The sequence below is a fragment of the Labeo rohita genome, chromosome 15, assembly GCF_022985175.1.
Source record: "Labeo rohita strain BAU-BD-2019 chromosome 15, IGBB_LRoh.1.0, whole genome shotgun sequence".
Taxonomy (NCBI): Eukaryota; Metazoa; Chordata; class Actinopteri; order Cypriniformes; family Cyprinidae; genus Labeo; species Labeo rohita.
In genome coordinates, this window is record NC_066883.1 from 25,473,433 (window position 1) to 25,599,389 (window position 125,957).

The following is a 125,957-nucleotide window of genomic DNA, read 5'->3' on the forward strand; positions in this document are numbered from 1 at the left end:
CAAAACAAAATAAAAATAAAACCTAACAAAACTAAAAAAAGAAAAAGAAAAGAAAATAAAACAATTAAATAAAATAACAAAATCAAACCAAATGAAAACCCTTACGGAACTAAATAAAAACTAATTATAAACAGAAAAAATAAAAGCAATAAACTACAACAACACAAAATATAATTAAATAAAAATGATAACAAAAAATAAAATGACTAAAATTAAACATTAAAAAAAACATTAAAACGAAATGACATAAAAACTTAAACACCTAAAAACAAAAAACAAACTAACAAAAAAAAAAACAAAGAATAAAAAAATACACAACACACAATTAAAACGTAAAATAAATAAATACATAAATAAAACAGAAAATAAACAAAATTAGATAAAAATAGATTAAAAAAAATTAGATAAAAATTAAAAAAAATAAAAAAAATTAAACTACAAAACAAAATTAAATAAAAACTTACAAAACTAAATACAGAAGAAAATTTTAAAAAGGCAAAATAAAAGCAACAAACTAAAACAGTAATTTAATACAAACTAAAAAAAAAAAAAAAATTAAAAATAATAAATGAAACACCCCACAGAACTATATAGAAATTACAGAAGAAAAACAAAGACAAATCATAGTAATAAATAAATAAATAAAAATGGGGAAAAAAACCCTCCCACCTCCCCCTAAATTACACAAACTAAAAGAAAATAACTAATTTTATTCAATTAAACAAACCAAAAAACAAAAAAAAAAACAATATTAAAAATAACAAAACAAAACAAAACAAAAAAAAAGTTCACGGAGTGGAACTAGTGTGAGGAAGGTTCAGTTCACTCGTGGTCAGACCTATCCAGTGCCACATGCGTCACGTCTCGTTCTAGTGGGTTGAGATACTGGCTTATCTTGGATGACAAGCACCTGCTCCTGGGTGTGAGCACAAGGTGCTCCAGGTATGAATATGGCAAACAGGTGTTTGTTGACAAGGAAAGCACTACTCTGTCTGGTTGTCTCACGTCAAAGTAATCCATGTGCAAGCAATCAGCCATGCAAATGGCTGCAAGTATGAAGATGCAACATGGCATGAATCCAGCTGCCCATGTGTATAATTGTTTATAAGATCCTCATCATAAACATTGCTTTTCGGCTGCCAGACTCCAGTACCGAGACCACAGAGCTGATCCTATCATTTTTGTTTGTTTGTTTGCATCTGCTTCTCGAGCACTGCTTTGCATGGAAATAAACAGAACAAAGTTCAACAAAGGATGCCGTGTCAATAATTGGCATTTTTGCTTTCGTTACATGACAGAAATGACATAACATAAGCCAAAATATAATTTAGAGCATGATCAGATGACCCATTAGAGCCTGTAAACCACTGAAAAATGCATCAGATTGATTAACTTGAACTTTTCGCGTAAACAAGAAACACATTTGGCCCTTTCAGACAAACAACGTTCAACAAGGGAATTTCAGTATGTATTCAGTATTGCAGAGAATTATACACAACCACAGCAGTGACAAAACAGACAAAACAAGAAAAAACAACAACAAAACTGCACATTCCTTGATCATACATACACACTGTCTTCCAGCATGAGCAAACAAACAAGATATGACAGATGAACAGAATGCTTACATAACACAATCATGATAAAATGATGGATTCCACATCAACTCAACCGGAGGTCCCCGGCTCAAATTATTTGACCAACCAAAAGTGGCCAACATTTGGTTTTTGACCACTGAAAATGGGTATTATTCAACTATCTGAATATGGAGCTGCATTAAGATAACCATATCTCTGGGACTGAATGATACTAAGCCTGGAAAATCCATTGAGATTAATTGAAAAATAGCACAGATTGCTTGATGGAGAGTGAAACTCTAAAGCATTCAGCGAAAATATATCTGCGCTAAACTTAGCCTCCACCTCACACACTGGCGAGTAAAATCTACAAATTTATTAGCCAATGGCTAATGTTAGTATCATTTAGTGATTTACACACACATTGTAGAGGGTTGCAAAGTGCCCCACATTTGGTTTTAACCACCGAAAATGTGTACAATTTACCAATTTACTCCTGGAGCCATTTTGAAATTGCAGTATCTCTGGAACTGAACCATACAGGGCCTTACAAATAAAGATGCCAAAAGGAAAGTTAGAGATTTTATTAACAGATCTACCAATCTCTGTGTAAAAATAACATGATGATGCTGCCATCTTTCTAAAGTCATTTTTAACTAGGGGTGTAAGAAAATATCGATATATACGTGTGTATCACGATATTTTGTTTGGCGATACTGTATGGATTCTCAAAAATGGAATATCGATATTTAAAAAAAAAAAAAAAAAAAATCATACAAGATTCATGACACTTGCTTTGTTTTGAGTGTATATCCTGACTGCTAGATTGCAGTCTTATCTCTGAACTTAAACAGTGACAGGAAATACTAGCATATGGGCACGCCACTAATGTTAGCGTTAATGGAGGATGAAAGAATAGTTCCTGCTCCCGCTTCGGTGTAAAGTATGTCTGTGCAACAGAAGCAACCCGTGCAGCCGAGGCAGCACCCGCATCGCGGTTCCGGCGCTTGCCATGTTCCGCAAAAGTGCCCCGTGGCTACCTGCCGCTTTCTCTCGTGGTGGGGCTGTTTTGTGCAGTTGAGGTGGTGCCCGCGCCGCGGTCTCGGCGATTCCACGTGGAGCATAATTACAAAAAGGTTCTCAGAATGTCCAATATCTGTATTTATTTTATTGTTTTGCAATTCTTTTGTTTTCTTTAGAAATCCTGCAAGCATTTTATTTGTTATTGATATTAAGCAGATGATCTGACATGGTTACATTTGTAAACTTAAATTGTAAAGCAGGATCTAAAAATATATATGGTCTGTTATAAAAGCTTACATTTTATACATTTAATAACTAAAGAATCTTGCAAGCACTTTATGTTACCCCTTTACTCGTACTGCACAAAAAGTGATTCAGTAACATTGAATGGTTTGCATATGGTGGTGTGTTATGTCCTAAAATTCTGTCCTATTCATAAAATAAGAAATATTCCAATATATCACCTTGTTTACAGTATCGCAATGTATCCGCAACACATCGTATCGCAACCCCCGTATCGTGATACGTATCATATCGCCAGATTAGTGGCAATACACAGCCCTATTTTTAACCCCCTGTAATTTTTTTCAGAATCCCAGGTGAAAATTGTCATTTTGACCCGACTGGAATCGCGGAATCCAGTCATAAAGACGGCATTTACTGAATAACAGGGGATATCACTGAATTTGTCGAAGTTTGAATTAATTAATCAAAGGTAGATCATTACACTTAAATCAAAGCACAATATGGACTAGTGTCTCTAGTGTAAATATTACGCCGCAAAAATGCCATTTAAATGTGAATCCTGCATTTTCTGCGTGTCTCTGTTTTAATGAATGAAGCAGAGGAGCGGTTTTGTTTACTACACACACTGAAGCGCGTGTGACACTCGCAGTGATTTCAGCGTCTGTCGTCTCACTAAATGAGGACAGATGAACAATATCTGCTGAGAGTCACTTCATGAGCATTTGACCGTTCCATTTTAGGAAAACTAGCATTATATCATATACACACAGAAATGTAAAGATAGACACGGCAACCCTTCAAAATAAAAGTCTGGTTTAACTTGAAGACATTGTGCCAGATATATATAACTACTATTACTACTACTACTAAAATGAAACAAACATTATTTTTTAGGGTATAATCACACAACATTTCTTCCATGTTTTAATTTTAATAGTAAATTCCCCTTTGTTTGCTAGATAAGACCCTTCTTCCTCGGCTGGGATTGTTTACAACCACATTTGGGATCGTTTGAAGCCGCATTTAAACTGCATTTTGGAAGTTCAAACTCGGGGCACCATATCAGCCCATTATACGGAGAAAAATCCTGAGATGTTTTCCTCAAAAAACACAATTTCTTCACGACTGAAGAAAGAAAGACATGAACATCTTGGATGACAAGGGGGTACATTATCTGTAAATTGTTGTTCTGGACTTGGACTTTTCCTTTAAACAAGGCCACCTTTGATCCACCAGTGTGATTATGAATGGAAACAACAGATAAAAGATCCAAGTTCTGACTTGTTTTGTCTACGCTGGACTAGCATCCAGTCTCGGTTACATAAATAATAAGACTGTCCTGCATTTGATCTCATCCAGTGTAACTCACCATTTTAATATGAATAAAAGCAACGTCTCACTGCGTCCCGATTAAATAAACAAACCCACAACCCAACAACGTCTCTGCCAATGAAGTGCTACAAAAAAACAAACCACAACCAGGTGGACAAACAAACATCCCATCAAAAACAGAAAAAACGAACAAGTGGGTGAGAGGAGTATGTGTATCACAACCAGATAAACAGGGAAGCAAATCATACTCGGGCATATGTTTATCCTGGGAGAGAAACGCAGAGAACGAGCTAAGAGATATTAACTCAGACGTGTGCGCTGAGCATCGTCCCTCCGCAGATGGTGGAGGTATAGTAATAATGCCAGTGAGATTGCCTTTGCCACTCAACGCCAGGCACCGGCGATAACAATCATGTTTGTGGAACATTCTGTCATCAAGTCCTGCAGGCGCTTGCTCTTTCTCTCTGTCTAGCTCACTCTTTCTCTCTCCTCCGCTCACACACATAAAAACGCGTGCAAACATATAAAAGATACATTAACATACACATACGCAGGTATTCACAACACTAGAGCAAGCTTTGTATGTGCTCATTCTGGTTCACAGGTGATTGACAATGTTATTGTCGACTCAAATGGGGTTTAATTATTGATGTCTACGTTCTGTCAGAGCAAACACTTATGATATTTACAATATGTCCATACTTACGTCATTACATCATAACACAGGAAGGGTCCTGAGACTATTTAAAATTTAACTGGGCATTGTTTATTCTTTGCAAAAAATAACAATACTATAAAAAAATTGCTTGCTTACAAAAAAAATGCAGAATTTTTGAATATTTCAAATTCTTTAAACAGATTTTTGGATCCCGCTGAATGTGTATTTTAAGAAGCAAGGTCCTTTTTATTTTGTAAATTACATGTAATATAATGCACTAGTTATATACTGATCTCTGTGTAAAAAAAAAACATTTTTTTTTTTACACAGTTTTTTTTTACACGTTTACCTTATTTCACACTGAATTGTGAAACTATGAAAACCTGTCTATTTGTTGATTCTGGAAAGTGTCTAAAAAACCTTTCAAGTTTCTTAAAGCTGTTATGTCGGGAAGGATTTCAGAGCTGGCAACTGTCGATAAGGAACAAACACTTGCAAATCCCATAATTAGAAAAAGTAAGCTTGACAGTCCTCATCCACAATTTTACAGTTCTCTCTGCTTATATGAAATATGCAAGAGTTTGCAGCTAAGCCTGTTAAAAGATAACCTTGCAAAATTTGTCTGGCAACCTCTAGTGGTGGTTTCATAATCAGTCAAACAGCGCCCTCAACAGGACAATGAGAATAGTACTATTCTGATTCAATTCTAGTTTGCTCAAAAGCAATCAGTTTTTTACTCATATCATTCCAATTTTTTATATACACTATCAGTCGAAAGGTTTTGAACACTAAGATTTTTAATGTTTTTCAAGTCTCTTCTGCTCACCAAGCCTGCATTTATTTGATCCAAAGTACAGCAAAAACAGTAATTTTTTAAAATATTTTTACTATTTTAAATAACTGTTTTCTACTTGAATATATTTTAAAATCTAATTTATTCCTGTGATTTCAAAGCTGAATTTTTAGCATCATTACTCCACTCACATGATCCTTCAGAAATCATTCTAATATTCAGATTTGCTTTTCAAAAAACATTAATTATTATTATGTTAAAAACAGCCAAGTAGATTTTTTTGTGATGAATAGAAAGTTCAGAAGAACAGCATTTATCTGAAACAGAAATCTTACAACATAGTAAATGTCTTTATCATCACTTTTGATCAATTTAAAGCACCCTTGCTAAATAAAAGTATTAATTTCTATAATTTCTTTCCAAAAAGAAAAAAAAAAATGTATAAAGACGTCAAGCTTTTGAATGGTATAGTGTATAATGTTACAAATTTTTTTATTTCAGATAAATGCTGAAATGAAATGCTTTCTATTCATCAAAGAATCCTGAAGAAAATTACTTATTGATAATAAATATTGATTAAATATTGATAATAATAATAATAATAATAATAAATAAAAAACAACATTTTAAAATATTTTCAAACAGAGAACAGTTATTTTAAATAGTAAAAGATTTTTACAATATTAGTTGGATCAAATAAATGCTGGCTTGGTGAGCAGAAGTTAATTCTTTTAAATACACAAAAATCTGTAGTGTAGAAAAAAAGACAAAAAATAAAGTGGGTTGAACTATCCCACTTTAATGAAACATAGGGCAGGTTAGCACCAAAAAACAAACTCACCTCCTCAATCATAGTGTCTATAGTGTCAGACAGCTCGGTTTTAGTGGCCTCACTGGCCACCATGTTCCTCAGCCTTAGACAATACTCCCTCAACTGTAACACACACAAAAAATGCAAATTACAAGTCATAAAAAAAGGTTAAAATTGGAAGAAATGGATAATGCTAAATAACATCTCTAATTATGTAATATCTCAGATATGTTATAATACATATTATACACCACTGTATCTGGCTTACTCACAATATTTTGTGAGAATATAACCCCAGAGTAAACAAGTGCTTTGAAAGGCAATGTAAGCATTACATTATGAATATGCTAATTTCAAAAGCTTATTCCATAAGACTCTGACCTTAGCCATGAAATTCAGCAGAAATTGATTAGATGAAAAAAATGAAATGTTGCTATGCATCAAAATTACTAAAATGAAAACTTGATATAAAAATAAATAAAAGCTTACAGACATAAAACAAAAATGGCAAAAGCACACAACAAAATAACTTAAAAATTAAATAAAAAACAAAAAATATAAAAATAAAAACTAATTCAATATTAATAAATAATATTAAAGTATAAAAATAATTTTAAAATAATACTGTTGCCTTTGATTCATCTTTTCTGGCACATTATCTCATATTTGTTCTAGTTCTTCAATAAATGTCACACAGACTGAAACTGCCATCTTCCTCATTTATCTAAAAGACAAGGGAAGCGACCTTAGTGACTTTATCCTCTGCTCATCCGATGACTCAAAGAGCGTTTCTGTGATGGAGCCACCGGCTCATACGCAGCCACTAAATCCTCGTTCAGTAAATGTCAACATGAAAGCTTGAGGGGATACATGGCGCTGCAGACCGAGAGTTGCTTTCAAAGGCTGAGCGTAACTCACCTTATGATTGAGGATATCGTTCATTCTACGGGACGCCTCTGAGCTGTGAGACTCGGGGAAGCACTTCTTAGGGATGACGCCGTATTTTTCTGAAAAACATTAAATGCAACTATTATATTAAAACCATTTTTGGTCTGAAGTGAACAGATGGTAACTCACTTCTTAGTTGACAAATAATAACTGAATATGAATAAATGTGAGTTTAGTTCAATACAAAGGAGCTAGACTAACCAATAAGGTTAACCAGCATATCCCACTGTCCACCATCATTGGTAGGATTTGATAGCAGGAACTGAACCAATCTGCCATCTACTGGCTCCTTCCGTTGGGCTGTCTCCACACAGGCATGCAGAAAGTAATAGCATCTCTCCACCTGAGGCAAAAACAGACGATGAGGGGGTGTGTACCACAGTGGGCTACAAACATCCAGGGAACACAATACATCTTACACAAAAAGAGGATTTACTGCACTTTTACCATTAACACAATGAGAGCAAAAACAACACAGCAGAATTACAACCTCAGAGCCTGATGCAAATAAATACAGTTCATTCTCAGATTAAACAGCGCTTTTGAAAATGCAAACCAGGAGGAGTGATAATGCTGACTTACCTTGTCCCAGAAAAAAAGATAAGACTGACTGAATTCAAATTCTTCAATGTTAAATTTCTTCATAAAAGGAAGACGCATGACATTGAGGCATGAGAAGATCCAACATCTCCCTGATGGGGGGAAAAAAAACAAGCACAGACAGTGAGATCTGGTCAAACCTGACAAGGAAGTACTTTAACAGTATTTTTAAGGCATTTGAACTCTTTTCAGACTATGATGATGCATTTATGCAATAAATAAAGGATAATTCCACGCAAACGTCAAAAAAAAAAAAAACCTTACCATGAAAAGTTTTTACAGGTTTGTCAACATTTGGTGGTTCAGATACCCATGTGAGGTCTCTCTTAAAGTTTTTAAAGCATTTTTTTTTCATATTTCATATTTATTTATTTATATTTTTTTTAGTGCATGAGTTTCCATAGTCTGGTAAGTGCTATTTTCAGGCTTGTAACATCCATAACAGTACATATTCCTCATAAACAGACACATCAGTTCTGTGAAGAGCCATTGGTTCTCTATTTGTTGGGTAATATTGCGTCTGGTTTGTGCATTTTAATTTGCAGAAATCCTACAAAGTATATAGTCTCTCAAAAACTGTGTCATTTTTTTGGGTCAAATCTATAGTGCATGATTATTTATGATTATCTATCAATAAGGGTTTATTAAAATCTAAACAGATGGTTCAGTATATTGGTAGCACATACATTCTCTAAGTATTTATATGTCACATCCATAACACTGGACTTGATTTTTTTATGTTTTTTTAAAGAAGTCTCTTCTGCTCACCAAGCCAGCATTTAATTGAACAGCAAAGAACAGCAAAGAACAGCAAAAACAGTAACATTTTGAAATACTGAAGTTTTCAAATGTAATTTATTTATGTGACTTCAAAGCTGAATTTTTAGCATCATTGCTCCAGTCACATGATCCTTCAGAAATCATTCTAATATTCTAATTTGCTGCTCAAAAACCATATATTATTATTATTATTATTATTATTATTGAAAACAGATGAGTAGAATTTTTTCAGGTTTCTTTGATGAATAGAAAGCTCAGAAGAACTGCATCAATCTAAAACAGAAATCTTTTGTAACATTATAAATGTCTTTATCATCACTTTTGATCAATTTAAAGCATCCTATATTGATAATAATAAAAAAAAATGTTTCTTTAACAGCAATTCAGCATATTAGAATGGTTTCTGAAGGATCATGTGACACTGAAGACTGGAGTAATGATGCTGAAAATTTAGATTTGATCACAGGAATAAATTACATTTTAAAATATATTCAAATATAAAGCAGTTAAATAGCAAAATCATTTCACAATATTACTGATTTCGCTGTATTTCGGATCAAATAAATGCAAGCTTGGTGAGCAGAAGAGACTTATTTAAAAAAACATTAAAAATCTTTTGAATTATAAAAATTGTATAAATTATATTTATATTTTATAACAATAAATTATAAAAAATATATATAAAAATGCTATAGAATATTTATACAATTTTAATTTTTATTTTAAAAAATATGCTAATATTTTATATATATATTATTAGTGTATTTTTTCTTTTGCTGTTGAAGCAAATGGGAATGCAGAATAAAACTTAACACTGCATATGTTATGCAAATATTCTTCGCATGTACTTTTATAAAAATTTATCCTATCGTTTACTTTCTTGTTTCAAACACAGAAATACACATATGAAATACTTAGTTGTGCGCCAAATAATAATTTTTGTTGTTTTGCTGATGCGGAGTTTTGGACTTCATTGAGCAAAACCACAAATTTTCAATTCCTATTATTTAACTGAAAGCATTTTCAGGACCATTAATATGACTGACACTTTCATCTCAAGTGGGTCTAGATTATTTTACAGAATATCTGTCAGGTGCACCATTCACCTGTAAAACTTTACATCTCTCAATGTAGGTACCTGAGTTTTTCTGGTTGGTGACAGGTTTGCCCTCTGTGGGAATGCTGTGCTGGAAGACGTGTACTGTGTCCTGGACCGTCTGCCGATGCAGACACACCTCTAAGGGATCAATGCAAGTCGAGACGTTCTGGGCGAGCAGGTATCGTGGCTCCGAGCGGAAGCGCTTGACAAAAGCTGATGCTTTCTCTGTACTCAGGCCTGGGCAACAAACACAAAACAAGAGCTCTCAATTTACAAACCAGGGTGGACAGTGACAGGGTGTAACACTGTGACTTTAAACTTTCACTGATAAAATTCATAATCATGAATGCTGAGAAATTCTGACTTTCTTTTTTTCCATCTGACACACACAGGTTTGACACTATACAGTGTCAGATTCTGCCTGCAATGATTGACAGCCAGCTCTCTGACTTCAGTTTGACTCCATTCATTGTTTCTGTAGTTTGCCGGTGTTTAGCTTATCCTTTACATAACAAACCTTTCCATTTCAAATGATTACACTTTAGCACTCGTTTTAACCCAGTCAAAGTGTCACCTAAGTGATTTAACTCGAGCATAAGCGATCAAAAGTTAAAAGTCGTCCTCGCACCTTTGCTTAGTCACTTTCAGCTGTAGTAGTAAACAGCTCGGGCTAGTTAGCCACACAATGCTACTCCATTCACATCAACAATTGTGAAGCTCTGAGCCTTCAGCCTGCACCTACGAGCTGCGAAAGTCAATATTTACACATACGCACCAGTGTCCATGTTTACAGGTGAGGAGAGGAAGTGTTGGAGTCTGATTTGTAGGTCTTTGTTTATTTCATTCGCCGACAGCCAGTCAGTCCGTGCGGAATTCCGGAAACAGGAAATTCAGCGAAATCGCGTGTCTTTCTGTCGAGGTTGCCATATCTGGGGAAAACCCTCCTTTCTGGAGCTTCAGTGGAGGATGTGTGGTAAAGTGGTCTTTTGATAAATACCGTGGTATTTACGTGGTACTCCAGGTTACATTTCACAAAAAGGGTACAAAGCATTACCTGAAGCTCTTAAACGATGAAGTATTTTCGTTTTCAACGGCAGTGAATATTTTTCCAGGCATTATCATTGTTACACATCCCCATCACTGGCGAAAAAAAACAGCATATGCCGGTAGGTATGTTTTGATGCTGGGATGCTGGTTAGGTATGTTTTGATGCTGGTTTAAGCTGGTCCTTTGCTGGTTTATGCTGGTCATGTTGCTGGTCAAGGACCAGCATAAACCAGCAAAGGACCAGCTTAAACCAGCATCAAAACATACCTACCAGCATATGCTGTTTTTGCACCAGGGATAACAAATCCAAGCAGCTACAGTGAAAGACAAATTAAAAATAATTATTTACAAATAAAAAACGTACTTATAATCAAAATATCTCCTTTATGTTGATCTTGTATTGCACAAAAGTTCAGCATGAAGGAGGTTCTTAACCTTAATAAACTGTTGATTGTCAACTTAAAGCTGTCAAACAGAATTTAATATGATCTGTTTTATTTTCTGCTCATTTTATTTAGCTATTTTTGCAACCTTGATTTTGCAGTTTTATACCAATAAATGTCTCATTTATATAGAAAATAACTCTAGAATGGGTACCAGGGTAGACATTTTAACCCAGATTAATAGTGTTTTCACTATGCGCCATCAATGGGACATATTGGCAGCACTGAACGTAAACAATGCCACTGTTTTGAACATAACTCGAAAATTTAGCTGATCATTGCTGCTGAAAATGGTCAATTATTGTCATGTTTTGGGCTGTACTAATCGGTCTTGTACTAATCGGGAAAAACATTTGGAGTACTAGAGACTGTCAAAAGTTTGTCACGTGTCGTGGTGTGTGGGGAATAAGGAGGAGGAGCGATGAGATTCAGAACATGTATGTTTATTAAAACAATCCACACAATGACCAGGAACGGACAGGAACAGCAGGGAATCCAGATATAAACAGAACTTGAAATAAACGGAGTGAACAACAACAAACCGAGCATGACATTAACAATATCCGACCCCCAAACTGTGAACACAACCAAACTTATATACAGAGACCAATCAGGGGGAGACAGGTGTGGACAATCAAACAGTGACGTAAAGAATTAGAAACGGAACAGGAAGACCAAATAAGGGCATACACTGGGAAAAACACACAAAACAGTCCACAGGGGTGTGACAAAGTTATGATTTAGCAGCTTCCACATGTTTTTATTATGTGGTTTAGACAGCATAATTTAGCAGAACAAATTATTGAGTAGTACATTAACCATGCAATCCATGCTGTTGTTTACATCCGAGTATCTCCAATATGGCCACGCATCCGGGTAACTGACCAAACCGTGACGTACAGTACTGTGCAAAAGTCTTAGGCCACTAGTATTTTCATCAGCTAAAAAATGGTTTAAAGTCAAAGTCGGTCTTTTGCTGTAGTGTGTCAGTGGGAAATATCAGTTTACATTTCTAAACATTCATTTTGCCATTAATTATAATAATCCAGTGAGATTTTTGTATGGAGCACAGGCTGTTGTCAGACTCCTTGTGCAAACAGAGATCTGATCTCTCCATCATTCAATCCAGTCTGTCTTAAGAAACAGAAAAAACTGAGACAGACTAAATCCAGAAGAACTGTGGCAACATCTCCAAGATGCTTTAAGAGACCTAAACCTACAAAGCTACAGTACTGTTAAAATTTTTAGACAGTTAGGCACATAAAATGAGGATGCTGTCAAAAACAATGTCATAAATAGATTTTCTTTATCAAAGATCTTCTATTAATTAAAATAAATAAGCATTTAATGTGACCATCCTTTGCGTTTAAAGCAGCTTTTGCCCTATGTGCACTTGTGCATAGTTTTTCAGGTATCTTTGCAGGTAGGTTACTTGAAATTTCTGTTCCCCAGGTGTAGAGGGTTTGCACTTTTGTCACAGTTTTGTCACGGTTTACCCGGATGCGCTGCCATATTGGAGATTCAGATGTAAACAACAGCATTGATTGCATGGTTAATGTTCTACTGAATACGTTGCTCTGCTAATTTATGCTGTCTAAACTATGGAAAAAAACATGCGGAAGCTGCTAAGCCATATAGAGAAGGACTTAGTAAGCAGGAAAGGTGCAATATTTTGACAAACTAAAGTTAATAGGTGGTAAAGACACGTATGAGCAGTATTAATTAAGATATTAGCCTAATATTTCACCTACCTCACTAGAAATGATGAGAACACAAATGGTTTCAAGATTCTTTGCCCTGGAAATCCTGGTTCAGTTTGGCCAACCAAAAATGTTTTTTGTTCCTCAGACAGTTTTTTTCACTCTTCTCCTTGATTTGTTATAACTTTTGACAGTCTATAGTACTCCAGGAAAATGTTTTTCCTGGTCCGACCGATTAGTACATCCCAAAACATGACAATAATTGATCATTTTCAGCAGCAATAATCAGCAAAATTACCTGGTTCCGTTTGGTTCAGTGGCATTGTATACATTTAGTGCTGCCAATATGGCCAACTGATGATGCGTCGTGAAAACGCTCTATGTTTTGCACATTTATTCATTTGAGACACTTTATCCAAAGCACTTTACAAATGTTCAATGGCATATGCTTTTTTTAGTGTTTCCTTCGAGTCCAACCTATGATACTGATGTATCAAGCATCATTGTTACACATTGGTAATTAGTCTTGTTAATGTGTCCTTGTGCATTTAATCCTTCCTGTTTCCACTTGATTTTATGTTAGACCATATTCTTCTTTGACATTTCTTTGGGGAGTCATTTCTTTTTAATTTATTTTTTATAGACTCACTTTCTGGATTCTTGTCTTGCCTTGTTTAATAAAACAAGCTTTAACAAAATCCTTAATCTTTCCTCTCTAGACTCTAATTTGTGACATTATGGTCATTATGTTGTGTTATGCTGCCATCGTACTTTTTTTGTTTGTGTGTTGAGACATCTTAGTATTTTGCCAATTGTTATGACTACAGTCCTAGTTTCTTTGGTGATGGTTTTTTTCCTAATTACATTTCAGACTTTGCTCTGAAAGTAGCCTATAATTTCTTTTAACTTTGGACATATGTGGGATCTGTAATATAGGTGTGTGCCACTTAGGTCTTAAGTTTCAGTCTTACTTCAGTAAGCCAAAAGAAAATAAGGTTGAAGTCCATTCAGATGTAACATTAACAACATGATATCTGCAGCAGATTCTTAAATCATTAAACCAAGCAAACTAGGACTGTCATTTAGATGAGTTTATATGAAAGGTTATAAAAAGATACAAAAGAAAGAAAAGAAACGTCCTCTCGCATTCAGCTGTTTTTATTTCCACGAAATTACTAGGGCTGTCAAACAACTAATCGCGATCAATCGCATACAAAATAAAAGTTTGAGTTTGCCTAATATATGTGTGTGTATTGTGTGTAATTATTATGTATATATAAATACAAACACATTCATGTATATATTTAAGAAATATTTACAATTATATGTAGTTATTATAATTTTTAAATAATTGATATTATTTATAAATAAAAATATTTTGTACATAAATAACATATTTCTCTTAAATATATATATTAATTTGTGTGTATTTATATATACATAATAATTACACACAGTGCACACACATATATTAGGCAAACTCAAACTTTTATTTTGTATGCGATTAATCACGATTAGTTGTTTGACAGCCCTAGAAATTACTTAAAGTGTAAATATGTTTTAACATAAAAAATCAACTAGGACATAAACTGAACAAGTTTCACAGGCATTTGACTAACAGAAATGGAATAATGATGTGACGATTAATTAATCGAATTAATCGCAAGACAATTTTGACTGTGAAAATACCCACAAGAAGATTATTTAAAGCTACTTTTGTGTTAAATGAGAAAGTATCAGATAGACATTATAAACTATCTTTACAAAGAAATATTTTATTTGATTCAACATAAATTGTATTACATACAAACACTTAGGCTGCAACAGCCTAATGTAAACTATGGAACATAAAAGAAGATAATTTGAGAAACATCTCAGTATTTTTTGTTCATAAAATGAAAGTATGGTAACCAAAACAGTTTTGTTACCAACAGTCTTCAAAATACCTTCTTTTATGTTCCACATAAGAAAGGTTTTAAATGACATGAGGGTCAGTAAATGACAACATAAATTAATTTTTGGGTAAACTATCCCTTTAATGTTACTGTTATTAATTAATTAATTAATTTTTAATGAAGTGATACTCTATATAAGAAACTAAATCTGCTAAGCAGGTGGTGGTAAATGTCTTTATGAGTCATTCACACATTCGTTTCGATTCGTTTAAACAGCTAATTCATTCAGGAATGAAGTAAATGGCTCTCTCAATGAATGGGCCTTTGAATCATTGATTCACACAATTCGTTCAAAACGCGGATTCATTCAGAAACTAAACACCGCTGTGTTGCTCTGAGACGCGCAACAGTTCTGCTGTGGCTTCAAAGGTAATATGTTCTCTGCAAAAATGAGAAAAAAACACATACAGTAATATTGTGTTTAATATATAACAATATCAACCTCTTATTTACTGAACTGTTGTATAAAATCACATTTAAGCTGGTGAAAGATCGGGACAAAATCAGCACTGGTGTCATAGGCCTATTGCTCGATATTGTGTGTTATGTGATATATATTTAAATATGAGATAAAATACATACAGGGGCATTCTTTTGCACCAATATCTTGAATTTTAGGGCACAACTGCATTAATGGAGTTGTTGTCCTGCATCATATTTGTCAACTGTATGAAATATAAGATGATGTACATATCTGGGGGTGGGGTCAGCGCGTTAGCTGCGTTCAAACATTGTAATCACCTTATTTTTTCTTTAGTGATTAAGTTAATGCATTAAACTGACAGCCTTAAAATACTTTGATAACGTACACACACAAATACGGTTTAAACGTTACTTAAGCACTATAACGACATCACATTCACGAAGCAGTCTGGACCAAAATGATTTGTGCAAACATAAATGTATTCAGGTAGATTTTGAGGTGCATTATCTTCAAAACTGCGTCCTCAGTGGATGTCAGGAGAAAATAAAGAATCTTACATGATGTTACAGCTCGAGCACGGAGAAAACCAAACACAACTCACTGAGGGTAGAAACTATGCAATGCAGGACTGTCAGTTAACAGCTGTGGGCAGGGCCTAAACAATGTGACCTCACACTGCTTTGAAAATCAAAACCGCATACCTAATGAGACTGGTTTGGTTTAATAGGGATTAAAAAATAAAAAGAGGGTGGATTTTTATCATTGTACGGTGGTTGTGCTCACACACTGCCAACACACATTTATGTCCAAACACCATGCAAAAGTAGGTTTCGCATAATAGGTGCCATTTAAACTGTGATCACGTTAAATTAAAAATATTTTATGACATAAGACTCATATCTGGTACTTGCCTAAAAGACGGGTGTATGATGTGAATATAGTAAATAGATTACACTAACATTAGGCTACTTTTATCCTTACCCTGGAGTTGGTTCGTTCTTCACCTGTGGATGTTTCCCCACTGTTCCACCAAGACATTTGCAAGTTCTTGAACACATCTGGGGAGACACATGGTAGATTGTTTACCACTAAAAGAATGATCAGCCATCCTTCCTGTCTACCTGGAAAACTGTTTACGGACATTGCAGTTGACCTTAATTACCACTGCATGTAAACTGTCAGTGTCTTTCACGGGTGCATGTTCAATGACCCATAAACAATTATTGCACAAGTATTTTATTATTATTTTTTTTTTGGTTTAAACACTTTCCAACAAATCTCATCTGTAAAGACTATCTTTAAAATACAGCATACAGAAAAAAAGAGATGTTTCTTTTTTCCCTGAATATGCATGGAATATTTCCACATCGTAATCAAAATGAATTAGCTTCACTTTCATAAAAAAACAGAAGAAAATGAAGAAATGAAAACAAAAAAGCGATGGTGTGAGACTGCTGCCCTCTGGTGGCTATAAGTCACGTAAACGATACTAATGAAATGTGACTAGGGTTTTGCCACTAGAGGACAGTAACCTTCTATAACCTCCACAGCTGCATTGCCTTGAGTGAACACAACGTTTATTAATAGTTTTTATTATTAATTCCAAGAGCACTTTTTTTGTAGTGCGCATGCTGATAATGAGTACTGATAGGCTATCACTAACAGTAACTAAAGCCTGTATGTGTTAGCAGTGTGTTGTAGTTCATAAAGATGCATCAAAATATGAAGAGCTTTGAGGACTGAATCAAAATATTTATACACTACCAGTAAAAGGGCTAGGACAGTAATATTTTTAATGTTTTTAAAGTCACTTCTGCTCACCAAGCCTGCATTTATTTGATCCAAAATACAGAAAAATGGTATTATTGTGACATATTTTTACTATTTAAAAAAAAATGCTTCCTATTTGAATGTGTAATTTATTCCTGTGCTCAAAGCAAAATTTTCAGCATCATTACTCCAGTTTTCAGTGTCACATGATCCTTCAGAAATCATTCTAATATGCTGATTTGCTGTTCAAGAATTTTTTATTATTATTATTATTATAAATATTTAAAACAGTTGAGTATTTTTTTTTCTTTGATGAACAGAAATATACAATTTATAGATCCTAATTATAAAAACTAATTATAGAAATTAATACTTTTATTTAGCAAGGATGCTTCAAATTGATAATAAAGTTGATTGATTGATGATAAAGACATTTATAATGTTACGAAAGATTTCTATTTCAGATAAATGCTGTTCTTCTGAACTTTCTATTCATCAAAAAAACCTAAAACAAATTTATTCAGCAATTTTCAACATAATAAGAATAATAAATGTTTTGAGCAGCAGATCAACATATAATGATTTCTGAAGGATCATGTGACTGGAGTAATGATGCTAAAAATTCAGCTTCGGAATCACAAGAATAAATTACATTTTAAAATATATTCAAATAGAAAGCAGTTATTTTAAATAGTAAAAATATTTAACAATTTTACTGCTTTTGCTGTACTTTAGTTCAAATAAATGCAGGCTTGGTGAGCAGAGAAAACTTCTTTAAAAATGTTTAAAATCTTTCTGTCCAAAAAATTTGACTGGTAGTATGTAAAAATCAATTGTTAGATGTGTGTTTAAAGTTATTGTGTTTGTCATCTGTGCAGCCGTAATTTTTGGCGGATAACGCTAGACAAAGAAAAAGCTCTTCTCAGTCTCTACTACTGCTACCATAATTTACCCACAAGATGGAGACTCTTGTTTATGCCTTTGTTATTGTGGATTTTGGCCTTGCTGTTCTGATGTTTGGAGAAAGATCCATCTCGCATATTGAAATATTGAGTATGCATGAACTGAAAATTTGAACTGAAGGATTTATAAAGACATGTTGTGGAATGAAAATGAATTTAAATTGCATTTAATTTAATATCGAACAATGATATATTGTTTGAGGAATGGGTTTGAAATTCACCCAATCTGGGAAATAACTCCGTACTATTCTATCTGAGGCAGATATCAACAACAGTTAGGGAGTAACTCAGTATTCTCACTGGGTTTATTAGTTGTTTATTTGTAAAAACAACTTGATAATGATTCCAAAAAGGCAGTTTGTGCCAGATGAATTATCAAATACCCTTGTCTCCTTTTAAACCTGCGTAGTGCCATGTTGTTGCTCATAAATAGAAGTGGAATTCAATGCCAGATGTTGCCCAGTCCGGCCAATTCTTAAGGTTTTTCTGTGTTAGCTGCTGAAACAATAGTGCGGGTGCTCTTATATAGAAGAGGGCAGATGGGGTCCCCTCTTCAAACAATGTGTGTAGCGTGGGGGAGGGTGTTATGCATTGAAAGTCATCCTCGACGAGATATCACCCTTTCACCAGTGTGACAGAGGGGGGAAAACTGCACGGGTTTATGTGAAAGCTCATAAACCCATATTGCAGGAATGGAGAGCTTTAGCCACCACCATCTGTCCGAAATTAACATTTGCGTGCAGTGCGTTGCTGGCAAACAGAACCTGATTTTTGTTTTGCTACAAGGTTTCATGGTATGTAAATATGGACTAATGAAGTAGACTATTTTTTGACAGATTTCCTGCTTATATGTGGTGCATTTATTCTACGTGGAAAAAAAAAATATTAAATAAATATATGCAATAGCAAAATGTAATATGTAATGTATATAAATTGTTTATGTAATGTTATGAATGAGAGTAGAATAAACTAAATATTTGCTTCTGTCAGGCCTGAATTTGATTGTGGATTCATTGAAGCGCACTCCATTTTTAAGCAATGGCCTCATGTATCATAATTCTCACATTACTGAAGCTTTTGTAGTTTAAATAAAATAACTACCCATTTTATTTTATGAGTAATGAGCTTTTCTAGAACGGGACTGTTCGAATAAACAAAGCAACTGACTTTGATTGTTTCACATTGATTGCATTTCATGGATGGACGGACTCAAAAGAAAACAAGTGTTTTATAGTCATTTATTTTGCTCCATTGCTCCAGTAAATAGGAGCCAAATGTCTCAGTATGAGTTTGCCACATACCTCCGCTCGAACTGAGCATAGGCCTATGTATTTCGGACGACACTGGCGCACTGCTGAGTTTTTTCACAGAAATGTGAAATTGCGTGAGGTGGCTCTTTGTGTGCATGCAGTAGACGGCGCAGCATCACCTTGATGCGAATCTGGAATAAGAGAAGTGCTCGCCTCCGGCCCTGTGTTGACACAGGAGGAGTGTGAGTGTGTGTGACAAGAGGATACAGACAGTCTTACTGGGCACTGAGGACACTATACTGTAAAAAAATATTCAGTATGTTAGAGCGACATCTTTGCATCCATCTATTTAACATCCATTCATATATATTCAGTTTTAAAGTTTTTTTTTTTTTTTTAAGATTTTTATTAGTCATTGAAATTTTGAGGTTTAAATATTCATTAATTTAAATGAAAACTGTTTAGAGTTTTCAGGTTCAAATACTTCATTAATAATACTAACAATACTACTAATAATGATAATAATAATAAAAAATAGGTAAATGTTATACTACTACTACTTATAATAATCAAACAAAATTACATAAATATTATTGATTAACTTTGTATGTAGTGTATTTATTATTATAGTATTATTATTGTTATCATTATTAAATAATAAATAAAATTACAAATGACATAATAATAATAATAATAATAAATTAAATGTTAATATATAAAATTAAATAATAAAATATAAAAAATAATGTAAAAGTAATACAATTATTATTGTTAAATTTATGTAATGGTATTTATTAATATTATTGCATTAATAATAATAATTACATGTTATACTACTACTACTAATAATGATAATAAACAATATTGTTTAACTTTGTATGTAATGTATTTATTATTATTGTTACTATTATTAAATAATAAATACAATTACAAATTACATAATAATAATAATAATACATTAAATGTTAAATGTGACAATAATAATAAAATTAAATAATAAATATAAAAAATAATTTAAAAATACTAAGATAATTATTGTTTATTAATGTTATTTTTAATATTATAGCATTAATAATAACAATACTACTACTACTACTACTAATAATAATAATACAATTATATAATATTATTGTTTAACTTTGTATGTAATGTATTTATTATTATAATTATTACATAACTAAAATATGTATACAAATGACAATAATAATACATTACATGTGATAATAATAATAATAATAATAATAATAATAAAATTAAATAAATATAAAAATAATTTTAAAATAAGAATAAAATTATTATTGTTTATATAATGTTATTTATTTATAAATTATTAATTAGTTGTTTCATTAATTATAATAATATAAACAATAATGTACTACTTCTACTACTAATGATAATAAATTAAATTATATAAACAGTATTGTTTAAATTTGCATGTAATGTATTTATTATAATTATTAAATAATAAATAAAATGACAAATGACATAATAATAATAAATTAAATGTTAAATGTGAGAAAAATAATAAAATTAAATAATATAATAACTAAAAATTGTTATTGTTTAATGTATGTAATTATATTTATTATTATTATTACATTAATAATAATAATATTAATATTAATAATTAAATGCTACTACTATTAATAATATTAATACAAATAAATTATATAAATAAAATGTTTTTATTGTTTAATTTTGCATTTATTATTATTATTAAGTAATAAGAAAATTGCATAGAAATTAAACAATAATAATAAACAAGCAAACAAATAAATACAGCTACTACTAATTATAAATAAAATGTAAAAATGCAACAACAACAATAATGAGTAAAAGCACAAAACACAAAACAACAATATTATAATTATGATTGCCTAATAATAATACTAATGTACTGTGGTCGAATTCTCGTGGATTCGACAGAGACGAGCTGCGCATTTAGAACTACGACTTTTATTTTTTACATCCCTGCGCCTATTTTACAAAGATGCTCTCGCATTTTCATCACCGCCACCTCCTCCTGTATTGTCATGTGACAAGCAGGATTTATACATCGCTTTGCCGGAGAAAAATCAAATCTCGACCAATCACAGCTCGCGGTGGGCGTGTCTGTTTCTCCACATTTGACAGCCGCGGTCTCGGCTCCACATGACGTCACCCGCTGCTCTGCGCTCCAGCAGAAACGCGCAAAGATGCTCTGAAAGCAAGACTGCAGCATCTCCGAGTCAGAGCCTACCAAAACACCGCATCTCCTTCAAGCGCTCGTCCGGCGCTTCAACGCAAACGGGTTTGCCCACCTGCATGCGGGATCCGCTGTGTTTTTTCTTTCGCCTCTTGTACATTTCCCGTTGCTATTTATTATCCGAGCGCATCTTCCCAGTTTTTAGCAGTGAATCTTTTGAGTTCTGCTGACCGCTGAGGTCATATATTGTTTTCAGCAGGAGAGCGCCATCGCAGAGCCACGAGTGAGGACGTTTCCCCACATCACTTGTTATTAATATCAGTACAGCCTGAGCATAATCGAGCCACTGGATATCGATGCGTCTTTCATTCTGCATCTAGGCTGCTACGGAGGATCGACGCGCCCCAAACATTCATATCATCGTGGTTTCACATTTAGAAACAACCGTATCTGCGTATCGCGTCTAGGGGAGACGAGACCGAGCCTAAAGCTTCTTTATAAAAAATGATGGCCGGTGGGGCAGTGCAGCAAAACGGGATTTTCTCCAATCCGCATCATCACAATCAACAGCCGCACATGGAGTCTGATCCCCCCGATTCGCGCAAAAGACCCCTGGAGACCCCGACGGAGGCCAGCAGCACCAAACGCACAAACACAGGAGGTAAGACCCAGCCGTCATCTACGATAGATAGGCAATGAATTAGCGACTCTCCCCGAAGACAAGTGGAAGCATAATCGTTCACGGCAGGTTCATTTTCGCTTTCCACGGAGCATCTCATCCTCTAACGTGCTCGTGCTTCACCAGACATGTGCATCTGGGATTATATTCATATTTACAGTTCGCGTCCATTTTAAGTGGCCCTGAATTGGTGCTTGCGTCTAGTCTTACGCACCTACGATAGTCATTTACCAAACACATCCTCGGCATTACTAAACTAACGGCTTACGTATAGAATAAAGGTGTTGTGTTTTCCTAAATATACGCTAATATCATGAGCACGTATCAAAACATGGCTTGTGCGTTTACGCATCCTTGCTATCACCGCAGATGACCTTGCGTTATGATCTTGTGCCTTGAATCTGTAATCTTTTGATATGAAATTCAGCACTGAAAAATACAGTTATGAATAATGTTTTTATGATGATATCTGTAGTGGTGAAAATTATTATCCCACTTGCACTTTAATATTTGGACATCTAAAATTAAGTAAAAGCCTGAAATGTTTTATATGCATGCTTTGATATTAGACATTTCAGTGCTTTGGAGTGCATTTGAGCCTTTAGTATTTTACTGTAGCCTATTGTTTATACTGGACCCATGCTTGCTTGTTTATTATGCATTCCGGCAGATGCCATAAGAAGTCTTGGGTGCACTACACTTGTGTAGGCTAGTCGTCTTAATTATTCAGTTAGAAACAAAATATGCATATATTTTTTTCACCTTTAAGTGTTTTTGCCAATTGGTAGATCTTAACCTGCGATGGTTAAATCTCCACCTTCAGTGTCATTATGCATGAAAACTGTCTTATTTTGGATCTTCATTACATTAAATTAAGCTTAATATTAGCAATATTAGCCTAGAGACTGTATCTGTGGTAAATATTTGTTTTCATTAAAGGTTACAATTAAAAAAGATCAAAGACAATTGTGACCCTGGACCACAAAGTAGCATGGGTATATTTGTAGCAATAGCCAAAAAATACATTATATTTTTCTTTTATGCCAAAAATCATTAGGATATTAAGTAAAGATCATGTTCCATGAAGATATTTTGTACATTTCCTATTATAAAAATATTAATTAATTTTTGATTAGTAATATGCATTGCTAAAAACGTAATTTGGACAACTTTAAAGGCAATTTTTAAAAATATTTTTGCACTCTCAGATTCCAGATTTTCAAATAGCTGTAATTTGGCCAAATATAAACTGCTTTTAATTATATTAACTGGTCAGAGTCACATATTTCAGTCGCTATAGGGTTTTTCAGTAAAATAAAACCTTTGTAGTTACAGTTAAAGGGTTAATCGTGGCGCATAAATGAAGTGATTGGCGGATGTTTACATGTGAAAGGATCGATGCAGAAAGCGTTATGAATTGTCAGTCAGAAGAAGCATGCTGGACTCGTGGGAGGCATAACCTGCAGATCCATTTGCTCAAATGAAAAGACTTTGATGCTTAAGAGATCAGGGCTTCACTAGAAGAGGAATTATGCTGTGGGGTTTTCAGAGTTATGCAAAGGGAATTTGGAAATATGAATATTGTGATTTCCATGCCTGGAAATCCGTCACATCTTGAAATGTCATGGAAACATAATGGAATTTTCTACTGGTAATACACAATTGTCTGTTGTGATGTTTAGCTATGAAGTTATAGAATTATATAACTGCTCTTTGAGCAGTTTATAAAATGAGCATCAAATTGGCCTAAAGCTGTAGGAGCCTTAATACCACTTAAATGTGCAATTAATTGATTCCGGTTTATTTAAAATAGTGATATCACATATAATTACAGTAGTGCAGAAAGATGCATTAATATTACAACAGTTATTTTAATATTGTAATATGACACTGTTGCATATTTATTAACCTAAATGGCTCTTTGGAAAATTATAAAATAGAAATGCTATTATATAGTCGATAAGACTTAAATACGTGGAAGAGAATGTTCTAGTTTTTCCCCCATATACTGAAAGAGTTGAAAAAATATGGCACGTATTAGCACGGTCGAATCTGTTTAGGGTCAACATGTACCCGTAGTTTCCGCTTTGTGGTTTATATTTAAACACAAGACGTTACACAGGCAGATCACCAGCCAAGTTAGTGTGATTCTGAACCATTTATTTAGTTTTTTTAAATTGCTGAAGCTAAGGATCCAGTCTTACGACAACATTATGTCTAATTTGCTTTCTTATAACATTTACTCTTTGATTTGGTGTTTGCATACTTGTAGGATTAGTATCATATTTTGTGACTTGCGCTCTTTATTTATTGAATTGAAACATGATGATTGCATTTTGAAAACAAAGTTAGAGGCTTAAAGTGAACGTCAATTGGCTTCAAACCAAGAATCATTTTCCTGCCAATTGATCGTTAAAGCTTCGACTCCAAGTTCTCTTCACGTTCCCAAACTGTCTCATAAGATGAAATGTTTTAATTTCGTAAATGGATGGACTGGCACACCACAGCGCTTCCATTTACAAAAGGTTGTTTTAGGAGATACAGATGTCCTAGCTGGACGGCATGAGGGGACTGTGACCCTCTAAGGCTGTAAGAAAGTGTGGAAGCGTGTGTTTGTGTGTGAGTACGATCCTGTGTTGTTTTTACTATATAAAGACATTTTCGGATGCTGCTCAGCAGTGAATTTGTGACTAGCCTCTTTTTAGATTCTCTTGTTATGCATTTCTGCCCGCAGGATGAGAAAATAGATGCGGATCTGTCTTAGAAGGGGTTGTTACATAAACATGATTTGCCAGCTGTGTTTGAAGATTCACCTCCACCCCCTCAGACATTCATACGGGGGACCAATAACCGATTCGTCGCTGTCGCCCACCTCGTTCACTCACATCCTACAATGCAATACTCCCACCGGTTTTTAGATTAACCGCACAGGTTTTTGCCACGGCTGTTTTTGATAGGCTCAGCAGAAATACATTTAGTGTGCGCTGCGTTCTGTTTTGCCATCGCTTGTTCGTTTCGCCTCTAATCACGGTTCGGGGCGATCGTTTCTTTCATCTCTCTCATTTCCCATCAAGTCATTGATTATCCATGCAACCCTCTGTCTATTGATCACGTACGATCACAAAGGGGGCGCTGCTTCGTTTTTTTCTTTAATGCACTGCGTCAAAGAAAAAAAAAACTCATGCAGGATGGCGAGGATTTGGGAGGGCGTTGTAAAAGGCGGCCCCACATTGGATGATTTGCTCGCCTCTCTCGACTCATCCGCCGTGGAATGGAGGACGGGACCTGAGATGAATATGGATGAGATGAATGAAAGAAGCAATGCGAATGCTTCTCCCCGAGCCTTCGTGCTTGTTAGAACAAAGCATGCTGCTTTCTCTCACGTGCAGCGGTAGTGTGTTTTATTCCGAGTGCAATGTTTATATCGGAAGCCATTTTGGTCAGGCAGTTGCTTGGACAGCCGTGCAGGGAAAGCGGTCCTTTCATCACTCTACTAAAATTAGCTGTATGTTTTGTACTTAATGCACAAGTGCTGTGCAACCCAATTATGCATCTGAAATCTAACACTGTAAAAATACACTGCAAACAAAAAGAAAAAAGAAAGTGTTTGTATCTATACTGCTTTGCGCCTGTTTTTTAAGGCCCCCAACTTAAGCCCACAGGAACCTTCCTTCAATCCTCAAGCTGGTTGCTTATTCTGAAACACAGCTCTCTTGGGAGCCTCTAGCAACCAATGATTTGTGTTTACACCCACTGGTTTATTATGAGTAATGCCCATTTGGGCTTTTTTGTTTATTAATTATTCTGACTTCTCAGTGAGTGTGATGCATGGAATCATGTAGATGTACGCACAAGACAAGGCTTATTAAGATATTAAGTAGGCTGGAGGGAAGAATAACAGCGTACCAACTTGTTCTTGTTTTGTTCCCGGTGTAGCACAATGGGAGGGACTCGTTTCCCTCAAAGGCACTGTTACGGATATGCGTGTAGTGTAATCCACTGATTTTCTTAGCTAGGGCTTTGTGTTGACAAGTGACAGGAAATAAGCCTGATCCAACTCAAACTTGGGCTGTAGATGCTCCATGTTTAAGAGAAACTGAAGAATGTCTCTATATATATACACACTACCAGTCAAAAGTTTTTGAACAGTAAGGTTTTTAATGTTTTTTAACGAAGTCTCTTCTGCTCACCAAGCCTGCATTTATTTGATCCAAAGTACAGAAAAACAGTACAATTGTGGAATATTTTTACTATTTAAAATAATTTATTCCTGTGATTTCAAAGCTGAATTTTTAGCATCATTACTCCAGTCACATGAAATCATTCTAATATTCTGATTTGCTGCTCAAAAACATTTATTATTATGATGACATAGAAATCTTTTCTAACATTATAAATGTTCTTATCATGACTTTTGATCAATTTAAAGCATCCTTGCTAAATAAAAGTATTAATTTCTATAATTTATAGACACAAAAATATTATACTGACTCCAAGCTTTTGAATGGTATAGTGTATAATGTTACAAAAGCTTTTTATTTCAGATAAATGCTGATCTTTAGATCTTTCTAATTATCAAATAATGATTTAAAACTGAACTGTTTTAAACATTGATAATATGGAATTAAAAATGTTTTTTGAACAGCAAATCAGCATATTAGAATTAAGACTGGGGTAATGATGATGAAAATTCAGCTTTGAAATCACAGGAATAAATTACATTTTAAAATATATTTAAATTGAAAACAGTTATTTTAAATAGTACAGATATTTGAAAATTGTACAGCTTTTGCTGTACTTTAGATCAAATAAACGCAGGCTCGTTGAGCAGAAGAGACGTCTTTAAAAAATCTTAAAAATCTTTTTGACTGGTAGTATATATTATACAATGAAAATAAAAATCGACTCAAAAAAGAATATTAAGTGAAGTGGAAGTGAATGGGGCCAATTTCCAGAGGATTTAAAAGCAGAAATATGAGTTTTTTTTATTTGTTCTGTTAATTTATGTGTGCTATTTGAGATTTTCTTGTCATTTTAAGGCTTTAGGCATTACGTTGTCATAAAAACAGTTGTTGTAAGAAGTTTTACAACTAGATATAACTATAAAAAATTTTTGTTGTTCACAGGCATATTGTTTATATGTCTTGTGACTGAAACTACTGAAACAGTATTTTAATATTGACAGATTGGCCCTCATTCATTTTCACTGTGAGTGCCTCAAAAAGTGCCTGTAATTTGCTTTGTTTAAAGAAAATAAGGCATGAGTGCAAATGAATTTTTTTGTCAATTGAGTTTAACCTGGAATAATGGTTTAATTCACTGAATGTATTATTCACTGAACATTGTCATCAGGCCTTGTTTGATTTAAAAAATGAATGGAAACCGAGATGTCATTACTGTAAAGTTCATTACTACTTCATCTTATATCTTTATCCATGATGTCGACATTCACAGATATGTTCTTGGAGGTTTAAAGGTAGACTCATTGTTTTGTACTTCACCTTGTTTTGTTTTTCTACCTGACATTTCCACAAAGATTAATTTTCTCATTCACATTCTTTTAGAGAGATGCAACCAAGCGGCCATCCATGATCCACCATTTTCATCAGATTTTGTCGGATTTCACGGTAATTTGTTTAATTTTCTGTAAAAATGACATACAGATCTTGTTGCCTGCCAACCAGAGTCTACCTTTAACTCTGTGCTGTTTCTTTCCTTCTTTTTACCCGTCATAATGCTTTGTAAAATGTTGCTGCTCAAAATTAACTAAGTAAAATAATGTTATGAAAATATGATGCTTAACATAATGCCATGTGTCTAATGTGTTTCATTAACTGGAGTAGATAATGTCAATTATAGCCAGTCTGGACGCAGCCTCTTGATCCAATTTGTGACAGACTTTTGTTAGATGCTTTTGAAGAGCGAATACTTATGTATGCATGATACACATTATTTATGAACCCTGCGCCATATTAATCAAGGTTAAATTTAGACTCGTCCAAATCAAAAGGAGGACAGTCTTAGCTCTGTGGGAAATCTGGGTCATTGCAGAAAAGCATGTATCTGTAGTGTTCTGTAGACACAGTTTGAACCGCCTGCTTATGATGTGTGAAAACAACGGCAATTTTTAGTATGCGAGTTGAAAAACAGGACTTGTCATTTAAAGGTGTCTGCGAACCTAGTTCTGAGTACATTTATTTATGTCACAGTAACCTCCATTATTCCCTTGTTGTTTATGCAATTCAAAACTAGTGGTTCACAACTAGTGTGGGTAAATATGAGACTGTGCTTGTTTAGTTAGAGATCGGCTTCGTTACACATCCAGATCAGCTGGCCTGCGATTCTAATGAGATTACCTCAAGAAGACTTAAACATTGTTAAAATCATCCCATTGCCTGCTGTTAAAGAGACAGTTCACCCAAAAAATACAAATTCTGTCATCATTCACTCAACCTCAAGTTCTTCCAAACCTGTATGAATTTCGTTCTTCTGTTAAACGTGAAATTTTAAAATCTATTTTAGAATATTCAAAAAAATACTACGGAATTCAAATGGCTACCAGAAGCTGAATGGTTTCCCACATTCTTAAAATTATCTTTTTTTATGCTCAACAGAACAGAATTTTTATGCTCAACAGAATTTTCATTTTTGGGTAATTCACCTATTAATTAAACGTATTTAAATCATTTACTCGCCCTCATGTCATTCCAAATCTGTTTGATTTAATTTAGTGAAGCATAAAATGTTTTAAAGAATATTCATACCACTTTATTTAATGTAATAAAGTGAATGGGGACTGTGAATCTCTAAAATGACAAAAAAGCACCATGAAATGATCATAAAAGTGGTCTATATGTATGGAAGCCCATTTACACCACTGAATAAAAAGTAAAAACAGGTAATTGTGACTGTTTATCTCACAATTTTGACTTTTTTTTCACAGAATTGCATGATACAAACTCGCAGTTCTGACTTTTTTCTTATATATATAAACTCGAGATATAAAATATAAAAAAGTCAGAATTGCGAGATATAAACTCAAACTTTGAGAAATGAAGTCAGAATTGCAAGATATAAACTCACAATTCTGACTTCTCAGAACTACGAGATAACTGTTTTCTCACAGACTTTTTCACGCAAATGCGAGTTTGTGTCTTGCATTTCTGACTTTTTTTCTCACAATTGTGAGTTTATATCATGCAATTCTGACTTTTTCTTGAAATTTTGACTTTTTTCCTCATTGTAAGATACAGTTATAAAGTCCAATTTTGAGGGGGGAAAAAGAGTTTAAATCTCACAATTCTGACCTAATAACTTGCCCTTGTGTGGTATAAAGTCTGAATTTTGAGAAACTCACAATTCTGAGGAAAAAAATTCACAATTTTGAGATATAAACTCTGAAAAAAAGTCTGAATTGTGAGTTTATATTACGAGTTAACTTCAGAATTGTGAGATATATACTTACAATTCTGTATTTTTTTCTTAGAATTGCATGATATAAACTTGCAGTTGTGAGTCATAAAGTCAGAATTACGATATAACTTTTTTCTCACAGACTTTTTCTCACAAATGTGAGTTTGTCTCACAGTTCTGACTTTTTTCCTCACAATTTTGACTTTTTTTCTTAGAATTGTGAGATACAGTTATAAAGTCCAATTTTGACAGGAAAATCTCACAATTATGACCTAATAACTTGCACTTGTGTGGTATAGAGTCAGAATTCTGAGAAACTCACAATTCTGAGAAAAAAAGTCAACATTTTGAAATAAAAACTCAGAATTCTGAAAAAAAAGTCAGAATTTTTGTTGTGAGCTAACAACTTGCAATTCTGACTTTTTTTCCCAGAACTGAGACATAAAGTCGCAATTCCAAATTTATATCTCATGATTCTGTCTTTATTACACACAATTGCGAGTTTATGTCTCAGTTCTGAGAAAAAAAGTCAGAATTGCAAGACTTTAACACGTAATTGCGAGAAGTCAGAATTTTGAGAAAAAAGTCACAATTTTGAGATTTAAACTCACAATTCTGAGAAAAAAAGTCAAAAAAAAATTGTGAGTTTATATTGCGAGTTAACGTCTCGCAATTATGATTTTTTTTCATATATATAAACTTGAGATACAAACGTACAAGTCAGAATTGCAAGATATAAACTCACAAATCTGAGAAATGAAGTCAGAATTGAGATATAAACGTACAATTCTGACTTCTTTTCTCAGAATTGCGTGATATAAACTCGTTATAAAGTTATAAAGTCAGAATTGCAAGATAACTTTTTCTCACAGACTTTTTTCTTGCAAATGTGAGTTTGTATCTGGCAATTCTGACTTTTTACTCGCAATTTGGACTTTTTTTCTCAGAATTGTGAAATATAGTTATAAAGTCCAATTTTGAGAAGACTAATTGTGAGTTTAAATCTCACAATTCTGATCTAATAACTTGCACTTGCGTGCAACTCGCAATTCTGAGAAAAAAGTCACAATTTGGAGATAAAAATTCACAATTCTGAAAGTCAGAATTGTGAGTTCATATTGTGAGTTAACAACTCGCAATTCAGACTTTTTTTATGTCTCAGTTCTGGGAAAAAAAGTCAGAATTGTGAGATAAAAAGTAGCAATTACCTTTTTTATTTTTTATTCAGTGGTGGAAACGGGCTTTTATAAAAATGACTTATTGCATTATATTTGAAGTTTACTGTACATACAATAGTTTTGTATGAGAAACAGATATAAATTAAGTCATTATTCAATGAAAGACGTGTGTGACATTTAAATTATGGCTGAATCATTTGTTGAGTCAGATCTTTTAATGAATCAGTTGATCCACGTCGCAAAATGAGTGTAAATGATTCATTCATGAATCAGACTTGAATTCAGTTCTCCAGTTCAACTCGCTGAACCCTAGCTCACAGAAGGTGACAATTATGAATTAAATTATGGTTGATTCAGCACGCAAACCTGCGCACGAGTCATATGGACTACTTTTATGGTGCATCAAAAGCTCCAGTTCCCATTCATTGCAAATACACGGAAAAGATAGATTAGTTATTTCAAATTAACTCCTTTGTGCTTCACGAAACTAAAAATATTATGCTATAAAGTGACTGAATAATGATTTATGTTGGCTGAACTTTAAAACAAATCTGCTGTAGTAATACTAACCCTCTCGATGGTTTCCTGCTCAAAGCAGTATGACCTGTCATGTCCATCTTGTTAACAGAAAACTAACACTTCTCTTAATTTGGTTCACACATAACTGCAGACATGTGTCATTACTTTGTCACCGATGCAGTTAAGTCGGGCCTTGGATCAAAACATTGTCGTCGCTGCCATTGTTAGCCGGTTTGTTTTTCCAGCTGCACTCTGACATTAATACTCCGGCCAGTAGTCTCTTTCATTTTTACCCAATCATCAGTATTAGGCTGCAAGTGCATGTAGCTTAGTCAAGCCATCAGCCTAGCTTGACAAGATAAACTGCTTCTCCAGAATAACAATCTAATCTAAAGCGGCCGTCTTCTGGGAGCCGACACAGATTAATTGTGGTGGAATATTAAGCGCGTACCCAAGCGGCCCAGGCAGAAGGATACAATGTCATGTTAAAGTCACGGTGAAGGGACCATGTACTGTGCTTCTGCTGACCTGGATATGCAGCAGCCAGGTAGAGCCCAACAATAGATGAGGCACTTTACTGCCCCACCGCTGCTCCACTTTCAGGAAAACCTTTGCTAACCTTTCTCAAGAGGGAAGTGAAATCAGGATGTCTTGTGCTATATTATATGCACCTTACTATTCACTATGGCTACTTATATACATTACAATGAGCAGCTTACCAGTTAAATTGAAATTGAGTCTCATAATAGGTCTTTTCAAATTCACCTTCTCTTGCATTTACTTTGATTGACGTGTTTAACAAAATGTCCCCTCATCCTGGATCTTTCTTACTTACATAACTTGCAATTTTCTTGTCCCGCTAACCCCCTCTAGAGTTCTTGTTCTGCTCTTGGCTGTTATCGGTTCTCCTTAACTTAAGCATTAATACTTGTGGTTCAGCGTTAATTACAACTCGTTAAGTCCGCTGATCTTATTATAGTGGTGTTGTAGTTCTTTGCTGGTTTTGTATTTCAGCTTGACTTTTATTTATAGCTGCCTTCTCTGATTGCCTCTCAGACAATATGTGCGTTTTCTCAGAATGTGTATCTATGCATTGTGCAGCCTAATTTTATCACCATATATCCACTACAATTTAAAAATTGGATCACTTTATTCGATTTCATAATAATAAGCCATAAAATCTATGATGTAGCGCAAATTGGAGTATGTGATTTATTTAGTGGCCAAAATGTTTAAAAAAAAAAAAACATATTTTAGCTTCTTTAAATTAGCCATCCTTTGCTAGATTACACTCTGGGCATTCAACCAGCTTCAGGAGGTGCCACCTGGGATGCTTTTTAAACTGTATATATTATTAAACACGTTCCCATGTATCCCGGACACATGTTGGCTGCTTTTCCTTCACTCTCCCTGCTCAAATTCATCCATTAAAAAATGGAACTAAAATGTAATTACATTTTTAGTTATTTCAGTCATTTATGTATGTCTACAAAAATAAAATAAACATAAATGTCCGATTACAGAAAAAAGATCTGTTGCAAATATTTGTAGTGTTATAATAATAATGTTGTACAAATTAGATTGTAGAAAATGTCCATTTAAATTAGTTGCAAATATTTATGTATTTAAATAATTATTATTTAAATCTGTTGCAAAGTATGGAAGCCGTTTCCACCACTGAATAAAATAAAAGATAAAAGTAGTTGCGAGTTATGTCATAATTCTGACTTTTTTCCTCACAATTGCGAGTTTACATCTTGCAATTCTGACTTTTTTTTTCTCAGAATTGCATGATATAAACTATAGTTATAAAGTCAGAATAGCAGGATATAAACTTGCAGTTGCAAGAAATAAAGTCAGAGTTGTGAGATAAAAATGTGACTTTTTTGCGTAATTCTGACTTTCACAATTCTGACTTTTCTCACAATTCTGCATTTTTCGCAGGTCTGACTTTTTCTTCGTACCTCAGACTTTTTCCTCACAATTCTGACTTTTTTCTTATAATTCTGACTTTTTCACAATTCTGACTTTTTCCTCACAATTCTGCATTTTTCACAGTTCTGACTTTTTCTTATAATTCTGACTTTTCCCTCACAATTCTGACTTTTTTCCTCACAATTCTGCATTTTTTTCACAATTCTGATTTTTTTCTTACAATTCTGATTTTTTTCTTACAATTCTGACTTTTTCACAATTCTGACTTTTTTTCTCGCAATTCTGCCTTTTTTCCGCAGTTCTGACATTTTTTTTTTCTCATAATTCTGACTTTTTAAAAAAAAATAATTTTTTTTTCTCGCAATTCAGACTTTTTTTTGCAATTCTGACTTTTTTCCCCTCACAATTCTGCACTTTTCGCAGTTCTAATTTTTTTCTCGCAATTCAGACTTTTTTATTGCAATTTTGACTTTTTTTGCAATTCTGACTTTTTTCTCACAATTCTACATTTTTAGCAATTCTCACTTTTTTTTCACAATTCTCACTTTTTTTCTCGCAATTCTGACTTTTTTTTTTTGCAATTCTGACTTTTTCTCACAGTTCTGACATTTTTCTTTCATTCTGAGAGATATAAACTCACAATTGTGAGTTAGAAAGTCCAATTCTAAAGAGGAAAAAGTTTATCTCTCACAATTGTGACTTAATAGCTCACAGTTGTGTGTTATAAAGTCACAATTGCGAAATATAACTCACAATTTATATTCATAATTTTGACTTTATTTCTCAGAATTGTGAGTTTGTATCATGGAATTTTAAAAAAAAGTCAGAATTGCAATTAGTAAACCCACAATTGCGAGGAATAAAGTCAGAATTGCGAGATAAAAAGTCGCAATTACGTTTTTAAATTTTTTTTTAGTGGTGGAATCGGCTTCCAGAGCAAACTGTTATTTATCAGTAACAGTAGTAGTATAAATGTTAGATTACAGAAAATGTTTATTTCAATCTATTGTGTTTATATTTATTATTTATTGTATGTTTTATATATATTTATTATTAATGGTATGTGTCAAAAAAAGTGTAACCCTATTGCAGAGTTAATTTTTTTCTCTTTTTCTGTTTCCAGAGGAAGGCGAATATTTCTTAAAGGTGCTGATTCCAAGCTACGCCGCAGGCTCCATTATTGGCAAGGGTGGTCAGACTATTGTCCAGCTACAGAAAGAGACAGGGGCCACCATCAAACTGTCCAAATCCAAAGACTTCTACCCGGGTAAGTCTCCTAATTCCAGAAAGCTCTGAAGGGAACCCTCATCAACCTCCTCTTGTGTACTGCACCACCGTCCAGTCATTAAACAGCACACATTTTAAAACGCCAGCGTTACTTTATAGCTTTATAGCTATATTAACCCGTATTATTAGGCTATGCTAATACATTACCAAAGGCACCTCATTCCCAAAGTCACTGCGACTCGTTCTTAATGAGAATCATATGGGGCGCTGTCACCTTTGGGCTCGCGGCCATACCATATGGCCTTTATCCGAGCTCAGGTTGCAAAGAGTGCCAGATCAAGTGGGGACAAAGAACCGAGAGACTCACAAAGAAGCGAGAGCTTTAATGAATGCCGATACTATGTTTGAACGGTTCCTTTTTAGTAATGTTTATATTTAGAGAGGAAAAAAAGGCATGTTTTGTGTCCGTGTGTGTTGGAATTCTTTCAGATGTTTTTAGGGATGGAGTAGCACAGAGGAAATGAGAAGTGGCAGGGGGCTTCTGAGCTCTTAAAAGGGCTTTGTGCGATTTGTTCATCCTTCTATCGTTGGCACGTCCAACAGGGCACCTCTGTCCCATTCCCTTTGGGATGTGGAGCACAGAGCGATGACCGGCCATGGCAGATGCCAAATGCGAGACACCTCCTACCCACCCCCCTTTCATTGGTTTTGGCAACCTTGAGTGCTCCAATGTCTAAAGCAGGGGGGGGTTGCGATGGCTACTGAATTAAGGGAGAGGAACGTAGGGGAGTAGTGCTAGGTTGTTCGAGTGCTTAATGGGGGGTTCTTCCTCTCCAGTGAAGGGGGCATCTGTATGGAAATTAGTTTGAGCTTTTCCTTGGGTGCGAGTCAAAAGATCCACCTGCTGTGCTGCTCTCACGGTGAGGAAGGAGGGAACTTTTTAGCCGGTTAGAGGAGAAGTGTCTGCTCTATCTAAATCGCTAAAGCATTTAAAGAAGCACATCATATTTCTGAAGATATCATTTGTGATAGAAGCTGAGCTGGCATTTAATTCTGGACAAAGCAGGCTGGCCCGAGACATCCATTATTTCTGCAGAATGGATTTATTAGTTGTCTTTGCTCTAAAAATAGCTCCTGCAGCATTTATTGGGAAACAGCCATGTTTTGCAATGACCTTGCATCTGTGAAGTACACTGTTCCATCTTCAAGACACAGCAGGAGACTGTTAAGTTAAATGCAGTTAATATGTTATCATTTTTTATTAACTAGAATGCAATTTCAGAACATAAACTGGATGTTACAGTTAAGTGGCCACTTATGTGAAAATTCACATAATTTACTTACTCTCATGTCAATCCAAACCTGTATGACAATTGTATGAAAATTTTGTTCATACAAAGAAAGTCAATAGGGTATAATGTTGTTTGGAACCCTAGTGATTTAATTGTAACAAATGAAACATTGTAACATATTTTTTGTGTTCCACAGAAGAAAGAAAACCATCCAAGTTTGAAACGACAAACTAGACATACAATTAGAATTTTTAAGTGAACTACCCCTTTAAATTATGTTAATATGGTAGTTTATAAACTACTAGTCAAAAGTTTTTGAACAGTAAGATTTTTAATGTTTTTTAAAGAGGTTTCTTCTGCTCACCAAGTCTGCATTTATTTGATCCAAAGTACAGAAATATTTTTACTATTTAAAATAACAGTTTTCTATTTAAAAATATTTTAAAATGTAATTTATTCCTGTGATTTCAAGCTGAATTTTTAGCATCAGTACTCCAGTCACATGATCTTTCAGAAGTCATTCAATATTCTAATTTCATAAAACATTTATTATTATTATTTAGTTGAAAATGATGAATAGAGGTTTCTTAGATAGGTTAGATAGGTTTCTTTGATGAATAGAAATGTCTTCATAATCACTTCTGATCAATTTTAAGCTTGCTAAATAAAAGTATTAATTTCTATAATTTCTATAATTAATCATCAAAGAATCCTCAAAAAAAATGTACTCAACTGTTTTAAATATTGATAATAATAAATGTTTTTTGAGCAGCACATCAGAATATTAGAATGCTTTCTAAAGGGTCATGTGACACTGAAAACTGGTGTAATGATGCTAAAAATTCAGCTTTGAAATCAGGAATAAAATACATTGTAAAATATATTCAAATACAAAACAGCTATTTTAAATAGTAAAAATATTTCAAAATTGTACTGTTTTTGCCGTACTTTTGGATCGGGCTTGGTGAGCAGAAGAGACTTCTTTAATAAACATAAAAAATCTTAATGTTCAAAAACTTTTGACTGGTAGTGTATGCTGTCATTTTTATTAATTATCATGCAAATTCGGAATGTAATGATGTGTGCACACTAAATGCAAAGTGAATATTCTCATAGCGTTATCGCTCTAGATTACTCAAGGGTGTTTTCTGTGTCATTCGTGGAATAAAATCGCATAATGGTTTCCTCCATTTTCTGATACAGCTGGACATTTCAAACAAGTTCTTTGCTGATTGGCAAGTTGTTTGGAAGACACAATATAGTGCATACATGGCTTTTGACCCCAATTCACATCATTTGCATTGACTTTGTATGTAATCTTCCCCTGCAAATAATTAAATTTACTTTTGGTGTGCACACACCATTACAGTTAAGTATCAGGTTCTTAAAGGGACAGTTCACACAAAAAGGACAATTTGGTCACACCCTTATCTCATTCCAAACCTATATGACTGTATGAAGATATTAAATAAAAAGAAAAATCCATGAAAGGAATGTCAATGCGGTCCAACACTGTTTTAGAACCCACTGACTTTGTTTGTAGGACAAAAAATGTTTCTCAACATTCCTTAAAAATTAACAAATGGTGACACATTTTTATTGTGTGTCTGTGTGTGTGCGTGTGTGTGTGAGAACTATCCCTTTAATTACTAAAAAGACAACTTAAATTCAAAGACTTATATTTCACAGTCATTTGACTGAAAAAACAGCACCAAAAGTCACATTTTAACGCACAACGCTTGCTTGATTTTTCTCATAGCATTTTCAGACACGAGTCCAGAGAGTTGCATCATCCTTTTTTCTTTATAATTGGCCAGCGCTCTTCCTCTCAGGTTTCTAGAGCGTGTGTACATTCTGACTTTTCCCCGTCCAAGTCACTGATCCATCCACCCCATCCAGCCTCTCTGTCCCTTTCAGCAGAATGTAGCACAATATTAAAGCTCACTCTTAATCCAGCACCGTGATTGCAGTTTTTCAGTGTTTAATACCCAGAGAGCCATGCAGCCCTCCCCCCACACATTATCAACATTACTGATTTCTCTGCTGTGTAATCTGCTTAAGACCTAAGCTTTGTGGCCAAAAGATGAAAAGCTGCAATATTACATATCTAGGGGTAGACATTAGTTTTCGGTGTGTTTATTTTATTTGGTGTTTTTTTTCTTTCTTCAACCTTATTCATTCGCATAATTAATTTTTATTTGTCATAACCTTAGTGTTGCGTAGTTTCAAGCTGAGTCATGTTTTGTTTAGCACACTTGTAAAAACAGCACTTAATTTCATGTTATTTGAAATTAAATGTGTATTTTGTATTGAAATTAATTTATATTTATATTAAATGCAACTAGCAACATAAAAGCCTTTTCTGACATAGTAAGTTAGAACAGATGCACATCTTTATATGTGATTTCATAATTATGTGCATTATTGTATGTAATTTGATTGTAGTTTTTATTGTGTATATTAAATGTTCTTTAAAGCATAATAAAAGATTGTTAAAACATCAATAAAAATGTACTTAAAAGTAAATATTTTAAGTTGACATTATTATAAAGTGTAATATTTCTTTAATTAACATTATATTATCTGCAAGTACAGTTTTTAAAAATATACACTACCAGTCAAACGTTTTTGAACAGTAAAATTTTTAATTAACCACCAAGCCTGCATTTATTTGTTCCAAAGTACAGCAAAAACGGTACAATTTTGAAATATTTTTACTATTTAAAATGTTAAAACTGTGTTCTACACTGTAAAAATAATAATAATAATAATAATAATATATAATATAATATTTTTGTTTAGTCAAATAAAATATTTCAGTTGTCACTTAAATTAACATTAAGTAACTTAAAATTTCAAGTTGACTAAACTAAAAATTTTAAGTCAGCGGGGTAACAAATTATTTTAAGTTGAAACAACTTTTTGGAACATTTTTTTTTTGTATTTGAATATATTTTAAAATGTAATTAACTCCTGTGATTTCAAAGCTGAATTTTGAGCAGAATATTAGAATGATTTCTGAAGAATCATGTGATTGGAACAATGATGCAAAAAATTCAGCTTTGAAACCACAGAAATAAATTACATTTTAAAATATATTCGAATAGAAAATGGTTATTTTAAATAGTAAAAATATTTCAAAATTTTTACTGTTTTTGCTGTATTTTTTGGATCAAATAAATGCAGGCTTGGTGAGCAGGAAACTGCTTTAAAAAACATTAAACATCTTACTGTTCAAAAACTTTTGACTAATAGTGTACTTTTAAGATCTGACATTTTCCATAAAGCATGTGCGTCTTAGTTTGTGTAAAACACACAGCAAAAACAACAATTTACCATGTTAATACCATGTTTTTGGACTTTGAAGTACCTTATGCTCATAGTACCATGTAAACACCTTGATTTGTATCAAAGTACCTTACAATCACTGTACTGTAGTACCACCATAGTACATTTTGGTAAGTAGTGTTGACACTTGAGGTTTATGATTAGCATTTTAGAGTTAACAAATGTTAAAGCAAATGTTAACACAGTTAGCAAGTAATTATGTGACTTTTGCTGTGTTTTGGATTTAGCCTGCGGAAAAGTGTTTCAAAAGAGCTTGAAAGCTTCACACTCAAGGAGTGTTATGTTCAGAAGGTGAAGTTGATTTGTAGCATGCTAGCAGCAATGCCAACTGAAATTGTCTACTGCTAAAATGTCAATATGTCTTAAAGCTTGTGCGTTCTAATTAATGATTCAACGCATTTTAGTGCTTGTTAATCAGTCTGTCTGTGAACGTCATTAATTGAGTGCTATGTGTAAGTGGTAGTCTAAATGCTAGCGTGTAAAAACGCTATTGTCAGAGACGGCGGGATAGTCGTCATCTGGGCTATGGACGAGAGACGAGGTACCCTTAATCCCCGTGGCTTTGTTTTCTTTTTCAGGCATGTGACGTCATTTTCTGTGGCCGCTAGCCCTCAGTGCCAGCCAGTGCCTGAGACTCACACAGTCAAACCGTCTTGTACAAAAGAGCCTTGCTTTCCAAAGCCAGTTTGACCCGAGTCTCATCATAGACAGAGCGATATAGAGAGAAACACTTAGCGAGGGGGATGATGGGAGTGATGGCGCAGACAGTGATCTTGAAAATGATGAAGATGCTAGTACATCAGAGTACATTTGTGATATAATTAGCATGTTGCCCACTTAGCGCGCTGACGCTTTCAATTAGGTATGACTGGACCTTTTTCAGTGATCATCAGGAAGATTTGCAGAATGTCACGTCTTTTTCTTTCTTTTTCCTTTTCAAGTTCAGTGTCTAAAAACATTACAGTGTAATAAGTATATTACTTGTGTTAAAGTATCTTCCTGCTTTACCCCCTCTCTTTAGTACCTCTTTCCTCTCGGGTGTTGTACTTTTGCTTCTGTAATGTGCGGCTTTCCGTCAGATGTAATAGAAAGCCTCAGAGGGACCTTCCATTAATAGAACACTGCAAATTTATTCCAGGGATCAATTTTTGCATCATGGGAGTGGTGCCTTGTCCTTTACTCCAGCCCTCCCCCCTTGTCCAACCACCATCTCCAATGCATCTCTATGAGGCCTCAGCACAAATACTATTGATCAGTCATGCCACTGCAAAAAGACAGGATAAAGGATAAAATTCGCCTTGCGAACTGATGAGAAAAGCAGGTGCATTCCCTTCAAATTTGAAAAGCCAATTTCTTTCCACCCAGGACGTCCACTGACTAAATCATTTTGATAATTTATACCTTCAGTAGCGTCTGCAAGGGATGTGGGTAACAAAACGATAAAATGCAATCAGAAACACTAAGGGTTATAAGACCTTTGTTCATCTTCAGAACACAAATTAAGATATTTTTGATTAAATCCAAGTGCTTTCTGGCCCTGCATAGACAGCAATGCAACTGACACGTTCAAGGCCCAGAAAGGTAGTAAGGACATTATTAAAATAGTCCATGTGACATCAGTGCTTCAACCTTAATGTTATGAAGCCACAAAAATACTTTTTGTGTGCAAAGAATACCAAAATAATGACTTTATTTAACAATTTCTTCTCTTCCGTGCCAGTCTTTTACCATTTTTGGGTGAACTATGCCTTTAAAAGAGTAGGCCATTCAAAAATGCAAACTCTGTAATTTTGAAAAAGTATAAATATTTTACAGGTTTTTCATATAGATTCATTGATAATGATTTAAGGTGTCATTTGTTAACATTAGTTAATGTATTAACTAACACGAACGATCAATGAACAATACATTTATTACACTATTTATTATCTTTGTTAATGTTAGTTAATAAAAATACAGTAGTTCTTTGTTCATGTTAGTTCACAGTGCATTAATTAATGTTAACAAACACAAATTGTGATTTTAATAATGCATTAGTAAATGCTGAAATTAACATTTAGATTAATAAATGTTGTAGAAGTATTATTCATATTAGTTGATATTAACTAACGCAGTTAACAAATGTAACTAATTAACCTTATTGTAAAGTGTTACCGATTCATTTTCAGATTAATTTTTATTTTGTAAAATGAAAAATAAATTTCATCGCAGCAGATATACATGTGGTATTTACTTTGAAGAAAGTACAAAAACAGGCGAAAAGAAAGAATAGTTGCGATTTTCTAGGTCGATATGGCTAGGAACTATACTCTCATTTCGGCGTAATAATCAAGGAACTTGACGCAAGTACTGCCGTACCATGGGTGCAGGAGGCCCAATGATATTACAACTCTGCATCTACATAAACTACTTCAGGACCTGCGTAATATTATTGCGCCTGCTGCACTCACACTGTAAAAAATAAAAAACACAATTTGTTGAGTCAGCTTAAAATAATTTGTTACCCTGCTGCCTTAAAATTTTAAGTTCAATCAACTAAAATGAGTTTAGTCAACTTGAAATGTTAAGTTGTACTAAGTAACAACTTAGATATTCGTGTTTGCTAAACTTAACAGATGGGTAAGTAACCCAGCTGCCTTAAAATTTTAAGTTGATACCACTCAAATATCTAAGTTGTCACTTAGTATAATTTAACATTTCAAGTTGAATAAACTTTTTTTGAGTTGACTGAACTTAACATTTTAAGGCAGCCAGGTTACAAATTATTTTAAGTTGACTCAACAAATTGTTTTTTACAGTGCATGGTATGGCAGCAAAGTTTCTTGATTATTACACCAGAATGAGAGTATAGTTCCTAGTCATATCAGCCTAGAAAATCACAGCTTTTCATTTTCTGACAGCCTTAGTCCACGGTGTAACTACAGAAGAGTCAAGTTTTAAATAGGAAAAATATCGTCATTATATACAGTCATTTTTGAGCGAGATGCTAGCTGAGCTAGATGTGCTAAAAGTGCTACTGCCAGACCCGGAGTGGAGCGTACCTTTAAAAATCTCAGTTTTGGTCCTTTAACACTTTATTAGGAAATTAATAGTTAATATGAAAAACTGATTTCTTAAATCAGGACTACTCATACTGTAGATTGGTGTGTTTTTGTATCAAAATACTGGTGCGTTTAATTTCCAGTGTGCCCAGGGTATGCGTTTTAAAATGAAAACGCATTAGTGTAAACGTAGCCTGAGTGTATAACAGTGAACTTGGAAAGCCGGAAAATTCCGTGATTGGTGGGGAAAGACTTAATCTGCCTCTTTTTTTTCTAAATTCCAGGAAAATCTGCTGAATTAACTTAAACTTTGTTTAAAATGTGTTAGAATAATCAAATCATTTAAAGTCCTCTCAAATCGGCGGGCTCCGATGCAGTCCGAGGCTAGCATTTCACACGCAATACAGCTTGATGTAATGGACAGTTCTCATCTCATGTAATGCATTGTGATTGTTTATAATTGTTTCACATGGAAACGGTGAAAAACAAGTGCGCTGATGTCAGCCATGAGAACTGAAGCCAGTTATGAGATAACGGTAAACCATTTTGTAGATCAGAGAGCTTTTAATCCAGCATTCCTGTAGGTTTAAACGGCGTTCCCTGTTTGTCGTCCTTCAGTCTCTTCATCATTAGACCAGGCACCGAGTGGGCGAGAGCTTATGGGCCTAGAGCTTAGGGCCTCAATAACTGTCCCATGCTTGGGCAATGTGGGGAATAGTGGATTCGGACAAGGAGGATGTTGGATTTGAGAGCTAAAAATATCCCTCCTGACCCTTCTGTAAGTTTTTCCTGTGGTCTGTATAATTACCTCAGTGCGCTTGTCGCCTGACACTCCTGTCATCGCCCATATTAGACTCTGAGTTGTGTACGTTTGGGTCTTTGACTGAGTATATCATGGTATTTGAGATATTTGTGACGGTGCAGTTATGTCTGATCTTTCCAAAGCACGGGGACAAAAAGATGCCGGCGTGGAAAGTAGTTGAGAGGGGAATGACACAGTGAAGGGGGTGGAGTGATTGAATATCCAGTTGTTTGAATGCTCAATGATGTGTCTAAACTGTGTAGGACAAAGAGGAGTGGTGGGCCACTCTTAATGACAATAGAAGCTTTTGACATTGTTGACGACACAGCTCCTCAAGTGTGGGGGGAGGTGCAGGCGCGCAGGCTGGCCTCCCATCTGCCTGAGGAGGTGTTGGTGTGTGTGTGTCTGTGGGGTGATGGAGAGACAAAAAAACAAGAGTGAAAGAAATAGGAAAACGGCAAAAGTGAGAGTGCAGTGCAGCACGTAAGACTGAAATGACTGTTTGTTTAACACTACATACACAGACATTTTTAATGGCCGAATGTTTAAATTTATAGTTCACTAGATGGAATTACTTGCGTCATAAAATGTAAATGTTAAATTTGTATTTAATTTGATATACTTCAGATATTATTTTATATATATATATATATATATATATATATATATTAAACACTTTTTTTGTATATTATACTTATCTTATAAATATATAAATAGTATATATAGAATATAAAAATAAACAATATGTGTGCAGACAGATCAGTGCAGAAATTTTAAGCAATTGTAATTTTAAGTAATTTTTATGCAGTTTAATATATACTCAAATTTCTACTTGGCTTGGGACATATTTTAAATATTATAATTATCAAATAAATCTGTGTGTGTGTGTGTGTATATATATATATATATATATATATATATATATATATATATATATATATATATATATATATTCGTGTTTGTGTTTGTTTATTTATTAGGTCATAATAATATAATATATAATTCATTTCAAAATTCAAATCACAGCCTATAGTTGCCATCGTTAAATAATGTATGTAAATCTATCTATCTATCTATATACACTACCAGTCAAAAGTTTGTGAACAGTTAGATTTTTAATGTTTTTTAATGAAGTCTCTTCTGCTCAGCAAGCCAGTATTTATTTAATCCAAAAAAAAAAAAAAAACAGCAAAATCTGCAAAATTGTGAAATATTTTTACAATTTAAAATAACTGATTTTATTTGAATATGTTAAAAAATGTAATTTATTCCTGTGATCAAAGCTACATTTTCAGGATCAATATTCCAGTCTTCAGTGTCACAAAATCCTTTAGAAATCATTCTAATATGCTGATTTGCTGTTTAAGAAACATTTATTAATATTGCTATTATCATCATCAATATTTTAAATAATTTAGTGCATTTGGTTCAGGATACTTTGATGAAGAGAAAGACCCAAAGATCAGCATTTACCTAAAAAAAAAGCTTTTGTAACATTATACACTGTATCATTCAAAAGCTTGAGAGTCAGAATAATTTTTTTGGGAAAATAAATGATAGAAATTAATACTTTTATTTCACAAGGATGCTTTAAATTGATCAAAAGCGATGATAAAGACATTTATAATGTTACAAAAGATTTCTATTTCAGATAAATGCTGTTGTCCTGAACTTTATATTCATCAAAGAAACCAGAAAAAAATTGTAATCAGCTGTTTGTAACATGATAATAATAATAATAAATGTTTTTTGAACAGCAAATCAGAATATTAGAATGATTTCTGAAGGATCATGTGACTGGAGTAATGACGCTAAAAATTCAGCTTTGAAATCACAATAATAAATTAAATTTTAAAATATATTCAAATTGAAAACAGTTATTTTTAGTACAGATATGAAATTTTACTGGCTTAGTGAGCAAAAGAGAAAAATTAAAACTTTTGACTGGTCATATTTATGTTATTTATTAGGTCGTTATAATATATAATTCATTTCAACATTCAAATCTCAGCCTGTAGTTGCCATAATTAAATGATGTATATATCAGCATTTTATCAACCTTTGACCAGGCAGCTCTCAAGATAACAGTCAATGAAAACCCCATATCAATTAACCGGTACTAATGCTGTTAAATAAACGGTTATCAATCATAGCGAATAGCAAATGTCTGTAACTCACAGCAGTGATAGTAGCTGTATCGAACGGGGCTTGTTTTTTATAAAAATGCATCCTGGGTGTCAGTGGGAGTCCTGACGTGTTACATAAGTGGGCCTGTCTCTGTGCTTTTGTCTGAGTCTGTCGGTGGAGTAGAGATGATGAATGTGTCAGTGGGAGACAGCCATCCTCATCTCTCGCTGCGTTCACTCTGTCATCTGCTGCACATTTTATGATGAGCTCATCAGTAAAACCCACCCCCCACGCTCTAAGCTCAGCAATTTAGGGCCTTGACAGACTTTATTTATATGCACGGATATGCGCGTACTTTTGGCGGGAGAAGCTTACGTGCAACTTTTGTCAAAAGTGACTTACTTTGAATAAAGCCACTCACTAAATAAATACATGTAACGTAAATGAATATAAGCGTATATATTTCTTTCTTAGTTATTGTAAACGAAAGCTTGATGAATCAGAAATGATCTTATTTTCCAGCCTCGTCTATGCTCGTCTCATTGCTGCGCGCAAGGTGCACAGGATCTGTCCCATGAAGGTGGGACCTCTCCTGGGGTTTGGTGCAGAGCTGACAGGGGCGACACCCCCCCATCCCCCCTTTGTCACAGACACGCCCTCCTCCCGACGGTTTCTCACTCCCCCCTTTGAGACAAAGCATGCTTTGTTAGTCTCTACACTCGGTTGCCTCAGAGATGGGAATTAAAGTGACGGCTCCAGAGGCAAGAGGTTCCCCTCTACCATCATCATTATAGCCGTCGTTCTCTGTTTCCCCAGCTACACCAGGCAGGTAGACAGGCGACAAAGATGTCTCTCGCTTCTGTGCCGATGTCTGCCGCTGGGCTTGGGGCGAGACATATGCGTTGTCTGAGAAATAGAGAGAGAGAGAGTTAGCCGCAGTAAGGATGGATGCTCTCGCAGTCCGGTCACGTAGGGAGGCCACAGACTCCCACAGCCAATCGCGTAGCGGCAGGGCCTCCATTTTGAAGTTCCCGCGGAGGGAAAAAAGCAGCGGCAGATGTCCTGCTATTCTACTTAAAATGTAGTGTAAACAACAATCGTAATGGGAAAATAATTTTAAAATATATTAATTTTATAAATATTAGTATATGTTTTTTCAGTAATCTTGTGAAAATTATTTTAATATATTTTTAAAATGATTAATCTGTTGTAGAATCGACATAAAAAATAAAAAAATGCATATTTTGAGTGACACATTAAGATTAATGTAAAACGTATTTTTTTTTAGATGCTTATTACATGTCTTTGCATTATAACGTTTTAAAAAGTTTTATAAACTAAAATAACACAGATAATCATAAAATTCCTAGTAAAAGAGCTATAAATTATATAATTAAAAAATGCATATAATTTTGAGTGACACATTAAGGTTAATATATAATTAATATTTTATATTCTGATACTTATTACACAGAATAATTATTCAGAAGCAGGCTTTAATCAAAATTAATTACCATGTTAACGTTTTTTTTAAAGTAATTTTAATATCGTTTGTAATCATTAATGTATTAGCATTGATATTTATTAAAATAAAAATAGTGCATTTATGATAAATCTGTATTAGAATAAAGTAATAATTAGGAATAAATAAATAGAAATTATTTGCTTAATTTACTTGAATAGATTACTGCATTTTAATAAGGTTCTTATTAGATTTATGAACTAAAATAATACAGATAATCTCAAAATTGGCATTATAATTGGCATAACTAAAAAAATGCATAGAATTTTGAGTGACACATGAAGATTAATGTATAATTAAGATTTTTTATTCATATACTTATTACGCAATAATTATTCAAAAGTGGTCTTTAATCAAAATTACCATGTTAACATATCTTTAAAATTATTTAAATATCTTTTGTAATTATTAATGTATTAACATTGAGATCTATTAAAATAATAATTTTGTTAAATTTTGTTGCCAGTAAAAGAACTATAATTGATATAATTAGAAAATGCATATAATTTTGAATGACACATTAAGATGACACACTATCGGCCCAAAAGCGAGAGACATCTTCAGGTTAATATGTAATTAATATTTTTTATTCACTTATTAAACAGAAGCAATCTTTAATGAAAATGTTGATGTACCTTTAAAATAGTTTTAATATCTTTTGTAATTATTAATGTATTAACATTGAGATTTATTAAAATAAAGAACATTTTAGTATATTTTATGTTAAGTGTATATTAAATAAACATTAGTAATTACTAATAAATAAAAAAATATTTACTTAATTTACTTGAAAAAATGACTACATTTTAAAAGGGTTCTTATTTAAAATCAATCACCATGTTAATATACCTTTAAAATAATTATAATATCTTATGCAATTATTAATGTATTAGCTTTGAGAATTATTAAAATAAAAACATTTTAGTAAATTTTGTTAAATATATAATAAATTAAAAATAATAATTAATTATAATACATCTAAAATAATTTGCTTAATTTGCTTAAATTATTACATTTTAACATGGTTTTTCTTAGATTTCTAAACTAAAATAATATAGACAATTTCAAAATTTACATAATTCACCCATATTTGCAAAATCAAAGCATCGGCAAGTTAACCACACCTTTAAAATAATTGTAATAAATTTAGTTAAATCATTAATATGTTGTAGGATTGAGATATTTGGTAAAATAAAATTAAACACAATTTTAATAAATGTTGTATAAAATAAATTAAATATCATTATATTGCTTAAAATTTACAATTAAAGTTTTTGATGGATTTCTGAACTAAAAAAATACAGATACAGATCTCAAGCAATTATTCAATAGCTCAAAAACAATTTTGAGTAACACATCATGATTAACATATAATTATTTTTATTTTACTCTGATCCTTATTCCACGAATAATTATCCAAAGCGATCTTTAATCAAACATCGGCGTGTTAATCAAGCCATTTGATTAATAATCATTTTTGCATTGAAGCAAAATCAAAAGACACAAAGGCGTCTAGCACATTTCTATAATCACAGATCCACCCTAATGACACCTGGCTCGGCGGTTGCTGTGGCATTCCTCCCATTGCATAATGAGGTTATAAGTGCAAAATCATCCAATGCCTGTGTCCTGCACTGGGGCAATTTAGCATTTGCACTGAGACATTTGGAGCTTAAATAAGAAAAGCCCCTTACATAAGATTAGGACAATGGAAAGCTGCATTGTGTAGAGTAGGGGGGCACCTTTCCTCTAAAACGGAAGGTGGTGAGGGATGACAAAGAAGAGTATTGAGTATTAGCGGTGGGTTTCTTTTTGGAGCGGATCCAGCCTCCTCGCAGAGGGGACAAAGCTCCCCCTCTGTGCCTCAACAGAGCCTCTAAAGGCACCGAGTTCCGCAGCTGCCTCCCGCTCCGCCCATTTGCCTCCCAAAATCCCCACTGAATGACCCCCAAACTCCCTTTCCCTCACTACCACCTTGAGCCCACCAGACTAGTGATTCATTTCTCCTTCGTCCCCCGTCAGCTGTCCAAACGCTCCCTTCAACACGCCGGCTGCATGCTCGTATTAATTGCAACAGATCGGCCACGGCTAATTATCTTTGACCCCTTTCGCCTCGTAGGAGTAGAGTAGCGTGCGTCTATGCATCGACTATGGGTTGGAGAGCATGCACCTGGGAATTTGCATGCACAGATATCCAAATGTAAAACTGCTATTTGATAAAAATGTGGAGATGGAGTCTTGTACAGTTTGCTTGATCATCTTTTGGCACTGGAGCAGAGGTTGTTAGGGCTGTTTGTGGGTCAGCTTTGGAGCTTGAGAGAACAGTTGTTCCTCAAGGGGACCTCCTGAGATGGTCATGTGACCATGGCCTTCTAGAATTATGTAGCATGAGGACTGGGAGGGGTGCGGCCCGTTGACCATTACCAATTGTCTCAGTCACTTTGACTTGGTGTCTTTTGTTGTTTGCTGTCAGCTGTAGCTATATTTTTTGCTATCAATAAAGAAAACATGAAAAATAAGTAAATAATATATAGTTGGGAAATGATATGAAATATATTTATTATCTATTGTATATTGTTTTGTGTGTGTGTGTGTGTGTGTATATATATATATATATATATATATATATAGTTGACAAGGCCACATTTCTTATTTTCATTTAGTTTAACATCACGTACTAAAATAACTAAAACTACACAAAATAACTACAAACAAACCACAAAACACAACAAAATTACTAAAATCTTCAAAGTGAAAGCAGAAAATATACAAAAAATATTATTCAAATATATATACACATACATATACACACATTTTATTGCAGGTAACATTTTTCACATAATGAAATTTATTATGTGAAAAAAAATGTAGTAAATGTTATATAAAATATATATTACAATTAATAATTATTTGCTTAATTTACTTCAGTAAATTTTTGAACTCAACTTGAAACACAACAAAATTACTTCTTTAAATAAATTAAAGAAACCAGGAAATATACAAATAAAATTGTATTCAAGTTTTTGTTAAAAATTTAGATTTTGTTTAATCGTAAGCAAAACACTACAATAGTATCTCAGTACTAAAATAACATTATATATATATATATATATATATATTTTTTTTTTTTCAGTTAATATTTATTTCACGTAATGATATGCTATATAAAATATATATTACAATAAATATTTTGATTTCTGAACTAACTAGTAATAAAGATTATCTCAAAATTGATGGTAAAATTATAATTAATAATATTATATACATATATATATATATATATATTGTATGTGTGTGTGTATATATATATATATATATATATATATATATATACAATTTGTATATAATTAATATTTTTTAATAATTTAATATTTTTCATCAGTCCTTCATCAAAATCAATCACCATGTTAATGTACTTTTAAAATAATTGTAATATCTTTTTTATTTGTTTAAAATAAAAAATTTGTACATTTTATGTAAAATCTATATTAAATAAACAATACTTAAAAAATGTATTTGCTTAATTTACTTAAAATTACCAGTTTAATATTATAAATATTATTAATATTAAAAAGTATTTTAAAATATTGTGAATTTATACATTATTTAAGGTTATTATTATTATATATGTAAAATAAAAAAGGTTTTATATTTTATTTCATTTCAGTTAACATATTTCATTTAACACATTTTTAATGCTTTTCATTTTCTTTTTAGTTATAATATAAAACTATAATATCTGAAATAATTATTTTAGACTATTGTGTGGTTCACTGTTTAGATTTTGTTTTTAAATAGTTTTTACTTTTTTTAAATTTTAGTTTTAGTTATTTTAGTACATCGAGTTAAACTAAATGAAAATTAGAAATAAATATTTTATTTCAGTCAACATTTATTTAAAAAAATAAAAGTATATAATACAATTATTACACACAATTAAGTGTGTGTGTGTGTATACACATTAAAAAATAATTTCATGAATACATGGTAAATGAATTTGGTAATGCCATTGCACTGTGTAAAGTTCAAAACAACATGTCTTTGTTTTTTGGAGCCTCTTTAAAGCTAATATCTTGTCATGCCTGCGATTTTGTAATTTCTGGCCTGGAGTCAAGTGAAACAATGATGCAGATTATAGTTTGCTATTCTTGTTGCAGCCAGGCTGTATGATGTTGCCTTTTCAGTCACATGAAACCTTCGACCGCAGACACAAAGAAGATTGCTAATTGCTATTTTGCTGATTGCTAATTGCTATTTGCCTCTCAGCTATCGCCAACCCAAATGTTCCCCAAAACATTTAGTTGATGCACCACTTTCCCGAAAGAGATCAAGCAAACAAGCGAGAACAAAGCATCTTAAAAAGATTAATCTTTCAGTCATTCCTGATACTAACCTCTCAGTTTTCATGCTAAAACCTGAAGCGGAAATGGGGGAAGATCCACACGTGCACTGAAGACTCGACAATCGGTGCTTTTTTACCCACTGTTTCACCTCCTTTGCCCACGCAGGGCAGGTGCAGGCAGAGAGGGCAGCGTTTCAGAGCCTCCTTTGTCATGAAATGTTAGCACTTTACTACACAGAGGTTGGCTGGCCAGTGCCATGAGCTCCGTGCCAAATTTCAGGAAAGAAGGATAAAAGCCAAGTCGATTGTGAGACACCCACACCCTTTAACCGTAGAAACCAGTGTAATGCTTCTCTGTTCCTAACGGGGAGCTTCTTCATTTGGAGTGGCGTTTGCTAACTCCCGAAACTCCCTCAGCAGAGCTGGATAATAGCTCTGGTTACATGAGCATTTTGGCAGCCGCGGCAAAATGAAACTTCTCCTGACAGGCCGTGCTGATCGTGTCCTTTTAGACACAAGCTGTACGTTTACCTAAGGCGGCCTAAAGGGGCTTTGGAGCTGAATCCTAATTGTACAAGCAAGTCGAGCGACTCAAGCCGATTGCCGTAGTGCTGACCTGAGGCGGCGTCATAATTGTCCCTGAGCAGCAGGGCTGTGCATTGTTCAGAATTAAATTGATAAAGCCGTTTAAAAATACTTCCAAATTTTGAAGTGAGTTTAAATTGAGATAGCAATCAGAATGGAGAATTGCATTTGAATTTAAAAGTAGATTTAAAGTGAACTGAAGTTTAAAAAATTGCAGTGCTTTTTGCAATTTTAATGACAAAAGATTGCAATGGTTGGATTCTGGAAGTAAAAATCCTTTTAATGATAAACCATTAAATGGTTAATTCACCCAAAAATGAAAACTCTGTCATTGATTACTCACCCTCATGTCGTTCCAAACCCGTAAGAACACAAATTAAGATGTTTTGATGAAATTCGAGAGCTTTCTGAGAAGCTAAGAGACTACTTTTTGTGCCCAAAGAAAACACAAAAATGACTTTAATCAGCACTTTCTTCTTTGGTACTCTTGTGGTACTCTTGTGAATGTGCGTCAAAGACTGACACGGAAAATCAATAAAGTCGTTATTTTTGTTTTCTTTGCGCACAAAAGTATTCTTATAGCTTCATAACATTACGGTTGAACCACTGATGTCACATGGGCTATTTTAATAATGTCCTTACTACCTTTCTGGGTCTTGAACGTGTTAGTTGCATTGCTGTCTATGCAGGCTCAGAAAGCTCTTGGATTTCATCAAAAACATTAATTTGTGTTTGAAGATGAACAAAGGTCTTATGGTTTTGGAACGACATGAGGGTGAGTAATTAATGACAGAATTTTTATTTTTGGACGAACTAACCCTTTAAACACAAATCTACGTGAGCTACGAGGTCAATAATTTGATATATACCTGGATTATTTCAATTTTTTAAAATAAAGTGTTTAACAGCAGGAATCCTAGTGAGAAACTACATTACCCATAATTCTGCAGAGAAATCTCCATCAATCAGAGAATCAAAGCTAGCGAATTGCACCAAAAGAACACTTCAGTGCCCGTCTACTCCCATGAAGCACTGCAAATGACTCTCAAACTACTTAAATAACTAGATATGTGCATGTTTTGTATGCGAAGTAAAATATATTATTTCTATATGTGACCATGGACCACAAAACCAGTCGTAAGCAGCTTGGGTATGTTTGTAGCAATACCCAACAATACATTGTATGGGTCAAATTGATCGATTTTTCTTTTATGCCAAAAATCATTACGATATTACATAAACATCATGTTCCATAAAGGTATTTTGTAAATTTTCTCCAGTAAATATATCTAAACTTAATTTGTGATTAGTAATATGCATTGCTAAGAACTTCATTTGGACATCTTTAAAGGTGATTTTCTCAATATTTAGATTTTTTTTGCACCCTCAGATTCCAGATTTTTAAAAAGTTGTATCTCGGCCAAATATTGTCCTAACAAACCGTACATCAATGGAAAGTTTATTTATTCATCTTTCAGATGATTAAAAATAAACTGACCCTTATGACTGGTTTTGTGGTCCAAGGTCACATGTGGACATAAAATCAACATCTTTAAATCAATAGTTTAATATTTTGTCATTTGTAATGCTTCATGGCATTTGTAGTTCTTTCCCTCACTGACGCTAATCGCTAAATGTTTCCACCATTTTTATGCACATTTTTAAAGAAGCGAGTGATGGAAATGGCAAAATTTGCAAGAAAAAAAAAATTGCAAAAAAAGTTTTTACGCTCATTTGAGGTGGTTTTTGAATGGTGCAAAAAAGGGTTATTGCGAATGATTGGGGGATGGAAACACATTTTGCGTGTTAAAATAAATTCCTCCACTTGCACCAAAAAAAGTCATGTGACTTTGCGCTATGGGATGGGATAACTGGGACTAACCAGTGGACCGTTGCACGGCATCTGAAATATTATGGTCGTTCTGAAAAGCTTGAGAAACGTCCGTTGTCAAAGTATTTCTGTATATTTGTCTCCCAGAACTCATTCCCAAACAGCTGGCATCCGCCTCCAAAAGCAATGACAGCATTTATTGTGTTTCATCAGCTCACTCTGAGGCACAAGTAAATGTATTATATGTGAAAATGGTTATATTTAGTGGCTTCTCCTACTTTTTGATATTTAGGGATGGAAACAGCGTTGGATGGAAACAGCGTTGGATAGAAACAGCGCTTATTCACAAATGTTTTATGCGATATTCCAATTCTGAGCATAAGTTAAATACACAACTTTGTATGGAAACCCACTGACTGTTATGTAAACTCGTAGATTTGATTTTTTAAATGTTGTGATTTACCTCGTAGCTGGTTGGTTTGTTTTATGTCTTACGTCTGACGTAATGAAGACTTGGGATCCCTATGAATCCTTATATAAATGTAACTCAGGCTGCTAAAAAAGTGGGTGGGCACTGTTGCACTCTATTCAGTAAATTTCCTCTTCCTGCCATTCCGGTTCAAATTTCAGTTCAACATCCTGTGGGGTGTGGCCAATTCAATTCACATCCACACTCATGAATTGAAAAGAAGCCAATTCTTCAATTAAACCCAACTGACTTCTGAGAAATGACGTGGCTGCTACCAGAGCGCAGTTTTTGGACCGCCAGCTCTGCGTTACAACAAACGTCTTCTGTCTGCACATCTGCATGCACACGCGAGATCCATTCACATGTTGGCAATTGCACGCCGTGCATGTTCATTTCAAACACTGTGTATTTCTGCACGCCCGTCAGCGTATTCTCATGGTGCCGAGAGCCTTAGAAGGCGGTGGGGGTGTCTCATTTTCAGGTTGACTTCTTCGGCCTTGCTTGGCTCGTCAACCCCATTGCCTCACTCGAATTCCAGCTGTACGAAATGGGGAACAGATTGTGTGCATGATGTAAAACGGCAGGCATTCTCCCGTTGCTATGGATAAGGTCATCTGTTGAGTAAACTCTGAGCAGATTAATACACATTATGAAAAGTAGAAAACTAAAAACATGGGACAGAACAATAAAGACAAAAAAGCAAGCTCTTCTGGTGGTCTCTTGTAGCAGACCAATAATAAGAAGTTAGCACTAAAGGGTTGCGATAAAGAGTTGGCTGCTGGAGACTGAAACTTGGCTGAGGGTTCGGAGACACTGAAAACACTGATAAAGAACCAGAGCAGAAAGCTGGCCCTGGATCTTCAGGCTTGGGCGCCTCGATGGGCTCGGAGGAGATGACTCACAGGCCAGTGGAGGAGGCCCAGACCAAAGTGGACACTTCGCAATTAACAGTTCTTGGACGTGACCGCTTTGGGGGAACGTGGCATTAGGTTTGGATGGTCTTGTTGTAGGTTGTTTGGAGCAGCCATGCCAGCTGACTCGGTCTGCCTATCGTTCAGGCAGGCAGTGTTTAGATATCTTTGATGGACAGCAGGCAAGCGGAGACAGGTGTGTGTTGGGCTCCGAGCACTTGTGTGGAACCCAATCCCTCCGCTGGGAGATGCGCTCAAGGAGTTGAGGACACAGAGTATGTGGATGGGAAAAACATTTAGATATAGATTTAGGAAACATTTTGAGGATTGCAAATAGGTTAGGCTACATTAGCATTCTGATAATGTAGCAAAAATGGCACGTTTTTCAGTCGCTCGGCATCACTGTACTCATTTAGCTTTTTTTTGATAATGCAACACAATCTTCCACTCTCATTAGTTTGCGGTTTATGGTTAGCAAAATGTGCTAATGTTGCTAATGCAAGTGTTTTACTGAGATACTTAGTTCAGAATTCAGCGCATTTTGCAAATGGAGCTCTTAGTGTTAAAATGGGTTTAGTGCTCTTATAGTCTCTCTCATGTTTTAAGGCCCAGCATTATTTTTCAAGCTACAATCCCAGTTAAATGCTAGAAGTATACTAGCTAGCTAGTTGGTTGGTTTTACCCAAGCTGAAACTATTCAACCTGAAGCATACATAAAAAAAAAACTATACTATGCAAGTATGTGATTTTTTTCGTATTTATACAGATTCTCTGTGTTCATACAAATGGTAATTAATATGCCAAAAAACATGGTTACTACACTTTTACTATAGTCAAACCATGGTTCATTTTTCTAAGGGAACGCTTAAAAGCAAAGTAATTGAATCTAAGTAATAAATTAAAAAGTAAAGAAAATAAATCGTAATTTACGAAATCCTGAAAAATAAATATTGTAATGTTCTGCAAAAAAATGTATTCTAATATATTATACATACTGTAATATACTGCAGTATTATAATTATTAAATACTCATTTTTTATTGTACATTACAATGGTATTATTGCAATAATAATAGCTTTCTGTATTGATTTGTTTAATTTTTATGTATGTAACTAATAATAATAATAATAATAATAATAATAATAATTAGTGCTGTCAAATGATTAAATCGCATCCAAAATAAGTTTTTGTTTACGTAATATATGCGTGTGTACCATGTATATTTATTATGTGTATATAAATACACACACATGCATGTATATAGTCACATTATACATTAGAATGATATTATTGCAATAATAATAGCTTTCTGTGTTAAATTGTTAAATATGTATATAACTAATAATAATTAGGGCTGTCAAATGATTAATGCATCCAAAATAAAAGTTTGTTTACATCATATATTTTTTTCTTTTGTTTACATAATACATGTATGTTACATAATATGTGTACATAAAAAATGTGTGTACCATGTATTACGTATATATAAATACACACACTTGCATGTGTAGAAAAAATGTGTTATGTTTATATATTACAAATATTTATATATAATTTCAATTATATGAATATAAATATGTACGTGTAAATACAAAAAGTTTTATTTTGAATGTGATTGCTCATTTGACAGCACTAAAATAATAAAAGTAATGTATATAAGAATGTAACATAATAATCATAATTATAATTCATAATTAATACTGTAAATTACAAAAAAAAAACCAAAAAAACATTTTGTCTTTAGATGATTACATACCTGATTATGGAAGCTTTATAAATTAGAAATATTTTAATGCCACAAAAATGCTTAAGTAGACAAAACAGGCATTGACAGACATTTGCCAAATGGCTTGAGAGTTTCGCTTTTGTTATGGGGCGGACTGGGAATGTGATGACGGAGGGATTGTGACACAACCTCTCTGTCATCTTGCTCAGTTTTCTCCTTTCTACAGCTTCATTATTAAAGTAGGAACAGTGTTTCCCCTAGATTTACAGCTTTGGGGGGGTTACCCATTGGTACTTTTCATTCTGTACTGTACTCTCTGTGTAATAACGAAAGTCCCAAAATTCTCAATTTCAACATTTTAAACAATAGGGCCCTACAATCTTTTTCTTGAGTGTTTTAATTTTTTTGATAATCAGATGAAGGCATTAAACATTTTTTTAATATGAAAATTAAACCCTTTTTTTGCCAAACAGAGGTTTACTGTTATAACATGGAAGAAAAAATTGTGTGAATATTCAGTTTAAAAAAAGTTTTAATAATAATAGTATTTTTTTCTACTATTAAGTGGTTAATCTTGTAGTAATATTTATTTTTATCATTTAATTGTTTCATTTAAATTTGGCAGAAATAGGAATATATAAAGACCTACATTTTACTGCACAAAAGTAACAAAAGACTTATATATCTATAGACTATATATATATTTCTGTTACATGTTAAACGGTACTTTTATTTTGACGGGTTGCCGTTTAGTTTGTGTTTGTATACAGTATGATATGATCCTTTTTTTCTTAAATGAATCAGTAAAATTCACATGAAGTGACTCTCACAGCAAGATTAAGTTTATGTGTTCATTTCGTCATATAGTAAGACGCAAAGACCAAAAATCATCGCGAGCATCACGCATGCTTCAGTATTTATGTAGTAAACAAACCTGCATCTGTCATTTATATATACAGAGGCAAACAGAACATCCAGGGTTCATATTTAAACTGTCTTTTTGCGTTTCAATATTCACAGACACTAGTGCATATCGCAATCTGAATTAAGTGACAGACCAACTTTTGATTTATTTATCCAAAAATCAACGAATTGCTTGGAATTCCTCCGCGCTATAGAGTAAATCTGTTTTTATGAATGGACTCGCGATCCAGTGCGTGTTTTTGCAGAGGAGAAATAATAGACGCGCGTCCATGTAGAGACAGAAATGACATGCCGTCGTGTAAATAAGACATGTATAGTCCTGTTCTATAGGAAAGGAAACCTTAAATGACTTCTGTTGTAATCTGTCGCTGTATTGAAAATAAAATTAACTTGACCTTCAAGGGGGGCGGGGGATGCCGTTTGGTGGCGGGAGGGGGGCGGTGCGCCCCCATAATATAATAGTAGGGGAAACACTGAGGAAGGACGAAAGAAAGCAGAGAAGGAATCTTAAATAGGTCGTTCGTTCACAACGTACTGAATTATGGGGGCCACTGGGTCTTCTCCATAGCCTAATGTAGATGACCGTCAGTCACTGTTTGAGTCATCTGTGCAAGCGTGGAATTCACACCAGCTCCGGTTACCAAAACAGCTTTTGGAGATTGCAGATGCACACTGGGATACGGCGGTGTGCATTAAGGGTTTGAGTGTGATAGACTTCCAGCATGTTTAGAAGTGAATTGATACATGGCGAATAATAAGGTGGTTTTTGTGTACGTGTAGACGAGCAAACATTTCAGAAAATGAGCGTATTACTGGATGAGTGTGTTGACGCGTCGGTCAAGAATTATACTCGGGTTAGCGTGCGTTCAGTAAAACAAACTGTTATATGTGCGTCGGATCTGTGAGCAGTTGTTTGGTTGCTTGCCACAATAAGTAAGCTAGACCAAAGTGCTAACTAAACATCCTCAAGAACCTTTTGAGGTTTCGATAAATCATCACAAACACAGATGCAATGGATTTGCATTGGAGTCTCAGTCCCAGTGTTAAATGCACATGACTAAAAACAAATACAAATACACAAAATCCTACACATGTGTGTGGAAGGTCTGACTGAAACCGTAGTCTGTGTGACATTAGAAATCATTTCAGCAGGAAATTCATTGGCTGTAAAGCAGCGTCTCCTCTAACAAGGAGCAAACACTAAAGCATCTATGGATTTTACACCTTCTATCCAATCTCCAGCAAGGCAAAGGCAACTGTTCTGTGTAAATGTCAGCAGTCATAAATCAAGGGACTGTAAGTCTTTCGGAAAAAAAAGATCGTCTGAAAATACCTTTAGATTTTTTTTTATTACGAAACATAACTCATGCCGCTATCGATGATGCAAACGCCAAAGTCGTGAGTGTTAGGCGAAACGCCGCTCAGACTAGTTTGTTATACTTTCAGTTTGCGAGTTCACCGTCTGTCAGAACGTGAGGTGTTTGTCCAGAAATAACAGCACATTTTTATCTGAGGTTTTGTATGCAGCAGATTTATGACAGCAAATAGCTGGTTGTGATCTTCAGGGCTTAGGTTTGTGAAATGTGAGTTTAAGAAGAGTCACATAGGATTACAGACTCAAATGTGTCTTTTGAAACGTCCCATTTTGGCAGTCCTGTCCCTTTCTTTTTTCTGTCCCTTGAGATTAACCATCTCCAAATGCAGTTCCCGCTTCAGAAATCTGCATAACACACCCGTTGAGTTGGCCTTAGTTGCCTCTTGAGTCATTTCCTCATCAACAGTGAGTCAGTGTCTAAGCTCATGGACCCTGCTTTTCTTATTCACTTCATATGTGAAATGTAAGACATATATCTAAGCTGTCGCTCGGTTATTTTCTGTAATCAAATGAATTACTTGCACTATTAGATGAAATGGCAATAAATTGATCCAAATTACCACACATTTGCAGAGAAAATGCCACAAATGAATATAATTTAAAGACATCACACATTTTTTGGACTTTTACATTGTTACATAAAAAATTTGATTTAAAAAAAATTCTTAAAGAATACTGAAAATGTATCAGTTTCCACAAAAATATTAAGCAGCAAAGCTGTTTTCAACATAAAATTAGAAGAAACATTAGAATGATTTATGAATGCTGAAAATTCAGCTTTCTATCATAGGGACAAATTTAATATTGAATTATGTTACAATAGAGTTATTTTAAATTGCAATAATATTTCACTTTTTTTTTTTACTTTATTTGTGGTCAAATAAATGTTTTTTTAAAAATCATAATAAGAAACCTTTTTTAAAACCGTAATATCACGCATTATTTTTAATATTAAAAGGATTTTTTGTTTTTGTTGTTTTTAATTATTTACATTCTGCCATATGTATTGATTTTCAGCATCTTGCGTCATGAGCACCTTTTGAATTTTAAAACGTTATTAGAGTTATTTAAAATTGTAATATTTCACAATATTAACGTTTTTACTTAATTTTTGATCATATAAATATTTTTCAAAATCATAAAAAAATTACCAACTTAACTTTTTAACAGTTCTTTTGAAAACAGTAATACCATACATTGTTTTTAATATTAAAAGGATTTTTGTTATTTCTAATTATTTGTGTTGTGCCATATGTATTGTTTTTCAGCATCTTGCGTCATGAGCACCTTTTGAATTTTAAAATGTTACTAGAGTTATTTTAAATTGTAATATTTCACAATATTACTGTTTTCACTTTATTTTTGATTTAATAAATGTTTTTCAATATCATAAAAACTTACCAACTTAAAACTTTTCTGAAAACAGTAATACTACACATTGTTTTCAGTATTAAAAGTATTTTTGTTTGTGTTATTTCTAATTATTTACGTTGCGCCATATGTATTGTTTTTCAGCATCTCGTGTCATGAGCACCTTTTGAATTTTAAAATATGTTACTAGAGTTTTTTTAAATTGTAATATTTCACAATATTACTGTTTTCACTTTATTTTTGATTAAATAAATGTTTTTTAATATCATAAAAACTTACCAACTTCAAACTTTTCTGAAAACAGTAATACTACACATTGTTTTCAATATTAAAAGGATTTTTGTTTGTGTTATTTCTAATTATTTACGTTGTGCCATATGTATTGTTTTTCAGCATCTCGCGTCATGAGCACCTTTTGAATTTTAAAATGTTACTATTTTAAATTGTAATATTTCACAATATTACTGTTTTTACTTTATTTTTAATCAAATATTTAAAAAAAAACAAAACAGTAATATCACACATTATTTGTTAATATTAAAAGGATTTTTTTTTTTTATTATTATTATTTACGTCATTCCATATGTATTGTTTTTCAGCATCTTCATCATGAGCACCACTTTGAAAAATGTGTCTTGTGATCCTTGTGCTCTATTTTCCCCCTCAGCTGCTTTTGAAAGCAAAAATGCATCCTGTATGACTCACAAGAACATTACAGTTGTATTTCAGTAATGAATTGCTTCAATGACGAATTTTACGCACCGGTCTGGGAGCATGATGTTCATTAATATTTTCTTTTTTAAACTGACAGCCCTAAATGAATCAAATTGCATCTAAACTGCACAGATTACACAATTCGAGGCAAATATCCGCTCTTAAGCTAAAGTGGAAAAGCTCCCAGGAGCTTTTGAAATAGTGTTAGGCACCTGGCAGGAAAGTTTAGACCCCCCCTTCCCATCTCCCACCTCTTTTTTCATTCTTCATCTTTCTTTTGGAGAGTTTAGTTTCTCTCTGAGTAATGTTACCCCCTCTTTCGCTTTCCCTTTTATCGCGCTCACTGTGCCTCGCTTGTTTTGTCTCTCGCTTTGTCTTTGTCCCTCTGTGAGGTCTTGGAGGGCTGTGCGGGAAGGTCTTGAGAGGGTGAGAGAGAACATTAGGGAAAAGATGAGGACAGGATCCCAGCCCAGGCATCTCTTCAGCTGTTTGCACGCCATGGGCCCCGTAGCCATGGGGACGTCACTATAGATGTTGATGGGGTTGGGGACGGCTTAGGTCAAACTGAGGAAAAGGGGTGGACAAACCCAGCACTACTCAATAAGAGTGACATCACTGAAGAGGAATTCGCTCTTTCTTCCAGATCCTTTGTTATTCTTTGGAGACCCTTCTATCCTTCCTCCGCTGTTTACAGAGGCTTGTTCCATTGGAAAACTAAAGTTGAATTGAGTGAAGCGATCGCTCATCCAAAAATGAAAATTCTGTCATCGCTTTATCACGCTTATGTCTTTTCAAACCTGACTTGATTTTATTCTGTGTAACAAAAAAGTTTTGAAAATGTCTGAGTGTTTTTTATTGTTCATGCAATGAAAGTCAGTGGGGTCCAATGTTGTTTTGGACCCCATTAACTTTAATTGTACATTCTGGGGGTTGTATGTAAAAGAACCTCTTTATTGACATTTCTCTTGATATGAAAATTATTTGAATAATCTTAAGAACATTTGTCCACTAAATGGAATCTTTAGTGCAGTGGAAATGTTCCATGAGTCTCAAAGGTTCTTTATGGAACAAAGACAGAATTTCCATTTTTGGGTGAACTGTCTCTTTAAGAAGACTTGGAGAGTAAGGTTCCCATCTGCCCTAGTGACTGCTTACATGGTTTAGTGTAGGCCCTTAAAGACACGTCTGGATTTGGAGCGTCCATCCCGCCTGACAGACTATAAAATACTGTTTCAGAGAGCATAAAGAGATTTGAATGGAAACTCTCTTCGAATTTCCAATCCCCATCTTTCTTCCTCTTTACAGTTCGTGATTACATAAGCACATGCAACACCCCGTCCTTTCTGTTTTAAAATAAAAACACATTACGTCATCAGCAGCTGCCCCACAATATTTGCAGGGTCTGCCAGTTGCTGTGGTGATGTGTCTTATGTCATATGCCTGGACTGGCCCCCTCCCAAACATTCATGTAGTTATTAACATAACGGTGCACACTGACACCAACAGGACCCAGGTGTCCCCTACTGTGCCCCACTTCATTTCGTAGTGGGTGAAACAATGACCCATGTGCTCCTGCGGGACCCGTGTACGTGGAGGCTGCAATCAGTCGTACTTTGATGGGCAGACAGGAAAATACAAGTCACTGAAGAAGGGAGATGGCTTTTTTAACCCCCCCCCCCTCCACACCCACCTTTCCAACTCATTCTTCCTTTCTCTCTCTCGCTCCTCTCTCTCTCTTTTTTTCCTTTCTCCTAACACCAAATCCAGGAAACATCTGTAACCTCATCCACGGGCAGGGTCGTATGTTTACGAAATCTCTTGGGCCGCTGTTGGACTCTTTGAAAGGAAGGCAATCAGGAAGCTTGTCCAAATTTTCTCGTATTGTGATGCGGTGTTTCTTGGACAGTCCCGTACAGTGTGTCTTCTGAAAGATTCTCCATGTGTCCTAGCAGCTGGTGTCATTTGTCATGTGGTACGAAGTGGTTTAATTGGTTATTGAGCTCGCTGTGGTCATTTCTATGGGTTCAGAGGCCTGTCAATCAATTGGTCAATCCATCTCGCAGCTTTGGTGTCGTGGGACTTGTGATCAGCATTTGTGAGCAACATGACAGTGCACTATTCTCACTGTGGACAAGCTCTGGGTGTCTGGTTTTGGAAACACCTACCACTGTTAACCTAGTTATTGATGATTTTATTATTATTATTTTAACACTTTAGGATATATATACACCACTTTAAACTTGATTATGAATTTTTATTATTATTACTATCATTTTATAAATATAGGATCATTTTGGGAAACTTCTACTGCTCTAAAAATGTTATTATTATTACTATTATTATTTATTTTTAATAGTAAAGGAAACAACATCTACCACTTTAAACCAGTTTTTTTTATATATATATAATTTTAGGAAACTTGTTTAAATGTTTAAACTGCTTTAAACATTATTATGATCAGTATTATTTAATCTACTGCTTTAAACCTAATTATGATTTTTATTATTATTACTAGTATTTTTTAATAGTAAAAGAAAAAACCTCTACCACTTTTAACTTATGATGTTTTAATACATGTTTTTGTTTATTTTGATAATTTTGGGAACATTCTACTGCTTTAAACATTATTTATTGTTGTTATTATTGTTATTATTTTTAAATAGTAAAGGAAACAACCTCTATTATGATGTATTATTTCAATAATTTAGTAATTTATTGTAATAATTTAGGAAACATTATCTAGCACTTCAAACCTCAGTTTTTTTATTATTATTTATACATTTAAATCTAATAAAATCTAATTTGGGATATTATATATATTTTATACATTTTGTACATTTTATATAATGTTTTAATATATATTTTTATTTTGAAACATCTACTGCTTTAAACATTAATATTATTATTATAATAATTATTTTTAATAGTTACAACATCTATTGCTTTAAATCTGAATATGATTTTTAATATTACTATTTTTTTTTATAATTTAGGAAAGAACTTCTAACACCTGATTATGATTTTTTTGTCATTATTATTATTATTTTAATAATTTAGGAAACATTATCTACCACTTTAAATAGTCACATTTTTTATTTATTTAAGCTAATTAAATCTAATTTGGAAAACAATTTTATTTTTATATAGTTTAGGACAAAGTATCTACCACAAGACCTGCTTACAGATGTTTTTAAAAAATATCTTATCATTATTATTATTATTATTATTATTAATAGTATTGTAGAGTACTTTTTGATCATTTTAATTTTAATTATCATTATTGTTGAATAGTTTAGAAAACAACATCTACTGCTTCATGATTATGATTTTTATTATTCTTACTACATATTATGATTATATTACTATATATTATTTTTATTTGATAATTTCAAATGCTTTAGATATCATTATTATTCTTATTAATTATTTAATGGTTTAGAAAACAACATCTACTGGTTTAAACCTGATTATATGATTTTATTATTATTACTATATTTTTTTTATAATTTGGGAAAAAACAACCTGTTTTTTTTCCATAATTATTTTTGTCATAATTTAGGAAACATTATCTACCACGTTAAACTTTATAGTTTTTTTAAAAATCTAATTTAATCTGATTTGGGAAACAACATGTAACATATAACTCAGTTTTGTTTTTAGATAGTTTAGTACAAATCATCTACCACAAAACCTGTTTACGCCTTTATTATTTTTAAAAATTATTATCATTATTAATATTATAGAGTATTGATAGTACCATGTTAAACATTTTTTTCCTCCCAGAATTTTGTCAGAAATCCTTGCCACCAGATATGAATAGAAGTTGGTTTCTCCATACACACATATTTTGCTTGTAGTAAGCAGAGATGGACAAGAGTACCCGAGTATTCGGAAATGATGAAATATTATTTTGGGCTTGGCATTTTCAACAGTATCTATCACTCTAACAGCAGTCTGCGCCAACACTGAGTCTGTGGCAGCAGCAGTGCTCTGAGGAGAGATTAGAGGGCGTTCACACAGGACGTATTCTCCTTTTCAAACAGCTAGACAGCTTTGGTCTTGAAACACATTTCTGCACAACTATTTTTAACCTGACACACCTTAAACACGACGTCCGGCCACAGACGTCAGTCCGACGTCTCTACGATGACCAACAAAATAATGCAGATCTACAGTATACTTCTCTTATATCATCCCACCTTCTATGATATGATTCATCTCTCTAGTACTCAAGTAAACAAAATGAGCCACCATGTCTCTAATTAATTAGCAGGATCTAGGCATTACCTCACATTGCTGCACTGTTTACCAGGTTTAATGAGCTAACGCTACATTCCATACAGTACATGTTAATGTTTGGTACATGCTCATGTGGTTTTGTTTAGGGGCCCTTATACTTACATTGTCTGTTGCTGCAAGTCATGATGGAGTTATTCTTTAGAACAACCTTCCAGACACTCCATCACTCACACAACTACAGAAACAGGCCCGAAACCCCCTCTCTGTTTCATATGCTTTCGGGGAAAAAAACTGGCATTCCTCTGAAGAAAGATAGGATAGCCCATGCAATAATAATAATAATAATAATAATAATATTTGTCAATGTTCTCAGTAGTTAAATTACCAAAGAGGTGCTCCTTCTAGAAACAAGAACAAGGAATGAATGACTCATCTACTTAACAACTGTATAAAAACAATTTAGCACAAGAGTGAACAGAGCCAAGCAGGCATTCCCTAGGCAACTATATAAAACACCTCCGCACTGCCCAATACCTTTTCTTAGGTTTAACTCTTGGTCTGTACTGTAAGGCGAATGCGTTCCCTTAAACGCTATTTGCACAGAGTCGGCACTGAAATCAGATGATGATTAATAGGTGTATTGGATATTAGTCTCTGGATTCTCTATCTATATGGACGGAGATTAACCCCTTAGAAGCACAGTGACTCACGGGGCCTGTATCTGAATCTAAATTTTTAACTGCCGCCTGCATGGCTGGCATTCGTTCACTGTGTACTAGGGTTATGCAGAAAAATTACATTTTTCTGTTTTTTTTTTTTTTTTAATCCTTTTATCCTTTTCATGACATTCATTATATATGTATATCTTTACTTTTTATTTTAATAAGAGGAACTAAGAGGACAGTAGTAATCGAATTGTATAAATTTTCTTTGAAATACAAAGTATTTTGCTTTTTATTTTATTAAATGAACAAAATTAAAAAGATATACACTATCATTCAAATGTTTTTGAACAGTAGGATGTTTAATGTTTTTAAAGAAGCCTCTTTCTGCTCACCAAGCCTGCATTTATTTGCAAAGTACAGCAAAAGCAGAAAAATGATTTTACTATTTAAAATAGCAGTTTTTTATTTGAACATATTTTAAAATGTAATTTATTCCTGTGATTTCAAAGCTAAATTTTCAGCATCATTACTCCAGTCTACAGTCTCACATGATCCTTCACAAATCATTTGAATATGCTTATTTGCTGATTTGTTCAAGAAACATGTATTTTGAGCAGCAAATCAGAATATTAGAATGATTTCTGAAGGATCATATGACTGGAGTAATGATGCTAAAAAGTCAGCTTTGAAACCACATGAATAAATTACATTTTAAAATATATTCACATAGAAAACAGTTATTTTAAATAGTAAAAATATTTAAATCTTTACTGTTTTTACTATACTTCGGACCAAATAAATGCAGTCTTGGTGAGCAGACATTAAAAATCTTACTGTTCAAAAACTTTTGACTGGCAGGGAGTGTATATAATGTAACATATAATGTAATAAAATGAGATTATATAATTGATTAATTAATTAATTAAAAAATAAATAAATAAATAAAAGATATAAAAGATGCCCGAACATTCTGGATCATTCTGTTATACATATTTTAGCACAAAAATTATTTTTATTTTATTTTTTATCTTCCTTTTTTATATACACCCAAAAAACTTTTTTATTATTATTGTTTAATTAACTTTGTGGAAACAGTGATGTGTTTTCAAGATTCTTTCATGAAAAAAGTTAAGTTTAAAAGAACAGTGTTTATTTATTTTTGTATTAATAAAAGTGTTAACTGACACTTCTGATCAATTCCATGAATTTTCCCCCCCAAAAAAGCTTTTTGTTTGATTCATTCTCTATCATTTAGTACAGAAATGTTGGCTAATTTTATGTTGTCAACCAAATCATATGAAAATACGTCTCTATCAAGGTTTACGTTAGGGGTGCTCCGATTGATCGGCTACCAATCATTATCGGCCGATAATCCTTTGGGGATGTTTTATCGGCGGTCTCTAAAAAGGCGGATTTCATAAACCAATCTAAAGCTGATGACACGCCTGCTGTGAGAGGTTTGCAGCTTCACCGTCTCAGGTGCTTTTCGGTGCGGGTAAAACAACTGTAATGCTGAAGGTGAGGTACAATTCATATTTCTTCATTAAATAACTTATATATAGTATAAGTTACTATAGTAATTTGAAAACCTTATGTGAGCTGTAATTTCACAAACAGCACGAGTGAATGACCACGTGCTCTCTCTCTTTCACTCTCAAAAGTGCGTAAATGGCTTCCAGTTACCACATTGCGTCTGACTATAAGCGAGCTGCACATTTGACACAGGAATTGTTACTTGCACAATAGAATCAGTGTCGCATCATCGCGAAAGTTTGTAAACTGCATTTCTTTTTAATTCTTTCCAGTGTTTAACCATTCAGCGCTCGCACGCTCTCCTGGAGACTGGGCACTCATAGACACTTGAAGCGTAAACACATAACGCCACGTTCACATACCTCCATTTGCAGTGCATATTTTTTTCCGTTCTCATGCTAACGGATTAAAGCGTTCAAGCTGCACACGGTTGCGGTCTAGTAGTGCGTTCCAGGAGCCGTGTATCTGCAGCAGTGTAGAGATCGTTTCCGCGTGGAGTCTGTGCTGCACGCGCCAAATTAAAGTGACAGCGCATTGTTTGCGGTAAATATGCTGAAAAGGTATTTTCAATAATGGAAAAATAATGGATAAATGTGTTTGTGGAAATCAGATTTGTGCTGTGTGTAAGCTATTGTGCAATAATTGCACAATTCTAAAAACAAAAATGTACTGGATGATCAAACATTCATATATATATATATATATATATATATTTTCTTCTTCTTTTTTAAGTCTCCGCTCCACCCCTCAAATTAAAAAAACTTCGCTCTCAAAAAACAAAACAAAAAAAAAACATTAGGCCCCGAATAAGTGTCTAAAATTCAATTCTACATGATTAATAGGAGGCTTTAGAAAGATCGGTATCGTGATCGGATCGGCAAATACAGCTTCCTGTGATCGGCGATCTGCCTCAAAAATCCTGATCAGAGCACTTCTAGTTTACGTTGCTGTGCATGATCACGAAAACTTATAATTTGTAGACGTTTTAAGAATTGCGGTTTAAATAGGCTTATTGAGTTATTTTTGCCGCTTTATAGGCCTTGAACAGTTAAATACACATTGTATGTCAAAATGCCCGTATTTGCATGCATCCTCATAAACACAGTAATTTAGATCTTAAGTGAAAGCAAAAAGCTGAGAAAGAAAACATATGCGTAATAGTATATTAGATCCGGGCAGCTCTTAAAGTGACAGCAGTCTAATATTCCCGCTGTCTGTCATTCATGTTAATCAAACAACAAAAGAGAGGAAAATCTCTCACTGCTTTTAACTAAATCACTTTTTTAACTTTAATAAGAAGAAATATACATTTAATTTACACAGTGAAGAATATGCAGTGTTTTTAAACATTTGATTACAAAGTATGTAACATTTCTTAATTATGTAGTTTTTTGTCCTATTGCTTGTAATTTTTTATTCTTATTCTTATTTAATCGCTGACCGTTTACTTGTCTTCAGTGAGCTTGATTTTCTTTCTTTCTTTTTTTTTTTGGTAAATAAAATTGGTCATGTCGCTCACTCCTGATTATGTACATATAAAATATTGCCAAGTTCTTCTATGTGCTGTGTCTTCCTGTGGACGCTTATGAGGCAATGAGCTGTTGAGGGGGTGTTTATGTGCTTGGATGGGTGGTAAAGCAAACTGCCCATCACTTCGAATGAGCTCCACAGACAGAAACCTAAACGTGTGTCAGAAAGTGACCCTTCTGTTTGCAGGAGGGAAGAAGATCCTCAGTGACCTCTTTTTAAACTCCCCCCCACCTCTTCCCATATCCCGCTGAGTATCTCACAACAGACACGTCACAACCTCTCCAGCACCTCTTCATCTAGACAGTCAACACATAAGCTTTCCGCTTGTGTACGAACATATGTATGCCTATACAGCTATTTGGAGTTCACAGTGTGTGTTTATACCATAAAAATGCGTAATGTTTCAAAACTAGTCCTCAGTTGTTTGACTGGTGTTGTCCACACCCTACCCCCCTCATCTCCCTGCCAAAACAATGGTGATCTCTGCTTTAATAATCTACCGCCCCGATTGGTCTGTCACAGATTACTCTTGGGCCGCCAGCTGTCGGGAGCTCAGCAAAGCCTTTTTCCTTTTCTTTTTTGTAAGATCCCATCCATGATCCTGAGATTCCTCAATTTGAGCGTATTAACACGGCTTCATATAGCTAGTCTGGGACCGAACCCAATTATTTTCATGCTAGTAAACAATAGAAGGTTAAAAGGAAACCGGAAAACCCTACTGCGCCGTGCCGATAAGGGCCGATTCGCTTCCCAGCCTCTTGGGAGCCAAGAGATCCTGGCTTCGGATCAGTCTGGTTGAGTTTTTTTTTCCCCTCTTCCCTTCTACTTAAAGCTTTTGTGGATTTGTTTTTATTTCTAAATCGGCCACGTTTGACTGCCTCTCCTATGGTGCGGTGTGATTTTAGAGGATAAATGTCCCAGAAGCTCGCTTTCGGGCAAAGCGTTATAGCGTGGAAGGATTAGAAACCAATCAGAGAACCGCAGTCGGCTAATTCCTTCAGAGTCTGCACCGTTAAAACAGTGGCGAACGCGCGTGCATTTAACCTCACGTTCTGGAGTCGAAATGCCGATATTGTATCAGAATTAATTGAAAGTGGAGACTATGGGGCGTCTAATGGAAGGCTTTCTGTGAATAGGCTGCCAAAAATAGTAGCATTGCCAGGCGACTGTTATTGCAGCTGCTCCCATAACTTCAGTCTGCATGTACATAGATCCATGGTATTTACATGGGCAGATGCTCTAATGCTGGTTGTTTGTCTCCTAACACAATGTCTGTAGTCTCTAGGGTAATGTGATTGATAGTCCGGTGACTGGCAGATTCACTCTCTGATAACACATATGATACTTATCGCCGTACGTGGCTGTCGTACGAACAATGCGCCATAATACTGTAAGATTTAGTTGAGTAAAAACAGAAAGTAAGCCTTCTGTTATCTGTGATTCCTGGTGTTGTCAGCTGATGATATTTTATACAGCTTCTATGTAAGGAAAAAAACATTCCATCAACGTTTTAGCTCCAAACACCATCAATCGCAAGAACATGCCGTACGGCCTCAGTCTTACACCAGCGGTAGTAAAACAACTTTGGGTTACTGCAGAAATGTTTATGAGAGGTTTTTGGGAAATATATTTAGGCACCTTGTATAAGGTGATAAATGTAATTTCAAAGTTAAATGTTCTTAATCAACTGTTTTCTATTTAGATATATTTTAAAATGTAATTTATTCCTGTGATTGCAAAGCAAATTTTTCAGCAGACACTACTTTAGTCTTTAGTGTCACATGATCTATCGTGAATCATAAAACAGGTTGATTTGCTGCTCAAGAAACATTTATTGTTATCAATGTAGAAAACTGTTGAATGGAAATTGTGATGCTTTTTGTTTCAGGATTCTTTGATGAAAAGAATCAAAACAGCATTTATTTGAAATAGGTCTTTTTGTAACATTATAAATGTTTTTACTGTCACTTTTATTAAAATTAATGCATCCCTGCTGAATAAAACATCTTAACGACCCCACATTTTTGAACAGTAGTTTATAATTTATTGGTCATATGACCAATTATTTTAGATGTGACTTTATTTTGCTATGTTTTATTTGATGATTATGGCAAGTGTCCTGAACTTACACTGACATTATTAATGTAATCTAGTAATCAAATCAGTTTGTGTTTACATAATACATGTGGGTGTACTGTGTATATTTATATGTACATATACACTACCAGTCAAAAGTTTTTGAACAGTAAGATTTTTTACGTTTTTAAAGAAATCTCTTCTACTCACCAAGCCTGCATTTATTTGATCTAAAGTACAGCTTGAAATATTTTTACTATTTAAAATAACTGTTTTCTATTTGAATATATTTTAAAATGCAATTTATTCCTGTGATTTCAAAGCTGAATTTTGAGCATCATTACTTCAGTCACATGATCCTTCAGAAATCATTATAAAGCATTATTTAAAGCATCCTTGCAAAATAAAAGTATTAAGTTCTATCATTTCTTTCCAAAAAAAATAAATAAATAAATTATACTGACTCTAAGCTTTTGAATGGTATTGTGTATAATGTTACAAAAGCTTTTTATTTCAGATAAATGCTGATCTTTGGATCTTTCTATTCATTAAAGAATCCTGAACAAAATGTACTCAACTGTTTTAAATACTGACCATAATAATAATAAATGTTTCTTGAACAGCAAATCAGCACATTAAAATGATTGGTGAAGGATCATGTGAGACACTGAAGACTGGAGTAATGATGCTGAAAATGTAGATTTGATCACAGGAATAAATTACATTTTAAAATCTATTCAAATAGAAAGCAGTTATTTTAAATAGTAAAAAGATTTCAAAATTTTACAGTTTTTACTGTACTTTGGATCAAATAAATGCAGGCTTGGTGAGCAGAAGAGACTTAAAAATCATTAAAAGTTAAAAATCTTACTGTTCAAAAACTTTTGACTGGCAGTGTATTGATATATAATATAAATCATAAATAAATATGAACATATGTAAATATTTCTGAAATATATATATGGATGTGTGTGTATTTATACACATGTATACAAATATACACAGTAGAAACACATATATTATGTAAACGTTTTTTTTTTTTTTTTGGATGCGATTAATCGATTTGACAGCACTAATTTAATCCATAAGAGAAACCGTTCAAGCATAAATATTTTTCAGCTGGTCAGCTGATTTAAAAAAAAAAATCTTTTTGAAAGAATTAAGTTGACATGGAAAATACTGAAGCATGTTGGAACAATGCACTAGGCTTTGGAAACCTGTTTCTAGTTTATTACACAGAAAACATGCTCCTTTGGCCCTCACCTCATCACCGCACTGAGAAAAATGTCATTTTATTAATCACTCTACACCACGCTTTAGACAACATCTGTAAATCACACTAAGCCTAAACTGTAATTCTCTTTGTTTGCCTCCTTTAGGAACAACAGAGCGTGTCTGCTTGATCCAGGGGACTGTAGAGGCACTGAACAGCGTTCATGACTTCATCGCGGAGAAGGTGCGGGAGATGCCGCAGAGCGCTCAGAAAACAGAGCCAGTTAGCATACTTCAGCCACAGACCACCGTCAACCCTGACCGTGTCAAACAGGTGAGCCCTCACTTCCTCTAACTCCGCCTATTTCCTGTTTCTTCCCATTTCCAGTTTCTTCTCAGTCTTTTATTTAAATCAGAGCACCAATTTAATAAGTTATAATAAAAAGTACAAGGCCACGCTCCCATGAATATAATCCCAGAATGAAATGAAGTAAGGAGGAACATTCTGATTATATCGTTCTTTCTAATAAACTGAGTTAACTCAGTCAACCAGGTCCCACTTGAGTTACGAGCAAACAAACTCTGAGTGTGTTTCAATTAGACAAGTCATTGATTGTGTACCGGCTCTCTGTTTGGGAGATTATCGCCACCGGTCACTCCATTATTATGGTTCATTGATCTGCTGGGTTCCTGCATTGTTGTCATCCACATCAATGATTCTTCTACTTTATTTATCATTTGCTTAATTAAATCACCCTTAGGACAAAGAGAGAGAGTTGGCTGTATTCATGAATAATTTACGACATGCTGCCGTTTTCTGTTCTTAATTTTTAGTTAAGCCTGTCCATTAAGGAAGTGTCCTCTTTGTGCTTATTGAGCAGTCTCTGTGAAGACAGGGCCATAACCTGAATTCCTAGAACATAAGTCCAAGACGCTTACCCCTGCAGAGTTGCCGACCTAATTATTTATGCATGTAATTATAGAGATTATCAGCGGAGCAACGCATCTCACTTTAGTGCACATTATTTTCTCTGCTGGGAGAGCATCACTGCAAGCTCTCCCTGCATTCTGCTGCATTGTGCAATATGACAAGCTATATTTTACACAGGGATGCAGAGAGTAGATCGTGGAGATACATTAAAAGCGTTCAAGAGGACGTACAAGTAACTTCCTTGAAATATGCTTAGGCTTAATCTATTGATTGACTGGTAGATAGGCATTGATAGGCAAATGTATTGTTTTTCATTAAAATTATTTTATTATTAATAATATATTTATAATATATAATTGAATATATATTTATATATATTATGAAATTACAATATTAAAATAAATACACATATATAATATTTAATTATTTCATTTTATATTTATAGATGTACATGCTTATGTATTTGTTAATAATATATATATATATATATATATATATATATATATATATATATATATTCAATTATATATTATAGATATATTATAAAGATTACAACTGAAAATTATATTAAAGAAATATATTATAAAATAAATATATATGATATAATATTTAATTTTATTCCTATATATGAACATGTATTTTTCTTTTATTATTACATTTTTTTAAATAATGTATATGGAAATATATATATATATATTATAAAGATATTACAACTGTATGCAATGTTACAGATATACATTATATTATAAAATAAATATATTATTATTATTATTTTACTAAATATTATATATATATATATATATATATATAATATTAAAGGGCAATATTCATTTTTCCCTTTATTTTATGATTATATTTTTAATAATGCATATGTAAATATATATTCAGTCATGCATTATAAATATATTATAAAGATATTACAACTGTATGTTATATTAAAGAGATATATTATATAATATTTATTTTTGGCCTTTTATATGGGGATAGGTAAATGTTTAATATAGTAATTTATATTAATAATATATAATATATTTTAATATTATAGTTATATATTATAGATATATTATAAAGAAATTATAACAGTTACATTAAAGATATATATTATAAAAGAAATCTATATATAAGATTTAATTTTACCCTTTTATATATGAACAGGTATATGTTTATTATAAATTTTTTAATAATATATATGGAAATATAATATTCAGTTATATATTTTAAATATATTCTGAAGATATTACAACTGTATGTTATATTAAAGATATACATTATATTATATAAATAAATATATATTATATAATATTTCATTTTGTCCCTTTATATATGAATAAGTATTTGTTTTTATTATATTTTTAATAATATGAAATATATATTCAGTTATGTATTATAAATATATTACAGAGATATTACAACTGTAAGTTATATCAAATAACAGATTATATATCAGATATAACTGTATGCTTTCTTAAAGATATATATTGTATTATACAATAAATATATATTACATAATATGTAGCTTTACCTTTTTTATATATGAATAGGTATGTTTATTTTATTATTATATTTTTAATATTGCATATGGAAATATATATTCAGTTATGTATTAGAAATATATTATAAAGCTATTACAACTGTATGTTATATTAAAGATATCTATTATAATAATAATAATAAATAAATATATATTATGTAATATATGTTAATTTTATACTTATAGATGTATATATGAATAGGTATATTTTTTATTATAGTATATATTATATATAGTATTTTTTAAATAATATATATAGAAATGTATATTCAGTTGTATAGACACAACATAATTGATAGAATATAATTGTATTTATATATATTTTTATTTTATTTTTACATTTTCTAATGAAATATTTAAAAATAAAAAAATACATTTTATATTTACATTTTGGACTAAATATTGTATATTTCTGACAATATTTTATATACAGTTTTTATTTAAATTTTTTATATTGTGTTTTATTTTACACTAAATAATTTTTTTCTTCACTAGTCAGAATTGTGATTTGCTTTTGGTTTGAATCTGGTTCACAGTGTAATGTGATTGAGGTCATATGATCTTGCGTCGCCTTTGCGTTCTTTTTCCAATTGTCACCACACGTGCGGCTGTTGTGGCATGTATCTTATTGCAGCACACACTGATTGAGAGATCGAGGGCAAGAATTGAAGTCATATTAAGCAACAGCTGCTGATTTGGGGTCAGGAACGTCGACCGCTGAGCCTGCAACCAAATGGTCAGGGCAGGAGCGCGGCTGACACCTAACTTAATCCAACCGCCCAGCAGCGCAGGAAATCAATCCGATCATCTAGATGGCTCATTGTTATGGACGCCTCATTGTTTCAGACAGTGTTTAACTAAACTCAAATGCTAAAGTGCCAGCCTGCAGCGGCTTCCTCTGGTCTGTACAGATTTCCTCTGGTCTTTTCCTCCGCCTGTTTCCCACATCCTGTTTGTTCTCATCCACAAAGGAAATGAACTATTAATGCACAGGAAGACAATGTCCCTGATGTAGTCTATAGGTAGACACAGTAAATCACTGCAGTTGGGTATTTGCATTTTCGTGACTGAAGAGACATTTGCATATGCGAGCAAACTTTTTTACGCCGTACCCAAACAAATCAATCCTAATGTAATTTATTCAACTGAAAATCTATAGTACTGCATATCGCAATTACAATAATTCTCAATCATTCAAGAGTAAAGAAATACATATTCTCTACTTTCATTAAAAGGATACAGGGTTCATACAAGGTGCTTAAAGTGCTTGAAGTACTTGAATTTGACTTTTTGAATTTTAAGGCCCGGAAAACCGTTGAAAATAGCAGGTACTTGAGGTACTTGAAAAGTGCTTGAATTATTGAAAAACAATAAATCTATTAAATAAATGTTCAAAAAATTATATCATAAAACTAATGAGTTAAACCAGAAGCAGTACTGATAATTCGCTTAAAGGTAAAGGTAAAACGCTTTTGCTGAAGACGCTAAAAGAGATACAGATGAACTAAATCAATTGAGTCATTTACGTTGGAACCTCTTCGATTGAATAACACTTGTGACTTCGATCATTTATCATTTCGATCATTTGTTTTTTTGCTAGCGATTCACTAGCAAAAGCCAGATTAAAAAAAAAGGGCCATTCATTTTCCAATTTTGACGTTGCTTGTAATGATTTTAAAATGAGCTTTTCGAAATTCTGAATGAATTAAACCAATGTGTCACAAAATGATTCACTGTTTCAAAGCGCTCCAATCAGATTGAGGATCGCAGATCATTTGGTTTAGACTGGAACAGGTTCGTGAATCATTTCGTGAATTGAATGATTCGAATCAAATGATTCGCAATCCGCAATTTGAAGTCCCATTCTAAATCAAATTCCGATCAAAGTCAAATGATTTGCAATCGGAGTCTTGATCAGAAATGATGGATTGCAAATCATTATTTAGATTGGAACTTCGGAGCATGGATCGTAAATTATTTGATTTAAATCTGGACTTTTGAGCAGGTTCGTAAATCTTTTGCTTTAGATTGGAACTTTGGAGCACCGATCACGAATCATTTGATTCAGTTTGGGAGTTCAGAGCGCATATGTTGAATCAACTGATTCAGTTCAGCACTTCGGAGCATGTATGGCGAATCATTTAATTCAGTTTAGGACTTCGAAGCACTCCAATTGGATGATGTATCGCAAATCATTTTGTTTAGATTGGAAAAGGTTTGTGAATCATTTTGCGAATTGAATGATTCAAATCAAATGATTCGCGATCCACGATTTGAAGTCCCAATCTAAATCAAATGATTTGCGATACGCAAAGTTCCAATCTAAATTAAGTGATTCGCAATCAGTGCTGAGTCCTGATCTGAAATGATGGTTTGCAAATCATTATTCAGATCAGGACTTTGGAGCATGGATCATGAATCATTTGATTTAGATTGGGACTTCGGAGTGCGTATAGTGATTCATTTGATTCAGTTCAGGACTTCGGAGCACGTATGGCAAATCATTTGTCTCAGGTCAGGATTACAGAACGGCTTCGCAAATATTTTTTTCTGATTTATTATCAAATACAAATCTCTAAAAAAAACATGATTTTACCATAGTAAAAGTGTAGTATACTTTCTAATACGTTTGTAGTAATACTTTGCATGTGCTTCACTTTATTTTTGCCATTTTGTTTTATTAGTATATTCATCTATTTATCTTTTTTTAGAATTTGAAAGAGAAGCCATTGTTTGATAAGTGAGATCTCTGATTGAAGTCCTTGAAAATCAAAAAAGTAGTGCTTGACAAGTCTTTGAAAGTCCTGGAAATTCATTTTACAGTATCTGTAAAAACCCTGGAGATAGTTCACCCAAAATTGAAAATTACCCCGTTATTTACTCACCCTCAAGCTATCCTAGGTGTATATGACTTTCGTCTTTCAGACGAATTCAATCAAAGTTATATTAAAAATGTCCTGGCTCTTCCAAGCTTTATAATGGCAGTGAATGGGTGTTGAGATTTTAAAGTCCAATAAAGTGCATCTATCCATCGTAAAAAGTACTCCACATGGCTCCGGGGGGTTAATAAAGGCCTTCTGAAGTGAATCGATGTGTTTTTGTAAGAAAAAATACATATTTAAAACTTTATAAACCATAATCTCTAGTTTCTGCTAACTCTCGTGCTCACGTTTATGAGGAAATTGGGTTCGGTTGGACGACGTAGGACATCATTTCACTTCAGAAGGCCTTTGTTAACCCACCGGAGCCATGTAGAGTACTTTTTATGATGGATGACTGCACTTCATTGGACGTCAAAATCTCAACACCCATTCACTGCCATTATAAAACTTGAAAGAGCAAGGACATTTTTTATCATAACTCCGATTGTATTCGCCTGAAAGATGAAAACCATAAACACCTAGGATGGCTTGAGGGTGAATAAATCATGGGGTAATTTTCATTTTTGGGTGAACTATCCCTTTAAGCATCAGCTATAAAGTGACCACTGAAGCATATTCACATTATATTTATGAACATTTTGACTTGGCACTGGAATACCATTAACGTTTCCTCCCGCTTCGCTTATGACTTTGCAAAGTGGAACAATTTCTCCATAATCTCTATTTTTCGACATCAAAGAGAAAAGAATGAATTTCTCCATGCATCGCTGGCCTTTCCGTAATAAGCCACAGCTTTACTTCTATTATATTGATCAGTGGGATTGCCTTAAGTGGCTGTGCTGTTTCAAACCATCCTTTCCCTTCAAGACACCACGAAAGCCAGCCTATTTAATTATCCTGCATCGTGAATCTAATAAAAGTTCTCATTGGAGCGCTACGCCCGCACACACGCACACACATAGACAGCCAAGCGAAACACTGCTGTGTTCTCTACTCGTCTCCTAAATTAAAAGCGACATCAGGAAAATTGCTATAACGTCTAAAATTGAAAAAAACCCTCTCACCCAATAGCCCAGCCTTCCCTTTCCTTCTCTCCCCTCCCCGCTCCGCTCTCTAGAGGGCTGGTGACTGGCTAAAATATTTTATGCCTTTTTTAACCTTCAAATCCATCAGCCGGCCAGGAAAAAGGTCACTGTCTCTCCACGGAGTATCGATCTAATTTCCAGAAGAGCCAATGGAGAGGGAGAGTCTTACACAACATTGGATGTCGGACAAGGAAGTACATCCTCTAATGCCGGGCATCAAATCTCTTTTGGGTGAAGGAAAGGACAGATGCCGTCTGTGTTGTGTGTCTTTAGTATTTGCAGACTCTGTTGGTTGTTTGTTTAAACAGTCACAGCGTATTTGTGGAAAGCACATGGAGATTTTTCATTCACTATCTTTTTACCGGGTTGTGGAAAATATGGAAATTTTAGGGAATTATGGTTTCCAGGCCCCGAGACTTCATGGAAATGTTTAGAATTAATACATTACAATATTAATTTATATTATTTTATTAAAAATATATTTTTTTAATTAAATATTTTTATTAATTTCTAAAAAAATATTTAATTAGATAGAATTTTTTTTGTGAGTGTCATGTCAATAAAATGATTTGTAAAATATTATTATTAATCAAAAAAGTGGAACATTTATTAAAAATTTCTTCTAGTTTTGTGTATCTTTAAAATTGTAGTTTGTCTTGCAATTGCCCTTTATAATTTCTTATGATCTCATGATTTTTACAGGGTCATGGAAAATATGGAAATATCAGGTAATTGTGCTTTCCAGACCCTGAGAATTCATGGAAATGTTTAGAATTAATATATTTTGTTCTATTAATTTATAAACTATTTTATTAAAAATTATATTTATCTAATTAAATATTTAAAAATATTTAATTAGCAAAAATATTTTTTTTTGGTAGTGTAATCTTTTTTTTTTACAGTTTGTCTTGCAATCACTTTTTATAATTTCTTATGATTTCTTTAATTTATAAACTATTTTATAAAATATGATATTTATCCAATTAAATAGTTTTATTAATTAATAAATATTTTTAATTAGCTAGAAATTGCTTTTTTGTGAGTATAATCTCAATAAAAATATATATTTTTAAATTATTATTAATCAAACTATTGGAAATTTCATTAAAATTTTCTAGTTTTTTGCATCTTTAAATTTTTAGTTTGTCTCGCAATTGTTTTTTTTTTTTTTTTTTTTTTTTTTTTTATGATCTTATGATATTTAAAGGGTCATGGAAAATGTGGAAATATCAGGAAATTGTTTTTTCCAGGCCCTGAGAAGTCATGGAAATGTTTAGAATTATTTTTTTTCTATTAATTTGGAAACTATTTTATAAAAAATATATATATATTTATCTAATTATATATTTTTATAAAATTATAAAAAATATTTAATTAGCTAAAAATAGCTTTTTTGTGTAATCTCAACAAAATGATTTCTAAAAATTATTATTAATCTAACTAGTGGAAATTTTATTAGTTTTCTTCTAGTTTTGTGCATTTAAAAAAATTACTTTGTCTGGAAGTTGCTCTTTATAATTTCTTATTATTTTTTATGATCTTTAAAGGGTCGTGGAAAATATAGAAATATCAGGGAATTTACAAAAACATTATATTTATCTAATTAAATATTTGTATTAATTTATCTAAAAATTTCATTAGCTAGAAATTGCTTTTTTAGTAATTGCAAAAAAAAAAAAATATTTCTAAAAATTAGTATTCATCAAAAAAAGTGGAAAATGTATTAATATTGTCTTTTAGTTTTGTGCATCTTTAAAATTCTTACAGTTGTTTTTTATAATTTCATTTTAAAGACATACTTGTATAATTATTGCACTCACAGATTGCACTTAAATTCCATGCCAAAAATATATTCACTATAAAAAAAAATCTGACTTTTTTAGTTGTTTGTGATTAATTTCAAACCATTTTATAACCACTAAATGTGATAACATTTGTCAAAAATATTGTTTTATATTTAACATAAAGCCCTGAAATAGCATGTCTGATGGATGATACAAGAGGATATTAATAAGTCAGAACGATGAGCATTATTACCAGGGATTATATTGGCTCTTTCAGAAGAATTGACATGTCTATATCAAGTCTCACAGCGAGTGTCACACCTACCTTAAAAGCAAGTCGTCCCATTGATATTGGTCTGTGGTGATCTCATATTGTCTATGTGTGAGAGGATGTACTCTATCCGAAGCTTGCGCATCTCTAATCCTGAGCCGGACCCCTGGAGATAGGAGTTGTAACATTCTTTGATGGATGCAGGACTTGAGCTGTCTGAAATGGCATAAAATCAATAATAAATTAGATCTTTATTAAATATGCATCCGTAAGGCGCATACTTCATTTGGTGTTGCTCTGCGTTTGGGTTCTGGGGAGATGAAGGCTAACGGTTCAAGGCTAGATGGTAATGCTGAGATGTTTTCTGATGCAAGTTTATTTTATGTAGATATCCATCAGAAAACCAGTCTTAAGTAGCACGGGTATATATGTAGTAATAGTTAAAAATACATTGCATGGGATAAATTTGTCGATACTTCTTTTATGCCAAAACTCATTAGGATATTAAGTAAAGATCATGTTCCATGAAGATATTTTGTAAAATTCCTACCGTAAATATATCAAAACTTAATTTTTGATTAGTAATATGTATTGCTGAGAACATTTTGAACATTTGGACCCTCAGATATCAGATTTTCAAATAGGTGTATCTCAGCCAAATATTGTCCTATCCTAAGAAAACCATACATCAAAGGAAATCTTATTTATTGATGATCTATAAATCTCAATTTCAAAAAAACTGACCTTATGACTGGTTTTGTGGTCCATGGTCACAAATATGTTTAATCATGCAACTTGTTGGCATGTGAGCTAATAGGGATAGTTTTATAGATTCTGTTATCACTCAATTTCATCTCATCCAAACCTGATTTTCTTTTTTCTGTAAAACACAAATGTTTTTTTAATATATGTTTCTGAACAAAAAATGTTTTTGTCCATACAATGAAAGTCAATGAGGTTTCATACAACATTGGACCCCATTGACTTCAATTGTATAAACAAAAACATTCTTCGTTCGTGTTCCACACAGTAAATGATGACCGTATTTTCATTTTTGGGTGATTTATTCATTTAAATTAAGATCTCAGATTGTTTATGTCACATTGTTTATGCAGATTAATGCAATCTGAGACTTAAAATATAAATATGTGAACCTGAACCACAAAACCAGTCAATTTTTTGAATTTGAGATTTATAAATCACGAAAAGCTGAATAAATAAGCTTTCCATTGATGAGTGGTTTGTTAGGATAGGACAATATTTGGTTGAGATGCTGTACAACTATTTGAAAATCTGAAATCTGATGGTGCAAAAAATCTAAATATTGAGAAAATCGCCTTTAAAGTTGTCCAAATGAAGTTCTTAGCAATGCATACTAATCAAAAATTAAACTTTGATATATTTACAGTAGGAAATTTACTAAATATCTTCATGGAACATGATCTTTACATAATATTCTAATGATTTTTGGCATAAAAGACAAATCGTTAATTTTGACCCATACACTGTATGTTTGCCTATTGCTACAAATACACCCGTGCTACATATGACTGGTTTTGTGGTCACATATATACTATTGTAAAGAGCAGCACACTGGATTTTGGGGAGATCGAAGACCCTATTTTAGTTTACAATGAGCTCGCCATTATAGTACAGACTATTTTTGGGTGCGTCACCCCTTGTGATTTCACTTAGGGTTGCTTAATGCAGTCTAGATAGCTGAGGGTTAAAATTGTTTGTTGATTTATGGAGGAAACTGTTGTCTTTTGCACTCATAAATGATGTTAATTCCTTGATATGTCTCCAAATGTATCCTTTTTACCACCGTCATGTAAAAAAATAGAAGAAAAGAGAAATTTAGAAGTATAACGAGATTTAAATAGCTGAAATGTGTAGAATCAGTTCAGAATTTGCTAGTAAATTTTACAAAGAATCATTAAGTAACATTGAAATCAATGTCAAATTTTGAATTACAGTCTTTTTAAAAAAAAATTACGATGTAGAGGTGAAATGAGTAGCTTGTTTCATTGTGCCCTTGTGCTCAAAAAAACAACAATGAGAATCAGCCGTATCACAAGCTTGCTTGCTGCACGTAAGCTTGACAGAAAGAATTATAGGGAGTGAAAATTGAGAGTCGACCACTCGTACAAGACCCTCGCTAGCAAACAACAACCTTTCACGACAGTCATAAGACCAAGGTGAGGAGGAGGAGGAGGACAGGGTGTTATTTTTAACTTGTGTGGAGTCTTTTTTTCCTTTCTTTGTCAATGCCAGCAGCCAAAGCACACAGGCAGATGCTGTACAGAGATGGGCGGCTAAGCCCAGGATCAGGAGACAGGCGATTAACCCAAAGGCTAGCGCTTAAGACTTCAAAGTGCAAACAGCTACGGCTCTAGAGTCAGGCACTGTTCCGGGGACAGAGGTTGGGAGGGGGGGAACAGTTGCTGTGTGCCCGAGTCGGACGGGATGCTCCAGGGGTCACTCCGTTTGAGACCCCTGCCACCTTCAGGACTGGGTGCGTTTTGCTGGCACATCAGTGGAAAGAGTTTAGAGGAAGTTTGAATTGCTTTTTGCAGTGGCGGAACGGTTTTTATAACGCGCAGCCGGATACAAAGCCTCCTGGGGCCTCATCTGCCCGTTCAGCAAAAACCCACACAGAACGAGACTGTATCCTTTGATTAATTTCTGCTAGTCTCAGATGCTACTCTCATTATTTTACTTTTTTTTGGTAGCAGTAATAGAACAAAGTAACACAGTCTACATAAGGAGTACATACATGTCCTTCATGGCTGACCAGTCTTTCATTGCCCATTACCCACAACCCCCTGCAGCATCCTCCCGACAATTCATCAAAGGCTTCTAGTCCCAGATGACTGGTGGCGCAGCGGCAGCAAGCGTCTCTCTCACTCTCTCGCTCTCTCTCTTGGTCTTGCACTCTTTATTTCTCTGTCTCAGCCTCCCTCTTCCGTTCAGTCTTTTATAGATAGACGTAGCAGGCTTCCACCTCCTCTAGCTCAGCACTTGGATGCATTCAGTGAAATTAACCTGCATATGTGTTGACGCTGCTCGATTCCTACCCAATAGACTCATTTATATCAGCACTTCTCCTGCCAAATGCCATCATCGAAAATGATGGCGTCATAAAGAAAAAGGTGGAAGAGCTGGATCTGCTATAAGTAGCAACAAATGGCACTTAATTATGCTAATAGTTATTTGAAAAAAAAGTTCAGCTATTCTTTTTAATCGTTAACTTTTAACTATTTTTTAATTTTTCGGATCGTCTGTCATCAAAGTGTGGTAAATGCTGGTCAGAGAGAGATTTACTTTAAATTTCACCAAGCTGATTACTCACTGAAAACTCACAGATCATGTTTTCATGCCATTTCAAGTCTTATTTTGACAACAAAGTGGTTACATATAAATCTGTGAGTTGTTTACTTGCTTTTTTAAATTAGTCTTCCCATTAACACCATTATATTGTTCATTTAGACTCATTCGCGAATGCAGAAGGTGGGATTTATCGCATGAACCAATCACAGACGATCATAACCAGCCATATTCAATCATATCGTGATGGAGGCATTGCCTCCTCTCACAGGGCTTTCCCCTATTCATTCTCAATTACCCCCCAGCAAACTCACTGCATGCTTTAGGGGGTCTGTTAAAAATCAGTGGGCTCAGGGGAGGCAAGAGAGACATGAATTCCTGCTGTAACTTTACCTGCTGGTGTCACTGTTGGACAAAGTTTCTTTAAAAAAAGGTTTTTATGCACTTTTTATTAGGGATGTGCCGCAAATGAAAATTCTGGGCTGAAACCAAACTGAAAATTCTGGATGCACTTGACCGAAAACCGAAACTTAAAATGCTTTGTAATTATTATTTATTATTATAATAATTATTTATTTATATTTTCGGCCCTTTCCGGTCGATGATTTTTGGCGGCCGAAAATTCAGTGCATCCCTACTTTTTAATGTTATGTTTTGTAAAATTGCCATTTTTTTCTCATCCAATATTTTGAGGAGGCACTGCCTCCCTTGCCTCCTGATAGATAGATATATATATTTGAGCATCAAATCAGCATATTAGAACTAAATTACCTTTTAAATGTATAAATTACATTTTAAAATATTTTAAAATTAAAAACAGTTATTTTAAATTCTAATATTATTTTACAATATTTTGGTTTTTACTGTATTTTTGATCAAATGCATACAGCCTTGGTAAGCATAAGAGACCTCTTCAGCCATTTTTTTTTTGACATAATTATTCATATTAATGTTAATTAATAGTAGACTTACAGTACACTTATTTTATTTAATAAAAAAATCTACAGTTTAATATATAAACATTTGGAGGCAAAATCAGCATCAGGTGAAATTAATAGTGAAATTATTTAACATTTGTGACCCTGGAACACAAAACCAATCATAAGGGTAAATTTTTTCAAATGTATACCCCGAGTGCAAAAATAAATATACTAAAATGTATTTAAAATGTGTTCATTTCATGCTAAGTATACTACAAAAATATTTACATATTATGTACTTAATAAATACCCTGCAGTTGTACTTTTAATATACTAAACTGGTATATTTAAAGTCTGCTAAACTGGAACAGCTAATTTTGTACTTAATGTACTTTAATTGTGCGGAGGTAGTGCTGAAGTCCAACTAAAGACATACTTAAGTATATTTGATATTTTATATTTGATTGATGTGCTAAAGTGGTATTTGATAAATCCCCATCAATAGTGACATTAAAACATATTTTAGACTTAATATTAGGAAATGTGTAGTACTCATCAGTTTGTGAACTCTTTTGAATAAAAGGTCACAAGTCTAATCTGCAAATAGATAGTTTAGCACAGCAGATGCATTTTCACTGGAGGTCTTAGACCTTTGGACTGCACTGTATATGTGCTGATCAATCACAGGACGTCTCTGGTGCCAAAAACAATCTGCTTTCCATTGCATTAAACGCTAATCGCAAATACAATTATTTAGCTCAAAACGTTCCTTATACATAGTTCTGTTTATTCTAGCAAGATAAAAGGTGAATGTAGGAGTCCATGAAATTTCCTGTCGGCAGTTTTTCATTTCTATGCTAATTCGGCTGAGCTGAATGAGAGAGTTCGAGCTACGGTGGCAAGGCTAAACAGCCTCTGTAAAGACATGTCTGTGGGCAGCAAGCTTCAGCAGACCTTGAGGCAAAGAGTGAAAAGAACGAAAGAGCTCACAAAAGAAACAAACGTAAAGGCTGAGCCGATCACCACCCCCTCCTCAACCTCTCTCGCTCTCTCTCCTTTCCTCTAGTCTCTCCTTCGCTTTGTTCATATACACACACACACACACACATACAAACACACGCCCCCACAGACACACACATCCTTCTTCGCTCACATCTACCCGCTCTTCTCGTCTCCCCTTTTTGCCATTTTCATCTCTCTATCTGTCATTTTGACAGTGCAAATATTCTGAATCCAGCATTGTCAAAGCGCTCTCGGAGGGCTGGAGCTTTTCATTATACAGAGTAATTAACTGTCAAAGCGAACACCACACCGCATATTTTGTTTTCTCACAATGCTACGGCGCGTAGATGTATCCGGCAATGATCAAAGAGATCAAGCGCTAATTTCTCCGTTCAATTAATGAGCGAATATGTCAAAGTTACGCAAACGAAATGCAAAAAGTGTGCGGTGTTGTCTCACAGACAGTCGAGTATTGTTAGGTTTGTGTGTACATGCAGTATTATGGCACAAGTAGCTGCTAAGTGAATGGTTGCGAGCATATAAGGTGGGGGGTGGGAGGGCGGTTGGTTGGTTGGTTGCTATGCATCATTCCGACTCCCTTTCAGTCCCCCTTGAATGCTGGAGTTGAGTTTCCATGGAAACACTGACCCCTGGGAGTCGATGCTTTTCAGGAGGAGCCTCTTTTTACCTAGTGATTCACAGCTCAGGAAGTACAAGAACAAAACACACAAGCATCTTTATATTTATCTTCTAATGCATCATTTACTGGGCTCATTAGTGCTGCAGTTTTCCTCTCTTGTATATAACTGTAATCATATTTTTTGTTTTCTGCTTTCTATCTCTTATTTGCTTTTTTATTCTTCTTTGCTGTGTTTAGTATCTTAGAGAATCCAGTGTCATTTTAGTATTATTTATACACTGTTATAGTATTTATATTATATTTTTTTTGTCAATTAGCTTTTACTTTTATATTTTTAGTCATTTTTCAGTTTCATTTTTAGTCATTTTGTCATGTAGTTTTGGGATTTTTATTAGTTTTTTTCCAATATTTTTTATGGCTTTAATTTTTATTTTTTAATAATTTTAGCACTCCAACTTATGTTTAATTAATTGCCAAGGCAACATTTTTTTAAATTTTGATTTAAGTTTAAGTTTATCAAATATGTATAAATTTAAATTAGCAAAAATGTTTTTAATGGTTTTAGTCAACAATGTGCTGTTGTATTTTAATGTGATTTATATTACATTCTTTTAATGTGACACAACTGTAATAATTTGATAAATTCTAGAAATAAAATTATTTATTACTTATTATTTTAATATTTACAAGTTCAAAATGGTGACCAGTTACAGCACCTAAAATACAGAGTTCCCCTTCCACATTCACATAACTTTTAACTTAAAGGGGGCATCGGATGCAAAAAATCACTTTTACATGGTGTTTGCATATAAATGTGCCTTAGCAGTGTATGGACCCTACAACCATCCTACAATGATAAAAAAAAATACATTCAGTCCTTCCTTTCAAATGCCCGAAAAACCTAAACAGTCTCAATTATCAAGCTGTTTTGATTTTCTGAGCAGTATGACATCATATTGCTCAAGCCCCGCCCATGACTGCTGGCTGACTTTCCCGTATTAACATATTTCTGAATTCTAAATTTTTCCATCCTCAGCCAGTTGTATGCTGTCCGCCATTGTCTTTGCACTTGAGCACCTGTAGCGACTACAGTGTCTTTTAAGCAATGCAGGTGTTTTGTTTTTGGATGTAAAAGTGAACATCATTTTCTTCTGACATCAGAGCCACTGAGGACACAGTGGATTAATTTTGTTTTTGATGGTAACGCGCCACCGAATAAACAAAAAACAGAAAAGAGGGGGTGAAGTGAGCAGTAGCTCATTATCATTTAAAGAGACATGCACTGAAATGGGTCGCTGTGAACAGAGCCATTTCTGATGTAGTAAAATAGAAGTTGTTTTACACAACATTGGGGAATTTTAACCAGAGTATGTTGCAGACATTTCATGAAGACCCTAAAGAATCATATCAAGTTGTGGAAAATGGGCATCTGACTTTCCCGTTAAAGGGGTCATGAACTGCCTTTGTTTTTTATTTTGTACTGTTATTTGAGGTCCACTTAAAATGTTATCAAGATTTCTTAAAAAACAATTTAGAATAGGCTATTTTCTGTCCTGTATTTATCCCCCCTCAGCAGAACGCTCTGTTTAAATAGGCATGGCAGATTGTAGACTCGAAAGTAAACGCCCACTGCTATGATCGGCTAACAACATACATTCATTCCTCATTAAACACATAAATAACTCAGTACATATCAAATGATCTGTAAGAAGAGACAAAGCAATAGTGGCCACATACCACATAATGAAAACCGTTACTCACACTTGTTGCGACATCACTGTCGGATCCAATATAGGCGGCATAACATCGCCTTTTAGTTTTAATCTTTTTGAAAATCCCACGTCAAACTCTGTCTAGCTACTGGCGTAACCTTGGTTCCCTGAGATAAGGAAGTGAGCATTGTGTTGCTGACGCCATGGGTAATTGTAAACGAATCAGAGGTAAAATGAAGTAAACAAAGACTGAGTTCTTACTGACACAGTCTGGAACTTCATTAAAAATAGTTCATCCACCCTTTCCGAATGTTGAAGTAATATGCTTTTAGCAAAGAAATCCCAGATAATCTTAATGAACACATTTAGCAACAATGCTTTTAGCAACATTTTGACAAGACCAGTATGTTCTGTTTGAAGATTTGGTAAAAAAGTACCAGCATGAGTCACTGCTTGATCAGAGGAGCAAGGCTTTCTAAGTTAGAGAAGAAACCATGGTAACCACTGTTTACACTTTCTCCCCCTCTATCAATGAGAAAATTGTTTTTCACAGACATTCTCTAAAACTTACTCCGTGAGAACACTGTGCCACTGTTCCACTAAATGACTAGATTAAACTCATCTGTTAGATGTAACATGATTTGTGGTTTAATGATATGGCAATTGATGAAAAGGCAACTTGAAACAAAGTAATTGCTGTAAAAAGTCCAAGCTTTGGTTTTTAATACATAGGGGTGCAGTTGCCGCAAAAATAGTTGTTTGTGTTCAAAGACATTGGGGCTCTGCTGCTACTAATGGGCTCCCAGTGGATAAAAACCATGCTTGCTACTTTTAAATCCCAAAACTGAGAAATGTTGCATGCTAAACTAGTGCTGGAGAGTGACTCATTAACTGACACCAGCCTCTTTCCTTATGTTCTCTCCAGGCCAAGCTCATAGTGCCCAACAGCACGGCAGGGCTAATCATCGGCAAGGGTGGAGCCACGGTGAAGGCAGTCATGGAGCAGTCCGGCGCCTGGGTCCAGCTCTCACAGAAACCCGAAGGAATCAACCTGCAGGAGCGTGTCGTCACCATCAGTGGGGAGCCCGAGCAGAACCGCAAGGCGGTGGAGATCATCGTGCAGAAGATCCAGGAGGACCCACAGAGCAGCAGCTGTCTGAACATCAGCTACTCCAACATCTCCGGTCCCGTGGCCAACTCCAACCCCACCGGTTCCCCATACGCCAACTCAGCGGAGGTGATGCCGGCTGCTGCCGCCGCGGCGGCGGCCACGGCCTCCAGTCTCCTGGGGCAAGCCAGCCTGGCTGGAGTGGGTGCTTTCCCCACCACCATGTCCAGCTTCTCAGGGAACGACCTGCTGGCTATCACGTCTGCGCTGAACACGTTAGCCAGCTACGGATACAATACCAACTCCCTGGGCCTAGGGCTCAACCCTGCGGCTGCCTCAGGAGTCCTCGCCGCGGTGGCCGCAAGCGCTAACCCCGCCGCAGCCGCGGCTGCCAACCTGCTAGCCTCCTACGCCAACGACGCATCCACCAGCTCCGGCCACCCGGCGACCAGCCTTGGAGGCTTCACGCTAGGCTCGCTCGCCGCTGCCACCGGAGCCACCAATGGCTACCTGAGCGCCGCTTCCCCGCTGGTGGCGAGCTCCCTCCTGGCCACCGAGAAGCTAACTGAGGGGGCCAAAGATGTGGTGGAGATTGCTGTTCCGGAGAACTTGGTGGGCGCCATTTTGGGCAAGGGAGGCAAAACGCTTGTGGAGTACCAAGAACTGACGGGAGCCCGCATTCAGATCTCCAAAAAGGGAGAGTTTGTTCCTGGCACCAGAAACCGTAAAGTTACCATTACCGGATCGCCAGCCGCCACACAGGCAGCCCAATATCTTATCAGCCAGCGAATCACATACGAGCAGGGTGTGAGGGCCACCAATCCGCAGAAGGTGGGCTAAAAACAGGGAGTATGAAAAAAGGAGAGAAAAAGAGTGGGGGATGGGGAAGATACAGAGAAAGATGGAGGGCGCGAATATCGACGAAAATCAGCCACATTCTTTGTGGGGAAAAATCTCAGTATTAAAAAAAAGAAAACGGAAAAAAATTCCTCTCAAAGTGGAAAATTTGAAAAAGAAAAATGTGTAAAATGTAAATATGGGTTTAATCCTTAAGTTCGGGATTTTTATTGTTTTTTTTTCTTTTGTTTTATTGTTTTTGTTTTTTTATTTGTGCATTTTTCTGGACAGCAGTGAATGGCATTTCAACCTGGCATGCTGCCGCGCTGCAGTTCCCAGCAGGTGGGCAAGGTGGTCGGATGGGGGACAATGGGGTGGAGCAATCCCAGGAATCGGCCCTTTCCCCACCCCCATCCCCTCCTAGCTGACAAGATTTTTGTTTTTTAATTTTTTAGTCCTTAGTTTAACTCCCATGCCTTCTCTTTAAGAGGGCCTGAGACTGATTATATATATATATATATCCCCCCCAGTCTGTGATACCCCATACCCCACCCCAGCCCCCCTCGCCCCAGCCCTCCCAATCCCAGCCGGCCCGACCCTGCCCTGCGCAGGGCAGGATAGGGCAGGGGATGCGAGGCTGCTGCAGGGTCTCTCAGCGCCACTAGACATTGACCTGTGGTTCCAGTCGGACCAGGTGCATGCCACTACAGATGTTGTTAGCATAAGGGAAGCTTGTAGATCATGTTGCGGACATAGGCCAGGACGCAAAACGCACCTGAATCTTTCGTACCAGAGCTCCTAGAAATTGTGTGGCATTTCTCTATGGGATTCGAGGTCTGGTGTTTATACAAATACTATTATTATCATTATTATTATTACTACTACTATTATTATTATTATTATTACAAATTATCATCACCATCAACGTTATTTATTAATATGATTTCACCCATAAGGACTGAGGTATTTCCTTTTTGTTTTTCTTAATCTGTGAATTCAGGTTGACATGAATGTAAAGACAATATTTTGGATTTAGTTTTTTATTTAAGTAGATTGAATCGTGTGTCCATGTAATATATGTCTTATTTAACGTCCAGTGATAACTGCACCGTCGGCACCAACAAAGAGAATAGGGGCAGATGTACTGTACAGTGATATTAATACAAAACACACACACACACACACACCCTCAGCAAACTATTACCAGATTTAAATGCTGAAAATGCAACTAAACATACGCAGACTTGAAATCACAGTGGGACTAGACAATTTATTCACATATCTACTGAACGAGAATGTAGGTCTTTGCACAAGTCCAAGGGAGTGTATCAGAATACGACTTTATACGAAAGCCAATCCCGAAACATATCCCCGTCTTGACTCTACGCTGCCCCTCTCTGCAGCGTGAGAGATTGTGCACTTTGAGCCGCTGCAGTCGAATACCTGTGCAAATCTGCTGGAAAATTTGCGTAGATATTCCATATCAAATCAGAAATTGGCCCTCAGAGCTCTGAGGCGTTTCAAGAACACATACTACTGAACGACTACGAACAAATTCGGATCTGCACAGGCTGCTCGGTAACATGGAAGTAACCCGAGTCACCAGTAAAACGAATTCTAGAGCGGGATGCCCATGCGAAGATCGTCCTGTGCAGATCCGAACTATCCATGTGCGACGTACGTGCTGCTAATAAGGTCCTATTTCCTTTTTGTTTTGAATCTGAGTACACTGAATTTCGTCTTAATGCACTGTGAAGTGTGGAGGCCGTGATGGAAGGCCAAAAAAAAAGTCAGGGTTTCTATATCGTTATCGCATCGATGCATCACCATGATGGAATGTACTCATGTGGAACGTCTCATATTTATAACAACCTCCACGGAGTCAAGGTATCGCTTACCGTAGGGCGGAAAGGAAGCCTGGATGGTTTGTTAGGTTGAGGTCAGACTCTTCAGACCAGTTTCTGGGCATCATGTTGCAGTATCCAACCTTAACTTTCCAAGTGTGCACTAACTACCCGCCAGCTGACCGTGTGTATTTATCGTGAAGGGGCAGAGGATGGTATATTCTGTACGCTTAAACTATTGTGTCTAACAACTTGATTCTTTACTGGCTGGAACAAGCTTAAAAATACCAAACTGCTCCTATCGCATTTCCCAAAGAAGAATTAGACCAACAAAGTTGTGACTAAAGTTATGATTCTTTCCTCTCCTTTGCTATTGGAGCACCAGGGAGAGTAAATCTGAACCGATTGGTAAGGAGGCTTCTTTATTCTCATCTAAAAACCATCACCTCCCCTCACCTCTTCTCAACACCCCCTTTTACCTTCGTGCACCCCCATTCTGACACATCAACCCAGAGATCCCCTTTTCTCTCACATCTCTCCATGGGTGGCGATGTCTGGTGTAACAGTGCATGTCTGCTTGCCCTTTCACGAAACAACGGCGACACGAAAGGGAAGATGCGCCTACAGAGTAGAACTAGAAGCTTGCAGTAGATCACGATCGCGCACATCACACCTTCAAAAAGGGACTACGAGCCATCCATGTGTTTGTATGGTGTGCATGTGTGTGTATATATGCGTGTAAAGATGATAGATATGAATGTGTCTAGCAGTTGTGCCCAAGGTGAGGTGGTCTAACAAGCAGAATGACTCCAGGTACTCTACTGTAAGGTAGTCGCAAGGTGCAATTTTCAAACAATAGGACGTAATAGGTCAAATTTGGAGATCAAGACGAGGAAGCGATGGCAATCGAGCGCCTCCGCATTTTAGAGTGCATCTGTGCGTTCGGTTTTACCCATGATGCAGTACTTCATCGGACACTTCAGAGCTTGAACGAGTCTCGGTAGATCCCCCAGAAAATTTAGTTTTTCTTTGATTCAAGACACATAAAAAGCAAGATATTACTGTGACAATTCAATGTGAAAACTATAAAAAGGTGCCAACATAGTGTCAAGGAGCAGCTTTCTGTTTTGTTGTTTTTGTATTCAGTACTAAAAGTACATATGGGAGGGGGGTCTCTGTTTTGTTCTTTTTTTTGTTAGTAACTGGGAAAATAGATCAAATGTGATGAGTACTGAAAGCAATATACGTAGTAGCATGTCGTCATGTCTTGTCCTTTTATTCTGTCTGTGTAGGAGCTTTGGATTTACCTAGATGTTGAGTAGATTTGCATATACTATTTTTTAAGTTGTGAAGATGCTGCTATTGAATAAGTGATGTACTAAAATTTAAGATTAAAAACATATCTGGTCAGTCATTTAGCAGGATGTGGTAGTTGTAAGAGGTGTAACTAAATGCTACATTGATAATAATTGCTATATCAATGGATTAAATAAACCTGTGCCAAAATAGATCTTAAATGTGATTTAAACACCATTAGTTAAGAGCAGACATACTTTTGTAATTTAAAAAGAGAAAAAAAATGTGAAAAGTGCCAAACAAGCCACAGTTAAGATATAGCGGGGGGGACTAGAGAAGCAAAAAATAGACGTTAGGACTATAAGGTTGAGAGTTTTCTGCCCCCTTAAACTAACTAGTCCTTGTTTAAAAAAAGAAGGGTGGGATTCATCTCGTAGGCCAAACAAAAGCAGGGTGCCATGTGGCCGTTAACACACATCCCCTGGGGCTAGAAGACTGCCGAGTTAGCTTAGCATGGTTAAAGTTTTATAAGTTATCAGCATTCTTAAGTCAGCCTTTTATAGTTCTGAAAATGTATTTTGTGAAGATAGATGTTATCTTTTTTGCACGTCGATATTGCATGATACCAAGTGAAGCGTGGATTTAAACAAAAAAAAAAAAAATGAAGAAAAAAAAAAACAATTAGGCAATGTGCATTCATTTTGAGGACAAATCTTTGCATGGCAACGACAACAGTTCGAGCTATTAAAATTTTCACATTTTTACCTTTTTAGTTTTGCTAAGACCAAGGTTTTTGTCGTCCATGAAAACTAGGCCACAGAAACCAAAACCATTCATAGTCATGGTCATACTCAGCACTCATTTTGTACAGACTTCGTTTTGTGACAACTGGAAAAAGTTGGGTAACGGAGGGTTAATTTAACAACATGGCCGTGAATGTATTCACCACACTACATAAGTTTGCATATCACTCTTCGATCATGATTTTAGGGCTTGTGTTTGCTGTGTCAGTACTAACATCATTAGGCTTCTGTTCTTTAGCTTGTTCTGCCATTACTGCACATGAAGCTTGACCCATTCTCGCGAGAATATGCACTTTACGCTTCTCTTACGCTTCACGCCACCCCAGATCCTTTACCTCAGACCTCCACGAGTAACGTAAAGGGGCGGGGCTTCCCGATGACGTCATAACGCACCGATGCGGCGCTACTGTTTGCGTGAGAAAGGATTGGCCTGAAGGAAGCTGAAATAGTTTTTACAGAACTCGTTATTTTGACAGTGTTTTTTATTAATGCTAAGAAGTGCCAAAAAGGGCATGTCTGATATCGTGAATATCGTTTTTTTTTTTTTCCTCCATGCTGAGACGTTCAAATTGCACTGTGCTTTGTCATGGTTGCTATGTTTTTGTGCGGCGCAGTTGTGAATGCAAACTTATGGTTTAGCTGATGTCGAGAAGGTCATTGCTTTTATGTGGGCGCACGGCTAGAGAGCGTCGCTCTTCCTAAACCCCACACGCCCCCCCAGTCCAACACCCCCCCCACCCCACGCCATCAGAAGACGACAAGCCGGGGTCACTCTTGAGCTCGTACCCATTGAAGCACCAGCAATGTTAGAATACATTTGTCATATCACTGTTCTGTTCTCTTTTTTATTTTCCTGTTTTTATTTGTACGACACTCTCTAACCTAGACCAAGTATAACAAAAATGTCATTCATATGTATCCTGTTTACTCTCCCTTTTTCTCCCTTTTGCACTTTCACTGCTCCCCTTTTTTCCAACCACTCCCCACTCTTCTGCCGACCTCCCCCTCACACCCTCCCAGACTTTCTCCTGAGTGCCAAACAAAAACAGTACCATTCCAAACTTTTTGAGTTCTCTTGTATGTTGGACATCCATTGGACGCACCCATGAAGCCAGCATGTTTCTCCATAACATGATGTCAGTCATGACGCCTCAACATTACCCAAAAAGCGAGCAGTAAAAGCAAGACCTGGATTAACACGGTAAAAACACGGCTGGCTACCTCTCATAAACTGCTTTTCCTAATTCTGTCATCTCTTCAACCTCCAGGACATCACTGATTGTGTGCCATAATGTTGGGGGGCACTGTCACTCTCCTCACTCCCCGAGTCTCTCCATTTGGTTTTCTCGATGGAAAACATTAAGCGCAAGCAAAGAAAAAAAAATCCATTTTAACGGCAGGTTTCTTTTTGTTCCCTTAGCGTATAAACACGTGCTCAAAAAAAAAAAGCTGAGGAGTGCGTAAACGTCAGCCGTGCAGCCATCTTCTGTCTTCTGAACTTTGAACTTCTCACCCCTCATGAACTTTATTGACCTTCTTCCTCCCCTTCTATGTTCATCAACTGTTTGGACTTAAAATCTCCATTCCATCTCCAAACCTTTTTGAGACTGTGCAATTCTAGTTGAGATGATTGGATTTATTTCTCTTTTTTTAAGTCATCATTGGGGACGAAAAAATAATAACAATAAAAACAAAGACACACGCAAAAGAAAAGAAAGAAAAAAGAAAAAAAAAAAAAAATCAATAAGATCCAAACTGTTTCCTCCACAATTTCATTATTTTCTCTCATTGTAAATATCTGTCAGATTTGGTTGAACTGTAACCAGAAACGTGTTCAACGTAATGGGGCTGGCAGCATAAAATCGCTTTTGTGGAGTGCTCCCAAACTAAAGCACCTCCGGGAAAGAACGATTAAGTACTTGCGAGACCGTCAGGTGGTCAAAATCCGGATCCGGCCCCTCCAAACGATGCATAATCACTACTAACCCGCTAAGGTAGACTAAGATTAGTGTAGGTTTCATACTTGAACTGATGGTAGTTGCTAATCTCATTGTACATATCAGACGTGTCGAGTGTAAAATGTGATACGTGTCGATTAGATGTCTTGACCATTGCAGCATCTGTTCACGAGACGAAAAATGTTTCTCTGTGATGCCGAACGATCATTTCCATGCGTCTCAACCATGCTTGAGCTCCACATCTAATGTTTCTATGCTGCCAGCTTTGTTTTCTGATAACCCTTCATGAGCTTATTTATTTTCAAACTACTATACACTATTAATAAATGGCATCAAGAAACTAGACAAAAGGGAATGACTGGAAAGATGAATTACTGTTTTGTTTTTAGTATTTTAGTGGTTTCTTTTAACATCATCCATTAACTGACTTAAAAAAGTATTAAATATTTAATGTAACTGTAGCATTGTGTTTGTACAAAAAATAGTGAGTTGTGTTTCTTGACTTGTGGATTACCAGTGAAGTCAGCAATTTAGTGCTAATATCTATTAAGTCGTTCCTTTTTTCTTTTCCTCTTTTTCTTTTTTATTTAAGGGTTATTATTTTCCGACAGCAACAGCAGTCATTATAAATGTTCATTTTACCATCACCTGTCTTCTGTTGTCTTATTCTTCACCTCCCACTACACTCAGTTTCATCAAATAACACATTGCAAGTTCGTGCCTGAAACCATGTGCTCGGTCTTGGGGGAGGGGCCATGCTGCGTGACTGATGCGTGCGTGCGAGCGAATGAACGAATGAATGAATGCGACCGCTTGTGAGAGGCTTGGCCGGGTGGGTGTTATGTCTTCTGTCCACCTAAAGCTAAAATCTGCCGGGTCTCCATTTACCAATGGAACCTGCTGATGTTATAGCTCATCATGTAAGCCTAGTTGATTTTTGATCGTCCATAACTCCCCCTCCTCCGTTTGCCAACCACTTTCCACCACTACCTTTACCCTCCCCCCCTTACGAGCCATTCCCTCGCCACGCACCTCCCACGCCATGTGATGTTCTCCATCGATAACATACTACTCGACCAGACCCACATTAACTCTGTTCTCATGCCTGCAGAGGAGGCGGTTGCCAGTCAACCCGCCCTCCGCTCATGATCCGCCACCATCCCTTATACCGGCTGCCGGGGCCAGGCCCAAATTATTAAATCATTAACAATAAAAAAAAATGTAAAAGAAAAAAAGAAAAAAAAAAAAAAAAAAACTACTCTCAGTGACTCTCAGGGTGTTTACGTAATCTACCTTACTCTGTGAACTCACAGAACCGCAACCCAGCTCTCCCTCAAGCTTTTTAAGGAGCCCAAAGACAATTTACCATGTATGATTGCTTATCGAGTCTTCTTCAAGAAAAAAAAAAAACGACAACAAGATCAACAGAATGATATGCACCCAATTAAAGGAGCAAGCGAAACGCTGTAATGTTTACAACTTAACGAGACCAACGCTGTTGAAAGAATGTGTAGGAGTTCAAAGACAATTCTTTAATAATTACGTCATTTTAAATATGTGTGCATTTTGGAAACATTGCATGTTCCTCTTTTTTGCAATGAATTACGTTTTTTTAAATGTCAGAATGGCTGGTACAGTGTCAAGTTAGAGCTACGTTTAGTTGCTAATAATAAACTACATTGATGTCAGTGTTCATCTCACGTATCTTGGAGACGGTACCGGACTGCGGTCCGAAAAGAAAAAAAAAAAAACAACAACAACATGTGATTGCGTTACTGTATAGAATTTGTTCATATTTGTATATGGTGACAGTGAAAATAAAGGATGTACTGGAAGTATCAGGGACACGTGGGTAGAGTTTGAAGGGCCACTTACAACACCGACTGTAAAGTCATGAGGTAAGTTACATGAGGGGGGAAAGTATGAGTTTTGTTTTTATACTCACCTTTATGAACATGAAATCCATTACATAGATGTTTTAAATATTTAAATAAAACTAGTAAGATTTTAAATAGTGCATCAGCTTGAAAAAAAACTGTATTCGTATGGGAGTGTGACTGATATGCAAATGCAGCGTGTGTGATGTAACACAATGTAATTTGCCATCACATGCTCGTTTTTGCTCTTAAAGGAGAAGTTCACTTCCAGAGCAAATAATGTACTCACCCCATTGTCATCCAAGATGTTCATGTCTTTCTTTCTTTAGTTTCAAAGACATTATGTTTTTTGAGGAAAACATTTGGGTGAACTTCCAAAATGCATTTTAAAATGCAGCCAAGAAATGATCCCAGCCAAGAAAGAACGGTCTTACCTAGCGAAACGATTTAAAAAAAAAGCTGTTTTAGCTTTTTTTGTAAAGGACCTTTGATCTTCTTTGCATGTTCACTTTGTAAACACTGGGTTGGTACTTCTGCAGCGATGCAGGACGATTTTGACGTTGGAGAAGAAAATGAGATGGGAGTTTTTCGACATACCCTACACTGTAAAAAACAATTTGTTGAGTCAACTTAAAATAATTTGTAACCTGGCTGCCTTAAAATTTTAAGTTCAGTCAACTCAAAAAAACGTTTATTCAACTTGAAATGTTAAATTATACTAAGTGACCACTTAGATATTTGAGTTGAATCAACTTAAAATTTTAAGGCAGCTGGGTTACTTACCCATCTGTTAAGTTTAGCAAACACAAATATCCAAGTTGTTACTCAGTACAACTTAACATTTCAAGGTGAATAAACTTAGTTGACTGAACTTAAATTTTTAAGGCAGCAGGGTAACAAATTATTTTAAGCTGACTCAACAAATTGTGTTTTTTATTTTTTACAGTGTACACAGAGCTCACGCAAAGCCAGACAAGATGTGCATTTGAGGTTAAAAAGTATATAAACTTAAAGTTGTTTCGCTAGATAAGACTGATTATAAGATTGTTTAGAGCCATTTGAAGCTGCATTTTGGAAGTTCAAACTTGGGGGCACCATTGAAGTTCACTATATGGAGAGAAATCCTGAAATGTTTTCCCTCAAGAAACATAATTTCTTATCGACTAAGGAAAGAAAGACATGAACATCTTGGATGACAAGGGAGTGAGTAAATTATCAGTAAATATTTGTCCTGGAAGTGAATTGCTCCTTTAATGCATGTGGTTTCAGGATAAAGTCAATTTAAGACGAGTTCAAAAACATGATAAAGTCTCTTGATCATTGCCATCCACCCACTTTTTCTGTGCACTAATTCATCCAACCTGCAAAAGCCACCTTCACCTTCCCAACATGTCTCCAAAGCCAACACCAGCTAAAAGCACCGTGGAAAATCCCAATATAGCCATCGGTCAAGAGCAGTTGACCGGTCTTCATGTTGGCTTCCAGCACATTGATCTGTGGTGGAGACCCCAGGGAAATTAACATTCACCGCATGATCTAAAACCTGTCTCACCAAACCAACCATAAACTAAAGAAGTATCTCCAGTGTTCAGACAAAACAAGTGTTCAGCTCGACTTATTTTTTTAGTGCTGGTCTTTTAAACACAGTTTTGCAATAATTTGGTGCACGCTGAGGGATTTGAACAGGCAGCTTCTAGATGTCTCGGATGGATAAGCCGAGTCGCTCTGGTAAAAATCAAATGTAGGAGTGTTTCTGACGCTGTGCATACGTAGCGATTTCACAATCTAGCCACGATCCTGTGATATCTATATCTGCATCCATAACTCGGCCCAAAGCTCCGAGCTTCTTTTTAAACATGGAAACTGTCATGATGAATAATTAGGTCTTTCAAGTGGAATCATCACTCCCTCTCTCTGTCTCCACTGGGAATGGTGAGCTGGTGTAGCCGAAGCTCCATCATTTCAAATGTATCCAATCTCGCTAATTGTGCACCTTTACCAGCCCTAGGCCATGATTGATTTTCCCCCACCGCTCCGGCTCGGTTGCTTCCCCTCACCTCAAACCCAACAGGCTTTTTTCCTCGTTTCGGCCCAGCTGTTCCAGAAAGCAAGCCTAACTGTTTCTGCTCTGCCTCCTTGAAAGGGGCGTAAAAGGAGTAAGAGAGAGAGCAAGAAGCAGACAAGAATATGCTCTCAGCCCTCATAAATCCCTAGAGTTGGAAAGCAGACCTGTGGAACATGTGCAAAGATCTCCAGTCCTTAGTCCAGCACTTTTCAAGGGAGAACGTGCAGTACTCGGTCCTGAGATCGCGCCGGCCACTCTCGGCTGTTTTTATTAAGACGGACTGTCTTTTTGCATTTCGCTTGAATACTGTATGTGAATTTCTTGAATGCTATCTGTCACTCCTTTTTAAGTCAGATTAGTTACAGTGGCCCTAAAAAGTGAAAAAAAAAAAGCATTTAAAAAAACATTTAAAAACATAAAATGTATGAATTTCATTACATATTACATTAGTTACATATATACACACACACATATATATAATAATAATAATAAATATATATATATATATATATATATATTAGTTTGAAACTATTTTAATTTCATATATATATATATATATATATATAAATACATATATACATACATATATATATATACATACATACATATTTTTTCGTGTAAACTATTTTTTATTTATTTAAATAATTTTTATATATATATTATAGTTACATATATATATATACATACTGTTTACAATTTTTAAGTTGATCTCTTTGTATAGTTTAAAAGTTTACTTTTTTAATTCATTTATATTTATGTATTTATTTAAGTTTTGTTATATATATATATATATATATATATATAGTTTAGATATATATTTATAGTTTGAAAGTTTAATTTTTAAAATAATTGATTTCTATTTAAAGTAATGCAAAATTTGTATTTTTGTATGTTTTTTTCTTGATTTGGTTTGATATTTAATATATATATACACATGTACACATACACATATTCTATATATACATTTAATAATATAAATATATTGTTTATATATAGTTATATATAGTTATATATATATTCATTAAGTTTTGTGTAGTGTTGTAGAATATTTAGTTTGCCATTTTTCATCTTTACAAGTTTTCACATGAATATATATATATATATATATATAGGCCTGGTTTTGTTAGGTGTTTTCTTACCTACTACAATGACTTCATACCAATCTTGTATATGTTTATATTCTAAATATAAATAATATTATAATTATTATAAAATTGTACACATAGAACCATTATATTACTTTTATATTTCATATATTATAAAAGATTTTTAACATAAGTTTTGTGAAGTGATTAGCTTGAGTATTTGACATTTTTCATCATCTTTAACTGGGCTTACACTTTTTGGGGCCACTGTACATTAATTTATAGATTTGTATGTAAAATTACTAAAGTACCACCCTTTTACAGATGCATCGTTCTAATCTGCAATAACGTGCAGAAAAAAAGTTGAAGACTAAAAAAATTGACAACATCTGTCACTACTAAAAGTGTAAGAGTAAATCATTTTGATTTGCAGTTAAGCAACAGCTTTCTGGCTGCAAACAGGCCTCAGGAATGCATGAGTCGCAGTTTTAAACGAACAGCGCTGTCCCTCTAGTTTCTCCAGCTTCACAACAGGTCTCTGTGTGTGCGGTGGTGCTGAAGTGAACAGCATGAATTCAGCATGAAATCTGTACTTTTAATAAGGCTGACTCTTTTTAAAAACAGCTAGGATACAGGTTCAGTCAGTGCGGCGCAGTCGAATCGATTTAAAGCTAGTGCGTCTCGAATACATGAAGGCTTGTACTGATACAGAGAGTAGCTGTCACATCAAAGCGAGGTGAAACCTGGCCCAAAGGAAGACTATAAAACGAAAGTCAGCAGTAAAAAAAATCACTTCGTCTTTAGATTACTTTGTGTACATGTGAATATATCAAGCAAATATATAATATATACACCCTATTTTCTTCAATGTACAAATCTGACCATAAATACTGTTGCAAAGACAAAACCAAATCAGTCGGTGGTCCATAATCTGTCCTTTGATCAGCAATAATGTTTATAAGCTACCTTTTTATGGCTTTGATATATTTGTTCGAATGTTGCAACACTGTATTTTGACAAAACAGTACAAAATTGACAAAAACAACTGATAAATCACTAACTAATCTACATTTATAAGACATTTTTTCTCAGTTACATGATTGTTTGTTTAAAAAGTGCAATTTAAAAAGCGACTGTACTACGCTGTAGCAAGAAAACGCTTCTCTTTACTGTGAAAGAAAACAGCAGGCTTCATCCTTCAGTCATAAAAGGCAAGATTTAATCTTTAAACTCCCCCTTTTCTTTATTAAAAGCATACAACGTTTTCTTAAGTGGGAACGCCTGCTTTTGTTTTTGACAGACCAAAATATCCACCCAGATGCATTTCACTCAACTGGTTTCATCGGTCAACACAGAAACACTGAAAATGATTGTAATAGTTTTGTATGGTCTCTTGTTTCTTGCTGTTGTAATATTTCTAACAAATGAAGCTGATAAATTATCCTAGAGTTCGTTCGTAATATAAAGAGTAACTTTTAACATCAGTGTTTTATGAGTATATGTACATAAGATAAAGAAATAACTTAAGAAAGTTGCAATGCAAAGCTGTGATTTTAAAGCACTGTAGCGTGTACAGTGATTTGTTTTTATCAATTTTATGGTACATATGATATGTTCTGCGTTTCTGCAGTTGTTGTTTCTTTTCTTTTTGTTCATGAGCATATGCTTTAATAAATATGTTTTTTATATTGCTGAGGCCTAAGCCTTTCTTACAGTAGAGCGCAACCTTATATAGGTCATGCTTTCCTTATCTTTCAAGTGTGTATTTCTTTTCTAATTATCCATGAGTTCTTGCTTCTATCTGTAATTAGCTTTGCTGCTGTACATGGAAGTCTATCTCGAAAGGTGATGTACGTTAGCGCTGATGAACTCTGCTGGGCTAATGAGGGATATAAATGCACAAGTAAGAGTCTGTCTGCGCAACTGCAACTTCGCACCTCTGAGGGGCTTAATTGGGTCACTGCTTGCCACAGATATGACTGGAGCACAATGAAGACAACAATTTGTGCTCCCAAGACGCGAGATAAAATAAGAAACGTCTTAGTTCTTGTATAAATCTCTCCACGCTTTCTGTGTAGGTTGACGGTGTGAGACGCTCGGCACGCAATGATAAATCTACATGTCTGTGGAGGAGGGTCTTTGTGATAAAAGACTTGCTGGAACATGCTAGATAGAAAACTGTCAACTGAAATACATATCAAAGTGCATAACCAAACAAAATAACCAGGATTAATGAAGTAAAGTACGTCACTGTTTTCAATGTGCGGAGAAAACTAAGTAAAAACCAGTAAACGGGGAAACATACAAAAGCCCATTTCAAGATTAAATTCATAATGCATGACAGCTAGCTGGCTAGATGGACATATTTTTTTTTATATAAAAACACATACAAATACACGTGTATTTTAGGGCTGTTACAATATCAGATTTTTCAGTATACGACTGTTAACAAATTCATAATAACTGATAACATGATATAGAAATCTTAAAAGACAAAAGATAATAAATCATACTATCAGTCAAATTAATCTCTTTTTTTGATCATAAAAAAGGCACAATTAAACAGAATAATCTAAAATGTGTTTTTAGTTTAGCAAAGAGTCAAAATAAGACAATTTATGAGAATAAGTACATATTTTTACTCCAAACCTGCATTATCCACTTTATTTGTCCCGTAAGAGTGAGATTTGTCAATTTTATGGGTCTGGCTTCCCGGTCTTATCCACTTCCAGCTATTTTTAGCTGTACAAAGCAGCTTATTTTTCTGCTTGAAACTGCAAATTGGAGTGTCTTAACATATTATTTTAATGTATTATCTTATTTATGAACACACTGGTTTGTAGTGCAAACAGTTTTTAAGTTTACTGCACCTTGTTATTTTTCTCGTTATTTCCCTAAATCGGCTAAGTCCCACCCATAAGCTTATTTCCACCTTGAAGAAAAAGGTGGATAGCGTCAATCAATTCTAAAATTGATTCTCAAAACTGATTCTTATTTTATAGTATTCTACACTGTAAAAAACAATTTGTTGAGTCAACTTAAAATAATTTGTAACCTGCCTTAAAATTTTAAGTTCAGTCAACTCAAAAAAAAAGTTTATTTAACTTGAAATGTTAAATTATACTAAGTGACAACTTAGATATGAGTTGAATCAACTTCAGATTTTAAGGCAGCTGGGTTACTTGCTCATCTGTTAAGTTTAGCAAACACAAATATCTAAGTTGTTACTTAGCACAGCTTAACATTTCAAGTTGAATAAACTTATTTTAGTTGACTGAATTTAAAAATTTAAGGCAGCAGGGTAACAAATTATTTTAAGCTGACTCAACAAATTGTGTTTTTTTATTTTTACAGTGTGTACATGCTATAAAGGCTGTCAATTAGCATTGCAAAATAAATATAGATTATCCATATGAAATTACCTGAGATGGCTTGAAGAACATAGATAAACCATATCCTGTTATAATTGTGCTGTTTCATCATACAGAACATTACTCTCTTTATTTAGTTCCCTAAAGCAGCAATAGCTCGATGCTTTTGTCCATATAAAGCCCCGTTCACACGACAAGCAGCGACAAAGTGACATGATCAAATTCATTTCAATGGAGAGTTGGCGATTTCCAGTGACATCGAGCTACAGCGACCGTTGCCGACCGGATGGGGCGTGTCCAGTGACGTGACAAAGTTCAGAATCCCTCAACTTTATGCAAATGAAGAGCGACTTTCGGGATCGACAGCCAATAGTAAAGAAGACGGTAGAGCTCATTTGATCGTTCTCCTCTCAGCTGTAGATAAACATACGCAATGAAAAAAAGTAGGCTCTGCTTCTCATTCGTTTTTGTTTGCATGTACAGATTTAATTTATATTTATATTTTATTTAGTCTTTTGCCTCAAAAATGTTTGTATTTAGCGGCAAGAAACCTGATTCGCCGTCAAAGCAACCAGTGGTGAGAACGCCCACTAGCAACCTCATCGCCAACCCCTGGTGTGAACACAGCTTAAGGGATTTCCTTGAAAGTCATTTGTTCTGTTACTCTTATGAGTCTCGTCTGTGGACTTTCTGAGCAAGGGCGCTCTCCAGTGTCGAGTATGAATGAAACAAATCACACGTAAGAGTATAGTGCTCCATAATGGCGCTGGCGCCAGATAAATGTGTGTCATATTATTGTATGTGTACTATTCATTTTTAAATATCGCCAGTACTGGTATATTGCAACAACCTAAATTAACACAATAATGATATTTCATTATTTAGATATCACGATTATCGTCGATACCGGTATATCACGACATCCCTAATTTATTTCTATACACTGCCAGTCAAAAGTTTTTTATTGTTTTTTTTTTTAAAAAGTCTCTTCTGCTCACCAAGCATATATTTATTTAATCCAAAATACAGCAAAAACTGCAAAATTTTGAAATATTTTACTATTTAGAATAACTGCTTTCTATTTGAATATATTTTATAATATAATTTATTCCTGTGATCAAAGCTACATTTTTATCTTCATTACTCCAGTTTTCAGTGATCCTTCAAAAAATCATCCTAATATCTGATTTGCTGTTCAAGAAACATTTTTATTATTATTTTTATCAGTATTTGAAACAGCAGAGTACATTTTAGGATTCTTTGATGAATAGAAAGATCCAAAGATCAGCATTTATGTGAAATAAAAAGCTTTTTAAAAAGCTTGGAGTCCGTATTTTTTTTTTTTTTGGAAAGAAATGAGAGAAATGAATACTTTTATTTAGCAAGGATGCTTTAAATTGATCAAAAATGATGATAAAGAAATTTATAATGTTACAAAAGATTTCTATTTTAGATAAATGCTCTTCATCTAACCTTTCTATTCATCAAAGAAACCTGAAAAAAAATTTACTCAACAACAATAATAATAAATGTTTTTTTGAACAGCAAATCAGAATTTTAGAACAATTTCTTAAAGATCATGTGAATGGAGTAATGATGCTAAAAATTCAGCTTTGAATCACAGGAATAAATTACATTTTAAAATATATTCAAATAGAAAACAGTTATTTTAAATAGTAAAACTATTTCAAAATTGTACTGTTTTTCCTGTAATTTGAATCAAATAAAGGCAGGCTTGATGAGCAGAAGAGACTTCTTTAAAAAATCTTACTGTTCAAAAACGTATGACTGGCAGTGTATTTATATTCAGAAATAATATATAAAGCATGTTAATATATAAAGCTATATTAAAGTTGTATTCGATTTTATGAAAGAAATTATGTACAGTGAGAAAACATGGTTACTTCTGAATGTCAGTCAATTCCAGCTTAAACTGCAGAGACAACCGTGAGAGAACTGTACTAAATACTACTTTTGAAGAGCAGTCAATAAAAAAACAAAAGCTTTTTGACTGCAGTGTGTGCATCCAGCAGAAGCTAACTGGTCCATGCTAACTAGCCAAACACGTAGCCTGACAGAATCAACCAGTGGCATGAAGGGGAAGGACGTTCTGTCTGTCCTAATCTGTGTGAAAACAGTCATTATATTGCAACTGCATTTGGTTGCATTACTGGCACAATGTCACGCTTTATCTGTTTACTGAATGTTTATTGAAAAGAACACACTGATACAGGATTTTAGTGTGATTTGCAGGATATACAACCAACATTGCCAATAGTCCGAAATAAAATAGATTTACAAAGCCATAAATGCAAACAGCACACATCATAAACACAGCAAGCTATTTTTTAATCACCATAGAAACTGGTCAGAGCCTTCTGACTGAGCACAATATGTCCTCAGATGATAAACTCTCATCATGGACACTCAAGTCTCTGGTAAGAGGGCTACAGTATTTAGCCAAGACTCCCTGATGAAGCTCCAGCACTGAATTTCTTCCAGCTTCTTAAAAGCTCATTGAGCTCTTAAACTCGAACACCTACTTGAAACAGTCACATTAAATAAACATAAACCATATCCTTGACACTGAGGTGACATGCTGCTCTACAGCCCGCCTCCCCAAATCCTGTCCTCCAGAAGTCATCAACTGGCAGGGTAACACCCACTGAAGACAAGCCGAATGCCGGGGGGAGCCATTTATCTCTTTCACTCAACCAAGGGGAAGAAATACACATCTTGTGACCTTTCTAAGCAACTCGCCACAGCACTTTGAAAGACCATAGAAGGAACATTTTATGGTGAGTTGAAAGGAGGAACGATTCGCCAGGTTTCTGTGCCGCAGAGTTAAGCAGACGAGCGCCCTTGAATCTGGTGTGTGTGTATGTGTGTCATAGGTTTTACGATGGATTTGAGTGCCAGAGAAACGCTGTGGAAAGCCAACGGACGGGAATATCAGAGCTTGCCGAACAAAACTAACAAAAGTATCATACGCAAGTGCTTATAATCAGTAGTGGCTTTATGCAAGTACGTGTCAAAGTACACTTCCAGCCTTACATTCTTGAAAATAAAGGTTCCTATTGGCATCTATGATCCTAAGAAGAAACTTTAACATCCATGGATCCGTTCCATTGCACAAAAGGTTCATTATGACAGAAAAAGTTTCTGAAATTTCTTTTTTCTTGTTGAATATCCAGTTTAATTCTGAAATATATCACACTCACAGAAGTAAAATGGGTTTGCGAATGCTATTTCTAATTGGTCTTTTGCTTTCTAAAGTTATGAACATGCCAAAAAGGCGAATAATTGCAGGAAATAAAGAGTTTTGCAGGAAATAAAAAGTTTTCTAGACTAGGTTTTTATTTTGAAATACTGTAACATTCTGACATGCAGTGCCACCATCCACACAATACAGAGCTGCTTTTCACAAAAACATCATAAGCCTGCTTTTGGGAAATATATTCCAAATATGTAATATATATGTATATATATCAGTGTAATATATATATATATATATATATATATACACACCAGAGGTTGCGTTAGACTTTAACTTTGTCCATAATAATACTATTATAAATAGCAAATAATCTATTATTACCTGTCATATTAATTAATTATTTCATATTTTAATAATAATAATAATAATAATAACACATTTAATTGCTTTTATTTTTGTTTACATTTTCACTTTTAATCATGAACCTACAGGACGATATAGGCTTATACATTTATTTTGAAGAGAACAGATTAACACAGATGATGTCACTGCTCATCTTCAACACCACACAAACGAAGGACACTAAAATACTTCTTGATTTTAATAGATTCTCATTGTTATGAAACAATATAGATTGTTAAATATCAGTCAATCATTTGGTCTGTGCTGTTTTCAGTTGATGAATGAACAGTACATAGTGCGCCTCCCACTCAATAAATTGCAATCTTTGTGCCTTGTTACTTTTGATATGAAAAAGTTTCAGATTTCAAATTATGTCCATTTCATTAGAAAATTCAACCCATAAATACCGTTTTGGCGTTCTTTAATGTGGCGTGATAGATCGTTGTATCTTAAACTGGGTACTTGCCTGTGCACCTTTTCGTTTTTGTTTTGTATCCCATGCTCTGCTGCCACACTGGAGCGCACTCTCCACCAACTGGACAGAAGTGGGAATTACAGCTAATTACAATAGATTGCCCTCAGTGTAATCCGTCAAAGTCCTTCAGATAAAAAAAAAAATAAAAAAAAAAAATTCGGTCAATGACAGAGAATTTTCGGTTAACACAACCTCTGATATACACAAACAGTAAGATTTTGAATGTTTTTTAAATAAGTGTCTTCTGCACACCAAGTCTGCATTTATTTGATCCAAAGTACAGCAATAACAGCCAAATTTTGAAATATTTTTATTATTTAAAATAACTGTTTTCTATTTGATTATATTTTAAAATGTAATTTATTCCTGTGATTTCAAAGCTAATTTTTTAGCATCATTACTCCAGTCACATTATCCTTCAGAAATCATTCTAATATTCTGAATTGCTGCTCACAAAACATTTATTATTAATGTTATTATGTTGAAAACAGCTGAATAGAATTTTTTCAGGTTTCTTTGATCAATAGAATGTTAAGAAGACCAGCATTTATCTGAAATAGAAATCGTTTGCAACATTTTAAATCTTTATCATCACTTTTGATCAATTTAAAGCATCCCTGCTAAATAAAAATATTAATTTCTAAAATTTCTTTCCCCAAAATAAATTACACTGACTCAAAGCTTTTGAATGGTATAGTGTATAATGTTACAAAAGCAAAAAAATCATCAAAAAATCCTTAAAAAAAATGTACTCAGCTGTTTTAAATATTGATAATAAATGTTTCTTGAACAGCAAATCAGCATATTAGAATGATTTCTGAAAGACTGCAGTAATGATGCTGAAAATGTAGCTTTGATCACAGGAATAAATTACTTTTTAAAATATATTTGAATAGAAAACAGTTACTGTTTTTGTTGAAATTTGGATCAAATAAATGCAGGCTTGGTATGCAGAAGAGACTTCTTAATGCACCTTGCAATCACTATGCAATCTTACTGTTCAGGAATGACAGAAAAAGTCAAACTAACTGCACTCCCTAAGCAGTGACGATGTGCATCTAAGCAACAATTCTGTACACGAAAAGGGAAACCCTCTCAATTTGATTTGAATCACAAATTCGACTCGGCTCCCAATTAGCCTACTTTACCAACATCTCCCCCCCAGCTTTTCCACAGTTTTAGCAACAGCAGCTAGCACCTGAAGGTTAAATCTAACAACAATTCCATGAGGTTATAAAAAGCTCTAGTGACCCAGTTTCCATCTGCACTCCCCTTTTTATCTCAACAAGCCATGAAAAAAAGAGGCAGAAACGGAGAAGATGTCAGAGCTACGCAGAGGGAAGCGTGCGTTTGGCACCGGTGGGGAGTAAGTGACCCTTGGACAGATGGAAGCACAGCATGTCTGGCAGAGACAGTGTCGGCCTACCCTAACGGGTCATGCAGTCGCCACCATGAACCCTGGCCTCAGACAAAATAAGGCTTGTTGGGCTTTCGTTTGGGCAGAGAGAGAAAATGGCAGATTTTCAACAGATTTTCTGTTTTGTATTTAAACTAAGCTGAGTGTATAGCCATGCAACAATAGCAACAACCTAATTTTCACACAAAACATTTGCCACACAAACAAAACCATGATACAGCAGCAGTAGATCGAAAACAGCAAAATTTACATTTACATTTACATACACACACACACACACACATATATATATATATATATATATATATATAGCAAGATTGTAAATGTTTTTAAAGTAGTCTTTTCTGCTCATCAAGGCTGCATTTATTTGATTAAAAATACAGGAAAAAAATGTAATATTGTGAAATATTATTGCAATTTAAAATAGTGGTTTTCTATTTTAATATACTTTTAAAATGTAATTTATTCCTGTGATGCAAAGCTGAATTTTCAGCCTCATTACTCCAGTCTTCAGTGTCACAATATCCTTCAAAAATCATTCTCATATGTTGATTTAATATTAATGTTGAAAATGCTTTGTCTGCTTGATATTTTTTGATACTTCTTACAGAATTCTTTGATGAATAAAACGTTAAAAACAACAGCATTTATTTAAAATAGAAATCTTTTGTAACAATATACACTGCTGTTTAAAGTTTGAGGTCAGTAAATTAATACTTTTATTTAGCACGGATGTGTTAAATTAATAAAACGTGACAGTAAAGACACTGTTAGAAAATATTTTAAATAAATGCTGCTCTTTTTAACCTTTAATTCATCAAAGAATCCTGAAATTAATCAGTTTGCAAAAAATAAATAAATAAATAAAACAAAATTAAGCAGCACAACGCTTTCCAAAATTAATAATAAAATCAGCATATTAAAAAGACTAGAGTGATGGCTGACGAAAATTCAGCTTTGCATTACAGAAATAAATTATATTTGAAAGTATATTAAAATAGAAAACTGTTATTTTAAAATGCAATAATATTTCGTAACATACAGGCACACAACATAAATAAAATATTTATCTGTAGGGCACAATGAGCACAGGCATCTGTTGAATTTGGCCGATCTCCACTCATGCCTTTATCATCCCAGCCAAAAGTTGTTTTGAAAGGCTGGGCTTTGCTTATTTATTTAAATAAAAATAAAACAATATTTCAGGCAGCACATCTTGGTCAGCGACAGAAACCGAGTCACTGAGCGCTCTCGTGATATGAACCCGTTCATAGAGGTGGGTAAGGAAACAATGAGGGAAAAATGGCATTGTGGTCGTCATGGCAACCAGCTGAAAGACCTGCTGCTTTTATAACATATGTCTGACTTGATTTGGGTGTGCACATTGCAACAGCAGAATCACACTTATTTTGGTTTTAATGCTTTGCAGAAGCCAAATCCAACTGCATTCCTGCAGACTTCATCAATACAATCAACCACACAATGAATAAATATTTCAGAAATGTAAATGAGAGGTGAAACTGCATTGAAAAGCTCTCTGGATTCCTTGCTGCTGCAGAGGAGGCTCAATGACACATTTTGGAATCGACTGCTTTGAGTGAGTCATGTCAACGCATTAGTATGCAAACAAGTTTCTGGTGCAGTAATTCATCCCAAACAAACACTTCAACAGGATTTATCAAGTAGAAACATTGACCACCGCGTCTTGACGTGACTAAAAAAATGTGCATTCTGGTGGACACTGGTGCTTCTCCTATAGTCTCTAATTGGGGGAAGGTACCTATCGATGTGTGCCGAACCCCATTCCGAACGCAGTCCTTGGCAAGTCCGCGTTGCTATGGTAACTCCCCCAACCCCCCTCCCCAAATGCTGCAGGCCGCATGGAGCACGCTGAAGAGTGAGGGAGCGAATGAGTGAGAGAGAGAGATCACCACAGTGGAGAAAGACAAGAATTGCTGCAGTGAAAAGGGGGAGGGTGTGCACAAACGAGATTGGCCCAAAAAAAAAAAAAAAAAAAAAAAATCATTACCCCCCCATCCCCGCCCCCCACCCCCCCAACCTTATCGTTTGCATCAGTTTAGGGTGCATAGGACCCCGCGCCTTGCTTTGCAGTCTGGGCACGTTGCTTCCAAACTTCAGACTGCATTCAATTATTTATCTGCTTCACCAGACACCCAGCAATGTTCAAGCATCTCATAACGCCTATGGCATATCGCGGGGAAAAATATTATTGATGAGTTTTTATGGGAAATAAAAAACAAGGCAAGCGAGTTGCACGGACGTGATTACCGTCCCCGCCTCTGTGATAAAATCACAGGTGGTGACAAATCACTTGTCTTTCTGTGACTCAAACTGAGGAAATAAATGGCAAAGTGTGGGTGCTGGAAACAGGTGCACGTTTGAGAATGAATATTTGAACGCGTTTGGAGTATATATATATATATATATATATATATATATAGTTCTCATTGAGATTATCAGCAGCAGGTGCACAACGTTCTTTAAATACCTGATCAACGCAGATGTAAGCAGCGCCTGTGTAAAATTCCTCATGTGCTCCCATTGGACTCCGGGATCTTGAGCTTTACCTGCATGTGCGCAGTGGGAGGGGCAGAGAAACCGAATTTGCAGGCGGCAAACGTGCCGGTGCTCATTAGAAAACATGACCATACCTCAGTGCAGAACAAGCGGCGGACCGTCAGCGTTCTCACCGGCAGAGGAAGCTCTGCCGCCTCCCACCGGCGAGCTGTGTGTACTGCAGAAACGCGGTGTTAAAATTGACGGATTAGTTCACTTCCAGAATACTAATTTCTACTAGTATTGTTCTGATATTTTACTCACCCTCGTCATCCATTTTTTCCTCAGTCGAAAAGAAACTAAGGTTTTTGAGGAAAACATTCCAGGATTTTCTCCATATAGTGGACTTCAATGGGGATCAAGTGGTTAAAGGTCCAAATTGCAGATTAACTGCGGTTTCAAAGGGCTCTACACGATCCCAGCCGCAGAGTAACGGTCTCATCTAGCGAAACGATCGGTAATTTTCTAAAAAAAAAAAAAAATGTATATACTTTTTAACCACAAATGCTCCTCTTGCACTAGCTCGACCTCACATGTTACTTAATCACGCACGTGTGACGTAGGCGGAAGTACCGACCTAGTGTATACAAAGTGAATGTGCAAATAAAGCCTCGTTCAGACTGTCAGCCCAAATCCGATTTGTATGCAAATCCGATTGAAATCCGATCATATTTAAGCCTTGTTTAGACTGTCAGCCCAAATCCGTTTTTGTCCATATCTAGATGGAATCGGATTTGAATAACTAACTGTCCACACAGTCATATGCAACTGTTCAAATCCGATTTGTGTGTCCATAAGCCCTCTTTCGTTTTACGGAATGTGCGTTGGTTTCTATGGCAATGCCGTTGCGTTGTTATGCCAAATACGATACCTAAATATGATCGAATTTCAATCGGATTTGCATACAAATCGGATATGGGCTGACAGTCTGAACGAGGCTTTAGGTAGTCTGAACAGCAACTAACTACATGAAATCTGATTTGGTCAAACCCGTTTCGAGCTACATTCGTATGTGGTTTGGAATCCTATTCAAATCGGATTTCTGCTTTTTCACGTTTTCATGCCACGTAAAATGTAAACACGTCAGACGTTTTTGTGGAAAACATAACAAACGTCTTTGCAGAAACAAGCTTGTGTTGTTGCGAACTGCAAATCAAGTGGGAAAAGACAATATACAGCTAGTATACGCACCTCTTTGAGTTTTGAAACCAGCGGAGACGGCAGCACAGAATAAAGTCGCACATTCCAGCTTCCTGCGTTTCTGCCGCTGCTTTAGAAGACGAAATATAATCAAAGGCGACGGCAACGTTGTCATATCACAAGACAGCATCCATATTGCAAACTGTAATGCTGTTATTGTTGATTTTAGCGTTGGCATAACAACGCAACGGCATTGCACATTCCGTAAAACGAAAGAGCGCTTATGGACATACAAATCGGATATGAACAGTTGCGATATGACTGTGTGGACAGTCAGTTATTCAAATCCGATTCCATCCAGATATGGACAAAAACGGATTTGGGCTGACAGTCTGAACGAGGCTTAAAGGCTGCGTCCGAAAACCTAGTCAGCTGACTTGCTGCCTCGCTGCCTTATGAGGCAGTGACTTCGAAGGCTGCGAAGGAAACTCTAGAAACTGTTTCGGAAAGATTTCAGAGGCAGCAGAACGTGACGCCGTTGCTAGGTTACCTAACGGTTAAGTTGTAGATTTTGTAGAAAAACGATCTTATACAGTTATATATAAATGCTTTAATAATACATAAAGATCTCAATGTCATTACCCACCGAAGGTCTGTGCGTCAGAGAAGAGGACTGGCAACTACTTTTTGCTTGAAAAAATAAAAGCACAGACGCAAGAAATATTGCAGAACAGGTCATTGTTATTAGTGGCTGTTTCGTTATTATTGGTAGTATATTGTAAATATTATTCTTATTCACCACTCATTTTAACCATTTTAACATTTTTTTTAAATACTATTATTACAAACACTATTATTTATTATGCTTTTTACACTATTACGATTCATAAAGTATATCATGGTCAAGATCTCATCTATTATATAAAGTAACAAGTCTAATTTCACCAGAATATCTTTATTTATATAGCCTATATGATGCACACGCACAGGATTGTGGGAAATCAAAGGCAGCGAAGGATACATCTATGCTGCCTTCAAAATTCCATCAGAAGAAGGTACCTCCGGAGACAGGAAGTGAAGCAGAATTAGAATTCGGACGTGCCTTGATGCCTTCCTGCCTTGGAATGCTGCCTCCGAAGGCAGCATTTTAGAGCTTTCGGACGCAGCCAAGGTCAAACGCCCTTTGCAAAAAAGGGGTAAAACAACGATGTTGGACTATTTTAAAGTTGGAGGAGAAAAAGGAGAGTTTTTCACAATATCCTACATATATGAAAAACTAACTGTGACTTACATAATGCGTGAAGAAGCACATGTGCCTTGCAGCATTTCTGATTAAAAAGTATATATATATATTATTTAGAAAATGACTGATCGTTTTGTTAGATCAGACCCTTATTCCTCGGCTGGGATTATTTAGCGCCCTCTGAAGCTGTAATTTGGACCTTCAACATGTTGATCCCCATTTAAGTCCACTATATGGAGAAAAATCCTGGAACGTTTTTCTCAAAAACCATCTCTTTTTGACTGAAGAAAGAAAGACATGAACATCTTGGATGACATGGGGGTGAGTAAATTATCAGGAATTTTTTTTTATTCTGAAAGTGAATTAATCTTTTGAAAATCGTCATTCTTTTTGTGGAATCTTAAATACATATTTTAATGTTCTACAGAATAAAATCATTCAGGTTTGGAGCGACATGAAGGTGTGTGAATGACAGTAATTTTGCCGTTGGTTGAATTTTCATTTAACGCATATACAGACCTTAGTTTAGGAAGCGCCATATTTATTTTTTAACAGGAATGAAAACAAGGCTGTGAGGGACAAAAGTACGGTGTTCAATGCGTACCTATCGTTCAGCTCACAAAATGTCTTTCTGAAAAAAAAAAAACAATTAAACAGTTTAAAAAGTTGTGAGTTGCAGGGTTGCCAGGTTTTCACACCAAAATCTGCCCAATTGCTATTAAAAACTAGCCCAATCACTTTTTTTGGCAGGGTTTCCCTGGTAAAACTTGCATTCCAGGGGAGAAATATCACATTACTGGAGTCGCTTAAACCCGCTGACATGATAAACAACATACCGCAGTAGTGTTAAAGTAGCCCAGTTCCACAGGAAAACTGTGGATTTGGCAACACTGGTGAGTTGCAAAAGTTGTGTGATCTAGGACCTTTATACAGAGTGATCCATTGTAACAATTATAAGTCTCTTTCAAAACTAAATATTCAATATGGCCTCTAACCTAAGGTCTATTACATAAAATAGCATCTCTGTGATGTGCAGTTATTTGAATGACAGTAAAGCACAATAAAAGCACAAGAAAAGTCAGCGCATAAGGTAATACTGACATAGTGATGACAGACACATTTTTGTCAATTGTATTTGACAGTTAAATATCACAGTAAGCATTTGTGAACATGGCAAATTAATAAAACATTTCAAGTTCTTATGACAGTCTACTCATGTCGATTACTTTTCTTTTTCTTCTTTTTCGTTTTCCCTTGGGTATCAATGCAATCATCATAAGAAGGATCCAGTGGCTCCGTTTTGAATATTAAACTTGCATCAACCATGTCTTCACTATGTCTTTCCTTCTCTTTCTTTATCTTTTTCTTCTTCCTCTTCCTTTCCTCCGTCGACTCTTCCTCCATAAGTCCAGATAACTCTAACTGATCACAGTCAATTTGTGTCTGTTCGTCCTTGATAGAAACTTCTTCACTGTCTTCTTGCCTCTTGTCTTTCTTTTTCTTTTTCTTCTTTTTCCGCTCCTCACCCTCAACTGGATCCTGACCGGTTCTTTTGGCAGCAGTTGGAGTGACTACGGTGACTTCATTTTGCATGTGAGCCGCAACGGAACTACCAAAAGGCTGGAAACGCTGCCTGAGACCAGCTGGGATGGATGGAGCTGGAGCGGCCGGGATGGGAACGGGACCTTGGTTCTCACTGCAGTTTCCATAGCTTTCTGAGATCTTGAGGACTCCACTAAAGCCAGAGGAACAGAGAACAGGCTTCTGATGTTTCCCTTCAGGAATGAGCAGATGGAGGTCTGATGATGTCGTCCTGCTACTGAGGACGCTGTAGATCTGAGGGGTCTTGCCAGAAGACTGGACCATTTCCAGTCCTGATAAGGGAAGTTTGAGATTTTTAAAGCTGTGAAGGAAACAAAACAATCATTATTAAATTGATAAACCACATTTTCAGTTATGCAAATTTTAAAACAGGGTTTTGGGTTTTTTTCTGTCCTTTTTTAATGCCATGTCAGCTTCTGTGGCTATATTCATGACAAGAGACAAATTTATGTATTCAAACTTGATTTGGACAACTTTAAAGGTGATTATCTCAATATTTTTATTTGATCAGAATCCAGATTTTCAAATAGTTGAATAAAAAAAAATTGACCCTCATGACTGGTTTTGTGGTCCCGAGTCAAACCTTTGATGTTTCAAAACAGTAACATTGCCATATATTCCGCATGGGAATCTTGAAAGTTAAAAAGTAAGTAAAAAGTTTAAATATTCAAAAATTATTATTAGAATGATAATCTACAGGACTGAAGACTTTCTATTATTATTTTAAGTATTATTAAATATTACTTGCTACTTGCTATTTGGCCAAGACAATTTCTGTGTTGCCTTGTTTTTATTTATTCTACAGAAGTACTGTATTTACAAAGGAGTGGAGTATTTACAAGGAACATTATCTCCCTAAAAAATATTTCAGACCATAGCATGACTAGAAAAATGTATATTCACAGTACAGTGTCCTGTGACTTTTAAGACAATTACAATTGTGACTCATGGACCACAAAATTATCACTTTTTCCTTTATGCAAAAATCATTAGGCTATTAAGTAAAGATCATGTTCCATGAAGATATTTTGTATTATTTCCTACTGTAAATATATCAAAACGTAATATTTGATTAGTAATATGCATTGCCAAGAATTTAATTCGGACAACTTTAAAGGCAATTTTCTATTTTTATTTTTTATTTTTTTTGCACCCTCAGATTCCAGATTTTCAAATAGTTGCATCTTGGCCAAATGTTGTCCTATTCTAACAAACCATACATCAATGGAAAGCTTAAAAGATAAATTTAAATGAATTGACCCTCATGCCTGGTTTTGTGGTCCAGGGTGATGTTTCAAAACAGTAATATTTCTATATATTCAGCAGGAGAATCTTGTCAATATGTAGATATTGACATAAAACTGTATATTTTCTATTATTATTTTAAGTACTATTAAATATTACTTGCTATTACTTGCATAAAATAACAATAAACATTAGTCTAAATATTAATGTATTTTTTAAACATATAATTATTATTATTATTATTATTATGTGTGATATCCTTAGGACTGGTTCCAAATTATGACAGAATTCCTATTAGCAAACCTGTACATTAATTCCAATATGTTATTTAAAACGATAAGCTATTTCCAGGGTATTTTGTACCATTTTGGATCGAAACGAGCTGGAGCTTTGATGAGCCATAATTCCTTCTCGTTATCTTCATCTTCGTCCCATAAGGCGCTTGAGGAGGAATCATACGACATGGGCACAAAGTCAGCCGGACATTCGTACTTTGAAACTGTCGAAGGAAAATGACAAAATAAAGTTAGATACTTTCTAGAATTTTGACTTTAGCACACAGTTAGCAGAAAGTTAGCACCCACCCTTCTTCTTTGCTGCTGAAGTCTGTTCACAAGCTTCATCTTCACTGTCCGACATATCGCCACTCTGCTTTTTCTATAACAGTATGTTATAAATGTTTTCCGATGGCAGTATCACCAGTTCGCTCCTCCGAATACAAATACCCATGTAAACATGTGAATCACATGTGGATGAAGGAGAATCAACTTCGACCCGGAAGCACTTCTAGCTCAGTCGTTGTCGTTGAAGAGCACGTCTGTCTGTAATACACGTACGCGACAGCAGAGGGCGGACTTACAAAGCTTTTCTATGGGCCAGTTCGACAACAGTGATAATGTGGGTATACAGACGCGGTGTGAATGAATACAGGGTATTTTTGCGTAATATTAGTAAGGTGTGACTAAAGCAGGGTTGCCGGGTTTTCACAACAAATCCCGCCCAATCGCTACTCAAAACTAGCCCAGTTGCGTTTCGAGGGGGTCCCCGTTAAAATCGAGATTTTTAATGAGGGACCCCTTGAAACCTGACTGGGCTAACTTAGTTTTGTGTAACAAGATCCTTACAACAATATAATATATAGCAGGTGACTGAGCAGGTCATAGAGTTTGTAGAGTCTGAGGGTCAAGACTGAGAGGTAGATCTATACTGTAAAGTGAGTTGATGTTGTAGTGTGTGTTTTGGTTGGGCCGATTAAATTATGTTTTCCTGGTTTAATTTTAGCGCACACATGAAAAGTAAATAAAGGAATAATGAGCAAGAATGTTAGCCCATAAAATGCAAATTAACCAGGGGGACACCAAGAAAAAATGTGTATTTTATACTCCTGAATGCGACTTTGTAACGGGGACCCCCTCGAAGCCTGATTGGGATAGTTTTGGGCTAGTTTTGAGTAGCAATTGTGCTGATTTTGTTCGTTTAGAGCCCTTTGAATCTGCCTTTAAACTGCATTTGGAAGTTCAAATTTGGGGGCACCATAGAAGTCCATTACATGGAGAAATCCTGAAATGTTTTCCTCAAAAAACATAATTTCCTTACGACTGAAGAAAGAAAGACATGAACATCTTGGTAGACAAGGGGGTGAGTAAATTATCTGTAAATTTTTCTTTTGGAAGTGAACTAATCCTTTAAAGTAGCCCAATTCCACAGGAAAACCGTGGACTTGGCAACACTGGACTAAAGTACAATTTGTAATTCATTAATGAAAAATTGGACTGTTTATTTATTTAAAAGTTTTACCATTTACAGTTTGTTTTTCTTTCCTTTCTAAAGTCATATCAACTTTTTTATCAAACAAAATATCCTTATTCTTCAACGTGAAAGTAAGCCTACACTGTAAAAAAACAAAAAACACAATTTGTTGAGTCAGCTTAAAATAATTGGTTTCCCTGCTGCCTTAACATTTTAAGTTCAGTCAACTCAAATAAGTTTAATCCACTTGAAATGTTAAGCTGTACTAAGTAACAACTAAGATATTTGTGTTTGTTAAATTTAACAGATGGGTAAGTAACCCAGCTGCCTTAAAATTTTAAGTTAAATCAACTCAAATATCTAAGTTGTCACTTAGTATAATTTAACATTTTTAAAGTTGAATAAACTTTTTTTGAAAATTTTTAGGCAGCCAGGTAACAAATTATTTTAAGTTGACTCATCAAATAGTTTTTTACAGTGTACGGCTGAGACTGGTTCATTACCTGCTATAGGCAAATAACAAGAAGAATAGCAACATGCAGTAAACTATAAAAATGTCTGCAGTACAAACCAGTGTGTTCATAATTAAAATAATGAAATAAAATACTATGGTTAGACATGCCAATTTGCAATATCAAAAAGCAAAAACGAGCTGTTTTGTACATCTAAAAAGAGCTGAATGCAGATGAGACCGGAAGCCAGACACATAAAATTTACAAATGGCTGCACCAACTCTTTCAAGAAAAATAAGGTGAATAAAATGGATCTTTTTCATTGTCAGTATGCTGTGAATGTTCAATAGCAATCGACTTTAATATGTGGCTAGTTTATTCATTAGAAAAAGAAAAGATCTAGATATAATACGTTATTATTATTGGTGAAATATCAGTCTATTTTGTTGGAAGGCATGGGCTTGGTATTCTCTTACCCTTCTGCGTTTATTTTACCAAGTTCATCTCAGGTTCAGTACTGTGGGAAAGCTCTGCAGTACAGTAGAGCACACTAGATGCAGTTTGTAATTGGAGATGCTCCTCACGGAGACTCAAAGCCTCCTCCAGTGAGATCCAGTGAACAAGATCCTTACAACAATATCATATATAGCAGGTCACTGAGCAGGTCATAGAGTTCGTACAGTTTGAGGGTCAAGACTGAGAGGTAGATCTATACTGTAAATTGAGTCGATGTTGTAGTGTGTATTTTGGTTGGGCCGATCGGATTAAGTTGTCCTGATGGTTTAATTTTAGAGCACACATGAAAAGTAAATAAAGGAAAAATGAGCTACAATGCATGTAAACAAAATATAATGAGGCTTTTTCATTTGTGATTGTGTGGAAAGGCTGCTATTTATAGAAATCTTATATCATGATTTTCCCCCAAAGCATTTATATATATTATTTATTATTGTAACATGAATAAATCAGATCATGTTAATGTTAATGCCAATGTTACACTATCCAGGCTGGAATCCGGTGTAATATTTGGGACAGTGAATCCAGTACGAACTGGAATTTTCTGACATTATCTAAACTGTGAAGTCCAGCCAGATGATGAGGTGCTTGGTCTGTGGTTGCTTCCCATCAACACGAGCACATCTTGAGTTGTTCCCCCATCTTTGGTGTTGCTCTTACAAGGGGTTATTCGCTTAGGGGATGGGAACATGGGAAATTCAACCACATCCCGCCTCGCTTCCCCCATCCCCTCTGGACACACAGTGGTCCAGTCAACTGGGAGCGCGTCATTCCACTGACCCTCTGTCTCGTTCTGGACCCCCAGCAGACGCCATGACATCAGCAGGACGGCAGACGAACCCTGCAGCCGTCACCTTGCACCTCCTGTCCTCAAACCACCCCGCTCCCCTCACCTCAGGAGGACAATGAGGTGTTTGATACTGATCACATGGTAGTGAGGGCTTCTTCCATGAGCTTGACTTTTTCCCTCATGGAGGATATGTAAGTATCAGGCAGGGTTTGTAAATGGTACACACTGTTAATTGTTAATTAATATTTTCCTTAATATGTCCCTCAAAAATACATATATATATATATATATATATATATATGATACGATTTGGTGCACATTTATTATTGTTATCAAAGTTGAAAACAGCAAGTATTTCCTTAATAATTCCCTACATTGTAGAAGCTGGATAAATGTTTAAGTTATTTTAAATAAAGTAATAACAAATAATTTAAAAACAGAATTACAATTAAATATTTTTAAAATTCTATATTTAAATTTTGTTGTTTTATAATTACATAGATTAAAACATATAAAATATTATATTAGTTACCACCCAATATTTTATATAATAAAAATAAAACAAAAATAAAAATCTGTTTTTATATAATAAAAATATTCTATTAATTTTAAATAATAACAACAATTAAAATTGGAATATTTAATTATTTTTAGAACATTTATATGTACACTACTGTTCAAACGGTTATGGTTAGTTTTATATTTATATTTTTCTGAAAGAAATCTCTCATGTTTAAGGCTGCATTTAATATAATTATAAATACAATATAATTAAAATACAGTTAAAAAAAATATCAAATATGCTGATTTGGTGCTCAAAAACAAACAAACAAAAAACACGCACATTTCTTCTTATTATTAAAGATGAAAACAGCTGCTCCATAAAACAAAGTTCAAAAGAAAATATTTATTTTTTCAATAACATTTTTATTTATTTACTGTCACTTTGGGTTAATGGAATGTAATAGAATAGAATAGAATTTTAAAAAAAACTTGATTATGTAAATAATTTCATTTTTGTTGTTTAATAATCACATTGATAAAACATATAACACTATTTTATTAGTTAGCACCCACTATTTTTACGAAATAAAAATTATAATAATTAATACTTTTATTAATATTAATTTTAAATTGTAATAACAATTAAAATTTGAACATTTGTTTTTTTTTATAACATTTATATGCACACTACTGTTCAAAAGTTTGGGGTTAGCTATTTTTTTTTATATTTTTGAAATAAGTCTTTTTTAAAAAAAACTTTTTTAGTTTGGGTCAATGTAATGCAATGCATTTATCATATGAATGCATTTAAGGCTGCATTTGATCAAAAATAGTAGAAAATATAGCAGAAAGTAGTAGAGATATCTAAAATGCTAATTTGGTGCTAAAAACATTTCTTATTATTATCAAAGTTGAAAACAGCTGCTAGAAAACAAATAAGACAAAATAAAAAATATAGATTTTTATATAATAAAAAATATTACGCTAATTTTAAATGATAATAACAATTACAATGTGACTTATATATAATGTATATATACTGTATTAGCTGCATTTGATCAAAAATACAGTAACAAAAATATTGACTGCAGTCTAAAAAAGACAGCAAAGCTAAAGGTGAACACAAGGTCACATCGGTGAACCATGATGCAAAGTCCTGAAATATCGCTTTACCATTGTTTAAAGTCCAGTGAAACACATTTGATTGTAGTTCTCAGTCTTTCATGCATGAATATGAAAATAAAAACATCTCTGTACACACTGATGCCTTTTCTCAGAACACACCAGTTTACGCTTTCCTTATAAACACAAGCCAGACCTCATGCATTTAAAATGCCACCGTGTGCTAGTGAGACATCCCATCCTCTAGTCTACAGTCTTTAAAAAATGCATCAGCGATTCGGCCTTTCTCTTGCAATTTGAATGACACTCAGTCAATTACATGTCTTAGTGCTGGAAACGCGTGTGCTTCGATCTGAAGTAAGCCCTCTTTTCTTTGCTGTATATTCCTTATAAGGATGCCGGTGAGTGGGAGACAATCTCTCGTGAAAAATAAGGGCTTTGCCTCACAATTTTCTCTGCCGATTACCGACACACAACAGCAAGCAAATAAATCACACCGTGACTCGTAATGCGCAGATTACGCAAGTGCATAAAGTAAGTGGGCTCTAGGGGTTTTATTTTGCCTTCAGTAAAGATTAATGAAAAAGACTGTGTTTCATTATACTCTATTGACACTGAAATATGATAAATTACAGATGGCATCATGCAATATTATAATGTCCCAGTGAGACCTTGACCTATGCTTAGATAAACACACGATACAGTTCAAGTAGTCCACTTTACCCTCTGCACAGTAAGTATAGCATATATGTGGGAAAAGACAGCAACAACATCCGCTATAGATCTCAAAGATACTGTCCTATTATTTATTCATAAAGAAGTTGCATCACACGGAAATGTTCATGTAGACTGACGCAAAGCACTTATGCAGAGACAAAACAAACAAAAATAGAACATATACCTGCATCACACATTGCACCAGCAATTTTACAATATAAATTAAAAAATAATTTTATTATCAATAATAATTCTAATAATTTATTGAATTATTTGAATATTTCTTTCTCTTAAATGGAGGGTCAGAATATGGCAAGGAGCAGTATGCAGACACGTCTGTACAGTCTGACATGTTCAGATAAGAACCCACTGGCATTACTCCTTTCCAGGTCACTGGACAGCCACACCGCACCGCGGCAGAGATGGAGTGCCAAGGCATTGTGTTTCACTCAAGAGGAACGTGACCCAGTGAACATTGACCCTGGACAGATGGGCAGTCTGCTGCAGTACACTGTTGAAATGAGGGAGCATGAAGTCATGACTTCAGTCACAGATGTTGAAAGGTAAAAGTAAATGCTGGCAGGCAGGACACATGCTATTGAACGTATCTAAAAATAAACACAGGCGATGCCGCTTAGGCGAATTTGCATATTTTTCTTTTTTTGAAACGACTCGTTTACTCGTTTTTTTGTGAACAGGATGTGGGCTATTCAAGTACAACCCTCATCAGTTTAGTTTTTTTTAACAAATTAACTTTTATTCTAAAATAACGCAAAGCAGTAACAATATAAAGTGTATTTTATTTAAATTTTCTATATTATTTTATTTATGAAATAACTTTCAGCTGTTCTTTTTAATAAAAAAAGATTACTTTTGGATCAGCTCGGTAAACACTGCTCAGTGTGAAGTATGAAGCCCGTTTCCGCCACTAAATAAAAAAGGTATTAGCAATTTTTAATCTCACATTACTTACTTTTTCCCTCAGAATTGTGAGTATACGTTCACATTGTCAGTTTTTGGGATTGACAACCGCATTTACTTACAGGTGTGAGTCTTGAAATGTCCAGTTCACACAGCCGCTTACAGTAGCGTCTCGAATACCGTCTTATGAATATGCGATGGACCCTTTTCAGGAGACTGTGATGACGCGTTTCAACGGTCACAAATACTTGAAAGTTTTTCATGTTTTGAATTTTTTAAAAAAGATATGTACATTTATAACACTATACTTAGTATTATGTCACCTTTTCATCAAGTTACAAAAAAACTAGTTAACGCTAATGTGAGGGTGTTTTTAACGCACCGTCTATGACGGTAAATTTGACTTTTGACTGCCAGTATCAGTCTCTCTCAATTATTTTTGCTTTGATTGAAAGTCGTGAAAACACTGTCGTGGAGTTTTTCTTTGAGCAAATGGGAATGCAAAAATATATTTGTGGTACTCTCCCTTTTTTATTATTATTATGCAACATTAAACATACAGAATGTACAGAACTACTCTCATTGCTCTCGGATTTTACCCACCGACTTCTGCTACGAGAAACCCGGAAATGTGAGAAAGGTCCATAGGAGTCAAGGCCGTGTTCTTTACCAGTAACCATAGCAACAGTGACCAAAGTAATATCAAACACGGCGACGTCCATAAAACTGAAAGTTTTATCACTTCCTGACACAACAAGAGTCCAATCGAGCGAGAGTTCATTCATAAAATCTTTATTAACTGACAGCAGCTTTTATATTTGAGTGAAGAGCGGAGCATTTGAGTCGTGTATGGAACACAAAACGGATGGGAGCGGCTCCGGTGGAGACTGGATATAAAACTTTCAGATGACACACAGCTCATTTCTCCGTCACCGTGAGTTACCGAAACCACTCATGAAAGCAGGCAACATACGGTAGGTGCGTGTTTGTGCGGCAGAGCAGGTCTTTCGCACTGAATGACGTGATGGACAACTAGTTGTCTAGTCCTGTTCCGTTCACACAGCGAGTGTTTTCCGAGAATGCTGTTGTGACTGTGAGTACTGAAAATTGACGGGTGTGAGTTTGGTTATAGAATGCGGTTGTCACACCCGTAAATAACGTACTGTGTGCATCAGGGAGACGTCTATTTGAGGTCTGCATTTACATCTACTTTTAGGATGTTTGCTCATCTGCAATATGTCTATAGGACGTTTCCTCTCAGACGTCAAATAGACGTCTTTTAGAGTTCTTTTAGATGTTTATGATGTAGAACGTATGTAAAACTGACATCTTACAGACGTCTGTCAGATG

At 34.7% G+C, this 125,957-nt stretch overlaps 3 protein-coding genes across 5 annotated transcripts in view; 1 reads left to right on the forward strand and 2 right to left on the reverse strand.

Annotated features, from left to right (window-relative positions):
- The window catches only part of blmh (bleomycin hydrolase), a 24,117-nt gene extending 13,311 nt beyond the window's left edge, over positions 1–10,806 (reverse strand). Inside the window, exons 1-6 of one of the 2 annotated variants that reach the window (XM_051129267.1) lie at positions 10,643–10,806; positions 9,907–10,104; positions 7,971–8,080; positions 7,590–7,731; positions 7,359–7,447; positions 6,471–6,563 (exon numbers count right to left, since the gene is read on the reverse strand). In XM_051129267.1, the coding sequence (XP_050985224.1) occupies positions 6,471–6,563; positions 7,359–7,447; positions 7,590–7,731; positions 7,971–8,080; positions 9,907–10,104; positions 10,643–10,652 (642 nt within the window). In that variant the 5' untranslated portion in view covers positions 10,653–10,806. The other variant, XM_051129268.1, reaches the window with a different exon arrangement.
- Positions 10,807–21,561: 10,755 nt separating this feature from the next.
- On the forward strand, positions 21,562–91,496 carry nova2 (NOVA alternative splicing regulator 2). Of its 2 annotated transcripts, XM_051128764.1 has the most exons (5): positions 21,562–22,264; positions 27,847–27,909; positions 34,451–34,594; positions 72,357–72,523; positions 89,200–91,496. In XM_051128764.1, exons 1-5 carry the CDS (start codon positions 22,108–22,110, stop codon positions 90,220–90,222), a joined length of 1,554 nt encoding a protein of 517 aa, XP_050984721.1. In that variant the 5' UTR covers positions 21,562–22,107; the 3' UTR covers positions 90,223–91,496. The 2 variants fall into 2 exon arrangements, with proteins under 2 accessions (XP_050984721.1, XP_050984722.1); XM_051128765.1 differs by lacking the exon at positions 27,847–27,909 and having other exon boundaries at positions 21,563–22,264.
- Positions 91,497–115,300: 23,804 nt separating this feature from the next.
- Positions 115,301–118,626, reverse strand: polr1g (RNA polymerase I subunit G). Its single transcript, XM_051128492.1, has 3 exons — positions 118,421–118,626; positions 118,200–118,335; positions 115,301–116,892 (listed from the first exon to the last, which is right to left on the reverse strand). Exons 1-3 carry the CDS (start codon positions 118,473–118,475, stop codon positions 116,199–116,201), a joined length of 885 nt encoding a protein of 294 aa, XP_050984449.1. The 5' UTR covers positions 118,476–118,626; the 3' UTR covers positions 115,301–116,198.
- Positions 118,627–125,957: the final 7,331 nt, after the last annotated feature.

What these genes read in the sequence shown, in the direction of transcription:
- polr1g (XM_051128492.1), bottom strand. Translation starts at nt 118,475, where the DNA reads ATGTCGGACAGTGAAGATGAAGCTTGTGAACAGACTTCAGCAGCAAAG. An exon ending in TTCAGCAGCAAAGAAGAAGG is followed by an intron (nt 118,336 to 118,420) that starts GTGGGTGCTAAC and finishes TTCCTTCGACAG; the next exon opens with TTTCAAAGTACGAATGTCCG. An exon ending in GCTCGTTTCGATCCAAAATG is followed by an intron (nt 116,893 to 118,199) that starts GTACAAAATACC and finishes TTTCCTTCACAG; the next exon opens with CTTTAAAAATCTCAAACTTC.
- nova2 (XM_051128764.1), top strand. Translation starts at nt 22,108, where the DNA reads ATGATGGCCGGTGGGGCAGTGCAGCAAAACGGGATTTTCTCCAATCCG. An exon ending in ATCCAAAGACTTCTACCCGG is followed by an intron (nt 34,595 to 72,356) that starts GTAAGTCTCCTA and finishes TGCCTCCTTTAG; the next exon opens with GAACAACAGAGCGTGTCTGC. An exon ending in ACCCTGACCGTGTCAAACAG is followed by an intron (nt 72,524 to 89,199) that starts GTGAGCCCTCAC and finishes TGTTCTCTCCAG; the next exon opens with GCCAAGCTCATAGTGCCCAA.